The sequence below is a fragment of the Capricornis sumatraensis genome, chromosome 2, assembly GCF_032405125.1.
Source record: "Capricornis sumatraensis isolate serow.1 chromosome 2, serow.2, whole genome shotgun sequence".
Lineage (NCBI taxonomy): Eukaryota > Metazoa > Chordata > Mammalia > Artiodactyla > Bovidae > Capricornis > Capricornis sumatraensis.
The window spans coordinates 2,848,648-2,992,826 of NC_091070.1; the positions used below are offsets into that span (position 1 = coordinate 2,848,648).

The 144,179-nt window shown below is 44.8% G+C and overlaps 2 protein-coding genes across 3 annotated transcripts; one reads left to right on the forward strand and one right to left on the reverse strand.

The window, feature by feature from the left end:
• The first annotated feature begins 7,735 nt into the window (after positions 1–7,735).
• PTPN21 (protein tyrosine phosphatase non-receptor type 21) lies at positions 7,736–77,461 on the forward strand. Its single transcript, XM_068963713.1, has 18 exons — positions 7,736–7,915; positions 36,110–36,279; positions 41,245–41,342; positions 42,790–42,857; positions 43,884–43,954; positions 46,181–46,268; positions 46,664–46,752; positions 49,029–49,116; positions 50,632–50,711; positions 59,183–59,243; positions 59,855–59,939; positions 63,629–64,929; positions 69,801–69,938; positions 71,054–71,275; positions 73,495–73,623; positions 74,100–74,334; positions 74,713–74,873; positions 75,126–77,461. The coding sequence occupies exons 1-18, from the start codon at positions 7,736–7,738 to the stop codon at positions 75,252–75,254; spliced, it is 3,393 nt and encodes a 1,130-aa protein (XP_068819814.1). The 3' UTR covers positions 75,255–77,461.
• A 14,710-nt stretch (positions 77,462–92,171) lies between these two features.
• SPATA7 (spermatogenesis associated 7) lies at positions 92,172–132,757 on the reverse strand. Of its 2 annotated transcripts, XM_068964972.1 has the most exons (12): positions 132,640–132,757; positions 125,717–125,791; positions 123,546–123,641; positions 118,700–118,747; positions 115,227–115,354; positions 104,782–105,251; positions 102,278–102,344; positions 100,522–100,637; positions 97,611–97,664; positions 95,992–96,069; positions 92,999–93,056; positions 92,172–92,759 (listed from the first exon to the last, which is right to left on the reverse strand). In XM_068964972.1, the coding sequence occupies exons 1-12, from the start codon at positions 132,656–132,658 to the stop codon at positions 92,199–92,201; spliced, it is 1,770 nt and encodes a 589-aa protein (XP_068821073.1). In that variant the 5' UTR covers positions 132,659–132,757; the 3' UTR covers positions 92,172–92,198. The 2 variants fall into 2 exon arrangements, with proteins under 2 accessions (XP_068821073.1, XP_068821074.1); XM_068964973.1 differs by lacking the exon at positions 123,546–123,641.
• Between the last annotated feature and the right edge of the window lie 11,422 nt (positions 132,758–144,179).

Sequence of the window (144,179 nt, forward strand, 5' to 3'; positions counted from 1 at the left end):
AGCAGATTAATTTCTTTATTTCTAAAAAAGTATCAGTCAATGCACCACCAAAACCACAGTTTCTTTCCATATTATTGAACATCTTTTCACTGTAGGAATTTAAAAAATTTTACTTTATTTTAATAAGAATTACCTTTACAGGAAGAAGAATGTATAATATGCCACTCTGGGTAACAAGAGGAGGTGAAGATACAGATATATAATTGCTTATTTATCCACAGACTATCTCTAGAGGGATACATAGGATTATGGTAATACCAGTCACCCCCAGGAGAAGAACAGGCAGGGTAGGAAGGAGACTTTTGAGGGGTTGAACCATGTAAATTACTTCACTTCCTTCCATGTAAACATAAGCCAGGTAATCATTTCATGCCCCTGATGTCGAAGGCCTTGTTCCAGCAGCTTGCCGTGTCATGGGGCCATTACTGTCAATTAACGTGGTTGTGGGAAAACAGAGCTTAAGCACTTGGTCAGCAAGCGGCACTTGGGCACTGTGAGGGAGGAAGTTCAGCTGTGTCTAACATCGCTTGGGTTTTACCATCATTTTCTATTTTTAAAATTCTTTTATTTTCTTCCCGATTCAATTAACAAGTTTTTATTTAGTGCCTACTCTCTGCCCAGTAGTGTCCTAGGAATTCTAGGAGACATGAAAGAAGCCCGCATGAGCCGAGTTTTAACGTTCTTGCCGAGTGTGGGGATCACTGTGGAATGGAGTGATGAGCAAGTTGTCTTGGAAGCCGAGCCTTGAATTGAGGTTGAGGCATGGAGAGCAACGGAAGGCTTAGACAAGCGGAAGGCGGGCAGGAGGTACTCTGAGCCAGGAGACACGGCTCATCAGGGGGCCTTAGGGGAGAGGAGAGAAATGTGGATGGTCAAAGAAGCTGAGGGTGGTTTATTAAGGCCCAAGGTCAAGCAGAGCAGCTTAGCTGTGAGGGTCCACTGGGAGTGATAAACCCCAAGGAGAGGTCAGCCTAGCATTAACAATGGAAAGAAGAGAGAGCAGAAATCAGAGGCATGGAGACCACCCTTGTTGCAATAATCTAGATGTAAAATGGTGAGGGGTGAAGGTTTGGACTAGAATGATGTCGGGGGAAGTGGCATTCAGGAACAAAGAGGAAAGAAAGCATTCCTGAGACATTTCAAGGGAGGAAGTAGCAAGCAGGTCTTGAGGATAGGCTGGGGATGGCGAGAGAGAACACTCACACATAATGTCAGTCTTTCTAGTTTATGAGACCAGAAAGCAACTCATTTTCTCTTTTCTTTCCTTGCACGCACATTGACCCCCTCATGGCGTCCAGCTGAAATTCAGTTATAAAGCAGAATCGACTTTTTTCCCAGTTGGAAACGTGTAATCTTATTTGCTTTGAGCTCCATTACTCAACCTGAGTCTTGCCTGGGGTTTGTTCTCCCATAGCACTCCTACTTCCAGGATGAAGCTTTCCTCTTAGGCCTTGGTAGTCCTGTGTGTGGTGTGCAGGTTTATCACCCACTAAACCGGAAGTCCTTTGAGAGCAGGGACCATGAGTAAGTACTCAATAAGTGTCTGTTAACTTTGAAGAAATGAGATCTAAACTAAATTTAACATAAGAAAGCTTTCCAGGGGCTTCCCCGGTGGTCCAGTGGTTACGAATCTGTGCATCAGGGTTAGATCCCTGGCTGCGGGATCCCATACCCCTGCTTTGCAGATGGCTGCTGCAACTAGAAAAAAAGTCCACAGGCCGGAAGGAAGACAAAGCTTTCCAGAAACAAAGCTATTTTAAAAATAATTTACATTAAGTTTACATAACAGAAGTTTCTCTGCTCCAGTCACTCAAACCACCGGCCAAGTAAGAGCGAAACACCTATTGTTAAGGTTACTAGGACCACACAGTTTTATTCCTTGGCTTAAGTGTAGACCTGCAATAATGATAATGATGGTGACGTAGTGTAATAGTACCGTATAATAATAAAAGTTGCTCTTAGGGGTCAGAATGAAGCCCTTCATGTATGTTTTACACAAGTTGCTGGATAGTGATTATTTTCATTATTTCACAGGACATGAGCAGGCACAGAAAGGTTAAGAAATTTGCAAAAGGTCCTCCAGCTAGTTAGCTTGGCAGCTTAGATTCGAACCCGGACAACTGGACTCTGGAGTTCCCCGATCCTTAAAGCACCACTTTGGACTGCATGAACATACAGCTCTGCTGAAGACCTAAAGGTTATTGGAGGCATATCAGTCTTTTTGGAAGCTTCCCTGGTGGCTCAGACTGTAAAGAATCTGCCTCCAGTGCGGGAAACCGGGGCGTAATCCCTGGGTTGGGAAGACCCCCTGGAGAAAGGCATGGCAATCCACTCCGCTATTCTTGCCTGGAGAACCCCATGGACAGAGGAGCCTGGTGGGCTACAGAACATGGGGTCGCAAGGAGTTGGACACGACTGAACGACTTTCACACACAATCTTTTTTAGGGGAAGGGGACTTTGCCACCCTGTATACCGATCCTTCCCACCCTGTTATCAATCCTTTTTTATGGAGTATGCCCTTAGACGAAAGCAACGGAGAAGAAATAGACTATTTGAACTGTTTTCAGACACGTAGACGAGTAAACGAACAACTCCGGCAATAGTACCCTTTTACCGATCACCTAGTAACGCGGGAATAACACCCTTTACGTGGCACCGAAATGTTACCCCCTCCTCTCATTTTTGTTAAGGCCTCGCTTTATTTGGAAACTCTTAAAATAAGCGGTCATATGATTCAAACAAGCAGCGGGGCGCCCCCTCCCCGGCGGCCGGGCGCAGCTGTCCGCGCCTCCCCCGCCCGCATTCCAGCCCTCTGAGGTCACGGGCCGCCGCCGCCTCTCCGGATCCGCCCGCCCGCCCGGCCCGGGGGAGGGACGCCCGGGCCCGGCCGCCCCGCTGCTCCGGCCGCGCGTCCTCCGGCTGCCCGGCCCGCGCCGGGCCTCTGCGTGCGGCGCCGCCGGCCCCAGCTGCGGGCCTCCGCCCTCGGCGCGGGGGAATGCGCGGCGGGCCGGGGCCGCGGCGACAGGAACCGAGGCGCGCGGGCCCGGTGAGCGCGCTGCGGCGGGGGCTGGAGTGCGGGCGCGGCTGCGGCGGCGGCGGCAGCGCGGCGGGGCCCCGCGGGGCGGGCCGCTGAGCGGGGCGCGCGGCCCCGAGGATGCGGCGGCGGGAGCAGGTGAGGGCGCGGGGCCCCGGCCCGCGGGGCGCGGGGCGCGGTGGGGGGGCGGTGGGGGCTGAGCGCGGGGCTGTGTCCGCCAGCCAACACCCCCGAGTCCGGGGAGGACGCGTCCCGGCTGCCCAGACCCGAGGCAGGGACGAGCGTAACAAAGAGAAACCTCCTCCAGGCTGTCTTCCACTTGGGGCATTTGCAGAGGGGTCTTGAACTTGTATTCGGAGCTCCTCGGTTGATTGTGAGCGGCTTAATTCTGCATCTGGGCTTTAAAAGTCTTAGGCATGTTTGTGCCTCTCGGAATATTAAGTGCGAGATTTGCCAGATAACTTTGGCGAGAAGGAGAGGAACGAAGGACTGTTTCGTGGTGATGGCTTGTTTTGGTTTTGGAGTAAAGAGTGTTTACTCTGGAAAAAAGAATTCTTGGTCTGCAAATTCCGACTTGTGATTTCTGCAAATCCTGATTAGACTGGCCGCTTTTGGCATGCCCGTCTTATTTTCTTTTTTGCTGAGAAAGCCTTATAATAGCGTCTGCTCGCAAACGCGTTCATAATACTCCGTGTGCGCCAGGTGACAACCGCTGTATGCCTAAGGGTTGCTGATAGATTTTTTTTTTCTAACTTTGGGATATGATAGAAATTTTATTCTGAAAGTAGTTGTCTGTTGTTTCCAGCACATTTTATTCTCGAGTTCTACGCATAAATGTGTTCACGACAAATATGCGTTGGATTTAATGCTATATATCTATTCATTATTCTAAGAATACAATTTTAGAGATTTTATTTGAAAACATCATTAATAAAATTACACGTAATGAGGACTGTAGCAACAAAGCGGAAAACTACAGGATTCAGACTTTAAAAGTGTATTTGAGAAGCTTCTGAGAGGGGATGTAACAACATTAAAATGATACTTGAACATAATTAATATATACCTATTTTTTAAATTTCAAAATAAAGTGATTTTGTAGAGAAACAAAATATCTTAGTATATTTTCCTGCAAAAGCTAATTATGAATGTCTGTTTAGTAATCAGTTAAGACTTCCAGACCCAGCTACCTTTCAAATTATTTCATATTGTTTTACACCTGAAACAGACACCCCCCCCAAAGCATCTTCAATTTCTACTCCTCTCTTCAAACATTCATAACTTTATGACAATATTTGGTAGCAAATACTGTACATAACTGAAAATTGTGTAAACTGTTTACCACACACATACCCTTCAACTTTTTCAATTACTTTTTATAACATCTACCAAAATAAAAAAGAGAAAACGTTGGCTTGTCTATATCCTTGATGCAGTAAAACATTTCAAACTCAGGGACAGCAAAGTTTTACTCTGCTTCATCAGAGCTTAAGTTGATAATTAAGTTATATAATGTAGTATCTACTGCCTTCAGGGCGTAATTCATATTTGCAGTGAAGAGAATACCATGTTTGAACATCCCTAATACAAATTTTCATCTTTCCTCTGTACAACTTAACTGTTGTTTCCAGTTACCATAATTTGTATGTAAAATTTAAATTCATTACCTTATCTCTTGATAGGGTATTTAGCATATCTATCTATAAGGGTATCTATAATCTTTTAAAATGTACTCATGCATGGCTCATAGGCACTTTTCTAGTTGAAAGCTTATTATTTCAAGTTCTCACTTTTTTTCTTTTTTTCATTTTGTCTCAAAGAGCTATTTGGTTTATACCCTGACACACACAAGAGCACTGAAAACTGCAGGTAGAGCCCATGTCTTTTCATAATGTCTATTTTCTATTCTCTTCTTTAGTAAGGTGCTTTTACCTTCCAGAGGTACACAGCAAATGCTGTTAAATTAACACAGTGGCTTATGCACTTCTAGTTTTCTTTTTTCTTCTGGCCTTTTCCCTCTATTTCCTGTTTTTAACTTTTATTTTTTCTGGCTCTCTGTGGATAACCAGAGCTCAAACAAACAAAACCCAAACCCAGACAACAAAAGCAGAAAGTCGTGGTTGGGTCCTTATTAGAGATACAGCCATGTATGTAATTATAGCTTGCTTGTAATCTACTTAAGAGCAAGGACGGCTTAGGAATTGATTCCTTTTAGACTTTCTGTAGGGCTTCCCTCGGAGAAGGCAATGGCACCCCACTCCAGGACTCTTGCCTGGAAAATCCAATGGACGGAGGAGCCTGGTGGGCTGCAGTCCATGGGGTCGCGAAGAGTCGGATACGACTGAGCGACTTCACTTTCACTTTTCTGCATTGGAGAAGGAAATGGCAGCCCACTCCAGTGTTCTTGCCTGGAGAATCCCAGGGACGGGGTCGCAGAGTCGAACACGAGTGAAGCGACTTGGCAGCAGCAGCAGCAGGCCTTTCCTGGTGGCTCAGCTGGTAAAGAATCCGCCTGCAGTGCGGGAGACCTGCGTTCAGTCCCTGGGAGAAGGAAACGGCCACCCACTCCAGTACTGTGGCCTGGAGAATCCATGTACAGTCCATGGGGTCGCAAAGAGTCGGACACGACTGAGAGTCTTTCACTAGACGTCTGCACAAGGCCCACTGGGGGGCTTCCTCGGTGGCGCCAGAGGTAAAGAACCCCTGACTGAAGCAGGCAGACCTAAGAGACGGGGTCGATCCCTGGGTCGGGAAGATTCCCCTGGAGAAGGAATGGCAGCCCACTCCAGTATTCTTGCCTGGAGCATCCCTTGGACAGAGGAGCCTGGTGGGCTACAGTGCCTGGGGTGGCAGGGTCCAACAGGACTGCAGCGACTTAGCACACACGCCTAAAGGCCCTCTCCACGGCCTTGTCCTCAGAGACGCAGTCCACTTCGGTGAGACGGAATTATGAAGTGTTAGGTCTGCCAAAGCCTAGTAGAGCTGAACGCTGGTTCTCCTCAGCCCCGCCCCCACCCCGGCCCAGCCCTGAGCGCCCATCACCTCCGCGGCTGAGGCGCCGTGGGGGAGGCGAGACCGCGGAGGGCGCGTCTGGGGTCGGCCCCCAGCTCAGCCCGCCGCCCTGTGAAGCCGAGAGCGCCGCTTCTCCCGAGGACCGGCGTCCGTGTCCGCTGGGGGCTGGCGCTGCCCCTCCGCGCGGCGGTTCCCGGCCCCGGCGCCGCGTAACCAGCTGCGACCGAGCCCAAGGCTGCGTCCTCGGAGGCAGCCTCGGTTCAGAAGACGACGGAGGGCGGGGGCCGTCCCGGGATTCTGCCGATATCTGCGATTTTGTCGACTTGTTGAAGGCAGGGCGCGGGGGGTATTCAAAAAAAAAAATCCTGTCAGTGTCAACGTTCCAAGCTGCCGCCCAGGGATTAACGCACCAACTGGCGTGCTGTAAAAAGTTTTACGTCACGTGTTTAGGGTGTGGGGGCAGTTCTGAGGTAAAGGGACCCCGCTCAAACCGCACGCTTGTCGGCAGGGGCGCTGGGCGGGTCCTTTAAGCTTTCCCTGCGGCGTCAGACCGGGCCTGTCCTCTTCCGGGAGCGTCCGTTCGGAAACGCGGCGGCAGGCGGAGGGTTCCGGCGCCGCCGAGGCCGCCGGTTGCCGGGGCAACGCCGCCCGCTCTTCCGGGAGCGCGGAGTCGGAGCCCTCGGCGCTGTTGGCCGCACCGGCTCGTTGAGCGCCGGGCTCGCGTCTTTGTCTCGGGATGGAGTTCGAAACCTCGTCCAGCTCCTCCTCAGGGCTGTGGCGCCGCCTCGGGCAAGGCTCACCGCCTCTAGGCGTCCCCACCCGGAGACGGGCGCGGGCCAGGCTTTTCAGAGCTGCCAGGCTTCTGCGTGGTAATCCGGTCAATGGCGCGTGTAGAGTCTTCTACAGTTTGTTTATAAATAAATCGAAATGGTGACGTAAATATCTGTAAACCGGGAAGTTCTGCAAATGCCTGTTAAGTGTTCACCTCATTTGAACCTCACAGCTGCCACATGTGACGGGATGATTCCATTCGGGTTCGGCATTAATTTGCCTATTTGGGACTTGAACGTAGCTCTTTTGGAGGTGTTTTTTTTTTTTTTTTTTTTTTTTGACAGTGAACTCACCTAAGGGCTAAAGATACAGTTGGAGTATCGGGGAGCCGAAAAGGGTTAACTATGAAAAAAAAAACCCAAAACTTTAGGAAGAGGACCACTGATTCTCGCTACTAAATTTGGGGCTATAGTGCCAGCCCTCGTCCACACGTGGTGGCCACTATTTGCAGAATTGAATGAGGGGTGGAGTCTGACCCGGGGCCTAACACACCGCTGCTGTGAAACTTCTCTAGCCCCTCCCAGATCCTGCTAAGGCCTTCTTTTTTTCCAGAGGGAAGATAAAGCTTATTCCTTAGATACAGCTTTTATTGATTTTTATTTTTAAAAACAAAGCCTGAGTTGCTGCCGCCCCTGTAACCAGCGTCCCTCTCTCCCCAGCACTGGCGTGGGAGCTCCCATCACCTGGTCTTTGGAGACTGGGTTGCTTTTTGATGGCAGCAGCTGCCGGGTGAGCAGTCGCAGACTCCGTGGTGCTCCTCGTGTCGGGACGGAATCCCTTTCTCTGGCCATCACCACCCCTGGACTGCTGGCGGTGCTGTTCGCTTTTTACCCCTCCAGCTTTGAAGGGAGAAGAAGATGCCACTGCCATTTGGATTGAAATTGAAACGCACGCGGCGCTACACCGTATCCAGCAAGAGCTGCCTGGTTGCCCGGATCCAGCTGCTCAACAATGAGTTTGTCGAGTTCACGCTGTCCGTGGAGAGCACTGGCCAGGAGAGCCTGGAGGCTGTGGCCCAAAGACTGGAGCTGCGGGAGGTAAGCCACCCCCCCACCCCCCTAAAGAAAAATAAAACTGCAGACTTCTCTGGCCGAATTTTGCTCCTTCCTTCCAAGCTACTATAAATGCACGCTGGCTGTGTCTTCTCAAAGTACCTCCCTGGCCAGGATAATCTGGGGCTTCCCTGCTGGCTCAGTTGGTAAAGAATCTGCCTGCAATGCAGGAGACCCAGGTTCCAGCCTTGGGTGGGAAAGATCCCCTGGAGGAGGGCATGGCAACCCACTCCAGTGTTCTTGCCTGAAGAATCTCATGGAGAGAGGAGGCTGGAGGGCTACAGTCCATGGGTCGGAAAGGGTCAGATACCACTGAAGTGGTTGGCCAGACAGGCGCTAGGATAACCTGAGTTGAGCCTGTGAGCCCCTCTCCTTGGGAGGAAGGAATGAAACAGAGCAAAGAGGACTTTTCTTGGGGGTGCCCCTTAAAAGAACTGGAAAGAGTGGATGGCATCACCAACTCAATGGACGTGAGTTTGAGTAGCTCCGGGAGTTGGTGATGGACAGGGAGGCCTGGCGTGCTGCGGTTCATGGGGTCGCAAAGGGTCGGACACGACTGAGCGATTGAACTGAACTGAGATTAGGTTTGTTTTTTTTTCCTTACACATTTATTTATGTATTTGGCTGTGCCAGGTCCTAGTTGCGGAGAAGGCAATGGCACCCCACTCCAGTACTCTTGCCTGGAAAATCCCATGGGCCGAGAAGCCTGGTGGGCTGCAGTCCATGTGGTCGCTAAGAGTCGACATGACTGAGCGACTTCACTTTCACTTTCATGCATTGGAGAGGGAAGTGGCAAACCACTCCAGTGTTCCTGCCTGGAGAATCCCAGGGACGGGGGAGCCTGGTGGGCTGCCGTCTATGGGGTCGCACAGAGTCGGACACGACTGAGGCGACTTAGCAGCAGCAGCAGCGGCAGCAGGTCCTGGTTGCAGCATGCACGATCTTTTTAGCTGCCATGTGTGGGATCTAGTTCCCTGACTAGGGATGGAACTCCAGACCCCTGGGTTGTGAGCGTTGGAGTCTTAGCCACTGGACCACCAGGGATATCCCCACAATGCTTGAGTTTTGAAAATGTTTATATGTTCTCCCAAAATGTAAACCAAAATGAAACAGCAATGCATGTTGGCATCTGTGTGAAGAAGCTATCTTCGAAATGGGTCCTTTCAGCCCCCAGATATCCGGCAGACACCTAGGCAAGTCCTGCCCAAATTCTTGACCCACAGAACTGTGAGCAAGATAAAATAGTTGTTTTAAGCTACTTAAAAGAAAAAAAAAAAAAAAGGAATGCATTTTGGAGTGTCTAAGTAGTTCTGACCTTCTAGTATTTTTTTTTTTTTGACCTTCTAGTATTGATCCCACATGGGTCATCCTGATTTAGTAGAGTTTACTGACTTTATTCATTTGTTCAGCATTCAGTGACTCTCTTGCACGTGTGTGCCTGAGTGCTTAGTCACTTCAATAGTGTCCAACTCTTTGTGACCTCGACCTTTTGGACTGTAGCCAGCTAGGTTCCTCTGTCCATGAGATTCTCCAGGCAGGAAGACTGGAGTGGGTTGCCATGCCCTCCTCTAGGGGATCTTCCCAACCCCGGGATCGAGCCCGAGTCTCTTATGTCTCCTGCGTTGGCAGACAGGTTCTGTACCATCTGAGCCACCAAGGGAAGCCCTTTGTTTTACACAGGTCAAGCCAAATTTTGAGAGACATGTTTCGGTTTGAATTCTGGTTTCTGCATCAATTTAGTTGTTTAACCTTAGGTGAGGAATGTGACCTGTCTGAGCTCTGGTTCCCTCATCTGAACCACAGGGTGACAGTGAGGCCTAACGCTCGGAATGACTGTGTGATTTAATGTGCACGTAAAGCCATAGCTCCGATAACTATAGTCTGTTACAGTAATCATAGGATTTTCCTGGAAAAGCCCTAACCCAGTCTGAAGGAAGTTGTGGCGTCCTCAAGGACCCGCATAATGTCCTGCATTTAAAATGCTGTGTAAGGCCTGTGAAGAAAAGGGCTCTAATTAAACCCAGGCCTCTTTGGTCTTTGGCTGCCTGCTTCTGGGGTAAGAGAGAGATGGAAAAGCTAGTTATTTCACTTAAATGCCTATGTTATAGTCTTGACTGGGAAATCCTGCTGATTTATAGTTTATGAAAAGTCAAGAATAGATAAACTGTGCCCCTGGTGAGCATCCCATCATTGCATCAGTCAGTATTAAAGACATATTAAGGGCCAAGCACATTGAAAAAGACCCTGATGCTGGGAAAGATGGAGGGCAGAAGAAGGGGACAACAGAGGATGAGGTGGTTGGATGGCATCACTGACTCGATGGACACGAAAAGGAGGGGAAAGTCGCTCAGTCATGTCTAACTCTTTGTGACCCCATGGACTGTTGCCCTCCAGGCTCCTCTGTCCATGGAAGTCTCCAAGCCAAAATGCCAGAGTGGGTAGCGTTCCCTTCTCCAGGGGATCTTCCCAACCCAGGGATCGAACCCAGGTCTCCCGCATTGCAGGCAGATTCTTTACCATCTGAACCACTAGGGAAGCCCAATGGACATGAGTCTGAGCAAACTCTGGGAGGTGTTGAAGGACAGGGAAGCCTGCCCTGCTGCAGTCCATGGGGTCACAAAGAGTCGGACACGACTGAGCGACTGAACTGCACATATTGGTACCAGGAGCTCAGCCTGGCGTTGATACCGATAAGAAATAGACACGGGCATGCGATGATGAGGGAAGCAGGAGGCGCTGTCGACATTAGGGAGAGGCAGCGGAGGGAAGGCTTCCTGGGGCGAGTGATGTCTGAGCTGGGACCCGAAGGCTGGGGCGGGGTGGCCAGTCAGGGGCTGGAAAAGACTGGCCCCACATGGCCAGAGAGACAAGGCAGGTAATCTCCCTGGTACCTGGGGAGGGAGAGGCAGGGCTGCAGGCCAGGGCCCACCCAGTGCGGGGTTCTTCTGGTTTGGGGCTTGTCCTGCAGATTAGGAAGTTAGTGAAGAGTTTTTATTTTTTAACTTTATTTTAAAAAATTGTTTTTTCTATTTTGGCCATACTGCGAGGCATGCAGGATCTTAGTTCCCAGACCAGGAGTCAAACCCGTGCCCCCCTGCAGTAGAAGCATAGAATCTTCACCCCTGCACTGCTAGGGAAGTCCCAGTGAAGAGTTTTTTAAACGTGCAGGAAGTGTGATTGTTTTTACGAAGCCATGCCGCCTCTGGAGAAAATGATTAGAAAAGAGTGGTTGTGGTGCAGATAGCAGTCACTTGGATTTGGATGGGGCGGAGGAGGAGTGAGCTGAGTCTGGAGATCTTGGGGATCTACCTGTCAGGTGATTCGGAGGGACTGGCCAGGGTCCAGGTGGATCCTAAGGTGTCTGGTAAATGGTGGGGATTGCCCCCAAGGGAAGAAACAGAAGGAAGAGCAGGCTGGAGGGGAGTTGGCGGAGGTGTATGGGCCGCTCACCTCCGACATGCTGAGCTTCAGGTGCCAGTTGGAGATGCCGAGCAGGCAGAGCATTCGCGGGTCCGGAGTCCGGGCGAGAGGAACGGTAGAAGGAAAGGAAGTGCAGCGGCCCAGGAAGGGGAAAGTGAACCAGAAGAGCCCGCCTCAGTGACTGGTCCTGCCTGCTTGCGTTTATTTAGTCCCGTCTCTTTTGTTCCCTTCACCCATTTTTCCTTTTTTCCTATTTTTTTTTTCCTGTGATTTCTTCCTCATGCACCTGGTCTGCCTATAACCGCTAGAGTCAATTTGTTGAAGAACTGTGGTTAATTTATTAGTTACAATAAATTAATGATGGTTAATATGTTAAGACGTGAAAAGTCCTTTATAAGCACAGGTTGAGCTGAACCCACAGGCATTGTTTTGCTTCTTTGTTAGTCAGGAAGCCCAGAGAAGTTGCCATCCCTTGTGTGCGATGATCAGACTCAGAAACGAGCAGCTTCATCCAGCTGTGGGTATATGATGAGAGTGATTTTTTAACAGAAAAGAAGAGTACTCTAGGTGGGAACAGGTGTGACCCCTAGAAAATGTCTTGCCCCCCGGACAGGCTGTCCCACCATTTCCAACATTTTAGTACAGTCGTGGTCAGAAAGTTAGTTTGTATAGCAAACTTTTCAAAGCTTCAGAAGCTCTGCTCTGTAGGATATAAACAGGTGGCTTAGGCCCAGGCCTAGTCCTACCCAATGACTGTTTAGAAATCATCTGAGTCAGGGCAGCGGCTGTTCTTACTTTGTGTCCATACATCACTCATGGGATTCAGTCAAGAGATAGTGGTTTGTTATCTTGCATTAGTCTCCCGTCAAGAAAGCTCAGAATCATAGCATGTAGATTTGGCTGGTAAGATTTTTCTACTGCCCAAATTTAAGCTGATAGCATAAATCTTTACTTTCTTTGAAAGTTGAATATCATTTCACTTCTATTGTGAATCCGCCTGCAATGTAGGAGACCCGGTTCGATTCCTGGGTCAGGAATATCCGCTGGAGAAGGGATAGGCTACCCACTCCAGTATCCTTGGGCTTCCCTGGTGGCTCAGCTGGTAAAGAATCCACCTGCAGTGTGGGAGACCTGAGTTTGTTCCCTGGGTTGGGAACATCCCCGGGAGAAGGGAATGGCTACCCACTCCAGTATTCTGGCCTGGAGAATTCCATGGACTATTCCATGGGGTCGCAAAGAGCTGGACGTGACTTGTCAGTCTTTATAGTTTTTTTTTGACCAAGTGAGATATTTGATAGTACATTAAGGAACTAAAAACTGAAAGGTTAGTATATTTATATCCAATATAGTTAACGTGCATTGTCAACTTTTTTCTGAACCCACTGTATTTGAGCTGTGAAAAGTGGCTTTTTAAAATGGGGGTGCGGGGGGGTTGCTGCAGGAAAACATTGCTGTTTGTGGTAGCAACAGCCTCTCAGAGCTGCTGAAACTCCTTGCATGTCGTTGAGTTTCATAACTGTTTCAAGATAGGCTGTCAAAGTCTTTACAGAATTTAACGGGAATTAGAAAAACTTTCTAATTGTGAAAGTGTGTGTTACCGAGGTTTGATGGGGGTGGTGAGACAAGAGTGTGTCACCCAGGAGGCAGTGTGTCTGAAAGAATGTTACAGTCTAGAGTGAGATGGTCAGACCTAAAGACCTGTTTCGGAGAGTAAGCCCTGTGTTACCCCAGCTCATTGGAAATTTATAAAACCAGGATGCAAGTGTAGTCATGTACGATGAGATACAGAATTCTGGTATCTCATCGTGAATTATGATGAGGGCTCTAAGTGTGTTTGCCCTCTGGCTAGGCCAGGATCTCCCCATAGACAGGCTGTTTGGGAATCAGAGCAAACCGGACATTGCTTGGTGAGCGTGGAGTCAGAGAAGGGAAGTTGCCTAGAAAGCCTTACGTGTATCTTCCCACGCGGAGTGGCCGTGCCTCCAGGACAGTCGCGGCGTCCTGTCTGGGCCGCCCGGGCTGGCACTGCCTCTGTGGGCCTCTTGAGTAGGCCAGCCTGCTCAGCGACTGGTTGAGACATGTGCCAGCTGGGTTGGAAACACCTGGGTTTGGGTCCCAGTGTTGCCACCTACCCGTTGTGTGCTCTTGGGCCAGTTACTTAATTCCCAAGCCCAGTGGCTTTGCATCTGTGAGCTGGGAATGATACTGTTGCCTCTTTGACAGGGGTTGTGAGGGTACAGTCTTAGCGAGAAAACTCAGCAGAGCACCTGGCATTTGGGAAACTCTCGGTAAGTGTGACTCTTCAGCACCGTCCTTGGGGTTTGACTCCCATTTCCATGCTATGCTCACTGACCTCTTCAAATGAACTCCTTTCTTTCTTTTATAAGTATCTTTGCTTCTTCCGTTTACTAAGAGAATGCGTGTTTTTTTATAAAATGTTCTTATATCGATAGTACAAATAGAGTGGCCACTGGTAATGGCACTTCTTACCGCACTAAACAGAATTTTAGTACACCACTGTAATGTAGCAGTTCTGTTGGAACCTCTGTCTTCATGCCAGGGATAATTAATTTGTACAGCGTCACTGCCCACAAACAGAGCTTAAGTAGGTCTTTACTTCTCTTTCTTCCCTCTTGCTCTCAAACTAACCTCTAGGATTTAAACAAACAAACAAAAAATAATGAAGCTTTTACTTAAGGTTTATATTTTTTCTCTAAGGCATGTCTTTCTCAGGAATTCTTTTAAATCTTATATTACATTTGATAATCACATTTTAATTGTGCTCTCCTGGGTTTTAATTAGATTCATTGCAAAATATTATTTATTTTCTTAAAAATTTTAATTCGTTTATTATCTCGGCTGTGCTAGGTCTTCGTTCCTGCGTGTGGGTTTGTTTTTCTCTCTAGTTGCGGCGAGTAGGGCCTCCCCTCCAGCTGGTCCAGGCTCCCCCCGCCTTGCGGTGGCTTCTCCTGCTGCGGAGCCGCGCTCCGGGCCAGCGGGATCGGGAGCTCAGGCCCGAGGGCTGTGGCGCGCGGCTCAGCTGCTCTGCGGTGTGTGGAGTCTTCCCGGATCAGGTGTCTTCCCGTGTCTGCTGCACCGGCAGGCGGATTCTCGATCGCCGAGCCACCAGGGAAGCTCCCTTTCTGCAGCTTCTTGCTCAGTAGACTACCCTTGCCCCATATGCTTTTAATCGTTTTTTTCTGTGTGTTTTCATTCATTGATACACATTCATCGAAACTTACTAGGCACCCTGTGCCGGGGGCCTGTGCCTGGTGTGCAGGTTATGGAGCTTCGGAGGACCCAGCAGAACTGGTTTCTACCTCCCACCCCCCACCCCCCACCCCCCACCCCCCCAGGGGTACCTCACATTCATGTGATCCAGCTATTCTCCTTCTTGGCGTATGTCTTAGTCCACTCAGGCTGCCCTAACGAAGTGTCACAGATGGCGTGGCCCATAAACCACAGAGACTGATATCTCACCCATCTGGAGGCTGGGGGTCAAAGGTCAAGCTGTCACCATGGTCAGGCTCTGCTGAGAGCCCTCCTCTCCTCTGGCTGGCTGGCGGCTTGCCGGTATCTCACTGTGTCCTCACCTGGCAGAGAGCAGGGGAAATGTAATTTCTTCTTTTATAGCATGTCTGTCTTTATCTTAATGTTCTTATTCAGCTTAAATTTGCATTTGGTTGGAGTTTTTAAGTTTTTAGATCTCCAGTTAGAAAAACAGGACATTTTAAAAATCCTGGAAGCCTTTTGGGGACTTCCCCGGTGGTCCAGTGGTTAAGACTCTCACTGCCAGGTCTGGGTTGGATCCTGGTCAGGGAGCTAGGATCCCGCAAGCCCCGTGGCACAGCCAGAAAAGAAAAAAAAAAAAAACCAAACCTGGAAAGCTTTTGAAGATAAGGTTTTCATGCTTCTGCTGTGATAACATTATGTGTTAGTTTTATAACTTAAGTTTTAGAGGGCAGTTTTCTTTCAGCTGTTTGTGAATGCTTTGTGTAGAGGGAACAGGGATCCCATTGTTTTCTGCATGTATAGCATACATACATAACTTTTCCAAATAAACAGCTTTCAAATGGCTACTAAGCACCCTTAAGGTTACCTCTGAAGCATTTTATTGAAAAAGTTGAAAAGTCTAGCAAAACTTAGAAGTTCTCACTGTGGCCTCTCATTTTTAAAATTATAATTTGATATTTGGTTACTTTGTTCTGATTTATCACAGATATTCAGAAAATTATATTTGAAATGCACCCCACACATGCCAAGTTTTGACTCCTTGGTATGTAACCTCCATCATAGTAGGACTGTTGCATCACCGGTGTCTGAAGTGGTGCTTGTGCCTCCTAGGGTGGGCTTCCGCAGTGGCTCAGTGGTGGAGGACCCACCTGCAGTGCAGGAGGCGGCGGGTTCGATCCCTGGATTGGAAACATCCCCTGGAGAAGGGAACGGCAGCCCATTCTAGAATTGTTGCCTGGGAAATCCCATGGACAGAGGAGCTTGGCGGGCTGCAGTCAGTGAGGTCACAGAGAGTCAGACGGGACCGAGGGAATAACACGACCACCACCACCTTACAGTGCATGGTTGCGGAATCAGTGTCCCCTGAGTTTAAAAGTTAAGGTTCTTGCTTTGAATTTAGACTGATAAGCAAAGACCACAGTTCAGTCAAGTCAGCCTTTATTTGCTGTATGGTTTTACTTCCTGGAGAGAGTTGAACATTTACAGACTTTGAGCAGAGGTAGCAGAGAACCTCTTTTCTTCAGACTTTTTTTCATTTTGGGATTCTTCTCAAATACTTAGAGCATGTGTTTCAGAGGCTGTCTGGGGTGAGATTGCTGTGTCAGGGGAATGGCAGCTTCTTTGCTGAACTTTAAACCGATTCTTCTCACACTGTTTTCTGGCAAATGGGGACATTTTTTGGCTGCGGGATTTGTTGGAATCAAAGAGGAATCAAGCATTTAATACAAACCATTGCTCTCAAGCACTACTTTAGAAAGTGTTCTTGGCCATCAGAGTGTTTTATTTTAAATTAGCGTCTTAGGTATTCCAAATATCCACTGACCTTATCTTGACTGTTATCTGAGTAGGCCTCAAGAATTTCATGCGCATTTCCGCCTGTACTAGCTATTTTCATTTGGGCTCTAAAAATAGCTGAAATATGTGTACGGTAAGAGTATAGTACCTGCAAACTTTTTAGCCTTTGGGCTGAGCTTTTACTCATTCAGGTATGTATGTTATAAAACAGGTAAGGTTGACTTAGAGACAAGGATCAGTAAATATTTTAGTTTGATCTTTTGGACCATCTGAAGCAAATTTAAATCTTAGATTGGCCTCTCTATCTAAATAAAGCTTTCCAAAGTCCAAACGATTGTAAATGAGCAAGGATTTTTCTTGACTCTTAGATTTTTCTGTTACTTCTCTTACTTGGTCTAAATAATTAAAACTAATCATATAAGTAAGTAGAGGGATTTTATATACAAACATGGAGATACTATGCACTTCACAGTAATGTATCACACAAGTTATTACAGATTTTGGACACCTGTTTACTCAAAGAAACGGAGTGTTCAACCTTTACTGAATTTCTAGTAAAGTTCAGGGCTCACGGCCTGAGCCGTTCTTCTGCCAGTGCTGGATTTTTCACCTGAGAGACACTGGCGATGTCCTTGAACGTCTCTCGCCAGAGGTATGTCCCCGCAGTGTGGTCTCGTGACCATATGGAATCGAGAGTGGATTTGCTCGTTTACAGAGGTTTGTGAGTCGGTAACAAGACGGCAAGCAGGGGAACTGATGGCGTTCCAGGGGAGCCCTCTAAGTTCTTCATTATCCTTGGTGCTTATGGCTTCAGATCGCATTCCTTTGATACTAGATGCTGTTAGCAGCTTTCTGCCGTCCTCCTTGTGGGTGGATGCACGTTGTTGCTGGAAGCTTAGCATCTCTTATTTAATCCTCACAGTGAGTTGAGCATTCTCTCTTCCATTTTAAAAGGAGGAAACTGAAGTTCTGAAAAATAGGGTGCTTTGCAGTGCTTACCTGGGCAATCGTACAGATAATACACAGAGGAGCCAGAATTTGAGTTTGTATGCGTCAGACTTCTGCTTGAACTTTGACTTGTAAAGTTGTTTTTTTTTTAATGAGTTTTAAAATCTTAAGTGTCATGGACCCTTTGTAGAATCTGATCAAAATGCAGAATCTTGCACACAATTTCAGGTGAGTCTAGGATCCACCCCTCTTTCCATTCGTCGATGAGCTCAGGTGGTGGGCCTCAAGGCCTCTTGGATGAGGCAGTCTTTCCCCTTCTCTCAGCTAAACAGGGTCTCTTTCTTCCCTACTCTTTGTTTTTCCAGAGGGAAGGTGGTGGTAGTGAACATTTGTGAAAAATTCAAGACCTTCATATTTTTAAGAAAACAGTTTGCCTCTGAAGTATCACTCCTTACCCCCTTCCCCAACCAATGCCTGTTTTGAATGGCCTTTAGATTTTAGGAAAGGACATTTGGGGTATTCATTTCCTCTCTTGGATAACTCACTGTTACAGAAAAAAAGAAAATCTCCTTTCAAGGAGGAAAAGGAGCAGATTGTGAACGGTAGCTCCTTCATCGCGTCTCCGGCGGTGGACCCTCATCTTTCTCCCACCAGGCAGCACCTTTGTGCCCACCCAGGCAGTAGGTGTGTGGCCGTTCTCCCCTGACGGGATGGGTTACTCATATTTCCTTCACGCATTAACCAACCCCCCCAGCTAGTTGTTGAGCAGTCTACTTTACTCTTCTTGTCAGAATACACACCCTGTCTGAACTTGGCCTTTTCTTTTCTGTTAACAAAGCTTTTGCTTATATCACTGTTGTAAACAATATGTTGCTTTTGCAAATATTTTTCTATTTGGTTCTCTAAGCAGTTTGTTCATACATAAATGTCACTTAGGTTTATCTTTCAGTGAACTGACAGGATATCCAAAGGCAATTTAAATTCCTCAGAATCATCTTAAGATGTTAATTTCACTAGAATAAACATGCATGACCCAGATCCTATATGAGAAGGAGCGGCTTGTTGTAGAAATAACTCTTGTCAAGGGTTTGTGTCACTTCATCGAGACTATCCAAATGAAATCACTAAAAGGTGTGCAGGGCTTTTATTTATGAATAGGACACTGCAATTGTGTTATTTTGAACAAGTTTTAACTGAGCAGGCTAAGAAAATATGCAAGTAATTCTGTGCTGGGTGGCGGCCGCTCATTTCTCTGTGAATCGAAAAACAGCTTGTCTGCGCTCAGTCACGTTATATTTAGACGGCTCAGTCTTTGACTTGAGAAATTAGTTTCCATGTCAAACGACTTTTTAGCAGACGTCAGATTCCAGCGTTACGGGCGACCAGGCGGGGATCCGGGGCTAGGTGACCGTGAGCACTCCCTGTGTGGCCGAAGGAGAGCAGCTCCTCTGGCCCCTGTGTCTTTCATGCGTGACTGTTGCCTGTGGCAGCAGCAGTAGCTTTCTGCTGGATGCTGACCGTGCGCCTCGCCGCTGCACTAGACGCGTCGGTGCGGACATTCTCAGTCTCATCCTGCGTGTAACTGAGTTCCTTCCTCCTCCCACCGTCTCAGAAATGGAGTGGACCAGAGATGGCACCCTCCAGACCACGGGGGGTCCTGACGCAGGACACGTGTGTTGTGTGTGTGTGCAGTTGCTCAGTTGTGCCTGACTCTTTGAGACCCTGTGGACTGTAGTCCCCCAGGTTCCTCTGTCCATGGGATTTTTCCAGGCAAAAATACTGAAATTGGCTATAGGGGATCTTCCCAACCTAGCGGTCAAACCTGAGCTCTAACCTGCGACTCCGGCCTTAGCAGGCGGACTCTTTACCACTGAACCACCTGGGAAGCCACTACTTGTTTAGTGTAGAGTTATTTTTCTTTGGCCATTTCTGTTTTCTTTTTTCATCATGTAAATTTGTTCATTGGTTAGAATAATTAACAGAAAAATGACTCAAGATGTTGTTCTTAAGTCAGCCAATGAAGCTCAAGAACCGTACCACTGAGAATGAAAATATTCCAAATGATGTCCTTTCTCTTCCTTCCGGAGTTTGGAGTGGATTATCTAGAAAATAACCTTAATTCTCACCCATATTTTGCAAATGCTTATTTGTTTGTATTTTTGTTAACTGGCATGCGTTTTGAAGTCAGATTTACGTCTGAATGGTGACTTAAGGAAAAGAAGCATGTTTAATAATGAAACATATGTCTAAGACGACGAATCAGTGTTTGTACAGTATCTGTCCCCCGTTGCTGGAGTGCAGACTTCACTGTCCATCACAGTGCTGCCTGGCCTGCTTGGGGCAGCCAGCGAGTGGCGCCCCTGGCTAGAGCCGAGGTCTTCCCGCTGCAGGCTTAGCGCTTTTCCCTCAGCAGCACACTGCTTTTTCTTTGAGCCATTGCCATTTTCCTAAAGAAAAACAATCCAGTCATTATATATTTTTAAATAATTTATTTTAAAAGGAAAGAAAGAGAAAGACAAGGAAAAGTTGCCAGAGAGAAAGCCCTGTTACTGAAGGGCTAGCACTTAAGTATAGAATTTTCTATGCTACAGAAGACGTAATGAGAAATTTTATACTATTTCAGGGGACTTAAACTCTGATAACCGGAGCTAATGTTACTTGAGGACTTACTCTTGCGTGTTCTAAGCCCTTTAAATGTTTCTGTTTATTTCAGTCCCTACCAGCCCTATGAGAGAGGCAGTCTCATGCCCATTTTGTAGGTGGGGTGAATTGAGGCCAAAAGGTGTCGAGTAACTTGCACACGGTTAAGAAACCACGACAGGACTAGTGCTTCTGGCTCCCTGATCAGCGCCTTTCCCCTCTGTAGTTAACCTGGGGCCAGTGACAGGTGGCCTGCACCGAGCTCATGCCCTTAAGGGCCGTTTGTCAGAGCTGCAGCCTCCCAAATCTGATGGAGATTGTTTTAAGTACTTTTGAAATTTGTTATCTTTTATTTTAATTACTACAGTCTATTTTGCTTAAAATATGATGTTGAAGTTGCATCAGGCAAGGAAAGATAAAGCCTGAGAAGGCGCGTGAATCACGATCAGGCCTCGAGGCGTGGTTTGGAACGTCTGAAATGCTGAGCGCAGAGCCGCTTGATAGGAAACCTCTTTCGAGCTTGTTCCTGGCAGAGTTGGAAGCTGCAGTCTGCTGAAATACAGCCCAGGAGAGCTGCCGCTGAGAGGTTTTCCAAAGCAAGATCTGGCCGCAGTGCTGTTGGCCGGACTTGGGGGCTTCTAGAGTCAGAGTCTGCCTCCAGGCAAGAAACGGTGGTGGAGCCAGGGAGCCTGCTGAAGTTCTTGCTGCCTTTATTGTTGAAGCCTGGTCACTGAGATTCAGCTGCTCTGTACACAGGTGTCTTTCAGTCTGCTACAGCGGTTCCTCCCACCAGCCAAGTGTAACCATTCTACCATCTGTGAATTACGGGCATGGGAACAGTGCCACGCACATTGTTATTCCATCTTTACTTCTTCTGCAAGTCATGTTTCTATCGTTTAAACTTTGGTTTTTAGCCACATCATGCGGCGTGTGGGGCCTTAGTTCCCTGATCTGGAAGAGCAGAATCCTAACCCCTGGACCGCCAGGGAAGTCCCTGTTTGTTTGTTTTTGTTGTTGTTAATTGAGACTTTTATCATTATATTCCCTTATTTTAGCCATTATATTCCCTGAATATATGGTAGTTGGATATAGGCATAGAGAACAGTTTCTGTTATCCTTAGTAGCACATACATACTAGTGGCTCGTTCATTCTCTTCTGCTTCTGAATGAAATGAAAATATTGTATATATTAAAAGAGAAATCTATGTATTTATATTTATCTGTTCGACTGTACCAGGTCTTAGTTGTCGCATGCTGTGATCCTTGATCAGGGGTTGAACCTGGGCCGCCTGCATTAGGAGCTCTGAGTCTTAGCCACTGGACCACCAGGGAAATCCCTTGTATGTATTTTTAAGTAGCACTTCTTGGAATAAAATATAACTGGCATTATGGTACTTAAACAATTAAAAAATATTGAGTGTGTGTTTCTGAGTTAAGTACTCCCCATCCCCTACCCCATTCCTTGATCCTCAATGAACAGCTTCGATTAAAAGGAAATCCATTAGACCCTTGAGTGTGGCCTTTATTACATGGAACTTTATATTATTGATAAAAAAGGGGAAATAGCTTTTTTACATTAGAAAGGGATACACTTTTATTCTTTTCTTGGAGTATTTGTGTATATGGAAGAAGTATTTGTTAAAAGTAGAAAAACACCTAATAAATATGCAAGGGAAAAAATTAGTTCTTGTATGATGAAACCATGGTTTTCAAACTCCCTCGATTAATGAAGAAGCAAACATAGCTTGTTGTAACAGAAGTCTGAGATTCTTCACATGTATAATTAGGATTTTAACCAGGAAAGTAATTTCCCTGATATTTTTTTAAATCTTCAGATCTTTTGTGGTAATACTAGTTTCATGGCAGTGGAGCGGTTGTTTTTTTTTTTTTTTTAAGGCAATGAAAAATACGTGGGGTAACGTTCTTTTAGACAGTAGATGTTAACCGTGACCGTATTCATGGATAGTTTTAAGCTCCCCGTTCTCATTCCCTTTCTCTCCCTGTGGCCTTCCCCCGCACCATCAGCATTTCTTTGGCTTTTGGCCGTGATCGCCTGGGATGTGGGATCTTAGTTCCCTGATAAGGGACTGGACGCATGCCGCCTGCAGTGGGAGCGCCGAGTTCTAACCGCTCGACTACCAGGGAAGTCCCCATAACCCTTCCAGTATAACATGGAACAGCTGTAGCTTTTAAAAAAACTTTTTGTTTTGTATTAGGGTGTAGCCAGTTAACAAGCAGCTTGTGATAGTTTCAGGTGAATAGCGAAGGGATTCAGCCATGCATATACTTGTATCCATTCTCCCACAAACTCCCTCCCATCCAGGCTGCTACATGACGTTGAGCAGAGTTCCCTGTGCCACACAGTAGGTCCTGTAACTACAGCCTATACACACTGCTATATTTAAAAGAGTGTGTCCGTGACCATCCCAAACTCCCTAACTGTCCCCACCCCCTGCTTTTGCCCTCGCTCCAGTAACCATACGTTTGTTCTCTAAGTGAAACAGCTATGCTCTAGCCTGACAGGGGTGAATGTCAGGAAAATACGCAGCTGTCCCTAAATAAGCCCATTGCAGCCCTTCTTTTCTTGTTCACGTTACGTGGTCACAACTAAAAGTATTGCTCATGGTGAGGCGAGAGGAGCAACTAATCCTTCAAGAAAATGTGAAAAATCTTTTCCTGTGACTTAATTGGAATAGAAAGACTGTAATATGGCCAAATTAGACTGAGGTTATCTTTTTCACTGTCAATAAGAAGAGAACAGCTACCATTTTTCCGTTGCCCTAAAACACAGGCATTTGTGAATTAAGCTAATAAGCAAGCCCCAAAAGGCCCAAATTTCGGAGATTTGAACGAAGAGAATGTTCAAACTGCTGCACAGTTGCACTCATCTCACACGCAAGCAAAGTAATGCTGAAAATTCTCCAAGCGAGGCTTCAACAGCATGTGAACCGAGAACTCCCAGATGTTCAGGCTGGGTTTAGAAAGGCAGAGGAACCAGAGATCAAATTACCAACATCCACTGGATCATAGAAAAAGCAGAGAGTTCCAGAAGAACATCTGCTTTATTGACTATGCCAAAGCCTTTGTGTGAATAGCAACAAACTGTGGGAAATTCTGAAAGAGATGGAAATACTAGACCACCTTACCTGCCTCCTGAGAAATGTGTACCGGTCAAGAAGCAACAGTTAGAACTGGACATGGAACAATGGACTGGTTCCAAATCAGGAAAGGAGTACGTCAAGGCTGTATATTGTCACCCTGCTTATTTAACTTCTATGCAGAGTACAACATGTGAAATGCTGGGCTGGATGAAGTGCAAGCTGGAATCAAGATTGCCAGGAGAAATACCAATAACCCCAGATATTCAGATGACACCACCCTTATGGCAGAAAGCGAAGAGGTACTGAAGAGCCTCTTGATGAAAGTGAAAGAGGAGAGTGAAAAAGCTGGCTTAAAGCTCAGCATTCAGAAAACTAAGACCATGGCATCTTGTCCAATCACTTCATGGCAAGTAGATGGAGAAACAGTGGAAACAGTGATAGGCTTTATTTTTGGGGGCTCCAAAATCACTGCAGATGGTGATTGCACTCATGAAATTAAAAGACGCTTACTCCTTGGAAGAAAAACTATGACCAACCTAGACAGCATATTCGAAAGCAGAGACATTACTTTGCCAACTAAGGTCCGTCTAGTCAAGGCTATGGTTTTTCCAGTGGTCATGTATGGATGTGAGAGTTGGACTATAAAGAAAGCTGAGCTCCGAAGAATGGCTGCTTTTGAACTGTGGTTTTGGAGAAGACTCTTGAGAGTCCCTTGGACTGCAAGGAGATCCAGCCAGTCCATCCTAAAGGAGATCAGTCCTGAATGTTTATTGGAAGGACTGATGTTGAAGCTGAAACTCCAGTACTTTGGCCACCTGATGCCAAGAGCTGATTCATTTGCAAAGACCCTGATGCTGGGAGGGATTGGGGGCAGGAGGAGAAGGGGACGACAGAGGATGAGATGGTTGGATGGCATCAGTGACTCAATGGACATGAGTTCGAGTAAACTCTGGGAATTGGTGATGGACAGGCAGGCCTGGCATGCTGCAGTCCACAGGGTCGCAAAGAGTCGGACACGACTGAATGACTGAACTAAAGTGAATTCATTCTTAGAATGGGATATAAGTAAGGATTCCGCAATAGAACAAACTAGTTAACTAAAATGATTGAAGAATGGTAGATTCTGGCTTACCCTCAGTTGCGTGGGCCTGAAACAAAGTGCCCTTGTATGTGGTAGTACACATAGAGAACCTCAGCCTTGGATGTTGAAAGTGTGCGCAGTAACATCTCAGTTATTTCTCTCACTTTTGCATGGTGAATTGTTATATGAACCGAAATTTCCCGTTTAATTCTAGCTTACTCTTTGAAAATGTTTGACATCTTAGTCTTATAGTTGGATGTCTTTCTTTGCTGCACTCGTCACCATCTAACTTTCCAGGTGGTCTCACTTGCCTTTCTCCTCCTGCTATCGTGCAAGTTACGAGAGGGTAGAAATTGTGTTGCTCTGTCCACTGCTGTACCTGCCTTCCACCCGGGACAGTGTCTGACACACAGGAGATAGTCAGTCTTCACTAAAGGAGTAGGTGAATCTTCCTAAGACATTGGTCCGTTTCTCTTAGAAAGTACAGTATATTTTTTGAAGAGTGATCTTACTGCGTTTCAGGATCATTATTCCTTCATAGCATCTTTTTATCCAGGATGGTAAACAGAAAAGATACGAGCCGTCCTCTATATAGATAGTATGTAGACAGTTCATACCCTGGACTTTCTTCCAAGAAAGTGCTTTACCATTTTCTTCTTTTCCTGGAAATTAAATGCTCCAGCACTGATCATTTGAGGACTTCAGTCACTTGGGCTTCGGTTGAATACGTTTCAGTATAATTTCAGGATTAAGGTGTACTTTGGATTGTTACCTTCTTGAGTCCTCACATGTGTAGAGTACAGTGATGTCATATATTATAACCTTGACTGTGAAATGGATAATATATTACCTGACCAATGACAGGAGAAACTGGATTGAAATTAAACAGAAAAGAAAAGAGTGCTGTCTGCTTTGAGGCGCTGTGACCACCACACTATGTGTCGAAAGGAAGACGTGCTGTGCTTCATTACCTACGGCACACGTGGTGTAGAGCTAAGCCTCTAGCCTTGAATTAGATTAATACTCGTTAACTACCCTGGTGACATGATCTCTGCTAGGGACAGGCTTTATCTAGTGCTATCTCTTCTCATCACTCTCCTGATGAAAAGCCTTCTGACTCCTGCCTAGTCTAAGAAAAGCATCAGGATAAAATGATAGTTGCAATTTTATATGGGATTAACTTTTATCAAACTCAGTGCATCAGTGGCTTAAAAAACCCTCTGGCTAATTTGTATGTCCCTCTGCTTTAAAAATAGTACAACTAAGAGACTCTTAAAATAATTAGACAAGAAGTGACTTGGATTTGGAAGGGGTTTACATTCTGACAGGATTTGGACCTGCTTATAATAGCTGGTATCTCTTTAAACGACTGCGATTTGGGGGCCCTGCCCCTTTTATGCAAAGCTCTAAGCTTTGTAAACTACCTTTTCATCTGGCAGCAGAAAGCTGGGTTATCAAAATCACCTAGTTCTCAGAGTAAATGTTAGTTCGTTGAAAGTAAGTCAACCACGTCATGTCTGGAAAGAAGCCAGGTTTTGTAATTGTGTAGCTTGTTTTTACTGTAGCTCACATAACAGGCACGGTTATCTGTACACTTTTAGGGAATTGCTATGAAACATTTAGATAGCCCTGAAGAAATCATTGAATAACTTTATGAAAACTACTGATAACGTTTGTTCGGAACAAAGTAGGAAAGGGTGCATGTATGCATAGGCAATGAAGAAGGTTCACAAAAGTTGTTCAAATAATTGAGAATTTTAAAAAAGGTGACTTGACTGCACTGGGTCTTCCATCTTTGTTGCTTCACGCGAAATCTTTTTTGGTGGCGACGTTCAAACTCTTGGTTGTGGCATGTGGGATCTAGTTCCCTGAGCATCACTGAACCCGGGCCCTGTGAATTGGACTGTGGAGTCTGAGCCACTGGACTACCAAGGAAGTCCCAATAATTGAGAGCTGATCCAGAGGATCCTGGACGTTCAGATGTTTCTATTGGAATGTTTCCCACAGGTCAGGTCAGCTTGCTTTGGTCACAGTGGGAGAGACAGAGCTGTGGAGATAAAGCAGCCAAGTGGAGGTACAGTTTCTTATTGGGAAAGGTACTGGGTGGTTAATTAGATAAGGAGTGGTGGGAGGTGTGAACCAAAAGCCAATTAGTAAAGGGTGGTTTATAGGGAAATTATTACAATTAGACTAAGCCCATAAACAATACAGGACATGCATAACCCAAACATTTGGACTCAAGAAAGAGAAGACATATGATTCTAAGAAATACCTAGACCAAGTAATGACTGGTTGAAATTTAAGGCCTACAGGGAGCTTGCCGTAAGCAAAGTTTTGAACTTAAAAAAAAAGTCCTGGTAACATTATAATGGAATGCATTAGTTTGAATATTATTTGAGCAGTTTTGTTTTCAGGGAAGAAGCATTCTTGACTCGGGTTTTGTGTTTTGCTCTCAGACACACCTAAAGAGATCCTACCTGCTAAGTTTACGTTTGGCCTTTTCCTGGTGGCTCAGTGGTGAAGAATCCGCTTGCAATGCAGGAGACATGGGTTTGATCCCTAGAGGAGACTGCGATTCAGGAAGATACTCTGGAGAAGGAAATGGCAACTCACTCCAGTATTCTTGCCTGGGAAATCCCATGGACACAGGGGCCTGGTGGGCTCCAGTTCATGGGATCTCGAAAGAATCAGACATGACTTAGCTACTCAACAACAAAACAACACCCAAGTTTTTTCAGCCCAGTTATGACTTAGAAAATACTTCCGTACAACTTCTTGAGAAAGGCAGGGTATGTTGTGTTATTTTCCCTGAGGTTAAGCTGAGACTCAGTGAGGAAGTGACTTGCTCAGGAGCGGATGAGTCAGGGAGCCAGGATTCAGAACCAAGCCTTTGGACCGTGGGTCTGTGCTCTTGGCACTGCCCCTGCTAGTGGCAGCTGTGGGAGTCGCAAGCGTGGCCCCTGGAGGAAGTGGACATACCAGCAGTTCCCTCAAACAGCAAAATTGGCTGTGGAAAATACGGTTGAACTTTCAAGTGAAGAAATGAAGCCACAGTTGGCTCAAGCACTGAAAGCTGTAATAAAATGTATTAATTTTCTATCTATATTTGGGAAATGAAATAACTAACTTTGCCTATAATCAAGGAGAACTCTTTGGTCCAAAGACCAGTGCCAGTCTTTAGAAAGGTTTATGAACTTCCCTTCCCATCTTAAACAAAAGGACACTGACTAATTATTATCAACAGTGGTTGTTATTAAATACGTGACTAATTAATGTTTAGAGTGAATTTGTTCCTTTGAGAAATAACTCCAGACTACTTTGTCTTTGTAGTTCTTTATAATGTACTTCGAAAGGACTTGTTTGTGTGTGTTCTCTGTTGGTAAAAGAGTGTTACCTATCACTTCCTGCTCCTGCCAACATGCTGTTTAAGTCTTTTCCCTTTCATTTGTCCGCTTTTGATCTGCTTTTAATTGGGTAACCAAGTTACTAAACTCATTACAAGTATGTGTAAAATAAAGTTTCAAAAAAGTCCATAAAAGAGAAAGGAGATATTTTTCTTCTTTGTCAAGGGTATATACTGTATTACTTCCATTTTGACAAGTCTTTCATTATTCAGTCACATTTTTGCCTATTCAGTGTTTTTCATTTCTGTTCAGATAATTGCATTTGTCAGGAACTTGTCAAACTGTACCAAAATCTTTACCTAAGTACAGATGTTAGAAAATAGAAATACAGTTAACTCATAGCTAGGTTCATCTATTTCTGGTTCATTTTTTTCCCCTTATACTTTGTCAGATAAACTAAATTTGATGTATATAAACATTTAAAAATCATTTCCCCCCCACTTTTGGTTGCACCACACGGCTTGTGAAATTTAGGTCCCTGACCAGGTATCGAACCTGGACACATTGCAATGGAAGTGTGATGTCTTAACCACTGGACAGCCAGGGAACTCCCCTGAAAATAAAGTTTAAAAATTCTGTATTTTGATTTTAAGTATGAGTGGTTCTGATTCTTCAAAAATAACTTTTTTTGAGATGAAACTTACACAATGGAAAGCTAACCATTTCAAAGTGAGCGGTTCAATGGCATTTATTCCATTCACAGTCCTACCTCTGTCTAGTTCCAGAACACTTTTATTACCCGAAATGGGCATCCCCTCCCTAGTAAGCAGTTTCTCCCCATTCCTCCGTACTTCCACCTCTACTTTCTGTCTTTATGGATATCTCCTTTAAATGGAATTACACAATATGTGGCCTTTCGTGTCTGTCTTCTTTCATTTCTATCGCTCAGTCGTGTCCGACTCTTTTTGACCCCGTGGACCGCAGCACGCCATGCTCCCTGTCTATCACCAGCTCCTGGAGTTTACTCAAACTCATGTCCATCGAGTTGGTGCTGCCATGCAACCATCTCATCCTCTGTCGTCCCCTTCTCCTCCTTTCACTTACTATAATGTTTTTGAGGCCTATCCATGTTGTAGCACGTATCTGTCTTTTATAAAAATGACTGAATAATCTTCCATTATATGTATAATTCCGTAATTTTTCTTTTCCTCTACCAATAGACATTTGAGTTGTTTCCACCTTTCAGCTATTGCCAATACTTCTGCTATAGACCTGTGTATACATGTATTAAATACTTGTTTGAGTACCTATTTTTAGTTCTTGCAGGAAAATAAATAGGAGTGGAACTGCTGTGTCACATGGCAATTATGTGTTTAACTTTTTGAGGAACTGCCAAACTGTTTTCCGTGGCAGCTGAAGCATCTTACATTCTCACCGGCAGTGTGCAAGGGTTTTCACTTCTCCACTTCCTCACCATCACTTATTTTCTGTTTTAAGTTATAGCCATCCTAATGGGTGTGGAGTGGTATCTCATTGTGGTTCTGAGTTGGATTTAACTAATGGTGATTGAGCTTTTTTTCATGTGTTTTTTGGCCGTTTGTATATGTTCTTTGGAGAAATATTTATTCAAGTCCTTTGCCTTTTTAAAAAATTGGATTGTTTGTCTTTTCACTGTTGTGTGAATTCTTTATGTATTCTAGATTCTAGACCCTTAGAAAATACATGATTTGCAGATATTCTCTCCCATTCTATAGGTTGTCTTTTTTGCTTTCTTGATTTTGGTCCTTTGATGCATGTAGTTTTAAATTTTGATGAAGTCGAATGCATCCGTTTTTGCTTTGTTACTCATACTTAGGGTATCATGTCTCAGAATCTTATTTCCAAATTCACGGTCATGAAGGTTTACTCCTATGATTTCTTCTAGGGAGTTTTATGGTTTAGTGTTTTTTTTATGTTTTATTTTTTGGCTGTGCCATGAGGTATGTGGGACCTTAGTTCCCTGACCAGAGATTGAACCAGTGCCCCCTGCGTTGAAAGTGTGGAGTCTTAACCACTGGACCACCAGGGAACCTCTGTGGTTTAGTTCTTAACATTCAGGTCACTGATGCAGTTTGAGTTAGTTTTTGTATTTGGTGTGAGGTCAGATTCTAACCTCATTCTTAAGGATCTTCAGTTCTCCCAGGACCATTTGTTGGAGAGACTCTTTTTCTCCTCTAAATAGTCTTGGCACTGTTACTAAGAATCAGTTTACCATAAGTGCACGAGTTTATCTCTGGACTTAATTCTATACCATTGGTCTAAATGTCTCTCCTTATACTGGTGGCTCACTGTGTTGATTATGGTAGCTTTAGTAGTAAGTTTTAAAATGATAAAATGTGAGTCTCCCAACTTTGTTCTTTCTTGATATTGTTTTGCCTGTTCAGGGCCACTTAAAATTCACATGAATTTGAGGATTGGCTTTTCCATCGCTGTGAAAAAGGCTCTTGAGAGTTTGATAGGGGTTGCATTTGAATCACTTTGGGTAGTCTTACTGTCTTAATGATATTAAGTGTTCCAACCAATGAACGCACGATGTATTTCCATTTAATTTCTTTCAGCAATGTTTTGTATTGTTCAGTACACGTATCTTCTCACTTCCTTGTTTAAACTTATTTCTTAGTATTTCATTTGTTTGGATGCTATTATAAATGGAACTGTTTTCTTAAGTTCCTTTTTGAATTTTCCTTTGTGGGTACATGGAATCCATACTGGTTTTTGCATGTTGATCTTGAACCCTGCAACTTTGCTGACCTCAGTATTTTTGTTTGTTCGCTTATTTTCTGTTTGATATTTTTGGTAGAGACATCTTGGAGATTTTAAAAAAATACATAAGATCATGTCATCTGTGGATGGACATACTTTCACTTCCTCCTTTTCAGTTTGGATGCCTGTCATTTTCTTACTTAATTGCTTTGGCTAGGAGGTCCAATTACAGTGTTGACTAGCAGTGGTGAACATGGGCATAACTGGTCTTGTTTCTTCTGATCAAAAAATTTTCAGTCTTTTACCATTCAATATGATGGTAACTGTGGGTTTTTCATAAATGCTTTTGGAGAGTTCTCTTGCTTTTCTAGTTTTTTTTTAAATTTTTTATAATGAGGTGTTGGGTTTTGCCAATTGCTTTTTCTATGCCAGTTGCTTTTTCTATGTCAATTGAGAGGACTGTTTTTTTTTTTCTCCCCTCACATACGTAATATTGATATATCACGTGGATTGTTTTCTGTATGTTGAACCACTCTTGCACTCCTGGGTTGAGTCCTGCTTGGTCATGGTGTATAATCTTTATAGTATGCTTTTGGGTTCAGTTTTCTAGTATTTTGTTGAGGATTTTTGCATCTATAATTATATGGGATATTGGTCCATAGTTTTCTTTTCAGGTGGTGACTATTGTCTGACTTTGGTATCAGGATAATGCTGGCCTGTACAGTAACGAAGGAAATATTCTGTACTTGTCTTTGAATCCTCCCAAATGGACTTATACAGAAAATTCTATGCCTGATGAAGATTTAATCACAGCATTTTATTGCTCAAATTCTACCTACTCATCTTAGAAGCAAACTATATTATAAAATCTCTGAAATCACATGTTGTTATTTCATTCTTTATGTGTAGAAATTCTAAGAAAGCATTGAATATAAGGATTATAATATTACGGGGTTTTAGTTACCCATATGTATATGAACATTTCTAGTAGCAACTTTAGAAATATAATACTGCCTTGGAAATATTTTACATGATGCAAATTTTATTTTGGCTAGCCTTGACTACTACTTAAGATAGCACTTGAAAACAGGGATAAGTACCAAGGCAAATACTGTACTACACTATAAAAGGAGTTAATGTTTCAATGTCTTGGACTCTCCTGTGTCTAAAATAGCTAATCAACTAATAATTTACTAAGTCTATATCCAGCTGTTTGCACAAGGTTCTTACTACTTCTTTATAAGGTATATCATTTGTAAAAAAAACTAATGATGCAGTTTCACAAACGCATTTCTTTTCGGTTTTCTATGCATGTATGTGACGTAAGTCATAAATGCATTGCTAAAGTAGGTAAGCTTAGCGCATATTAAAAGTGTATTTCTTCTACAGTGTGCTTTTTAAGAATGCTAACAGATTATTCATATTTTTTGTATAATGTCTGTTCATAAATTATAGAATAGATGTATAGTTTTATACTTCTGTGTAAATTTTTGTGTTCAGAGGATTCAAGTCCAACTAGATTTAAAGGGAAAAGTAATGTTTACAGAGTATTTTAAAGACCTTTTAATTTTTATGACCGAAACAGTTTTAGATCCTAAAGAATGCCCAGGCCTCTGGGTTTATGGCAAAAAATAATTATTTGTAGAACTTAGTGCGTCACAATGGTATGTGTAATAGACCAGACATGGTACATGCCATCCAGATCTAAACTAGAACGCAAACTGTACAATGAACAGAAGTGCACTGTGAGGCAATCACCAAATAGATGTGATTGGGAAGGCTTCTTGGTTTTTTTTGGGGGGGGGGCAAGATCTTCAGTTGGTTTTGTTGATGTTTGGCAGAGTGGGTGAAACTGATCTTTTTAAAACATAGTGGTTTTCTAGTGGCAAAATGCAGTCATATATGTTTGGCATTTAGATCTCATGGTGGAGTTATGAGGGAGGTATTATTGCCTTAATACAGTTGAGAAAACTGAATTGGACTAATTGACTTTTCCACTTCACAGCAAGCAAGTGTTAGAAATTAAACCCAGGAACTTTGGACTTTAGCAGCAGCTTCCTCCTGTTACTAGGATTTTTGTTTTCTGTAAGTTGCAGTTCAGATGAAAGAAGGAATAGGAATAGTACCTGTTTTCCAAAAATGTGATACTATTCTTTTCGTACACATAACATTTTATTTCATAAATATAATCACAACTTCAGACAATAATAACAGCAGAAGGGCTCAACTTTTCTGCTGTATTAAAAGTGTGTTTGGATTTCAAAAATTTGATTTCCATGCAGCTTTTCAAGGGTAGGCTGTTCACATGACTGTCTCCTCCATAACGTTGAGGGGGGTGGAGCGCCATGTGCTGTAGTGCAGTGACTTTCGAACTTCAGTGGGTACGAGATTACTTGAGAATTTAATCTCTCTGTTGGCCTCATTGAGCTCCAGGTAATTCCAGTAGAGGTGGTCCAACGACAGCATTTGGAGAAACACAGGTTTTAGAGTTTAACACACACAACAAACATCTATTGGATAAGATAATAGTGGTGATTTAATCTATAATATTGCTCTAGTTGTTAGAACTTGGTCCAACACAGTAAATGTTCAGAATATTCCATTCGTGTGTGATAATTTGGGTGACAGCTGAGAAGCAGGAGAATATTCGTTCTTTTATTCAAAGTTTACTGAATTCCTGCACTGCTCTAGCTATTTGGATATAAAGGGAAAACGGATACATACATTTTTGACTCTCGTTGAGTTTATACGATTAATAGACTCCTTTCTAAAACATCTGTTTATTTTTGGCCATGCTGGGTCTTCACTGCCCTGCGGGCTTTTCTGGAGTTGTGAGCGGGGTGTGGGGCCTTCCCTCTGGTTGCGGCCTGCGGGCCTTTCCTGTTGGGGAGTTGTAGCGTGTGGGCCCAGGAGTTGCGGCTCCCAGGCTCTGGAGCTCAGGCTCAGTAGCTGTGCTCCGCGGCATGTGGGATCTTCCCGGATCAGGGATTGCACCATGGCTCCGGTGATGGCAGGCGGATTCTTTACCGCTGAGCCACCTTGGAAGCCCCAATAGACTCATTTGAAAGGTATGGGTCTTCCTTTGTTTAAAAAAAAAAAAAAAAATTGTAAGGTAAATTTGTTAATATTGAGGACGTTTTAATGTTGGGTTTTTTCCCTCCTCTGTAAATTGAAGACTCGTTTTTTGAGGGTTACGGCTGAAGAAATAGCCTGTCTGTCATCATTGGTTGTATTATTGCTGCTCTAAAGCTGCATGAACCAGTGCAGTGGCCCCTAGATGTTTGCAGCCATTTCAGCCCTTTAGAATTAGGTGACACTGGAAATGAGACTCCTCAGCTGCACTAGCCACATCGCACATCCCCAGAGAATGCAGATACCTTCAGCTCAACCATCAGAGGAAGTTCCGTTTGGCAGTGTTGCGCTAGAGTCTAGAACAACGCAGTGATTTTTCCAGTTGCCTTGATCTGTCAGTTGATTTTTGAGGTGAATATTAGCAGTGGCTGGAGGCTGTCATTTCAGTCCTTACATGCATTAGCACCTTTTCAGGTTGACCAGTCCAGGGCCAGGAGTGATTTACTTAAACAGTTTGTTACACGGCAACTGAGATTTAAATGCTAGTATCCGGGCGTTTTTCTTAAGCCTCTGAGTAGGACACTTAAGTAATTTTACTGCCTTAGCTATAGCTTTTTCTTGTGTATGTGTGTCTATTTGTCTCTGTAGCGTTACAGTTACTTTATAAATTTGTAATTAATGAAGTTTTGGGGGCAAAGGAAAATTGCAGTTGCATTTTTTAAGTTTATTTTTATTTTTTAATAATTTTTATTGGCATATTGTTGATTTACAATGTTGTGTTAGTTTCAAGTGTATAGCAAAGTGGATCAGTTATACATATATCCACTCTTTTGCAGATTCTTTTCACGTATAGGTCATGAGAATATTAAGGAGTATGTCCTTACTAGTTATCTTTTATATATATAGAATAGATATAATCTCCCAGTTTATCCCTCCCCCCTTTCCCCCCATTAATTGTAAGTTTTTCTACGTCTGTGACTCTGTCTTGTAAATAAGTTCATTTTGCTGTTTTTTGTGTTTTTTAGATTCCATGTGTTAGCAACATCCTATGATATTTTGTCTTTCTCTGATACAGTTCCTCAGTATGGCGATTTCCGGGCCCATTGGTGTTGCTGCGTGCGGCATGACGTCTTTTTTATGGCTGAGTAATATTCCATGGTGTATGTGCGCCACACCTTCTTTATCTGCTCCTGTCACTGGGCGATTAGGTTTCTCCCATGTCTTGTCTCTTGTGGACAGTGCTGCAGTGAACTTGGGGGACATGTGTCATTTTGAATTTTGGTTTTCTCTGGATATAGGCCCAGGAACGGGCTTGCTGGGTCATATGGTAGTTCCAGATATTTTCTCCCATCCTGTGGGTTGTCTTTTCTTTTTGCTTATGGTTTCTTTTGTTGTGCAAAGGCTTTTATGTTTCAGTAGGTGCCATTCATCTTTGTTGGGAGGTGAATCAAAAAAGATGTTGCTGCCATTTATAGCAGAGACTGTTCTGCCCATGTTTTCAGCTAAGAGTTAATAGTGTCCAGCCTTAGATTTAGGTGTCTAATCCGTTTTGAGTTTATTTTTATGTATGGTATTAGAGAGTGTTTAAATTTCATTCTTTTACGTGTAGCTGTTCGGTGTTCCCAGCATCACTTACTGGGGAGGCTGTCTCTTCTCCACTGTGTACTCTCGCCCTCTTTGTCATAGATTAGTTGAGCATAGGTGCGTGGGTTTATCTCTGGGCTTTCTGTGCTGTTCCACTGAGGTATATTTCTGCTTTTGGGCCAGTACCAAACTGTTTTGATGAGCGTAGCTTTTGTAGTATAGCATGAAGTCAGGGAGTCTGATTCCTCCAGCTCCATTTTTCTTTCTCAAGATTGCTTTGGCTATTGCAATTGCATCTTTACTACTAGAATTTACAGTGTTTACATGAAATTATTTATAGGTGCCAAATTTGAATATAGTGACTGTCTGGTCAAAATTTAGGAAGAACCCCAGTTATGCTTATTATAAAATATTAATTATGATACATTTAATATTTTGATATTTAAAAGCTAAACTTTTTTTTTTCTTGGCCGTACAATGCAGGATCTCAGTTCCCTGACCAGACGTCGAACCCAGGCCACAACAGTGAAAGCACTGAATCGTAACCACTAGACCACCAGGGAACTCACTGAAAACTATTTTTTCAGTATTTTGTTGTTGTTGTTGAACTTACGTAAAATTGTGTAGTATCTGCTGAATTCTGATATCTAGACATTTTTTGTGCAGGGTTCAAGAAATAGTGTGCAAGTGTAATTGACTTTTGCCTCTACTTTTTTTTCCCCGACTGTGTGGCATGTGGGATCTTACTTCCTCAACCAGGGGTTGAACCCATGGCCACTGCGGGGAAGCGTGGAGTCTTAACCACGGGACCACCGAGGAGGTCGGCGCCTCTGTTTCCGGAATGAGTGTCTGCAGAGGCAGAGCTCGCCTCCTTGTTGTTTTCTGCCCCTTTAGCTGTTGCCGTGGTCCCTTTCTGAGCAGAGAAGCAATAGGAGACTGCGGTCTCTTGGTCCCAGGTCATGGGTGCGGTGTTACTCAGTCACTGGGTTGTGTCCAGCTCTTTGTGACCCCATGGCCCTGCAGCACACCAGGCTCCTCTGACCTCCACTGTCTCCGGGAGTTGGCTCGGATCCATGTCCATTGAGTCGGTGATGCCATCTAACCGTCTCACTCTCTGCCCGCTCCCCGACCCCATGAACAGTGTGAAAATGTAACGGACAAGAGCAGGCAAACTCTCCTGTATATTTCTGCCTCCTTCAGTGACTCTCCCTCTTTCCAGATCACCTACTTCAGCCTCTGGTATTACAACAAGCAAAATCAGCGCCGGTGGGTGGATTTGGAAAAACCTCTAAAGAAGCAGCTGGATAAGCACGCGTTGGAACCTACAGTCTATTTTGGAGTGGTGTTTTACGTGCCTTCAGTCTCACAGCTGCAGCAGGAGATTACCAGGTGAGAAAGAAGGTGCTGTTTGCTTCTAGGGGACCCAGTGAGATTAGAAAAGTGAAACTAAGATTGGACGAGTCAGGAGGTCAAACTAACCTTTGCCCTCTCACCATGCATTTTTAGCCACAGCATTGCCTGGAGGTTCTGGTATGTGGTGTGTCAGAGAGCTTTATGGCATGTTGCCTGAGTTAGGGGTTCACTGGGCACGAAGGAAGGATTACCAGGAAAAATGATGTTTTTACCCTGGCTGTGAACTCCTCTTGAAGTGATGTCACCCTTAATGTTTTTATGGATTTGTTTCTGACCTTAGTAACAATGAAATGAGAGAGGAGATTTTTCAGAAATAGCCACAAAATCTGTGTTTACTCCTCAAGAAATTGTGTAGAAGTTCTGACCCCAGTAGCCATGTTCTGTACATAGGTGTGGAAGGGGAAAGATGTGGGGGAAGGGTTTGAGATCAGAAAATATTGGCCAATAAATGCACTTAAAAGGAACAAAGGCAGAAAATGTAGAATGTATTAAGGCGTGGGATAGAGGAACTAATTTTTTTTTTCTTGAAGATAACAAAGAAACAAGGAATCAGGTTTGCATTCTTTTTTTTTTTTAATTGAAGTATAGTTGATGGTTCAGATGGTAAAGAATCTGCCTACAATGTGGGAGACCCAGGTTTAATCCCTGGGTCGGGAAGATCCCTTGGAAAAGGAAATGGCAACCCACTCCAGTATCCTTGCCTGGAGAATCCCATGGACAGAGGAGCCTGGCCGGCTACAGTCCATGGAGTCACAAAGAGTCGGACACGACTCAGTGACTGACACTTTCACATGGTTGATTTATAGTGTTGTGTTAATTCCTTCTGTACAGCCTAGTGATTCAGTTACACGTATAGATACACACACACACATTCCTCTAGAATATTATTTTCCATTATGGTTTTGATGGGATGTTACATATGGTTTTCTGTGCTGAACAATAGGACCTTGTTGCTTATCCCAAATTTGGATTCCTGAGCCTGCCTTTTACATTCTCCAAAATCCAGCACTTTTAACCCTGTTTACCCTTACTTTCGAGCCAAGCTGGATTACTTCCAGTGTTCTGAACATGCTGCGTGCATTTTTACCTTTGTGTCCTAGACCTTTCTTTTAGATATATGTAACTGGAATCCTGTTCATCTGATTTTAGTTCCAAAGGCGCCTCCTCCATAAAGCTGTGACCCCCGAGGCTGGCATGAGCTTTTCCTTCTCCAGACTATTCTAGAATTTGCTTGTACTTATGTTAAGATGGCAGCTGTCATAGCCTCTCACTACAGTTATTTGTGTACAGAGCTTTTTCTTAGATTTTAAACCCATGTTTTCTTTAACTTTGCCTTTCAAATCATTTCTAACACAATGGCTTGCAGATAGTAAAAACCTGATACTGTCCTGTGTTTGTGGAATATTCTTTTTTAAGTACTGAGTTTGCAGTTAATTATTGGAAGATGATGGATAACCAAAGGAGCTAGAATCAGGTTCTAGGGGTTGACATGAACTGACTACAGAGCAGATTGAGTTATAAAAATTGCAGAGAGTAGAAGCGAGGAGAAAACAGTAACTGACAACTTTGTCTCATTTCTTGGAACATTTATTGAAGCTATACTATGGTCTGTAAGAATTATGTTGGTTTCTGTGGGAGATGAATATACAAGTAGATATGCTTTACTCTTACTCTGGAGGAGCTGCCACAGTCTGGTGGAACTGATATCCGTGTACATGAACAGTTACAGTGTATTATGATAATACATGCTTTAATTATAGCATGGCCTTCCCTTGTGGCTCAGCTGGTAAAGAATCCACCTGCAGTGCGGGAGACCTGGGTTCAATCCCTGGGTTGGGAAGATCCGTTGGAGGAGGGAAAGGTGAAGTCAAGTGGAATGCCAAGTCAGATGGGCCTTAGGAAGCATCACTACGAGCAAAGCTAGTGGAGGTGATGGAATTCCGGTTGAGCTATTTCAAATCCTAAAAGATGATGCTGTGAAAGTGCTGCACTCGATATGCCAGCAAATTTGGAAAACTCAGCAGTGGCCACAGGACTGGAAAAGATCAGTTTTCATTCCAATCCCAAAGAAAAGCAATGCCAACGAATGTTCAAACTACCGCACAATTGCACTCATCTCACACGCTAAGAAAATAATGCTCAAACTTCTCCAAGCTAGGCTTCGACAGTATGTGAACCGAAAACTTCCAGATGTTCAGGCTGGATTTAGATTCAGACAAACCAGAGATCAAATTGCCAACATCTGTTGGATCACAGAAAATGCAAGAGAATTCCAGAAAAACATCTACTTCTGCTCATTGACTATGCCAAAGCCTTTGTGTGGATCATAGCAAACTGTGGGAAATCCTTAAAGAGATGGGAATACTAGACCACCTGACCTGCCTCCTGAGAAATCTGTATGCAGGTCAAGAAGCAGCAGTTAGAACTGGACATGGAACAATGGACTGGTTTCAAATTGGGAAAGGAGTACGTCAAGGCTGTATATTGTTGCCTTGCTTATTTAACTTATATGCAGAGTACATCATGTGAAAGGCCAGACTGGATGAAGCACAGGCTGGAATCAAGGTTGCTGGGAGAAATATCAGTCACCTCAGATATGCAGATGACACCACGCTTAGGGCACAAAGCAAAGAGGAACTACAGAGCCTCTTGATGAAAGTGAAGGAGGAGAGTGAAGAAGCTGGCTTAAAGCTCAACATTCAGAAAACGAAGATCATGGCATCTGGTCCCATCACTTCGTGGGAAATAGATGGGGAAACAGTGGAAACAGTGTCAGACTTTATTTTGGAGGGGGCTCCAAAATGACTGCAGATGGTGACTGCAGCCATGAAATTAAAAAGATACTTGCTCCTTGGAAGAAAAGTTATGACCAACCTAGACAGCATATTAAAAAGCAGAGACATTACTCTGCCAGCAAAGGTCCTTCTACTCAAGGCTATGGTTTTTCCAGTAGTCAAGTGTGGATGTGAGAGTTGGACTATAAAGAAAGCTGAGCGCTGAAGAATTGATGCGTTTGAACTGTGGTGTTGGAGAAGACTCTTGAGGGTCCCTTGGACTGCAAGGAGATCCAACCAATCCATCCTAAAGGAGATCAGTCGTGAATATTCATTGGAAGGACTGATGCTGAAGCTGAAACTCCCAATACTTTGGCCACTTGATGTGCAGAACTTAAACTCATTAGAAAAGACCCTGATTCTGGGAAAGATTGAAGTCAGGAGAAGGGAATGACAGAAGATGAGATGGTTGGATGGCATCACCGACTCAGTGGACATGAATTTGAGCAAGCTTCAGGAATTGGAGATGGACAGGGAAGCCTGGTGTGCTGCAGTCCATGGGGTCGCAACGAGTTGGAAACGACTGAGTGACTGGACTGAACTGAACTGAATTATAGCGCTGGATTCCTAGGAGTGGGTTGCAGGGAACATGAATAGGGAAGGTAAAGATGGTGACTTTTCACTTGACTTTACGAGGAATTTTCTAGTTAGAGGGAGTAGCTTGTGCAAAGTAAGGGGATAATAGAAGCAACTGATTGTTTTTTTCAGGGAATTTCAGATATTACCTCGAGAGGAGAACAGAGGCTTGGAAAAAGAGATGCCCAAGTCATAGAGTCATAGACCAATAGGGACAGGCATTTTTGAGTTTTAATGGAAGGGAATGATGAAATGTGTATTCTACAAAGATCAGCCATCGTGGAAGGTAGATTAGAGGTTACAAAACTGTAGGCGACCAGTTAGGAAAGTATATGCCATAATCTAGGCATCAGTCTAGAACGTACACTTGTTGACCAGTGATTCGATTAACAAAAGACCAAGAGCATTTCGAGTGGAATATGTGGACAGCATACTCGATACAGACTACTTCAGGTGCTTGAAAGGAGCTTCCCGGGAGAAAGCTGCAAGTTTTCCTCATCAATGAGGAAGACCTCGTCAATTGCAAGACCCAGTGCTGCCAGCATGCTCTTTGCTGATGGAGGGAAATTCGTTCAGCACTGTATCCCCAGCATCTAGAACAGTGCTTGATGCATAGAAGGCCCCAGTAATTACCTTAGTGAATAAATAAAAGGAAGGCAGAACAGATCTTCACTGAAGAACTTTATCAAAATGGAGAAGTCAGCCAGGTGAAATACTGCCGCCTGGCTGCAAGTGGGGGACTGCTGCTAGCCATGATAGTGGCTGTTTATTAAGTTCCAGCTAGGTTGTAGTTTTATGCTAAGACCTTAACATATATTCCTTGGTGTGTTCAGCCTTGTGAAGGGGTGATAGTACCCACCTTTTGCTGGAGTTAATGCAAACCCACAGATTATGATTTTCCCAAGTTCCTGCAAAATGCTAAATTGGAGATCTGAAATTTAACCAGAGTTTGCTTGACTAAAGGTTGTGCTGGTAACTAATACCCTATATACGGAAAACATAAACATAAGTAAGCCCACATTAAAAGCCTGTTATAAAGTATTTTAGCAACTATCCTTTATGGTATTTCAATAAAGAACATTTTGTTATGCGCCTGGTCTGAAATGTCAGGAACCATTTTTCTTCTGACTTTACTGTCCAGGGCTAGGAAAGTCTTACATCACCAAGTTGCTCCAAAGAGTTTTTAAAGTATGGATTCACCATTGATTCTCTGTTTCTCCAACTGAAACAACAAAACTTAGAGACAGTTTAACAGGGTATAAGATAGATGACCAGCTGTTTCCTAGGTGTTTATAGTTTGTAGCTTTCAAATAAACTACAGTTAAGAATAAGTGACTCAAATTGTTGTGTCTGTGTGTATTTGTCAGTATAGATATGATCAAGGAACGTTCCTGTCATTCTTTGAAATCATCTGAGCTTAATTTTGGCTAATTGATGCTTCTCTACCAAATTATGATAAAATGCCTTGTGTCTGATTGGAGGTAATACCGACATTGACTTTTAAAAACTGACCTTTTTTTTTTTTTAATAGGTATCAGTATTATCTGCAGCTGAAGAAAGATATCTTGGAAGGAAACATTCCTTGTACATTAGAACAAGCAATTCAGCTTGCAGGCTTAGCTGTTCAAGGTAAAGAATGGCAGTTGATAATGTACTAGATCAATCAGATTAAAATGCATGTTAAACAGAAACAGCAAGGAATTCTTAAAGTAATTGACTATAGAAAGTAACTGCTATAGCGTAGTTTTCTCTGTTAGTGGAATATTATTTCTGTTATCTAAGGGGCTTTCTTGTGGAGGACGAATGGGTTTGAATTACTTGAATGAAATATGAGACTTTGGAAGGCTAAGCATGTTATCACGTCAGCAGAGCACAGACCAACAGTAGAGAGGAAATATACACATGTGCGGGCGTGTGCGCGCACACACCCCCCCACACAGCACTTAGAATGCCATGGATCCCTCTAGTGCAGGGCCTTGACCTGCTGCTAGCTCATATTTTCCGAAGAAAGATCAGCCAAACAGTGGGGTTGATAAGGTTACATTTGCTTATACTGTAAGCTTATGTCATTGGTTTGGTTTCTTAAATAGTTGCCCTAGATTAGAACATTGCCAATCATAGTATTATTAGATAGTTTTGTGTTTCACAAGTATCTTTGAGTTGTTTGTCATTTGTCATATGGTCAATCCACATGTGTTTACCTGTGTAATATACTTTGGAAAGACTTCTAATGGGACTTTATTTCAAATGATAACTGGCATTTAATCTTGGAAATTGAAATTTAATGAAAAGAATCATTAATAAAAATTCCTTCAGACGTTAGCAGACATGGAGATATATATCCTTCCTAGATGAAAAAAATGCTCTGTACTCATGAAGCCATATTCCTTTTCAAAGTACTTTGAATCTTAAGTGTTACCTTTGGCTTTAAGAGCTAGTCTTTCATAAGCTTTTGCTGAACTATCAGTTTCTTTTTAACAATTAAAAATTTCTAAACAAATACATCTTACTGTAACATATTCAGATGATCTAATTCCATTCCCTAGAGGTAGTCACTGCTATGAATGCTTTGGTTTGTTCTTAACATTTTTTCTGTACGTAAGTAGGCATATATGATTATAGGGTCGATTTTTGTTTTCTAATGACAAAAAAATGAGATGATTTCTATACAATTTGTAATATGGGTTTTTTTTTTTCCATTTTATTAAAAGGCATTTTTTTTCCAAGTCCAGACATGTGAATCTGTCTGGTTAAAGCGTCTGCCTGCAATGTGGGAGACCCGGGTTTGATCCCTGGGTCGGGAAGATCCCCTGGAGAAGGAAATGGCAACCCACTCCAGTATTCCTGCCTGGAGAATCCCATGGACAGAGGAGCCTGGTGGGCTACAGTCCATAGGGTTACAAAGAGTTGGACACTTTGAAAGGAATTTTTAAAATATGCATTTTATAAGCTATGAGGCAGATTTGACTTCTCAGTCACAAGCACACCGTCTGTATACTTCATATTGGATTTGGTTGTGTATGTTTCGCTTCCAATTAAACATAATTGACATGTGAATACTTGTGATTTTATATAGCTGATTTTGGTGACTTTGATCAGTATGAATCCCAGGATTTTCTTCAGAAATTTGCCTTGCTTCCTGTGGTAAGAATTCTTTTGACATTGGACATTTTTATCAACAGTGCATTTCTAGACCCTTAATAATCCCTGAAATGAAGTCCATATATTATTAGACTTACTAGGTAGGGATAGAGTTAAGAAAAATCAGCTCCTTCTTATAAACAGCTTAAGTTGTTACTTTCCTTGTAATAGACTTCTAGTCCTTGTAAAAGCACAGAAGCAGAAGGGTCTGTGGCCTTGGGGCTGCAGCCAGAGACACTGACTTTGAATTGGAATGTGAGTCTAAAGAGAGGCACTCATTTCCAGCTTCTGAGGAACCTCAGAGGTTTTGACTTTAACTGAAAACTTGAGACCTCACAGAATTATGTTGAAGTGAATATCGTTTCTCATCAACAATTTAAAGAGTAGATGACAAAAAGACCCTGCTTTCTACCTTTTAAAGTCAACACTGTGGAACTGACAGGGAAGCTGCGTTGCAGCACCTGTAGGAAGTGGTGCGCTGCTCTGACTGTGGAGCCAGCCGGGGAGTGCGCGAGGTGCTGCTGCGTGCTGGGCTTGGAGCTGGCCGATGAGTGTTAACAACCTGAAATAGCCCGTCTCTAACTCTCTCTGGGGGCTTCTCAGGGGGCCCAGTGGTAAAGAATCCACCTGCCAAGCAGGAGATGCGGGCTTGATCCCTGGATTGGGAAGATCCCCTGGAGAAGGAAATGGCAACCTACTCCAGTGTTCTTGCCTGGGAAATCCCATGGAGAGTGGAGCCTGGTGGGCTACGTTCCATGGGGTCACAAAGAGTTGGACATGACTTCGCAACTAGACAACAGCAAGTTTCTCTGGGATGAATTGAGAAGGCAGGGCAAGTGTTTTAGCTTTTGAGCAGAAGCCACTTAATTCTCAGAAAGGTCATGATTATGTCCTTTAGTGAAGCTCTCAGATATTGATTCTAGCCCTAGTTTTGCCTGCTGGAGACAAGAGTCAATAACAGTAGCATAGATTCCTCCTAAGAAATTTGAGTGATTTGTTTCCGTACTTACTGTCGTGTGTTTTTCCCAGGAATGGTTACAGGATGAAAAAGTGTTGGAAGAAGCAACCCAAAAAGTGGCCTTACTGCATCAGAAATACAGGTAACGCTGAGAAGTGGGGACAGTACCTGTCTTGAGTTTGAGCCGTGCGTTGGCAGCATTAAATGTGGGCCTTTTCTGCTGCTGTTGCGCCTGCTGCTAGTTGCCCAGCTCTCCCCACCTGGGCAGAGCTCGCACCGCCTGCCACGTGCCCTTCCGAGCACTTCCCCCTGTTAACCCGTCTGTTATTCACGTTGTGTCACTGATGAAGCTGAGAAAGCTGAAAGGGGCCAGCCTCTGAAGGCTGCCCGTCCTTCCTCCCACATACTGAAGGTTTGGGCGGTCCCAGCCCTGTGTAGGTTAACGCAAGATTAGAGAGACCTTTTTTCCTCTGTGGCAGATGTGATGTTCTGGGTCTGCCCCCCAGCCTCACCGCTGCCTTTGGAAGCCATCTCCCTGTCGTCCGGGCACACTGTGCTGGGAGCAGCAGGCTTGCTGTTCTGGCCCCTGCTGGGCAGATTCTGGTCTTTGAGAGTGAAGCTGAATGTGTTGTCTGAAAACCCTGTCCTTGAGAACGCTAGGTTTTACGCTAAACCAAGTGCCACTCAGTCCCAAGTACTGTATGTATCATCAAATTCTTAATAACCACTCTTTAAGGTAAATGTTATTATCTCCTTACAGATTGGGAAAATCAAGTTCACAAAGACTATAAATAACTTGCCCAAAGTTACATGTGGTAGAGGTGGGATGTGAACCCAGGTCTGTCTGATTATAACCTATTGTTTGTTCACCCCTTCCTATTAAAAATAACCTTTTGCCTTTAGTCTGTCCCCACTCAAATCCAGACAGTCACTCACAAAAGATTAATTCTCCTAAAATAGCTCTTTCGACTTGTCTCCCCTCCTCTCCTCAAGTGTTAATGAGTCTTCTTGCTTTCCACCAGCCTGAGTTCATCACCCCTGGGATTAAAGGCTTCTTACAAGTTGGTTCAATCCTGCCATTCCAGCTCTATCTTCTGCTGTCCAAATGAACCCGTTTTTTTTTCAGCATAATTAATACTTCGGGCACACCTTGCTCTCTCTCATTTGCTATTTTTATTCATTCATCTGTGCATCTCCTTAAAAGATAATTTAGTGCTATCTTCTGTTATGAGGCAGAGTGCTCAATGCTGCGGCACAAAGATAAATGGAACCGTGACCTGCCAGGGTCTTCAGGGGTAGGCAGTACAGCCCACTGTACTGCTGCTGCTAAGTCACTTCAGTTGTGTCCGACTCTGTGCGACCCCATAGACGGTAGCCCACCAGGCTCCCTCGTCCCTGGGATTCTCCAGGCAAGGACACTGGAGTGGGTTGCCATTTCCTTCTCCAATGCATGAGAGTGAAAAGTGAAAGTGAAGTCGCTCAGTCGTGTCCGACTCTTCGCGACCCCATGGACTGCAGCCTACCAGGCTCCTCCGCCCATGGGATTTCCCAGGCAGGAGTACGGGAGTGGGGTGCCATTGCCTTCTCCGACAGCCCACTGTAATAGTAGTTAATAGTTCTCATCATGAGTGCGGGGGAGAGGCGTGCACAGGTGGTGGGTCTGCGTAGAGCAGGGCAATCCCAGAAGGTGAGCGAGAGGGTGTGCAGGCTGAGTCTTGATGGGGGTCAGGGGTTGACCAGGTGCACACGTGGATGGTAGTTAGACCGGGAAGCATGATTAGCACGTGCAAAGGCTCGCAGGCACGAGGGAGCGTGGGATGTTCAAAGACACAGGGAGTCTGGTGTGGTCGTGGTGGGGGGTGCCCTGCGGGTGTGTGGAGCAGCAGGTGAGGTTGGGGAGGAGGTGTCCATGCAGTGGCCGCCTTCTCTGCCCACACTGCCTTCCCGCCTACCTGCCCGCCCTCGTCACGCTGTCGCCGAAGCCAGCTGCTGTTACGCGCCCTACTCACCGTGTGGCGTTTAGCACACAGTGCTTAGTCCTGTCTGACACCTTGGTGGTTTGGAGAGAAGTCTGGCTCTCACTGAAAAATCTTAGGAGGTTGTTTTGCTTTCTGCATTCCCCCTGGCCTGCCCCGAGGCCAAGGGGTCGGACCTGACATAACCAGCCCTCAGCATTCAGCACAGTGCTCTTGCATGTAGTTGATTCTCAGTAAAAATTGGTGGATTGATAAACTAATCACAGACGCTTAGAAACTTGAAATGTTTCTAACGCTTTATCCCCGATCGAGACGTAGTTTTTCGCAAACAAGCTCTTCTGAAATTTTCCTAGTTTGTGAACAGTCTGTCTGACAGATCTCTCGGGTTGCAGGGGCCTCACAGCTCCTGACGCGGAAACGCTCTACATGCAGGAGGTAGAGAGAATGGACGGCTACGGGGAGGAGAGCTACCCTGCCAAGGTAGGCGAGGCCCGAAGACGGGGCCCTCTGCAGGCGCCTGAGTCGTTCCAGCAGCTTAGCAGGGAAGGCCAGGGACGCTGTGCTGCCCGAAGCCCGACCTGTGCAGACGTTTGGAAATGAAGCTGAGGTCTTTGTGGCCAAAGTTTTCTCACAAAACAGATACTCCTGTTTTGTCTTTTGTTCTTGGAATTACTCTTGGAATAGAATTCCTTAAGGAGCCCAACTGTATTTTCATATGTGTTTCCAAGGTGACACGTTTATACTTGCAGACTTTCCCCCTCAGGGGAGGTCTCCCAGGCCTTTTCCATGTGGGACACAGGAGTGGGGGTAGGTGGGGCCCCGGGCCCCCCGTGTCTCTGCTGCCCCGTGTCTCCTTGTCCGCTTTCTCCTCCCAGGACAGCCAAGGCTGCGACGTATCTGTCGGCGCGTGTCTCGAAGGCGTCTTTGTGAAGCACAAGAGTGGGAGGCCCCCTGTGGTGTTCAGGTACTCCTCTTTCTGCGCACTTTCTGTGGCTCCTGCTGGTGGCTGAGCTTGAGTCCCCGTGCTAATTGTACTGCTCTCAAGGAAGTGTCTCCCAAGGCCTCACTAGGAAATGGAAACATACCCTTCTTCGAATAAAACTGCACCTGACCGCAATAGTTATAAGATACTTACTTCAAAACTAAATTGCAGAAAACAGTGTTTATAATGGTGGCCTGCTTAGGAAATGTTTAAAGACGTGTGACTCTTTTCTTACCATACAGAGGCCATTCTTTGTCTTGGTGTGTGAATTTTTCTTTTCTTTCTTTTCTATGTTAAGTATGAGTATTTATTTCAGGGTTTAGATCCCAGTTGATTTAAAAAACAAAATCAGATTTCTTTCCTCAGTAGCTGAGGCTTGCATGTTAGGATGAGTTCCTGGAGGCTGAAGGGCTCTTTGCCCTTAGAAACACGTTTCATCAGGTTCAGAATAAAGTCCCTGATGCCCACTGTACCCCAGCCTTAGGGGAAAAAAACAAAATTCACCGCTGTGGGGCTGAACAAACGCACACACACTGATGTAAACGAGCAGCGCATTTTTCATTTGAGCTCTGGTTTCCCCGGCTATTTCTCATGGGAAATCTAGGCTTTCCCTGATTCTAGTTGGTACCAAAATTCCTAAAATACCAACATCTAAATTACTTTTTGTAATGTAGATTTTCCTTTTCTTGATTATAAAAAGCGTGGTACTCGTCATTTGTGGAAGCCTTAGAATGTAGTCTAGTCAGGAGGACAGAGGACAGATGGCGGTGTGCTAAGCGTGGCTGGCTTGCAGCAGCGGGTTTTCGGGTGAAGGCAGCTCCCTTTTCAGTATTGTGTGTCCCTTCACTTCCTTCGCTCTCCTGCCTTTGGGCGCCTGAATTCTCCCTGGTGACTGTCACCGTGGAGTCTGTGCCTGCCCGGGGAACAGGTCCCTGCTCCTGGACCGCCCTGCCCTGGCTCAGGCGGCTCCTGAGGGCAGTTGCTCTCAGGTCCCCAGGCTGCTCCCTGTCTCCCCAACACGCTCAGTTGCAGGGCAGGGGGCAGAGATGGGTCTGACTGGCACCGAAGGGAAGGACGCTGACATTGCTCGAAAGGTCACAGGAACACGGGAGACATCCCCGTGGGCTTCCTTTATCTCACTGGATAGGAAGTTCTAAAATGCCTTCTTTAATATGACACTCATAATCTTTCGGTTTAGCAAGTAGAGACTTCTCTGAAGGTCCAGCGGTCCAGACTCTGCACTTCCAACACGTGGGGCTTGGCTTTGACCCTTGGTCAGGGAACTAAGATCCCACATGCTCGGTACACAGGTCATCCAGAAAATTAAAACACAAAAGCAATGAAGTACCAAGTTATTGTGAATGAATTTTATTTATTTCAATAAATGTAAATCTAATAAGATGGAGAAAGATAAAGGGGTAAAATTTTTTCTTCCAGACCTGTTTTTCCCTTTGTAAAAATTATCCAGTGTGTAATAAAATATTAATATATAAACCCTTAACATGCTAAACTACAGTTAGAAAGTTCAGAATTGGAGTTTGAATCCTGGTGAACACCCCTAGACTAATGCACTCTTTGGGTTCCCAGCATCTGAACTTCCTGTTGGCCCTGCTTCCCCAGCTTTGTAGAGCATCTCTGCCCTACCTCTGGGTCTTATTTTGCCCTGTGTACCAGAAGGTAACAGTGCTTGTTAGGTCTGTGCTCTCCACCCGCCCCCACCCCTCACCGGAGCCCCTCTGAGGGTGGCGCTCATCTTCGTGCCTCAGGATTGAACACAGGATATGGTATCGTCACAGTGGGTGCCTGCTAAAGCGTTTGTTGAATGAATGAAGGAGCATTGGCAGCTGAGAGTGGGATATTTGATCAGACTAGTCCAGCAAACAAGGATGAGTAGAGTTTACATTTTTATGTATTTATTTTGGCCTAGCTGTGTGGCATGTAGGATCTTAGTTTCCTGACCAGGGATCAAACCCTCGCCCCTGCATTGGAAGCATGGGTCTCAACCACTGGACCCCCAGGGAAGTCCCCAAGTTTACAGTTTTGAATGCTCTGCCTCTGGTTTAGTTTACGTGCGTTACTTTTTGTACCTCCCTGTTGTCACTTCAGTTATAAAATGCATGCTCACCAATTAAAGCCCTGTTTTCTTCCTAAAATAACAAATAATAGGTTATACATTAAGCTCAAAATGGAAAAAAATCTTCTGTCTCTTAGTAAAAATCTGAGTCCTTATATGACCATTTTCTGCTTGTTGTTCTCAGGTGGCATGATATTGCTAACATGTCCCACAATAAGTCCTTTTTTGCCTTAGAGCTGGCAAATAAAGAGGAGACCATCCAGTTTCAAACTGTGAGTAAACATTAGGAATCTGCATGGACTGTTTTTCCTAAAAGTTAACATTTCTGTGTGTATGTTTGGGGGAGTAGCTTTAAAATGATAGGTTTTCATAGTTTATAAAACATAAAATGTTATTCTTTATAACATTTTGCATAATCGCACTTAGCAAAGTTGCTCAGTAAATACTGTTGAATGAATTGAGTCTTTGGATAAATACTGTCTAATTAAGATGACCTTTAAATTACGTACATAGGCTCAGCTGTAAAGAATCTGCCTGCAGCAGTGCAGGATACGGGCTTTGATCCTTCGGTCGGGATGATCCCCTGGAGGAGGGCGTAGCAACCCACTCCAGTATTGTTGCCTGGAGAATCCCATGGACAGAGGAGCCTGTACGGTCCATGGGGTCGCACAGCGACTAAGCATGCATGAGCACAAGTAGGGAAGAAAGGAAACACTGCATCTTGGCTCCCGCTGATAAGTGAATCAGTTCAGTTCAGTCGCTCAGTCGTGTCTGACTCTTTGCAACCCCGAGAATCGCAGCAGGCCAGGCCTCCCTGTCCATCACCAACTCCCAGAGTTCACTCAGACTCACGTCCATCGAGTCAGTGATGCCATCCAGCCATTTCATCCTTGGTTGTCCCCTTCTCCTCCTGCCCCCAATCCCTCCCAGCATCAGAGTCTTTTCCAATGAGTCAGCTCTTTGCATGAGGTGGCCAAAGTATTGGAGTTTCAGCTTCAGCATCGGTCCTTCCAATGAACACCCAGGACTTATCTCCTTTAGGAGGGACAGGTTGGATCTCCTTGCAGTCCAAGGGACTCTCAAGAGTCTTCTCCAACACCACAGTTCAAAAGCATCCAGCTCTGTAGAAATACTGTTTCACAGTTACCTTTACTCTCTTGATGAAAGCCATGGGTCTGAGTTACTTCTTTTAAAAATGTCTTTGAGTATCTATTTGTTAATAATAAAAATGTTTTGTTTAGTCACATCTTTGAGTAATAATAAAAGATGACATTTTCATAATTAAAAGATGACATTTTCATAATCTAAAGATTTCTAAGTCATCTAGAAACTGTTAATATAAGAATTGTACTACTGAGAGCTTTTTGTTAGTCTTCATAATTTTTTTTTAAGGTGCTGAAACTTTTATTAAACTCTTGTTAGACACCATACTTTGAGCCAAGCACCCTATGTACACTTCCCCTAAAAGTGTGAAAGTGAAGTCACTCAGTCGTGTCTGACTCTTTGTGACCCCATGGACTGTAGCCTACCAGGCTTCTCAGTCCATGGGATTTTCCAGGCAAGAATACTGGAGTGGGTTGCCATTCCCTTCTCCAGGTGGTCTTCATAATTTGAATCCAAATTACAACATTCATATGCGGGGTGCAGTGGTAGAAAATGCAAGAATCGCAGTGTGTTAGAAGCGACTTTGATGCACCATGTCACCCATGTCTGTCTTGTTCTCAGATAAGGTTTGTATCAAGTTGTAGATGTACTTTGCTTTACTTTGTGTGTCTTTTGTTTACTAGGAAGACATGGAAACAGCAAAATACGTCTGGAGACTCTGTGTTGCGCGACATAAATTTTACAGACTAAATCAGTGCAGCCTGTAAGTATACCCTGCCCGTGGATACTGGGAAATTATGACCTTAGAAGTTTTCATCTTGAGCTACAGGGTATCATCTATAAAGGCAATTTTTTTTAAGAAGATAACTTTTGAATGACATTTTTATAATAATCTCTTTGCTTTTGTGTGTTAAAATTTTATGTCTCAGTTATTTTTCATTTTAGCTTTGGACCAACCTCTAGTATCTACAAATAGGCCTCTAAGATTTCTTTCAACTAGTAACAGAATTATTCTAATTCTTGAAAGCTAAAAGGAAAAAAAAAATTTTTTTAAATCAACACTTTGAGTCACAAAAGCTCATTCAGCTCATCCAGCCATTTGAAGAATTTACACCCCTTCTTAACGTACATTTTTCCTAGCCCCGTGGGTTTACCCCTTTCTGCTGGGTCATTCCTGTTAAGACGCAAACATGCTGTCTCATTTTACCTCTAAACACATTTTCTCCGTTTGCACGTCCCTGTAGCCACGGTGCTGTACCTTTCTTCTTTTCCCTTGGAAAGAGTGGCGTCATCCTTCTCTCTCTCCCCTCCCTCCCAGCGCTTCCCTTACGCCACCTCCTCACTGGCGCCCCCTGTCAGAGTGGCGGCGACCTTCACCCGGCGGTCCTCTGAGCTCCTCACTGGCGCGCGCGGCGCGGCGCCCAGCCTCTGCCCGCCCCTCCCTCCCCGCGCCCGGACTGTCCCCTCCTTGGCTGCCAGGCCCCCTCTCCTGCTCTTTCTCTTTCTGAGGCTGTTTCTTCTCCATCCCCTTGGCTGCTTTCACCCCCGGACCTCTTCTCGTCTACACTCACTCCGTAGGGGATTCGGCTTGACCCGGTTCGTGGCAGCATCTGTTCCTGCAGCGCACCTGACTCTCTCTAGCCTGCCTTCCCGCGAGCTCTGGACTCGCACCCCCGGCTGCCTCCTCGGCGTCTCCACTCGGGTGCCTCACGGGCTTCCGATTTGGTGACGCGCCTGGAGCCAGACCCCGCCCACGGCTCGCCTTCCTGCGCGAGCGCTGCTCCCGGGCCTGCCCGTCTGCTCCGGCGGTGGCCCAGCACAGGCCGCAGCCCCGGAGCTGGAGCTCCTCCGCCGTTCCTGCTTCTCTGCCCTCCCAGCGCAGTTCGTCCTGCGCTCCGCGAGCTCTGCACCTTCGGAATCTCTCTCAGTCAGGCCATCTTGACCGCTCCTTCAGCGGGTAACTTGGCGCCGGCTGCCCTGGCGCTCGCCTGGAATACTGCCCCAGCTCTCTGGCTGTTTCCGGGCCTCCCTGCCTGTAGCCGCCTGCAGCGTCAGCCGGAATCCTCTCACTCTGCCTGAGGCCCTGCACTGACTCGCCCTCGTCCTTGGAAGTGCACAGCCGCGTGTGCTCTGTGCTTGCTTGGTTCCACTGTTCCCTCTGCCCTCCTTGCTCACCCCACTCCGGCCGCACTAGCATTCTTTCTGGTCTGTGAGCGTGCCCTCCGTCCGTCCGACCCCCTCTCCTCTTTCTGAGGCCGGCCTTCATGTACTGGCTCCTCATTGCATCAGGACCTCTTCAGAGGTGCCCTTCATCAGCGGTTTTTTTATTTGTTTTAAATATTTATCTGGCTGTGCCGGGTCGTTGTGGCATGTGGGATCTAGTTCTGACCAGGGATCGAACCCAAGCGCCCTGCATTGTAAGTGGGGGGTCTTAGCCAGGGGCCCCCAGGGAAGGCCCAGAGAGGCGGTTCCTGACCACCCCGTGCGCCCGTCTCCATCTGCTACCTCTTTCCCCTTCATGGCCCGCAGCCCCTGGATCTGGGTGTCCCCCTCTCTGTGGCCTGCATCCCCCCTCGGCGCTGGCTGTAGAGCCCAGACCGCTCCCCTCTTGTTAACCCCTGTATTCCCGGTGCCGAGCAAGGGCCTCCCTCTCCCGAGGCCTTGACGGCTTTGCCGAGTGGACCTGGAGAAGCGAGTGTTACGCGCCCTGCCCCGGGATGTCTGTGGTGCTGTCGGAGCCCTTGGGAGAAGGGTACCTAACCGGAAGCACAGGCTCGGAGAGGCTTCCCGGGCGAAGGCCATGTGAACCAGAGCGGTTCCGCTCCTTCCCCACCCCTGTTCTTGAAGCCCTGCTCTCGGCTCCAGCTCACCAGCTGCCCCCCAGCCGGCCTGCTGGCCCTGTCGCGCCTGCTCTGGGCAGTCTCCAGAACCGATGAGCCAAAGACGCAGCTCTGCTCCCAGTCATCGCTCAGGCCCACGTCTGCGCTGCCCTCCCCTCCAGCCCGCCTCCTCCGGGCCCAGTGCCCCGCCGAGCCTCCGTCCTGGCTCCCAGGGCCCTCGGTCCCTGCCTGGCTGGTGCCCCTCGCGGCCCCAGGCTGGTGCCCTTCGCTGGGCGCCAGCCCTGCTGTTCTCGGGCGGGCTCACCCTCGTTCGTGCAGATCCAGCCTGAGCGCTGCTGCCGGGCCGCCGCGTTGCCTGTCCCGTCCCGCGCTCAATGCTGCTTTTCCTGCCGCGTATCACGCGGTTCAGTCGGCGCTTCCTGTATGTCAGGTGCCGTGTGGCCCGCCTTCGTCTCCTCTGGCTTCACAGCGGCCGTCTGCAGTCCTGGTGCCCATTCACAGGGACGCTGTGGGGATGGCCAAGCGCGGACTCGCGCCCTGCCGAGCGGCTGGCAGCTGGCAGCAGGGCGGGAACCCCGCCTTGGGCCCTGCCCGGGCCGAGCCTCGCGGGCCCGGCGCGTCCGTCCGCCGGGGCTGGGGGCGCAGGGCTCCTCCCGCGAGTCTTCAGGCCCGGGCGTCCGGCGGGGCCGGGGACGGCTTCCGAGTGACGAGCCGGAAGCAGGCTCGGGGAGTCCGGGGGGACGAGCCGTCCTGCTCCCCGCCGCCGTCCTTTTGCTCCTGACGGAAGGACGGCTTGTACCTTAGGGCCCGGGAAGGAGAGGCGCTCTCCGGGTCATGGGGTCGGTGTGAAGGAGCCGCGGTGCAGAGAGAGGCGGGCCCGGCTTGGGGCGGGAAGGACGTCCGCTGGGGAGGACCATCGAGCGATTAGTCAGCCCTGAGGCCCCGGGCTCCCTGCGTCCCCTTCCCTCCACCGCTGCTTCTGCCGCCGGGGCCGCGGAAGACGCGAACCGCCGGGCGCGGCGGCCCTGCCTTCCCCGTGGCCGACGCCGCCTCTGCCGGCCGCGGGGCTCAGGGCTCCGGGCGCCTTCGTGTGAGGAGGGCGCCCCCTCGCGGCGGGCTCCGCGGCGCCGGCGTCCCAGGCGGTGGCGTCTGGGGCTCCTCCGCCCGAGCCTGTTGCCGGGCGTGGGTGGCAGTGCTTTGTGTGCAGACGCGTGTGTTCCGTGCAAAGCAGTGCGTGCGCAGTCTCCCGGGCCACAGCCCTTTTGTGGATGTAAAGCCTTTCATAAGTTTAATAACAGTATTTGTAATAATGAGCCATCATTCCCTCAGTTCACTTTTTTTTCCCCCCTGGAAATTAATGAAGAATCAGTCATTTGAAATAAACCATAAGATAGAATCTTTTTCCAGTAGGCATCCCGATTGGTTGGTGGTTAATACCTTTTTAAAATAGTTTTTTGGCAAATCACCCTTGGTAATAGTTTTAAAGTTCAGAGGGAAAATAAATAATTTATGTGTGTGTGTGGGGGGGTAAAGGACCCAGTCTTTTTTTTTTTTTTTTGGTAATATTACTATTTATTCCCAAATATAAAACCACATTTATGTTAGATCCTCAGTTGCATATGTTACATTTGTATAAGGAAAATGAGTATTTTTTAAAGTGAAATAATTATATGTAAAGGTCTATTTTCTACATTTTTCTTTTAATTTCCTTACATGTTAAATCATGGAAGTCCATTTTCATGAACTATTGCTATGAAATAATTTATGATGGAAGATACCCACTTCATTCTACAGGAAGTGAATGTAGCACTTGATCCCCAGGTGAAGAGAAATGAATTCTTTTTTTCTTTTTTTGACTGTGCTTGGCCTTTGTTGCAGCGCTTGGACTTAGTTGGCCCGTGACATGTGGGATCTTAGTTCTCCGACCAGGGATTGAACCTGGCCTTCCTGCATGCAGAGTCTTAGCCACTGGGCCCCCAGGGCAGTCCCTTTCTTTGCTTTTTAAATTTATAGGTTGAGGATAATGTAAGTTTTATTTAGCATTTTTTTAGAGTTGGAATAGGAATTAAATGAGGTAGTGACAGTTTCTTAGGTCAAATGACTTCTCTCCCCTTCTCTGCCACCCCAAGCCCCAGACCCAGTCACGCATGAGAAGAATCAGAGGGAAAAGGAATCTTGAGAGGGTTCTTTGTGTGTGTGAGGCTCTTTCTCTTCTCTCTGGGGAGAGAGGGGAAAGTGGAGTCTGGTGTCCCCAAAGCTGCAAAGCTAAATGGCAGAAGTTTCCACGGACTTTCTCTAGAGGGGAAGGTTGGATTCCTGTCGCCAGTGGGCTCCTTGCTCAGCCTTGTCAGCATTGGCAAGTGTTCCTGCAGTTTAGGGCTACTGGCAAATACAGCAGCCAATCTGTTCTGGAGACTTCTGTGATCAGGAGATGCACTGGCCCTGCCTGGAGGGAGCTGGGGCTGTCCCCCTTCTTGGGGGACAAAAACCCTGCTGCAGGGTTTTTGGAGACACTGTGAGAAGCCTGGAAGAAGAGAAAGCCCCTGTCCCATTAAAGGAAGGTCACTGAGGTCAATATTTTCTGGGTATTTTCACTAGCCAATATATTTTTTGGGCATCAAAATCTCACTTCTCTATAGCTTGAAATATACAAGAAAGAAAGCTCACAAAGCAAAAGTCAGCTCTTGGAAATTTACTGTCTTTACAGCTCAAGTGTAAGTTGTAAGTGAAAGTTCATTGCACAATCATGTCCAACTCTGGGAGTCCATGGACTGCAGCCTGTCCTGCTCTTCTGTCCATGGAATTTTCCAGGCGAGAGTACTGGAGTGGGTTGCCATTTCCTTCTCCATGGGATCTTCCTGACTTGTGGATTGAACCCAGGTCTTCTGCATTACAGGCAGATTCTTTACCAACTGAGTCACTAGGGAAGGCCAAGTGAAAGTTGCTCAGTCGTGTCCGACTCTTTGTGACCCCATGGACTATACAGCCCATGGAATTCTCCAGGCCAGATTACTGGAGTGGGTAGCCATTCCCTTCTCCAGTGGGTCTTCCTAAGCCAGGAATGGAATCCAGGTCTCCTGCATTGCAGGCGGATTCTTTACCAGCTGAGCATCAGGGAAGCCTGAGCTGTAAGTGCTTAGCCTAAGCATCCGTTGTAGTCCTCACTTGCTGTTTCATTCACTTGTTCAGCACACATTCGGTGGCTTTCTTGTGTGCCAGGTGCCAGTGGTGCCATGGTGTGCCCTTTGCCTTGGTGGAGCCCATGGATCTGTTGGGGTGGGGAGGGGGTGTCAGACAGATAATCAGCTGTTAGGAGCATGTGATCAGGAATCTGACAGACCTGCCCGGTTCTAATGCCAGTTCTGCTTATTTGCCATGTGACCAGGAGCAATTTACTTAATCTTAAGTATCCATTTTCTTATCTGTAAAATCAGTATAATAACCAGCCTCCTTCTCAGGGTTGGTGTTTGGATTCCCCGAGGTAATCGTGTATAGCCTTTCGCACTGTTTCAGTAAGTAATGTCATTTGTTTTACTTGGGCTAGCAACCTTTTCTTATTGTGTTTTCTCCAATACACACATTCCAGTGATTTCCAGCCCCCACAAGATCTTTAGCTGTCTCGTTTTTAGAAGCACCCACCAGCATAGTAACTGCCCGCAAACACTACCAACTATTAACCATTCTCTCTTGTGTACTAAGGTTAGCTGGTCTCCTAGAAAACTGCATTCTTCAGGATTTTGGCAAGAAGAAAGAGGTTAGAATATGTAGACCCGACGGAGAGGCTGCCTACGTCAGCTGGGCAGAAGGAAGACATGCTGGTTTGTTTTTAGCAGAAGTGGCCTCTGCAGTGCCACCTCCATCCTGAGGGCCGCCAGCAGGTGCCAGAATAGACCCCCGTGTAGGGGTACCGCCTCTATCCTGGGGGCCACCAGCAGGTGCCAGAATAGACCCCCGTATAGGGGTACTGCCTCCACCCTGGGGGCCGCCAGCAGGCACCAGAATAGATCCCCGTGTAGGGGTACCACCTCCACCCTGGGGGCCGCCAGCAGGTGCCAGAATAGACCCCCGTGTAGGGGTACCGCCTCCACCCTGGGGGCCGCCAGCAGGCACCAGAATAGATCCCCGTGTGGGGGCGCCACCCCTACTCCAAAGCTCCCGTCCCTGGGCTTCATGTTTAACAGCCTTTATTTTTGTGTCCGGCTGGGCAGCTCTGGACACCTCATTGGAAGATCCTATCAATGGCCTTTTTCCTCATCTCTGCGTTTTGAATTTGTAGTCCTTTAAAGGTTTAGTCAATTCGGTGAGTCTCTGGACCAAATATAAACTTCAAAGGCCAACTAGGATGGCCTAAACCTAGGCCTGACGATGGAGAATAAAGGGAAAGTAAACCTCGAGGCTGCAAGATGCAGTGTCTTCAAATCCTGGATGCTAAGTTGAGGAATATATTAAGGTGCAGTTAAGGAGTGTGCCTGTTGGTTCTGTGGTAAGGGACCCAGCCTGCCAGTGCAGCAGGGCTTGTTCTCTGTACCTGGAGGGCTGCAGTCCAGGGGCAAAGTGTCAGACACAACTTAGCAATTAAACAACAACAGTGCGCAGTTAGGGAGCGTTTTAAAAGAGAACGAACGTATACTAACATGCAGAATAGATAGTGGGAATCTGCTGTGACTCAGGGGACTCAGACCGGGGCTCTGACAACCTAGAGGGCAGGAGTGGGGAGGGAGGCTCGAGGGAGGGGACCTGTGTATACCTGTGTCTGATCCATGTTTGTTTATGGTGGAAACCAACGCAATTCTGTAATTGCTCTTCAACTAAAAATAAATTAAGGGGGGGAAAACACTCAATACACCCTCCTGACTTTACTAATGTCTTACCAACTAATGTGGCTATGTTTGCAATCTAATGGAATTGACGTCTGTTTTATTTTTGTTGCGGAATAATTACTGGTAGAATAGGAGTATCCTTTGGGAAAAAGACATCTATTCTTCATCAGCAATCTTAATATGTTCCAATGATAAACAAGTTATTTTAAAAAGTGTTTAATCAAAAATAGTCAACTCATAAAAGCAGTTGCAGCTACATGACAGCTCCTATTAGGAATAATTTTCTTTTACCTCAAAAATCTTATAAAAATTAACTAATATTTAGGGATTTAATATAAGAAATTTGTTACAGTGCTGAGAATAATTTTTGAGACTTAAGCTTGAGATGGTAAATTTACTGATTAAATGGAACTAATGTTCAGTTTGTGATTATGGATTTTCTAGTAGTTAGTCCTTAGGAACACTGTAACCAAGGATGACATTTTTTGTAATCTGTAATTACATGTCACATAAGCTTATGGGCCAGGAATAGACGCTCAAAGTTTTTTCAAAAAGTGCTTTGACAAAATTGCATCATGATCAAACCCAAGAATCCTATGTGTGTAGGTTCCTAGATCTTCTTCGCAATAAAACTGACCACACACAGAAACAACAAAAATGCCTGTCTTTATCTTTAAAATATAGATTCTGACAAAAGGAATTTTCTTTTGCTTATTTGTGACCTATGTTTATTCAAAGATGGAGCTTGCTCTGAATAGCTTAAAATCTCAAACTATCTGATAAATGTTAGCCAGGACTCCTGAATACTTCTCATTTCTTTTTTAAAAGTATACTTAGAACCAGAGAGAAGTTTCTTGCAAAGGAACGTAAATGGAGTTACCACCAGCCCACTGAACCAATGTTCCTACTCTTTCGTTCTCTCTACCTTAGTTTCTTAGAGGAAATATATGTTCTTACAGAGAAGGGAATGGCAACCCACTCCAGTGTTCTTGCCTGGAGAATCCCACCGACGGAGAAGCCTAGTGGGCTACGGTCCAGGGGGTCACAAAGAGTCAGACATGACTGAGCAGCTAACACACATATCCCTAAGTGTCCCAAGTTCCCAGCTTGTCTCTTGATCATGTGTGTGGTCCGCGGCTCACAGGCTCTCCATCAAAGGCACTTCATTGCTTCTGGCTCTGAGGCTGGCAGCTGGCGGTCCGTCCTGAGCACTGAGCCTGGCCCGCAGGAGAAGCGCATTTACGCTGACTCTTCCCTGGGGATGAGTCTGTGGCCCTCTCGCCTGGTGCCCCTCCGCTCCGCTGCCGGTCACTCCAGAGGGCCTGCCTGCGTGGAGTGGGGACAGCTCCTCCTGCCCAGCCCTGGGCTCAGCCAGGCGACCGACGGCTGTTCCGCGAGGCTCAGACCCTGGAGTCCAGCCGGGGGACCGCCTGCCTTTTCTCTGATTGATGACTGGATGAGTTTGTTGCTTGGGAAGATAGATCCTTTTACTTTCTTATTAGCATGTTTAGGAAGATTGTGTGCATATGAGCATGTGTATATGTGTTTCTCAAAGACGTGTCGTATTTTTACAGGCAAACGCAGACCGTCATAGTGAACCCAGTTAGGAGGAGGTCGTCTTCGAGGCTGTCTCTGGTAAGAAAGAGGGAGAACTGCAGTTGCCTTTTTCTGTTCTAGTTCTCTCGCTTTCCTTAATAAAATAGGCTTTTAGCGGTGTTGGTTTTTAGTTTGAACTGTTAAAGTATGCTGACATGTGACCAAAGAAATGGTGATTTTCTACAACTTAAGCCTAATATTTATATATTTAACGTTTATTATGTTATATATTTTAAAATATTAGGTCCAACCTAATACTAAAGATATTGACTATTAGCCAAGAGTAATCAGAAGTTAGTAGATATTTAAAATACTAGATGGTTTTGCTAATAAGATTAAATGTAGTACATGTAAGTTTCTTCTAATCGATTGTTTATATAAGAATTCAGGAAGTCTCTGTCTGTCCCTGCTTTCTGGTGCTGTCTGCTGTCTGATAATAGAGCATAGCGCTTAGCATTGCCTTTCTGGAAAACCCTGAAAAGGATAGATAGGGTAAGAGCTACAGGGTCTTGATATTTATTTTTCATATATAATACATCAGGCTCCTTCAGAAGTTTCTCAGTGAAGAGAAAGAAGCCAGAAAAGAACTGTTTACACATATTTCCACAGACGATGTGTTTTAATCCTGTTTCCGACTTTCCGATTCTTAGCCCAAGCCGCAACCCTATGCGACGGCTGCCCCGCCCCAGCTGCACTATAATGGACATTACACAGAACCGTACGCCTCTTCCCTAGGTAAAGTACACCATTTCTGAAATGCCTTACAGAATTACTGTAATTTGAATAAATCATGAAGGCTTGGAGATCTTGAAGCCAGGATAGTTTTTTGGCTGAAGTTATCACACAAATAACTTAAAAATTTAACTTCACAGAATTATTGTCATGATGATAGCCAACCTGGATTCATAAAAGAGGCTGCTGTTAGAGTCAGCTTTTTTTTTGGATGTGAATAGCAAGCATGTAGTATCAGATTCTGATGCTCAGATTTGATCCTGAATTTGGCCCATGGGCACTCCTTCAAACTGGCTCCCAAGTCCTGTTAACATGTGCCCCGGGGGCTTGGAGCGCTTCTGTGATTTCTGGCCCCGGAGGTCCCAGGCTTGTTCCGTGTGTTTTCCTGCCTGAGACCTTCCCATTGTGAAGGATTATTTTCCTCTATTTATGTTTGTGTTTCAAATGATGGGCACATTGAGCTATGTGAAGACAGGGCCTCTGAAGCTGTATCTCCAGCATTCATTTTACAAGCATTGTTACTTTACTCTGTCCACAAGGCTCTGCTATAAAGGCGGGGAGATGGATGCAGAGAGGTAATTCCACATCTTAAGAAGCTTAGAACCTAATAGAGGAGGATGACACAGTACGCAGATGACTTAGGTACAAAGGGAACAGGCGTGTTGTGACGAGAGTGAGCTGGGCAGTCTGAGAAAGGCTTTCTGGAAAGGGGTGACTTCGAAAGGTGGGGAGTGGCGAGCTCCTGGGTGGGGCCGCTGCCCCTGCTTTTGTGGGGGTTAGTGACTGCCCCGGCACAGACGGCAAAGCGGGAGCTTGGATTCACTCAGGCCCATAGGGGACTGTGGAGGGCGGCGTGAGGGGGCCAGGAGGCAGGTGGTGGCACATTGTTGGTGCTGTGCCGTGTGTGTTGGGTGAGATTCTCCGGGCCGGGGGCGGACAGAGTCGACTGGAGTCCCAGAGTGTGCACCTCGGGGTGTTGCTGTTCCCTTCCTCACTGGCTTCTCCTCTTCCCACACTGCCCTCCTGTGGCTTTGACACCCCCCCCCCCCGAAAAGTCTGTCTCCTCTGCAGTGTGTTTGCTCCCCGGTCCTCCCTTTTTCTCCATCTGCGAGCCTCCTAATGTCTTTCCTCTCCCTCCAGACTGCAGCGTGAACTATCTTTTCTTTCATTTTCTCCCCACCTCTGAGGGTGCCACTGTGTGCCACTTCTGCTTGCTGGTTCCCCCTTCCCCTCCCGTCTGTGCTGCTCCGCCAAGCTGCCCTCGCTTGCACCCTCCTTCCCGGCGGACCCTGGCGTTCCAGCCTCTTACGCGCGCTGGATGCTCTCCGCTCCTGCTCCCTCGGTGCTCCCTGCCGCCTTGGTGCTCTTTGCCCCGAAGGTCTGCCCAGGGCCCGCTCCCTCCGCAGGCATCCGGTTGATCTCTTTCATCCGCAGTTGGTGTCTCAGCGAAGAGGACTGTCTGCGTTCCCCAGCCCACCTTCGTTCCTGAGCTCCGGCCCCACGCGCCCCCTGTCCAACAGCCTGGGGCCCGTTCAGGGGGCCCCCAGGACTGCGGGCTGAGTGGGAGCACTCGGAATGTTATCCGCTGCCACCACTTGCTGCAGTGGCGTCCTGGAGTCGAGCTCATCACCTGCTCCACCAGGCCCTTTCCCAGGTTCCCTGCTCCTTTACGGTGGAGTCACCCCCTGGTTCCGGGGATTGCAAACTGCTTATAATGTTTCTTTTCTTTTTTTTGTCTTCGGTACCCAGACAGTTGCAAATCCTCTTGCCTCTGATTAACTTCATGGAACATCTGTTCCATCTCTCTTCCTCCCTATCCCTCTGCTCCTGCCAATGCAGTCTTTTTTTTTTTTTTTTTTTGAGACCTCTCATGAGTCGCAGCATCACAGGCACTGACGTTTTCAGTTCCCACCCTCCCTGGTTCATCTGGCACTCGGAGGCTGGGCTGTCCCATTTCCCTGACGATCGTCCGTGTCTAGTGTTCAGCGTCCTCTGAGATGCCCCTCTGTGCTCCTGTTCCAGGCCTCACCCCCCGTACCCGCTCTGAGCCCTCTCCAGCCACGCTCTCTCTGCCGAGTCTCCTGGCTGCCTGCCCTGCTCCGTCGCCCTCGGCGCCCTTTCCCTGCCTACCTACTGCCCTGGCAGGAGGGCTCTGGGCGGGAGTGGAAGGTTGGCCAGGGTGGTCGGAGGAGGAGGCAGGGAACTGCCTCTGTGCCCTCTGCTCACATTCCCTTGACTGTGATTCCACAGGGAGGAGGGTACCCTGAGAGCACTCAGAGCCAGGGCGCCCGACTGGTGAAACTGCAGCCGCCCGCTCTCCAGGCCCCGAGCGCCGTGTGTCCTGGAGGTGTCCCTGACCCCATCGCTCAGCCCCAGCCGGAAGCACTCCTTCCCTCCCCCAGCTCCTGTGACACTGGGCTCCTTCACTCTCGACTCTTCCCTCCTTCAGTTGCAACACTTCTTCCTTGGGTTCCCGTGATTTTTGTGCTTACCTTTCCCTTTTTCTTTGGATCCTAATCATTCCCTACACCCTCCCTGCCCTGTTAGTTCTTAGCAGAGTCTTCTACACATGCAGACTCATAATTGGATAGTTTGGGGGGTGCGCAGAGCAGGACCAGCAGGTATTATGCTGGTCTAGATGGGCGGGGGTGAGGCTGAGCGAGCGTTGGCAGCTGTGAGGAGAGGGGGCGCCACAGACGCAGACCTCAGGGTGCTCTCGAGGCGGGAGAAGCGCGGTGCGTCCACAGGGAGAGCATGAGCTGCCTCTGAGGCCCGTGTCTCCGTGGCTGTGTGCGCCGCCGGAATAGAAACCAGCATGAGCTGCTGGCCTGCTGTTCCCTTAGATAAAACCATCAGGAGGCTTTTGAGTCAGAAAAAGATTGTTTTTATCAATGGCAACTGTTCTCTGGTGGTCTTTCCACTGAAGTGTTAAAAGTCACCCTCGATAGTTTTCCAGGTGAACTACAGGCAGGACTGAAGAAGCAGGCCTCCTTCCAGCCCAGGCAGGCACACACGCAGCCTCTGTGGACACAGGAGGCTCCTGACTCTGCCCACTGTGACCCCAGTCTTACTCAGGCAGGGGCGGAGCCGGGGGTCTTCTTGGCTTCCCACCCCTGCTGAGCTGTGCAGCTGCCAGTGACACTTGAGGACCTCCTGCTGAACTCTTTGCCTTGTTATCTACATTCTGGGGGAATCTGCGCAATCCGCCTTGAGTTTCATTTCAGGAAATGTTTGCAGACAGTCGGTGCTTGAACTCACTCAGCATCAGCAGGGCCACACACCTAGGGGTATTTCTGCTCTTAGCTCCCCAGAGTTCTGGAAAGCCTGCTTTGTCTCTAGTAAAACACATGCTCTTGACTTTCAGAAGAGGGCAGTGTTTTGTGGTATAGTTGTACTCTTAATGCTGAGCATAGATTTGGCTGTTCTTTCCTGGGTGTGAGGTCCTGAATCCCACTCTTGGAGCAGGCAGAACCACCCCACTCTGGAGGTGAGGAGGTGAGGCGCCCAGAAACCGCATGTGCAGGGTCCGGCGGTGTGAGTAGAGCCAGGTCCCTTCAGCCTGGAGTTTCATAAACGTCATCGGCGTTCAGGCCGTCTCAGTGTTTGTCTTGAGTAATTGGTCTAATTCAGTACATTCAGAAGAAAAATCTCATAGAATGCATGCTAACTGGCTTGTCCCGCCCGCCCCCCAGATAACCTCTTCGTGACCAACCAGAACGGCTTCTATTGTCACTCTCAGACCAGCCTGGATCGCGCGCAGGTGGAGCTCGGCGGGCGCGTCCGCAACGGCAGCGTGTACAGCGCGCACAGCACCAGCTCCTTGAATAGCCCGCAGCCCTACCTGCAGCCCTCGCCCGGGTCCTCGAACCCCAGCATCACGGGCAGTGACGTCCTGAGGCCCGACTACGTGCCCTCGCACCGGCACAGCGCCCTGATCCCGCCGTCCTACCGCCCGACCCCTGACTACGAGACGGTCATGAAGCAGCTGCAGCGCGGCCTGGCGCCGGCCGAGCGGCAGAGCCGCTCGCTGCGGAACCTCAGCCTGGTGTACAGCCAGCCTGAGATCCGCGAGCACGCTCGCCCGGGCTCCCCGCCCGCGGCCCCCGGCACCTTCAGCCTCAGCCACAGCTTCCACAGCCCGGCCCCCTACCCCTACGCCTCGGCGGCCGGGCGGCGCCCGGGGTTGGGCGCCGTGAGCGTGCCCGAGCTGACCAACGCGCAGCTGCAGGCGCGTGACTGCCCGGCGCCCAGCATCCTGAGGACGCAGGTGTACCGCCCGCCGCCCCCCTACCCGCACCCGCGGCCTGCCAACAGCACCCCTGACCTGTCCCGCCAGCCGCCCATCAGCAGCAGCAACCCCGACCTCATCACGCGCCGCGTGCACCACTCAGTGCAGACCTTCCAGGAGGACAGCTCACCGGTGGCGCACTCGCTGCAGGAGGTGAGCGAGCCGCTGACGGCCGCCCGGCGCGCGCGGCTGCAGAAGCGCAACAGCCTCGAGCTGGCCGGCCTGGTGCACGGCCTCGAGGGCCTGCGGCTGCAGGAGAGAGCCACGCCGGCCCTGGCGGCGGGGGAGCGGGTGCCGCGAGCGGAGGACGGCGCCGGGCCGCGGGGCAGCCTGCGAGGCGGGCACGGGAAGTCCCTGTCCGACGCCACCGTGCTGATCCACAGCAGCGATGAGGATGAGGATGAGGACCCCGAGGAGGGGCCTGCGCCGCCGCCCGGCCCCCGGGGTGGCCGCCCCCCAGACGCCCCCCACACCGCGCCCCTGGCCCCCGGGCCCCTGCACATCCTGGAGCCCCAGGCCCCGGGGGCCGCGCCTGGGGAGGGTCCGCGGCCCCGGAGGGACGGGCTCTTGTCGCCATCTGCGTCCGAGTCGGACCTCACCACGTCGGGGAGGTACCGCGCCCGGAGGGACTCCCTGCAGAAGAGGCCAGCGTCCGATCTCCTCTCCGCGAAGAAGAACGCAGTGGAAGGGCTTCCGCCGCTGGGGGTGAGCCGTGTGTGGTGCAGGGTGGGCGTGGGGGCCTCACCCCAGAGCGTGGTGCCCCCTGCAGACCTGCCCTTCTCTGCATCGTCTACCCTTTGTCCCTCGTGTCTTTGACTTCCGCGAGTTCTGATGTCTTTCATCTTTTTCTTTTGAACTTCTTTCGAACAGCCCCATAGCCCAGTAGACACACACATTTTACCCTATTTTTGCTTTCTTTTGGAACACTCTGAGTTTGATTATCTATGGAAATGATGGGGATTGAATCTTGGTGACATTTCTAGAGATAATGGCTTAGACCCAGGGAAAGGTGGACGTAGGAGGCTCTGTGGAGTAGGATAGGAACAGTGAATGGGCGGTCTCCAGAAGGCGGTGCGAGGGAAGAGGAGTGAGGATTTCACCACTGTCCAAGACTGCCTTGTGAGCCACTGGTACAAGCAGCCTTTGGTGATGCAGGCCCAGGGCTGCTGCGGCTCCGTGGGCTCCTGTGGGCTCAGGGAAGCTCCCTTGAGGTGTCCTTAGTGGGTTCTGTGTGTCACGGTCTGTGGGTGCGGCTTAAACTGCTGCGCTGTGACCTCCAGGGACTGGAGGGTGATTCTGGGCTGCTTCACCAAGACGGAAAACCCGAGCACCCCAGATGTCTTTAAAAGAGAGGCTGAGGGAGCTGAGAGCCCAAGGAAGGCCCCTGGTAGAAAATGCAGCTCCGTCATACTCGGTGTGATGAAGCGCGCCGATTTACGCACTTTGTTATCCACTTGAGGCCAACTAGAAAACAGCATAACGTCATCTCTAGCTGGTGAAGGCCATTCCCAGAGCACTCCTGCTTCACTGCATCCAGCTGACAGCAGGCCTATTGTCTCTACAGATGAGAAAGTGGACTCTGCGATACTGAGTAACTTTCCCACGGTCACACAGCTGGTGAGGGACCGGAGTTTAAACCCATGTTTATCTCTGTAGCTGGTTCTCCTCTTTTCTACACTGTTCTGCATAGAGGTTGTATTGTATATTTTAAAATATTGTATACAGACCCGAGTTCGATCCCTGGGTCAGGACGATCCTCTGGAGAAGGACATGGCAACCCACTCCAGTATTCTTGCCTGGAGAATCCCATGGACAGAGAAGCCTGGTGGGCTACAGTCCACGGGTCGCAAAGAGTCGGACACAGCTGAGCAACTAACACACGTTTTATTAAGTAGCAATTGCTTGTCTCAGCCTTGCTCTTCTCTGTCTTCCCGCTGAAGCCTTTTCGCTGTGAGGCCCTTAGCGTTGCCCAGGCATCGGTAGCGTTTTTGTGTCCATGTGCCTGCTCTGGGTCATCTGGCTGCCCGACTCAGGCTCCGCTCTGCTCAGGCCTCCGTTCCCCATGCCCGGGGCTCTTGCCAGGCGAAAGTGATGCATTAGCCTCTGCACTCCGTCTCCCAGGTGTCCCCCATGTCCTGGCAGCTGGGGCCTCTGCCTCCCGGTTCTGCTGGTCAGCATGCTCAGACCTGAGGGCCCATCGCAGATGTGGTCCTGGCCTAGTGTATTATTAGATCCTCTGAGCTGTCACAAACATCTTCACAAGCAGGAGGAAAATTAGCACGGTACTACAGTGGTTATGAAATAGATGAATGTACGCAGACCCGAATGACCAACAGTGCCAGGATTTAAATCTGTTTTCTCTGAATGGCTTTGAACTGTAAGTTTGTCTTGGAAAATCAGTTACTTCACATTTGTCTGCGCGGAATCTCTTGCTGTGCATGGACTTTCTCCAGGGGCGGCTGGCAGGAGCTGCTCTGTAGTGGCGGGCAGGCTGCTCACCGCGGGGACTCCTCGGGGCTCTGGGTGTGCGGACGGCGGGGGCTCCTCGGGGCTCTGGGTGTGCGGCGGGGGCTCCTCGGGGCTCTGGGTGTGCGGGCGGCAGGGGCTCCTTGGGGCTCTGGGTGTGCGGGCGGCGGGGGCTCCTCGGGGCTCTGGGTGTGCGGGCTTCGGTGGCTGTGGCCCAGGCTCGGTTGCTGCGGCTTAGTTGTTTCGAGGCACGTGGGATCTTCCCGGACCAGGGGCTGAACCCCCCCATGTTTCCTGCCTTGGCAGGTGGATTCTCCTCTAAGTTGATTTTTAATTTTTCCTGGGAGTACATCTTGACTCAACTGCCTAACAGTAAAGGCCAGTGTCTCAGGTCGGCTGAAGCGGAGGGGGTGGCCCAGCGTTGGTGATTGGAGGCGGGACAGGTCGGGGATGTGTCTGCGGGATGACGTAGCTCAGCCTGAGTCTTCACCAGCTGGTCCAGCCCTCTTGTAGTTGACACTCTTCACTGATTACATCAAGAACTGTGCCTGTTTCTTAATGTGGGGCCTGAGTCTGACCCCAGATGAGTAGAGTCCAGTATTCAAGCCTGTTGTCCCTGTAGTTTTTGAATGGGCCCAGGGAGTTCTGCTGAATCTGAGGACTTTGATTTGGGTTCGCTAAAGGTACAAAATGCCCCCTTCCTTGGCACGGAGGCCTCCGGTGTCGACCATGTGACTGGGTTATGCTCTCGCTCCCCTTGTTTGCGGCCCGTGAGCTTAGTTGCCCCGTGGCAGGTGGAATCCTCCCAGACCAGGGATTGAACCTGTGTCCCCTGCATCGGCCGACAGACTCCCAACCACTGAACCACCAGGGAAGCCCTCCTACCCCCACCCCCGCCCCTTCAAATAAGGAACGTTCTTACTTGAAGAACGTGAATGGCAGCCGTGGGCTGGGAATAGGCGCAGGACCTACGAGTGGGAAACTCGGCTCTGAGTCCAGACCTTGCCGTTCACTGGCTCTCTCCCAGGGGCCGGGCCCTTCTCACCCAGCCCCTCGGCTCCTCCGTACGTGACCCGGGACAGGCACCCCTCCTCTGTCTCCTGCGGTGGGGTGGTAGGTCCCACGGAAGGTTAGGCTCAGAAAGGGCTTCTGAGTTCTGTCAAGCAGCATGACTGACTTGAATGCAGGGTTTCTACTGTTTTGACCCTGTTTAGCATATACAAGGAGGCAGCTAGCTGGTATGACCTTGGACCAAGAACTTAATCTCTCTGACTCCTGTTTTTCATTTGTAACTGAGACAACCCCAGAGAGTTGTTGGAGGGAAAAAAGTGAGGTCCTGGCTCATAGAAAGTGCTCCGTCAAGTTTAACTTATCACTGTGAGGTTGGATCATACATTTAACTGACTGACTTCCCAAGAGCTGGAGTCCAACCCCCTGCTACTCCTCTGACCACCCCCAACCCCGCCCCGTTGTAACTCCCGGTTGCCTTTGTTGTTTAATGGTGACCACAGGCGAATGAACACACAGTGTGAATTATGGTTGTGGAGGTTTAGTACTAAAAACAGTGAAATGAATTGCAGATAAGCAGGAACATGGCGGAGTTCTCCACCCGTCTCCACCTGCAGGGACGTGATTGCTGTCAGGCAGAGGTGGATTGGTTTGAATGCTTATGTGTTTACAGGAAGAATTTCTGTCTCACCCTCAGTCTTGCGTGGTGGTTCTCATGTGAGAAACCACCATTTGGCCTGTACATTTAGAACCATGTCCTCTGAGGGCTAAGTGAGGGGTGTTTGGGGTGAGTTTTTACTGTGAGCCCCTTTCTTCAAATACTGGCTCTAGAGCTGGCCTTACCAGTCACCCAGCGCATGGGTGCCGGGGTGTTTCAGTCCTTTTCGGGCTGAGAAGTGCTGGGGCCACCTCTCCAGGCTGTCGGGACCTGAGTTTTCCATTTCTGGGCTCTTGTGGGGCAGATGGACATTAGCCGTGTGGGAGAATTGGCACCCTGGACCCTGGCAGACGCCACCCGTCAGCACGGCCCCCACTCCCCCCACAGCCCAGTGTTAGCCGCTCACCCGCTTCCCGCACACCTGAGAAATCTGACGTCGTCACCCAAGCAGGGACCTTGTCATCTGTGTGCCTTCCTTTCCGTCTCCCTCCAAGGCTGACAAAGTGAAGTCGCTCAGTCGTGTCCGACTCTTAGCGACCCCGTGGACTACAGCCTATCAGGCTCCTCAGTCCATGGGATTTTCCAGGCAAGAGTGCTGGAGTGGGTCGCCATTGCCTTGCTGACAGAGCTGGGGCAAAGGTGGTCTCATTTATGAGACAGAACTGAGGAAGCCATCTCTGTCCGAGTAGGGCTGCTGTCATTATGATTATATCCTATGGCTTCCCAGGAGGTATAGACTATTAAAGAGGACTTGGCATTCCTGGGCTCGTTTGCCTTCGAGAGCAAAACTGCTGGCTTGAAGAAACACCAGTTTTCAGAAGACAGAATTCTGCAGATGCCCTCTCTCATACCCTCTCCTGATGTAATGATGGAGATTGCGGCCCTGCCGTTTTCTTCACTTGAAAATGCGGTATTTACCAGAAGTGTGGTAGTCTAACCCCAGTCACGCAAGTCTTCCACAGAATGTAGAAGACGATAGAGCCGCCATAGAAAGCACTGGGAAAGAAACTGTTTAATGTGTGAGAGCTTTTACTACAGGCAGGCCACCACATTTAAACCCTTTTTGTGGACTACAGCTGGTTTTCATGCGTGTCACAGTTTGACATTCAGGAGGACCCCGAGTGAATGGGGTCCAGTGAATCCTGTGAAGGAATGCTGTCCGCTCGGAACCTCACCTTCCATTACAACAGAGCCCTGAAACCAGCTGCATTTCAAAACCTTCTATCTGGAAGACTTATCAGGGCTTTGGCCTTGAATGGAATGTCTTCCTCCTCATATTTGTGAAACAAATGTGTGTGTGTGTAGGAGTGTCATCGCTCCTGCGGTTGTTGCTTTAGGAGAACCCTCCCTCCCTGTTTGTTTCGTCTTCAGTCCACTGAAATCTCTTCTCAGAGGGATTGTATGCATGTATGTTTGATATATACACCTGTAACTATTTTTGTAGGGAATGAAAAAGAGCCGAGGAGATGCAAAAAAAATCGGTCCTCTCAAATTGGCTGCTCTAAATGGACTCTCCCTGTCTCGACTGCCGCTGCCCGATGAGGAGAAGGACGTGCCGGCCAGAGCTACTAACGACGAGCGGGTACGTACGGGACCCCAGGCCGCCCGCCTTCTCAGGGCCGGCCGAGGCTGCAGAGCTGCCTTCCTGAGAATCTCCTGGGTTTTCTAAGCCGTTTGATAATCATAAAGGAGTGTTAGGAACTTTGTCACCTGGACTGCAAAACTGGGGCAAGCTTATAGCTAATGCCTTGATAGATCATTTCAGGCTAAATGTTGATTTCTGTCTGTTGGCTTCTGGCTGTCGTTCTTTACCTTCTTGTGGCCGTAAAGTGAGAGAAATCATCAATTGCATGTGAGGACTCATAGGAAAGAAAGACAGTGACTGCTGTCCTGACATCGAAAACTTTTACCAGTGAACAACTACTGAGGTTTTCAAAACTTTCTTTGTGACTGAGATGTATTTGCTTTGAGGCTCTATTCTGTCAAAATTAGGCAGGCATGAATTATGCTAAGCAAAAGTTACTTTGCTTACACCTGGATCCTGGAGATAATTTCCAACTTGACTATTTTCAGTGTTTTATGTATCATATGACAAAGTTGAAGCGCTTGTTCATAGAAGTTGTAATTAATTATCCTACTCTAGGATTTACTGTTCTCCAGGAGAATTTTCTGTTCTTAAGACGTCGGGTAATTAAAAAAAATTTTTTTATATTGAAGTATAGCCAGTTAACAGTGTTATGATATTTTTAGGTGGACAGCAAAGGGACTCAGCCATCCATGCACATGTATCCATTCTCCCCCAAACTCCTCTCCCATCCAGGCTGCCACCTGATATTGAGTTGAGTTCCCCATGCTATGCAACAGGTCCTTGTCGATTATCCATTTTAATTATAGCAGTGTATACAAGTCAGTCCCAAACTTTCTAAGGGGGTCAAGTAATTGACTATAGATTTAGAGAAAATGAATTAAATGAATTATTCTAGAACAAGTTTAAACAGAACTTTGCATTATATTTCTCACCAAGAAGATTATTTCATTTCTCCTTTCATTGTAATGACTTGTCAAGTTTAACTTTGGTTTCATCTAGAATTTTCAGTATTGGATAACACTAGACTTGAGGCAGAAAGCGAGCTTTCAGATGTGCAGTCAAGATGCACAGATGTGCAGTCACATTATTTCTCACTCTGTGTTTTCCAGTGTAAAATTCTGGAACAGCGGTTAGAACAGGGAATGGTATTCACAGAATATGAAAGAATTCTTAAAAAACGGCTAGTTGATGGCGAGTGCTCAACAGCACGCCTTCCTGAAAATGCAGAAAGAAATCGGTTCCAGGACGTGCTTCCCTACGACGACGCCAGGGTGGAGCTAGTCCCGACTAAGGAGAACAACACCGGCTACATCAACGCCTCCCACATCAAGGTGAGGGGAGTGTTAGAATGGCAGGGTAGAGTCCTCAGTTAAATCATCAACACGAGTGGTGAGACTTGTTTTCAAAAAACACCCTTGTTTTGAACCATTTTGACACAGTGTTCTGCAGGCTGGGAAATCCGTACCCCAGGGCGGGACGGTGTTTGGTCCCTCTGCCCCCAGCATCGTGCCCAGGACTTCAGGGCCGCTCGTTTGTCTGCCTGGAGCACTTGGTGCTTCTGAACCTGAAGCCCTCTCTCTAGCTCACAGGTTCTCTCAGGAGCGGCTGAATGGCTCGTTTTTCCTTGTTATGCACCTCTGTGCATTTTGATGTAACACGTGTGTGTTGGATGGTGTCACCAACACCGTCCCTCACTGGAGCCGTCTGCGCTCCTTGCCCACTCTCTCCTTTTTAAACACCGTGTTTGTTCCGTGGGCAAGCGGTGCTGCTCCCTCCCCCAACCCCGCCCCGCCCCGCCCCGCCCCGCCCCGCCCCGCCCCAAACAGGGTAATGCCATTTACCTGAGGTAGCCTTACACCCAGTAAAGTGGAAAAAGGGATGGTCCATACGGGGACGGTGAGAAAAGCCAGAGGCTCTGTCTTCTCCGTCTCCGCAGCCTCTCTTCACACTGGCTGCACAGTCAGTCCCTTACTCTGGAAAGAAGACATTTCCTTCTAGTGAGTGAATGAGAAGGTATCCACGATCAGGTGTTCTCTCTCTTCTTTCCCACATTTTATTCAGTCTGCAGTTGACGTTGGATGAGAGCCATTTCACAAGTGAGACTTCCCGGAGACCCAGCAGTCTGCCCTTGACAGTCTTTGGGAATGTGTGCATAGATTTTTATTTTAAAAAACTTTTTATTTTGTAATGAGGTGTAGCTGATTAACCATGCTGGGATAGTTTCAGGTGCACAGTGAGGGGACTCAGCCAGACACATACAGGCATCCAATTCTCCCCCAAACTCCCTCCCCTGCAGGCGGCCACATAGCACTGAGCAGAGTTCCACGCACAAACTTTGCTCTCTAGGCGGCGCTAGTGGTAAAGAACCCACCCCGCAATGCAGGGGCCATAAGAGGCCTGGGTTCGATCCCTGGGTTGAAAAGATCTCCTGGAGGTGGGCACGGCCCCCCACTCCAGTATTCTTGCCTGGGGAATCCCATGGACAGAGCAGCCTGGAGGGCTGCAGTCCATGGGGTTGTGCGGAGTTGGACGTGACTGAGGTGACGTATTTAAAAACGGAGCATTTCTTTGGTATCCCGTCTCCCATGACTGGATGGGCAAGAGAAGAATGCTGAGGCTCTGTGGTGGTATTTCGAGATCTTCAGCCACAGCGGGAGGAACTCCCAGATCACCCCGTAGCGCGCGGTGTGGGCCGCTGCCCTGACCTCCGAGTCAGGAAGGCATCGCCCCTCCGGCCCCGAGCCCCTCCGCCTGGTCCTTGTTCGCTGTGGGGCCCGGGGCCCGTGGGAGGTGGGGGCGTGACTCCGCTGCCGTCTTAGTCCCAGGGTTGACCCAGGGCAGCCCGGAAGCGGTTACGGCCATCACTCAGTAGTGGGGGAGCTGAGATATAACCCCATTTCCTGACTACAACTCTCAGAATTATTAGAATGTTTTCAAGGAGGTTTTCAATCTTAAGTGCAAATTTAGTATCGTTATCTGGAGTGATCCTGACTCAGAAGTTCAGAGGTGAACTCCTTAGGTAGGAAGAGATTCCCCCCGCTGTCCCCCCGCCCCTGGAAATTTGACATTTGACTTGGGCTTTCGACTTAACTGCTTGCACTTGATCCTAGTGTGTATTGTACTTCACGAGGGAAGGCTGGCTTTGAACTTTGGGCTGTGACGATGCTGATGTTATTTTTGGAAGAACCAGCACGTAACAGCAGGAATGACAGCCATTTATTGAGACCCTGTCACGTGCAGGGCGTTGACTATGTTGACTTGAGTAATCCCAACCACAGGAGGGCAGGGAGTATTTTTATTCAGATGAGAACTGAGATTTGGAGAGGTTAAGAAAATCGTCCCAGGTCACATATAGATATTATATAAACTCATCACGCTTATGCTTATAAAAGTGCCAGTAGTGGAAATTACACTAATAAGGAAAAAGATTAAGGTGAAAGTCTTTGCCTGAATAGTTCAGTTCGCTTTGTAAGTTTTTCCATGAACAAATGTATACGCGTGTGTCACACACACACATTCTCGTTTTTTAAAAGCCCCTTTCTGATTTCAGGTCTCTGTCAGTGGAATCGAATGGGACTATATCGCCACCCAGGGACCACTGCAGAACACCTGCCCGGACTTCTGGCAGATGGTGTGGGAACAGGGCGTCGCGATCATAGCCATGGTGACGGCCGAGGAGGTGAGGCCTCTCTTCTCTAGGTCTTCTCGCGGCCTCGGACGGACAGTGGCGGGAACGCTGCGGGCCTGACTTTAGAGAAGGGGGCGGGGGCGCGGGTCCGAGTCTCCAGACGCCTCCCCGTGAGGGGCGCCCGCGGCCGGTCAGGGCCGCGGTTGTGAGGCGGCTCCCCGTGAAGGCCGCTCCGGGCCGCGCTTCTGAGGCAGCTCCCCGTGAAGGCCGCTCCGGGCCGCGCTTCTGAGGCAGCTCCCCGTGAAGGCCAATCCGGGCTGCGGTTCTGAGACGCCTCCCGGTGAGGGGCGCCCTCGGCCGGTCAGGGCCGCGGTTCTGAGGCGGCTCCCTGTTGAAGGCCGCTCCGGGCCGCGCTTCTGAGGTGGCTCCCTGTGAAGGCCGCTCAGGGCCGCGCTTCTGAGACGCCTCCCCGTGACGGGCGCCCGCGGCGCTCTGGGCCGCGCTTCTGAGCGCTCTGTCTCCGACAGGAGGGCGGAAGGGAGAAGAGCTTCAGGTACTGGCCGCGCCTCGGCTCGAGGCACAACACCGTCACCTACGGGCGGTTCAAGATCACCACGCGCTTCCGCACGGACTCCGGCTGCTACGCCACCACGGGCCTGAAGATGAAGCACCTGCTCAGCGGGCAGGAGCGGACCATCTGGCACCTGCAGTACACCGACTGGCCCGAGCACGGCTGCCCCGAGGACCTCAAGGGCTTTCTGTGTAAGCGCCTGCGCTCGGCGCCGGGAGGGCCGCCGCGGAGGCAGACCTCCCGAGCCTCCTTTCTTGCCTCCGTACTGTTGCATGCAAGGCTGGGCTTGTTTTAACCTGACCATTTCAAGCGTCCAGGGGAAAGCGTAGCAGAGGAGGTTTTAGAGTATGACTTGGTTACTCAGCAGCAGGCAGTTCTGGTCCCTGAAGAGTTTTGCGTTTTGGGGGAGCGCAGGTAGAGGCCCGGGCTCGCCGAGGCCGACTGCCGGCCAGTAGCCGGGCCTTCACCGGCGCCCGGCGCCGTGCGTCTGCGGCCGCCGCCTCAGCGGTGGGGACGGCCTGCTGGGCCTCAGTGCCTCTGTGTCTGTCTGTGTCATCCGTGTTTCACAGCATACCTCGAAGAGATCCAGTCTGTTCGACGCCATACAAACAGCACGAGTGAACCCAGAAGCCCCAACCCCCCGTTGCTGGTCCACTGCAGTGCCGGCGTGGGACGGACAGGCGTCGTCATTCTGTCGGAGATCATGATCGCCTGCCTGGAGCACAACGAGGTGCTTGCTCCTCTGTGGGCGCAGGGAGAGGGGGGCCGCGCGCGGGCCGGGCAGGGAGGGGCCCCCGCGCCCCGTGGCCTGCCAGGGCTTCCCGCACAAACGTGCTCGGGCTTCTCCGCAGGAGACTCCGAGGAGCCAAGAGGCTGCCCGCCTGCCGGCCTGCAGCCAGGGTGCCCCCGGGACCGCCCGCCCCCCGCGGTCTCGGGGAGCCGCGCCCTCACCCCGCCCCGCCCCCCCCCCCCCCCCCCCCAGGCGCTGGACGTCCCGCGGGTGCTGGACATGCTGCGGCGGCAGCGGATGCTGATGGTGCAGACCCTGTGCCAGTACACGTTCGTGTACCGCGTGCTCATCCAGTTCCTCAGGAGCTCCCGGCTCATCTAGGCCCCGCGCTCGCCGGGACGGTCACGGAGGCGTTCACAGCCCGGGAAGGAGACGTGCTGGCCGACGTGCGCTTTCGCGGGCGCAGCGTCGGGCGTAGGCGGGAGGAGCGCGGGGCGTCGCGTCGGGATGAGCCGCCGGAGGAACCAGCCGGGCGGAGGTGGAGGGGCCGCGCCGGGAAGGACGGTGCCCGCGGGCAAGGCCGCGGTTCCCGGCGCCCCTCTGTCGGACTTGCAGATCTTGCACACGTGTGGAGACTGTATTTTCTCGATCAGTTCTCTCTGTTTTACTGAAGCTGTGCTGGGCAATTCTGGCAATCACTAAGGCATATAGTTTTCTATCTTAAGCTAGTTTTTGATAATGGAATTTTATTTTATGATGAAAATATTTGGGGTTTTCTTGTTGAGAAACTAAACTTTCCGTGGGGCTGATCCACAGATGTGAGTGGTTCCTGGATAACTTCGTATTTAAAACCATGTTATTTTGTTATTTTTAAAAAAAACCTTGGGTACTTAACAGTTAAGTTACCAAACCCAAAACTGCAACAAGAATCCAAAAGTGTTATTTTTGAAACATAGAAAGCATTTTTATATTCAGAAAATTTTTTAATCCTAAAAGTTCTTTATATTTGTACCTCCTATATTTTCCAAGCAAGAGTTTAACTCATTAAGGTACGGAAATGAGTCAGTTAATGTAAGTTAACATGGGGAATAAAGGCACATTTTTTTAATACGTGTATGAGAATAATCAGAATCACTATTTTTTTTTCAGTATTATTCATAAACCCAAATGTGTTTGATTTTTTTTTTTTTTTGGTTGAAGATGAAGTGAAAAACAGTTGCATAAGATGGTTTTAAGCACTTTTTTGGTTGCGAACAAATCTGAGTTTTTAATATATATGTTGCTTTGTAGGTGAAACTGCATAACAGCAGACATATTGAAAGTGTTTTGGAAGGGATCAGGGGTAAGAGTCCTGAGGATGACTAGGAGGAGAGTACGTGCAGAGGAAGCGCAGGAAATGCAAATTGCCTTTGTCTTTACAAAGCACGCAGTGTCACCTGCACTCAGACTGAGCCGTGGGCGGAGCAGGGTTCGGAAAGAATGGGTGACACTCCCCCCGCCCCGCCCCGCCGTAGGTACCCCCTGGGAAACTCAGGGCCTGTCATGGGCAACAGCTCCCTCTGTTTCCTTGAAGTTCTTCCACCTAAAACTCTTTTTTTTTTAAAAACAAATCAAGTTTATATTATTAAAAGAAGCCATGAAGAGGCTTTGTTTTCTTTTGCCTGAAAGAAGGGAGGAGTTTGCTAATAGTCTCACCTCTTCTTCCAAAACCACAGCCCAGACCTGTGGGGCCACCGGAGATGACCGTGGTGTCCAGGACGTCCCGGGGTTTCCTCTCCTTCCCAGGGCTCCCCCTCCTCCGCGCCCCCCAGACCCCTTTTAGGCCCCTCGCCGCGGGCAGGGGGACTGCGAAGCGCTCGTCCCCGCGGGCCGAGGAGGTGGTGGAGTTCTGGCCCGCGCGTTTAGCTGAGGAGCCCTCCCTTCCGGAGGCCGCTTCTCCAACACGTCAAGCTTCCCAAGCGTCAAACCCAGGGTTGCTTCCCCCAGTGAACGGTATCCGAGGGACGTTCCGATGCCCGGGTTCACTCCTGAAGCGGTTCTGCTCACTGTGGTCACCCCTGACCACAGTTGTGAGACTGGGTTTCCTTCAAACAGCTGTCCCTGCCTAACTCTGTCCCAGAAACCAACCCCTTAAGAGGAAATGCAGACAGCATCAATGAAAGTGAATACTGAAAGTGGGCAAGAATTGATTTTAAGTCTAAAATGATTTTAAAGAACACTAGACCCAAGTGTGGATGTTCAGAGCTCGCTCCCCGGGAGAATGGATTCATCGTTTCTTATTGCAGTGTTCCCCATCTCCACACCAGGTCAAGGACAGGTGTGCTTCTGATACTTTTTTCTTCCATTGGTATTTTTTTTTTAATGCTTTTCTGTCAGGTTTAAACATTTTGAAGTGTCCCATTGACAAGAACATTGTAAAACAAAAATTTTAAAGAGTAATATATGGTATGTTTGTGTTCCTGCTATAATTTGATTATAAGAAAATTATGAGAGCTAAGTTACACTGTATAAATGTCACTCTTAAAACTCGCATGTTTGATGTAGCTTCTAAGACCCATGTAATTTTTTTGTGTCCCTTTTGAATTTTTAAACTTTTGATGAACAGTTAGAGAATATTAAAGTATTTCTGAATAAAAATAAATCTACATTTCTGGACTTTTGAAGTAATATGATTTTCAAGGTCAAACTGTAGAATGTTGAGGTTTCATTGGCTCACCATGTCTGAGTTAAGGATTTTCTGTCTGCCAAACTTACACAGTGCTTCAGTATTTTAGTGTCTTTTATTTGTTTGTTGATATTCTTAGTTTCATATCAAAATTACCAAAATGTGCATTTTCACACAGAGTAGGTTACAAACCAGTGTTTTCCAGTGACGAGTGCTGGCATCTCTGGCATCAGTTCTCCTGATCAGTGGGATCGTTAGATAAAATGCTCCAGTGGATAGTTTTGAACACGGGAAGTGTTCATTTTAGAACCTCATTTGGAATTACAATCTTCATTACTTATTTTCTTCTGGAACATCCGCTGTGAAACATTCAGTAAGCCCTAGAATGTAGCCTTCACACCGTGTTGGCAGGATTGAGACAGAGGCTGTGCTTGTCCAGAAGCTCCTGGGAAGACCAAGGCCGGGACCGAAGCCCCAAGGAGGAGTGAGGATGGGCTGACAGCAGTGCGGCACGGCAGCCTTTCTACTGCTCATCGGGAAGAGAATAGTCCTTTCAAGTGGGTCGGTAACTTAATTTCACAATATTAAGGAAATATAAATGTTCTCATTACATGTAATATAAAGCTTTACATTGGGCTTCCTTGGTGGCTCAGATGGTAAGGAATCTGCCTGAAATGCAGGAGACCCAGGGTCAAACCCACTTCAGTGGTCTTATTAAAATATAAAGAACTGCAGTTTATTGTAAATCATTTAAAAAATCAGACTTTTAAAGGGAATTCTTTTGGATAGACATTTAGGGAATTGGCTTTCTATCAACATTTCAGGTAGAAGAAGCTAATATCTCCAGTTTAAAGTTTATTAAAATGGTCTAAATTAGAGGGGTCCCTTTTTTTTGAACTGAGAGACAGACACTTCAAAAAGAGGGCTAGGTCCATTAGGAATTTGTCTGGGAAAACAATTCTTGAAAGAACATGAGTTTTTCAAAGTCCTGCAATAAGAGCTTCATTTACCCTAAATATAATTTTTTTTTTAATGAGAAAAAAATCAGAAAGTTTGGTGCTTTAAGGTTTGCATGTGTTAGGGGTGTGTGGACAGGATTTTAGAAAATAATCAAAAGGATCCTTGGGTTGTTAAACTGGCATAGTACAGGTAGTTCCCAAATAAAAATTATGCTCTGAAAGTTCCGATGTATGTGAAACTATTGAGAGTATTGTCTACAAAGGGAAATACTGTAAGTGGGCCCTAACTCTGGTTTGTTCTCCCAAAGCTTATTGAAACCACAGGGGCCTGAAAAGGTCGTCACACCCTCGCCATCAGTACTCCGAGAGAAACACAGGGCAACTCTCCTCCCCACTGCACCCTGCTGGCCAGAGCACAGGAGCAATTCTGGTTTGCCGGGCAGTGGGGCCTGAGCCTCAGCAAGCAACTGAAGTCAGATTGACGAGTGTTTCGTGAGCGAGTTCCACTTCACAAGTGTCCCATCGTTTGTCTGGGAAGCTTGAGTGGCATGTGAAGGTCAGGGACGGGGGTGGGTGAGTGGGGTGCCGAGACCCCCGTGAGGGCGCCGGCCACAGGCGGGTGAGCTGGCAGCACATCCCGGCCTTGTCTGCTTCTGCCGCGTGTCTGCCTTTGGGTGGTCCTGGCCTGGGGGAGGAGGGGACGGTGGGCCTGGGCCAGGGAGGTGGCAGGAGGTCTGCGACCCCCAGCTGAGGACATAGGAGTCCCACGGCGAGTGTCCCCACAGCTGGAGTGTCTCTAGGTCACACGTGTGAGGTGGGCCTGGCTGGTGGCATATTTCCAGAAATACGTAAAATACTCATTTTCTAAAAATAAGTAAATCTGAACTTTATCCAATATGTTGCTGGGTTCAGAAAGAGTTAGTAAGCGTATGTTGCTGTTGTTAGTTGCTCAGTCGTGTCCGACTGTTTGCAACACCATGGACTGCAGCACGCCAGGCCTCCCTGTCCACCACCAGCTCCCGGAGTCCACCAAACTCATGTCCATTGAGTCGGTGATGCCATCCAACCATCTCATCCTCTGTCGTACCCTTCTCCCGCCTTCAGTCTTTCCCAGCATCAGGGTCCTTTCCAATGAGTAACCATATACTTATTTTAAATTATGCTTTTAATATTAAAAATAAATATAAATGAGTGACAAGAAGGGAATAATTGAACTACCTGTAGACATAAGAGACACAGGTTTGATCCCTGGCTTGAGAAGGTCTGCTGGAGTAGGACATGGCAACCCAGTCCAGTGTTCTTGCCTGGAGAATCCCATGAACAGAGATCCTGGTGGGCTACAGTCTGTGGGGTCACAAGGAGTCAGAAATGACTGAAGCAGCTTAGCACACAAGCATGCACATAGAACTAACAGTATGGCTAATGTACTGTTGGAAAGTTTTCAAAAATTACTTATTAGGTAGATCTTTGGAACATGATTCCATCGATTAAACATGACTTTGTGGTGTGTCGTATAAAAGGACCATTTTATATGGTCCTTTCTAACACAGTGTTGGAAAATTTTCAGAAATTACTTACTGGGTAGATCTTTTGAATATGATTCCGTCCGTTAAACATCTTTGTAGCGTGTTGTATTAAAGGACCATTTAAAATCTCAAAGATGCCTTGGCTTTAAATCTATAGTGCCCCCACACTGGGTGTAGCTGTTGATGATTCCAGTGTAATGAATCTGCAATTTTAAACTGACTGTTAGGGGGTTTTTAAACTGTATAAAGACCACTCCTTTATTTCGGTTGTCACCACCAACATTTTTGGTGCTCATGTGTATTTTAAATTCAAGCTCTGAAAGCTTAGTGAAGAAAAGATGTATTCACTCTCAGGAGCAGGTCTGTACCAACCAGGGAAGTTCAGACGGTTGGATTATCTGGGTTATCCCGGACATGCGTCTGTTGGCCCTCACTTTTTGGGGTAGACTGATGTGATGGTGATGGCCTTCCATCTCCATGCACTCCTTTATCAGCTGAGGAGAACTGAACAAATAAATGAGGAGGATAAGCTTGGTCACTCATTTTTCATAAGAGTTGCAAATATCACAGGTCCAACTGCTCTGTCATAAATGCTACGAGAGTCTCCAAACATCTTTTTCCAGAAATTTAGAAATCACATGAAATTAATGGACTATTGAATGAGAAATATTTATTGAAACAGGATTTAATATTAGAATTAACTGTCCTGAAGGGACCTAATGGTTTTGTGCTTTTACTGGAATAATTACCATACTGGTCAGTCTTAAGGAATCCATCTGTCAATGCAGGAGATGCAAAAAAGAGCAGGTTCTATCCCTGGGTCAGAAGGATCCCCTGGAGAAGGAAATGACAGCCCCCTCCAGGGCTCTTGCCTGGAGAATCGCATGGACAGAGGAGGCTGGCGGGCTGCCGTCCACGCGGTCGCGAGAGTCGGACACCACTGGCCACACGCACTGTGCTGTCAGCCTAACAAATAGCCTGAAAAAAAGCAAATGTTCTCTATGGGTGACGAACATTTTCAGAACAGGCAAAATAAAAATGAGATTAAAAAAAAAAACACCACAATCTTAAGCCCACAAAACAAAAAGATGAAAGAAAAAAAAAACAAAAGGAAAAAAATGCTATAACTTGTGACAACTTCTAGATCAGTAGTGCTTTGATGGGTTTTATTTGCGTAGTTTGGTTTTGTGGCTCAATAGAGAAGTTGAAGTAGTTGTACAGGGATGATTCTTAACGTTTTTGAAGATTTTTCTGTTAGTGTCCATTGAGACTCTCCATATTAGATTTTTTTTCAATTCTATATTAAAAGTAAGCAGCTTAATTTCTTATTGTAGAATTGAGCTATTACACAGTTACCAGTGTATTCAATTTCTAAGCAACACATTGAAAATGAGGGGAGAAAATAAAAATATTTTTTAAAGTATTAAGCCTTACAAAACTTGAACAGTTAAACCTTACTCTGAAGGTTGGCATTGGGCCTTTAGAATATATGTTTTGCTTTTTACTGTATTCTCAAGTAATTTTTTACATTAAAATATAAAACCGTATTTATCATGCGAAACGTTAAATGTTTTCCTATGAAACCACCTCAGTGTTTCACTCTGTTGTGCTCAAGAGGGAGAGATTCCGACTTCTAACAATGCTACTTAGTTCAGATGAAGACTGCACTGCAACAAGACAGGATTTTGTTGTATATTTCTTTGTTAAAAACTGAAGCAGTCCAAACCCCACCCATAGCAAATCAAGCAAAGCATAGTTTAAAAATGAATATTGGATAATAATGTATTTAAAACTTCCAACTGCTGTTAATATGACTCAAATGTCCACAGAAACTTAAATATTTAGAGACAATTTTTATGAAATACGTTCTCTCGGAAAGTTCCCTATAATTCAAGCAATGCACTGGGAATTCTACCTTTTCAGAATCACATTGTATATGTAGTTGTCTAGTATTTTCTAGTTTAAAAAGCAATTGTATGTGCTACTGTCTGGTGATCAACAATGTAAAAACAATATATAATGTATAATCAGAAGAGCTTAAATCTGAACTGTCATTGGTTTGTAAAAGTGTGTACATTTAATAGGGAAAAGAGTTTGAATGAATGTGATATATGTGAAGTGAATATATTATAGTCTATTTTTGCCATAAAATAAATATTGAAGCAAGATATTATTTGTGTGTGAATACTACAATTACAGCTGTTTTGTCGATTTTTTTTTTCATTTTAGTTCTTATTGCAGAGGTATGTAATTAGTCCCATTTCTCCAATGGGTTATTTTAAATTATGTTCCAGACAATAGATGTTTCTTTTAGTCGTTTACAGGCATCACATGTTTCCACCATCATCAATCACTTACGAGTTAGAATCAGTCAGTCAGTCCAGTCGCTCAGTCGTGTCCGACTCTTTGCAATCCAATGAATCGCAACACGCCAGGCCTCCCTGTCCATCACAAACTCCCGGAGTTCACTCAGACTCACGTCCATCGAGTCGGTGATGCCATCCAGCCATCTCATCCTCGGTCGTCCCCTTCTCCTCCTGCCCCCAATTCCTCCCAGCATCAGAGTATTTTCCCATGAGTCAACTCTTCGCGTGAGGTGGCCAAAGTACTGGAGTTTTAGCTTTAGCATCATTCCTTCCAAAGAAATCCCAGGGCTTATCTCCTTCAGAATGGACTGGTTGGATCTCCTTGCAGTCCAAGGGACTCTCAAGAGTCTTCTCCAACACCATAGTTCAAAAGCATCAGTTCTTCGGTGCTCAGGCTTCTTCACAGTCCAACTCTCACATCCATACATGACCACAGGAAAAACCATAGCCTTGACTAGACAGACCTTAGTCGGCAAAGTAATGTCTCTGCTTTTGAATATGCTATCTAGGTTGGTCATAACTTTCCTTCTAAGGAGTAAGCGTCTTTTAATTTCATGGCTGCAATCACCATCTGCAGTGATTTTGGAGCCCCAAAAAATAAAGTCTGACACTGTTTCCACTGTTTCCCCATCTATTTCCCATGAAGTGATGAGACCGGATGCCATGATCTTCGTTTTCTGAATATTGAGCTTTAAGCTCAAGTTAGAATGCATCTTGTCAAAATAGCCAACTTTGTTAATCAGGACATTTGTTGAACAATTAATACATTTGAAGAATAGATATTTACGTACTTCCCTGCAGGTTGGCAGAGCTTCTCCTCACAGAATCATCCCTGTGGTGCAACGTGTTATTAGGTGAGTGTCCACCTCACTTATTTTGTTGTTCAGTCGCTCAGTCGTGTCTGACTCTTTGTCACCCCATGGACTGCAGCACACCAGGCTTCCCTGTCCATCACCAACTCCCGGAGTTTATTCAAACTCATGTCCATCGAGTTGGTGATGCCATCCAATCATCTCATCCTCTGTCGTCCCCTTCTCCTCCTGCCTTCAGTCTTCCCCAGCATCAGGGTCTTTTCCAATGGGTCAGTTCTTCGCATCAGATGGCTAAAGCATTGGAGTTTCAGCTTCAGCATCAGTCCTTCCAGTGAATATTTAGGGTTGATTTCCATTAGGATGGACAAAGTAGTGCTATGTGTCATTAGTTGAATGTCCACTGCATTTATTAATGGACTTATTTTTGGATCAGCAACAGCAACATTGGAAGTGTGTTGAAATCCAGATTCTTGAGGCATATCCCATGTCTAAAAATTCTGAATCAGAAACAGTATGAAAAAGTCACAAATGTTCAATATAGACTGCAACCTGGGATTCATGACATAGCCAAGCTACAGTCAATAGGGTGACTATGCCTTTATTTAGACCATTTTTCTTCCCTGGTGACTCAGAGGTTAAAGCATCTGCCTGGAATGCTGCAGGCCCGGGTTCGATCCCTGGGTCGGGAAGATCCCCTGGAGAAGGAAATGGCAACCCACTCCAGTACTCTTGCCTGGAGAATCCCATGGAGGGAGGAGCCTGGTAGGCTACAGTCCATGGGGTCACAAAGAGTCGGACATGACTGAGCAACTTCACGCACTCACTCAATATTTACAGTCATGGTTGACTGATGGGCCCCCAAAGATGTCCACGATCTAGTCCCCTGAAGTTATGAATGTTTTACATAGCAAAAGGGACTCTGCAAATGCGATTAAATCAAGGTTTTTGAGATGAGATGGTCCAGGATTATCCAGGTGGGCCCAGAGGAACCACAGGGTCTTTCTCAGAGGGAGGCAGGAGGGTCGCCGTGAGCAGAGGCGTGATGAGGGAGGCAGAGGTGAGAGGTTTGAAGATGCCACACTGCTGGCCTTGACGATGGAGGCACGGGCCCCAGGGGAAGGGACGCAGGCAGCCGCTGAAAACTCGAAAAGGTGAAAAACACTCTCCCCAGAGCCTCCAAGAAGAATGCAGCCCTGGCAACATCTTGATTTTATGCCTTCTGGCTTCCAGAACTGTAAGGTGGTAGGTTTTATTTTAAGCCATTGCGTTTGTGGAACTTGTTACAGCAGCAGAAGAAAACTTATAAAATAATATTCTCTTCATGGGAAAAACAATGGTTGACTCATGTTTTAAAAAATTGTTTTCAGTTTTTTTTAAAATTGAGGTGTACTTGACTTACAATATATATGTTTCAGGTGTATAACACAGTGATTCCCAATTTTTAAAGGTTACACTCCAGTTATAGTTATTAGGAAACACTGGGTATATTCTCTGTGCTGTGTAATAAACCCTTGTTGCTCATCTATTTACACCCAGTACTTTGTGCCTCTTAACCCCCTGCACCTGCGTAACCCTCCCCCATCCCTCTCCTGGCTGGTAAGCACTAGTTTTTTATATGTTTCTTTTTTGTTATATTCACTAGTTTGTTGTATTTTTTAGATTCCAAATGTAAGTGATATACAGTAAGGGCTTTCTCTGATTTATTTCACTAAGCATAAAACCCTCCAAGTCTACCTATGTTGATGGAGATGGAAAAACTTCATTCTTTTTTTACGACAGAGTAGTATTCCATCCAGAGAAGGCAATGGCACCCCACTCCAGTACTCTTGCCTGGAAAATCCCATGGATGGAGGAGGCTGGTGGGCTGCAGTCCATGGGGTCGCTAAGAGCCAGACAGGACTGAGTGACTTCACTTTCACTTTTCGCTTTCATGCATTGGAGAAGGAAATGGCAACCCACTCCAGTGCTCTTACCTGGAGAATCCCAGGGACGGAGGAGCCTGGTGGGCTGCCATCTATGGTGTCGCACAGAGTTGGACATGACTGAAGCCACTTAGCAGCAGCAGCAGTATTCCATCCCATATATATATATATATATATATATATATACATACACACACATATACATATTACATATATATATATATACACACACATACATATGGCATATATATATATATATACACACAACACATCTGCTTTATCCATGCATCTGTTGATAGACACTTAAGTTGCTTCCACGTCTCAGCTATTGTAAATAATCCTATGATCGTTGGCGAACATGTATCTTTCAAACGCATGGCTCCTCTCCGGGTGTGCCGTCCGCGCTGGCGCCACCGTGCCCTGTGGCGCTCCTGCTCTCCGTCCTTGAGGGCCTCCGCACTGCCCTCCGCAGTGCCTGTGCCAGTGTCCACTCCTGCCAGCAGGGTCCGAGGGTCCCTTTTCTCCACACTCTCGCCAGCATCTGTCGTTTGTGGTTTCTTCGAAGACGGCCGTTTCGACAGACGTGAGACGCTGGTCTGTTCCGGGGGCTGGGTCCGGAGGCCGGTGTCGGGCCGTCCCTGTGTCTGCCCGTGGGGCTCACAGAGCTGGCACAGTGGCTGTCCCTTGGTGAGCCCTCTGCCGGGTGGGCCGGCCCTGAGGCCAGAGCAGAGGCCCGGGGGCGGGGGCGCGGCCCGGGCTGGTGGAGGCGGCTCAGTCCCGAGTCCTCTGGCTGAAGGCCTGGGGCTCCAGTCCACTGCTGTGCGCTGGGGCCAGGACGCGGCCCACGCGGGGGCAGCACGGGGCCCCGGGGCAGCTGTGGGCTCGGGCGATCTCTAGGCAGCCTGCCTAAGGTCCCCTGGAGGAGGGTGTGGCTGCCCACTCCAGGATTCTTGCGGGAGAATCCCCTGGACAGTGGAGCCTGGTGGGCTACAGTCCATGGGCTCGCAACGAGTCAGACAGGACTCAGTGACTAAACAACAATCTGCAGGTCAGTGAGGGCTGAGTCCCTGCCCAGCTGGCTGTTTGGCTGAAGTGCCCCAGTATTGGTGCCTACAGGCTTGTGGGCAGGGGCAGAGCTGGGTCCTGAGGCTAATAAGCTAGAGACAGATAGATAAAGTCGCTCAGTCGTGTCCGACTCTTTGAGACTGTGTGGACTGTAGCCCGCCAGGCTCCTCTATCCATGGGATTCCCCAGGCATGAACACTGGAGTGGGTTGCCATGCCTGCCTCCAACTAAGCTAGAGGGCGATTCCAAAATGCTGCTGGCTGGCACCAGCGCCCACGTGGTAGAACAAGCTCCCCACGTGCTGCCGCCAGTGCCTGAGTCCCCAGGGCAGGCTCCAGCGGCCCGGGCCTCTCCAGGAGACGCTCCAGACTGGCAGGAACGTCCGACCCAGACTTCATGCAGATTACTGTTTCCACCCTCGGGTCTGGAATATGAGATTTTGCGTGAGCCCTTTAAGAATGGGGTTCTATTTAGGACTGAATTTGAGACTCGCAAGAGCCAGCTATGCTGGCCTTCAAAGCCCAGACATGCTGGGGGTCCATCTTCCAGGTGCAGGACCCCTGGGTTGGGGAGCCCAGCGTGAGGCCCCGGCCCCTTGCTCCTTGGGGAGAGCCTCTGGAATCGTAACTACTCTCTCATTTCTAGGGTGCCCACCTTGAGGGTAAGCGGTTTGATCATACGCAACTCCACCCCTCCTACGCATCTGTGAGCCCTTCTTTATATTTTTAGTTGGAGAAGATCTTTTTTTGTAGGCGCTGGTATTTTTCATAGGTGTTCAGTAAATAGTTGTAATTTTGGTATGCCCATGAGAGAAGGTGAGGTCAGGGTCTTTCTACTTTGCCATCTTGGCCCACCTCAACCCACCTGTTTTAAAATCTTAGAAGGTGAGTGTGGAACCCTAGCATCCAGGACTGCTAGGCATTTTTGCCTCGAAACTTGAATGTTGGTACAGGACAGTTCTCAAGGGAATAAGGGCGGCTTTGGAGCAAAGCTTTCTTTACTTCAATTCAAAGCGTCTTCTCCCTGGCCTTAGAATTCAACACACAGCTTTGTTTTGGTGGGGATATGCTATTACCGGGTACACCTGATGCTTTTAAAAGGTCTGGGCAAGGCATCACGCTTGAGAGCATCTCCTATCACCAGAATGTGAGTTTAGCAGATGGCTTTCCAAGACTCTACTAGCACATGAAGGGTGATGAGGGGTCTCCACTTCTAGGTGTAGATTATTTAATTTATAATTTCTAAAGAACCTAAGAATTAAACTAAGATTAACTTTGGCATATTAAAACTAAGAGAAATCTTTGGATCATGTAATCTGAACTCTTTTTAAACAAAGGCCCAGAATAATTTGTCGGTGACCACACAGCTAATTCAACCACTTGGGGAATTGTCATCTTGCCTCATAAAAGCTATTCTGATTTTTTCTAATTGTTTTCACTGGGGGAAAAAAATGTGGCTTTTTAAAGCTTCTTAGGAGAATGCTAATTTATTTTTTAAACCATTTGAAATGTGAGCAAATGAGGAAATTTTCATGTAATTTAGCAGTTTGCTACATTGCTCCTTTTAAATAGGGAATTTGCCCTCTGAGTGTAAGAGAGGAGGAAATATCTGTCCTGTTTCCCTATAACCTTGTCTAGAGCTAAACATCCCCTCCAGGTCAAAAATGTCTCTGTGCATGAACAAATGCATCCGTGCTTTGAGGATCCAAACAGAAACAGGTTCTTTCTCTTGAGAAGCCCAGCGCCAGGACGGGAGACCAACTAGATTGTAAACAGTATGATAATTCTCACGGCAGACGTGGAAGGTCTCACCCAGAGCAGGGGATATCTGTCGGAGCAGCCACTCAAGGTTTCCATGTTACCTTCCCTCTGGGCTGTCAGTGCAGGCCCCATGGGACCCCAGGGGGGAGATGGTGTTTGGAGCCAACGCAAGTGCAGAGAGGGGAGGGACCTATTTGGGAAGAAGCAATTAAGATGCTGAGGATGCTTGGGTGAGCCTGGTGAGAGATGAATTGGGAGGAAAACATGACTTTATAAACAAATGCAAAGGGGCCTGTACCTTTTCTGGTTAGCAAGAGGAAACTCAGTTTGGCTTGTGTTTTAAAGAAGGGAGTGACATGGTCTGTTGGTCTGTTTGACAATAAGAGTAGCGGCCTGTGAGTCTTTTTCAAAGAACCTGTTTAACTTCTTACAGCCCTGCAATGAAGGCTCTGTAACTACTCGATTCAACACATGAAAAGCAGGAGGAAGGTTAGTAACCTGCTTAAAGTCACAGCTCGTAAGGAATCAAACCTGAGCAACTGGGCTCAAAACACTCATCAACGACTCTGCAAATCAGAATGAGCTGTGGGAGAAGCGGAGGGAAAGAGAAATTAATATCCTGATCTGAGACTAAGCCAGTGTTTCCCAGGCTTACCATTCACTTCACCTTTACAGAACTTTGGTCATCTGAGAACCACTTTTAATGTTTCTTTAAACCAAAAAAAAAACCCAAAAACCAAAAAACTTTAAACCAGCTCCTCTCTTTAAATTTTACAGGGAATCCTGAGGATAACAACAGAATACCCTAAAATGCAGAAAGTCAGGATGAGCCATGGCCTCAGACAAGAGGCTGTACCCAGAGTTGGAAGGTAGAGAAGACGGACGTGACAGAGCAGGCAGGGAGTCTGGGGCAGGGCCCCAGGTGGGGAGACGCAGCAGGAAGCCCGCAAGCTCCAGCGGAGGAGGGGAATGGGGGACAGACAAGGGCAAGGGGGTGCGGGCCTCGTGGCGGTGAGGCTGGGGCCGAAGGCAGGGGCCCTGGGAGCTGGAAGAGCGGGGCAGCCCCAGACGGGATGGAGGGGGGGACATGTGAGTGACGGGAGACCCGGGGGGGCGCCAAGAAAGAGGTCACAGCGGGTGAAGGAGGACCGCAGGCTGCAGAGTGGAGTGAAAGGCGCTCAGTCGTGTCCGGCTCTTTGTGACCCCGCGGACTGCGCAGTCCATGGAGTTCTCCAGGCCAGAACACCATGCTGGGTAGCCCATCCCTTCTCCAGGGTATCTTCCCGACCCAAGGATCGAACCGGGGTTTCCCACATCACGGGCGGATTCTTTACCAGCTGAGCCACCAGGGAAGCCCATGTACGTACTTTGCATAATATGTTTCAAAGAATGGCTTTTACATAATCCTTTATTTCAATATCTCTTATTAATAGTAAGAGAAGGAAATGGCAGCCCACTCCAGTGTTCTTGCCTGGAGGATCCCAGGGATGGGGGAGCCTGGTGGGCTGCCGTCTATGGGGTTGCACAGAGTCAGACACGACTGAAGCGACTTAGCAATAGTAAGTTACGCAAATACAGTCTTTTAGACTTATAATATTGAAATTTATTCTCTCTGATTTAGAAAATGGCTAATTTCTTGGATAAAACAGTATATTTAGAAGTCCGAGAGCCAAGCAAATCCCTTATTTCGGAATTTTGACAGATCTTCCTGCAGTTTAGATTTGCCACGGTTGCCCGATCTGCACTTCGCATCTTTTGTTGGGGGTAAAAGATGAAACTCCACAGGTGAGAGCAGAGGGTCGGCAGGGCCAAGGAGAGAATGCGGCAGGATGATCTGGGCCCTGACACTGGGCACCCAGCCTGACCGTACTGCAGGCTGTCCCTGAGCCTGGGTTCTGAAGTTTCCCACCCACCACCAGAAATCAGTTCTAATACCTCCAGTGATATGCACCACCTTTTGGGAAACACTTGTGTGGGCAAAAGAATGCTAAAAGCCTGCATTAAAGAATGAGATACTTGGAGGAAATTGCAAAATTTCTAGAGCAACATTTGGGTTATCACCCATATTCTGATTCATCTTTTTATCCTCCATGGTGCCCAGGCATGAAACCGTTATCTAACACTCAAATATTTCCATTACTGTGAGCGGTTGAAAAGACCTAAGTAGAGGTGAGTCTTCTGAGACATGTCTGAGTTCAGTTAAGGATCCTGTTCATGAAGTGTACAGGCAAGGGGAGGGCATCAGACTGGGCCTGGTAGATGGTCATCTGCGCAAGAAGGGATGGCGTTTCAGCCAACAGGCCATCCAAGCTCACTGATTATTAGAAAGGCCTTGAGGCTTTAGATACTGTAGGAAATTAGAGGAAAGAAATGAAAGATACTGTTGTTTAGTTGCTAAGCTGTGTCTGACTCTCTTGTGACCCTGTGGACTGTAGCCCGCGAGGCTCCTGTCCATGGGATCTCCAGGCAAGAATACTGGAGTGGGTTGCAGTTTCCTCCTCCAGGGGAATCTTCCTGACCCAGGGATTGAACCCAGGTCTCCTGCCTTGGCAGGCGGATTCTTTACCATCTGAGCCACCAGGGAAGCCCCAAGATGGCAGCAGACAACGCTTAATGTTTTAGGAGCTGCTCCAGGTTATAGGCCCTTCCCCCAGGGCCTGCAGGACCACTCATGTCTAGGTGAGATCCGTTCCCCTATGAAGGGACTTCAGAAATTGTGGTCCACTGGCCCTAAGGGGAGCCAGGTGATTCTTTCTCGCATTCACACCCTTCTATCCTGCCTCTTAATGTGGGCAAGACCTGTGACTTTTTTCTTTTTTAGAACATCTTTATTTTATAGCATCAGTAATATGCAATCATAAATTTCTGACTTTACAATGCTCCCATTTCTTAATAATCACAAGATACAGGAAAAGAGGTAGAAAATTTTAAGGAATACTATGGACAGATATGATTTTGCTTGTCGTACCAAACTCCTCCAGTGGCAGACAGAAAGGTTTAGTTTAATAAGTGACATGGGGAATAAGCTGATCCCAAGGGTAAAGAATATTTTCTATTTAAAGAGCACTATTTTTTATGACAAGGAGTATATTATAGACTGTGGTTAGCCTCTGTTCCAAATAAATGTAAATTGCCTAACTGCCAAAATAAAAAAGGTCCCGCTTTTTTCTGTCTTTTACCTCTATCTATAAAGGCTTCCCTGGCAGCTCAGACGGTAAAGCATCTGCCTGCAATGCGGGAGACCTGGGTTCGATCCCTGGGTCAGGAAGATCCCCTGGAGAAGGAAATGGCAACCCACTCCAGTACTCTTGCCTGAAAAATCCTATGGATGGATGAGCCTGGTAGGCTAGTCTATGGGGTCGCAGTCGGACACGACTGAGCGACTTCACTTTCACTTTCATAAAGGTAAGCACTGCATTTAGCTTCAGTTCAAACAAGCAAGCATGAACCATTTTTTCCAATAGCAAATTTAGCTTTACAGATACCTATGTATATTTAGCATCAGCAAAAAAGGCATTCATTTCAGAAGAATTAAAAATAGATCCTTACTGTTAATTTAGAAAACCCTGATTCAGATAATCTTTTTACTTTTCTGTTTCTATTATCATGAGAAATTACACAGTAATTTCTGTGTAAGTTTACACAGTAAATTCTGTGTAATACACACGTGCGCTCAGCTGCGACGTGTTTTTAACCAAAAGAATATGGCAAAGGTGATGAAGTCACTCCTGTGACGCACCACGTCATGACTGTGTTTTCTGAGACTCCCTCTGGCTAGCAGAGCCTCCTTCATTCTCCTGTGAGCCTGAGAGAGGCAGGCAGCCACGCTGTGAGCGGTCTACGGAGAGGGCCACAGAGCAGGGATCGGGAACAGTCTCCAGTGGGCACAGTCAGCAGGAAACGGAAGCCTTCAAACTGAAAGCTACAAGGAAAGATGCCCTGCCAACCACCTGGGAGAGTCTGGAAGCAGAAGTCACCCCTGTGACCCCAGCCGAGCCCTGGCTGGTAGGTGTGTGAGACCAAAGGCAGAGAGGACCCGCCTAAGCTGTGCCTGGACTCTTGATCCACAGAAACTGTGCGATAAATAATACATGTGTGTTGTTTTAAGCTGCTAAATTTATAGTAATTTATTATGCAACACAGAAGACAAATACAGAACTCTTAACATATAAAAGTAAAAAAAAAAGTAAAAGGAATATTGAATGATTGGCCATTTGGGATATTTATTAGTGAAGATCAGACATCCAAGATCAGTCCTCAATGCTCATTTCCAGGATTCTCAGAGTTGGTCCTTCCACCTCCTGGCTGTCTTTGATTCTGCACAACTGAACAGAAGGCATGAGTGCCGTGCTGAGGCAACACAGCTCCGTGGAGGTCTCAGCCCTCTCTGCGTCACTGTCGCCTTCAATGACGCTCACAGAGGTTTCCTGGTCTAGCAAACTGTCTGACACGCTTCCATTTTTCTCATCCCCAACTGAAGTTTCAAGATTTGCTTCCTCATTCACCTGCTGAATGATAACCCCTTCTGAATACTTTGATTTATAGACGGGGAGGAAAAATTCATTCGAAGAGACTTTCTCATTCTCTTCCTTTGGTCTAGCCAACAACATCTTCAAAGCTGTCTGGTATTCCTGACGTTCCTGTTGACTGATTAAGTCTTGCTCACTTTTATTTTCATTTTGCTCTAAATTCTCAGCCCTTCCAACGTCACGTAAATGCAACGTGTCCACGTCGTCTAGCTTTCCCGAGCCTTCCCTGGACGTGCAGCCTAAGTCCACCTTTAAGACGTGTAGCAGCCGGCGCATTTTTCCCTGGAATTAAAAAAATACAAGAGTAATTATATTAATTAGGCTAGTCAAGGGTGCGGCAGCGCTGCTCACCTCCGCGGGGTTAATACCTCCTCCTCCTTCTGCCTGTATCTCCCCTTTCCCCACGTACACAGAAAGGGCAAGAGAAAAAAAGTGTCTGCTTTTAATGCATTCTTTGAGAGAAAGGCAAAACTTGAAAATTCTTTCTATATTAGGATTTTTCTTATAAAGTTAAGACAAACCTCCTCCAAATGATGTTTATTTTGTTTTATATGTCTCTCAAACAGTTGTTCCAGAAACCTACAAATGATAAATAAAAATGTTAATGGTCTCAAAATCAGAAAACCGACTACACAGAGTCATGCCGTAAGTAAAGCGCTAAAGGCTGGGGAATCTGGTTTAGACCCTTCTTTCCAAAGATGCAGACCCGGCCCTCCTCTGTTCTATCAAGCTCCCCAGTGTGGGAGCTAGTCTGACTTCTACTATGTTTAAGTGATGTTAACAGATGCCAATGTCTCTTCTGAGACTGCACACTGCTTACATTTCTGTGAAATAAACTGTCTGACATGAGGTTGTAACGCCCCCCACTGAAGAGCCCTGTATCCTTTCTCTCTCTCACAAACACCAAAAGCCTTCCCTCCTCCCTTTCTCTGTCACATACACTCATCCTCCAAAGGCAAACTCTAAAGAAAACTCTCTTATAAAGCGTTACTTGACAATGTTTCCTAAATGATACTTGAAAAGATATTCCACTCAGGGTAAACTGACATAGTAAGTTAAAGTCAGCACTTATTGTGGACTTCCCTGGTGGCTCAGACGGTAAAGCGTCTGCCTACAGTGCGGGAGACCCGGTTGGATCCGTTTGTGCTGGACACGCGATAATCATTTTATCTCTAATCATGACCAACAGACGTGTGCTCAGTTGCTTCAGTCGTGTCCGCCTCTCTGTGACCACACGGGCTGAAGCCCACCAGCCCCGCTGTCCACGGGATTCTCCAGGCAAGAAGACCGGAGTGGGCTGCCATGCCCTCCTCCAGGGGGTCTTGTGTCTCCTGTACTGGCAGGCGGGTTCTTAACCACTAGTGCCACCTGGGAAGCCGATACTGGCAGAGAAAGGTATTAGAAAGCCCGTTTTCAGATGAGAGAACAGCCCATCTAGATGATTTTGTTCCCCCGAGGTCACAAGCCATGAAGAGAATGTACTCAGGAGTGTCTGGCTCCAGGCACATTCTTTCAGCTATGCCAGCCTTGTCTAGCTACCACAGGAGTGTATCAATTGCGTTTTTGAAAACTACTCATTTGTTACCATTTGTTACTATCAATGAAGTCATGAGACAATCTCAGATTTAATTATTCTTCTGATTTTGAAATTTTTAAAAAGCCCAAGAAATCTGTACACTATATTTTACAACTATCATTGATGTTTACTGGGCACTTTTTTATGCATATATATTTCTTTATGAAAACTGGGATTAAATAATACATAGTTTTGATATCTATACTGTTTTCTAATCAGTTATATTATTTTGAACATCTTTATGTATCAATAAATTCACTTCTGCAACATCATTTAAAATATCTGAACAGACCTTACTATTATAAACATTCTAATATTTATTCAACTGAACCTTACTATTCAATATGCAGGTTGATTCCATTTTATTGTCCTACTATAAAAATTGTCACAGTAAAAAGCCTTATTAAATGAAAAATGTGAGTTTTAATGCTCTTGAGCATGAATGTGCATTTTTCATGTCAACTTTGTTTTGGCTTCTAATCTTATTTTTTTGATTTACAGTTGGAGGCAGTGTTTTTGTTCTGGTGGTGGTAAAAAAAAAACACACAACTATATAACATAAAATTTACCATTTTAACCAATTTTAAAATTTACAGTTCAGTAGTATTATGTATATTCACATTGCTAAACAGAAACAACTTACTAAAACTGTGCACTTGACCTACTCTTCTGACAGGGAAAGCACGCAGCATACACACAGCAGGGTCTTCTGATACACATCATACAGTTTATCTGAATGAATTTCAGCTAAGTAGAAGTTCAAGCTGGTTCAGGACAACGGGTTCCTTAAGATATATAGTACTAAGATGGTTTTACAAACTTACCCTTTCACTGGCTGTGTGCAAACCTAGTCTTTAACTTGTCCTCACGTTACTAGTAACAGTCGTAACAAAAAAAGCCTGCTTTTGATCTTCATGACAGTTTCAGACAGTAAAAAGAGATGATGGAATTTTGCAAAGCAGCAGCAGCAATTTAGTGTGCTAGCCTATTCTAAACTAAAAGACATTGTATTTTTGTCTTCTTTCTCTATGGGATTTTTACATGTATGATGTCATCTCTGAATAAAGACAGTTTTATGGTTTTCCTTCAAATGTGGATACCATTTCTTTCTTTTTCTTTGTGATAAGATTTTTTTGAAATTGAGGTATAGTTGACATTTTATTAAGGAATACAACATAATGATTTGTTATTTGTATATATTGCAAGATAATCACAGTAAGTCTAGTTACCATCTGTCACCACTACATGGTTACAGAATAATTTTTTTTCTTGCAACGAGAACTTTTAAGATCTATTCTTCTAGCAACTTTCAAATATACAATATGGTGACAGCTGTCACCGCTGCATATTATACCCCCATGATTTGATTAGTTTATAACTGCAGGTCTGTACCTCTGACTCCCTTCAGCCGTTTTGCCTCATTCCCCCCATGCCCACCACCCCTCCTCTGGCAATTTGCTCTTTGTATTTAAGGGATGTAACCGTATTTAGATGAATAAAATCTCTATTCTTTTCTCTATCTCCCCTAAACTGTGAACCTGCCTTAGAGTATGAACTGTGTTTAGTCGCTCAGTCGTGCCCGACTCTTTGCGACCCCATGGACTGTAGCCCACCAGGCTCCTCTGTCCATGGGATTCTCCAGGCCAGAAGACTGGAGTGGGTTGCCATGCTCTCCTCCAGGGGATCTTTCCAACTCAGGGATCGAACCCAGGTATCCTGCAGTATAGGTGGATTCTTTACCCTCTGAGCCACCAGGGATCCCCTGGAAGAGTATGAATTAAATGTTCTTTATAATTTATATCAATTATAAGAATATGGTCCCCTAAGAAAGCAATATAATTTCCATTTCCTAATATGTGAAAATAAATAAAATTAACACCAAACTAAGAGTTTTTAATGTACAATTCAATGACCACAATACAATTTAAAAAATCTAACCTGTTTGAAAATAAACCTAGTTTCAAAATTTCATCTGTTACATCTTCAATGAAACTCAGATACAACAGTTCTTCTTCACTGTGAAGGCAAAGTGATATACAGCATAAAAGTTACTGCTTATTAAAAAAAATTACTGCTTATTTACGCTGAAAATTAGAGGATGCGTAAGTACCTATACTGAAATATCTGTACTATTACAAACGCACTTCCATCTCACATTATCAAGAACACCATTATAAAACAAATATATGTCTACCTTCTCAAATTATGCAAGGATATTTACTAAAGATGAGAAAGTATTCCCTAATAGAGTAATATTTCATAGATGTCTGTAACGCTGATCAGGAAGTAAAAAAGCAGCAGGGATTAAGTAAAACAGAAAGCAACCAGGCAAAGGAGCAAGAGGGCAACTTAGGGGTGACCCTGTGGGGGCGTGCTGTGTTCCTAACGAGCATTTTAAATGTCCTCGGGCTCCTGGCCAGGTCCAGCCACAGAGGCGTGAATCCCTCTATGAGGCAGAAGGGAAAAGGGAAGGTCATCCAGAGAAGCAGGAACCTAAACAATGAAATCCTCTCCTGCTCCGAGGAGGGCATCTGGTTTCAAGGTGGAGAAATTTATTGAGCAGAAAAAAATATTTTTTTTCTTGACAAGTCTGTAGATAAGGAAAAATATTCGAGTAGAAAAAATTTGTGTACATATATATAGTGGTAATTTTTAATTACTTGGGTACATTTCTCTGTTATACTCTGAGTTATATATTTTAGTAGCTATTACACAAAAAGTAGGGTACTATTACAAGTTTGATCTTACTTAGCTAACAATCAGTGAATTGACAGAAAATGTAAATAGCAAGTAGCCCACCAGGATCCTCTGTCCATGGATTCTCCAGGCAGGAAACCTGGGGTGGGTTGCCATTTCCCTCTCCGGGGGATCTTCCCCTCCCAGGGATGGAAACCACGCGTCCTGCACTGGCAGGTGGGTTCTTTACCGCTGAGCCACCAGGGAAGCCTAGATCTGCTTCAGTCACGGAATAAGCAACCGTCAAGGGCAAGAGTTAACGGGCAGACCCAGCAGAAGACCACTGCATAAAACTTATGCTTTCAAACCAATTCACAGGCAGCAAATTTGAGAACAAATGAAACGCTAGAAAAAGACTGCTTTCCCTGAAAAAATGCAGTCCCAACTAAAACAACTTTCCAGTTCAGAAGCATAATATCTGTTAAAAAAAACACAAACTGGTGAGGTGAAAAAAGCCCAAGAACGGTATCCTGAGCTATCAAAAGGCTGCACTTCTCTAAATCTCATCTTCATTATTTTTACTTATAAAAATTATGGGTACTGATTATAAAAAATTAGCAAGTATTATTAATCTAGGGACCAATTTCCATTAGACATAAAAATGAAGTGATTGATAATTATTTCAGATATTTCAGAATATTATCAATAATATTAATAAGAATCATTCATAATTCTCTCAAATTTAGTGTGTACTATATGACCAAACCCCAAAGCTGACTGTAAAGAAAAATTCATGTTCAATCTTGACTTATTTAATAAAAATTTGTGAGCCTAATTCTTCATTTCCACTAAGCAAAATCAGGCAGTCAAAGAGCTCTTACTCAGAATACATTTTTCTCCCTGAAGGTGGCTGCAGCGAATATTGACATACTCCCCTGGAAAGAGAAAATTAGAGTATCTGAACAAAGCAATGGTTGGCATACAGTAATACATTAGTAATAAACAGGTTTCAGAATTTCAAATCACCTGTCACATTCATTATCCTTATCTAATCTTTAGGATAACCCTGTCAAGTACATTGGGAAGACATTACCGTTCTAAACAAATCACCAAAGGGGCAGAAAGGCTAAGTAACCTGCTAAGGTCATGTGTTCAGTTCAGTTCAGTTCAGTCGCCCCGTCGTGTCCGACTCTTTGTGACCCCATGAATCGCAGCACGCCAGGCCTCCCTGTCCATCACCAACTCCGGAGTTCACTCAGACTCATGTCCATCGAGTCCGTGATGCCATCCAGCCATCTCATCCTCGGTCGTCCCCTTCTCCTGCCCCCAATCCCTCCCAGCATCAGAGTCTTTGTCAATGAGTCAACTCTTCTCATGAGGTGACCAAAGTACTGGAGCTTCAGCTTTAGTATCATTCCTTCCAAAGAAATCCCAGGGCTGATCTCCTTGCAGTGCAAGGGACTCTCAAGAGTCTTCTCCAACACCACAGTTCAAAAGCATCAATTCTTCGGCGCTCAGCCTTCTTCACAGTCCAACTCTCACATCCATACATGACTACTGGAAAAACCATAGCCTTGACTAGATGGACCTTAGTCGGCACAGTAATGTCTCTGCTTTTGAATATGCTATCTAGGTTGGTCGTAACTTTCCTTCCAAGGAGTAAGCGTCTTTTAATTTCATGGCTGCAGTCACCATCTGCAGTGATACTGGAGCCCAAAAAATAAAGTCTGACACTGTTTCCACTGTTTCCCCATCTATTTCCCATGAAGTGATGGGACCAGATGCCATGATCTTCGTTTTCTGAATGTTGAGTTTAAGCCAACTTTTTCACTCTCCTCTTTCACTTTCATCAAGAGGCTTTTTAGTTCCACTTCACTTTCTGCCATAAGGGTGGTGTCATCTGCATATCTGAGGTTATTGATATTTCTCCCGGCAATCTTGATTCCAGCTTGTGTTTCTTCCGGTCATGTGTTAGTAAGTAGCAAAGATATATTTTTGAAACTAGTTTTCTAATTATAAATTCATAATCCTTTTAAAAATTGTACTATGAAACTTGCCGTGTAAAAAGGATCATCAATTGGAATAAGGTTAAAATATAAATGATGTTGGAAACATTTGGAAACATATTTTTCTATGGAAGAAAACTGTAAGCTGCCCATTATGATAAATTCTGTTTGTTATTCAGTTATATCAGTATTAGTTAAATTCCAAGCTTTCTATTCACAGGTATGTTCAATTATAATATTTTACTTCTTTTAAAGAAAGCTAAGCGCCAAAGAATTGATGCTTCTGAACTATGGTGTTGGAAAAGATTCTTGAGAGTCCCCTGGACTGCAAGGAGATCCAACCAGTCCATCCTAAAGGAAATCAGTCCTGAATGTTCATTGGAAGGATCGATGCTGAAGCTGAAACTTCAATACTTCGGCCACCTGACGTGAAGAACTGACTCACTGGGAAAGACCCTGATGCTGGGCAAGACTGAAGGCGGAAGGAGAAGGGGACGACAGAGGATGAGATGGCTGGATGGCATCACTGACTCAATGGACGTGCATTTGAGTGAACTCCAGGAGTTGGTGATAGATAGGGAGGCCTGGTGTGCTGCAGTCCATGGGGTTGCAAAGAGTCGGACGTGACCGAGTGACTAAACTGACTGACTAGGAAAGATGACTACTGCTTTCTTGAGGTCATTCTTTACATTCGCTGCAGACTGGCTCAGCTGATGAGAGCTAAAGCATCAGGGATTTCCAGAGAGAGCAGTTAGCAATAACCCCCCTTTCCCCTCCCCTCAAACCCCCATAAAGCCTTGACAGGTGAGCTCTCCCCAAGGAAAGGCCCAAGGGAAGACCTGCGCCCTCAGGGATTGCATGTGCTTGCTTCCAGTTTGCTACAGGATGTCTTTGATTCTTTTTTTCTTAAGCCATTTACTTTTTATTTATTTATTATCTGCCTAGTTTCTGGCTTGTCTCATTGCCAAGAGTGAGGCTACGCCGGCTGCAGCGGTGGCCGCTCACAGCAGTGGCCTCTCCTGCGGAGCGCGGGTCTGGGCCTGCGGGCCTCCGGAGCTGTGGCTCCCGGCTCCAGGCACAGGCTCAGAGGTTGCTCCATGCGGGCTTAGCTGCTCCCTGGCAGCGGGGTCCTCCTGGACCAGGAGGGAACCCATGTCTCCTGCACTGGCAGGCAGAGTCTTTACCAGTGCGCCACGAGGGAAGGAGACCTCCGCTAGGAGGTCTCATTCTTGATCTTTGAGTCCTTTTTTCCCTTCATCTCAGATCCAAACTCTGACACTGGAAATGCCTTTGACAGTTAAAGCTATCAGAGGCATTTTTTAGGTTCTATACGACCAACAACCTATCATTTTTATTTACAGGCAGTGTTCCGTAATTGTTAAACATGATGAATCATTTGAAAAATTACTGCCTCCTCTACAAAGCATATGATTGAGTGTTCAAATCACAAATGACGAGTCCTCAAGTGGTAAGGTCCTCCAGTACTACCTATGCCGTGTAAACTGGTGAGCACCAGCGCTGCAGGATCTGTCTTGGGGAAAATCCTTTCTTGGATGAGTAGTGATGGCAAATAGCACAAGCCAGGGTCCCCTTTCCCTTTAGTGAGGAATTAGCAAATGAATCCATCTCAACTTTCACAGTGGCTACCTACTTTGTAACACTTCCTTAGTAAACTGAACTGCATAAAACCAAACCAGACCAGGGTGCATGTCGGCGACGAACCAGGACCCAAGTTGCTCTCAGTCTGTTGCACAGGAAAGTGGTTAGACATCAACAGTTGAAATACCTTGACGAGGAACACTGGAGGGCGCTGTCTCTAATCTTGTCCCACAGTAACTCATGCCCTTGTAAAGGTAAAGGGGCTCTTCTTCCTTTGGTACCATCTGACACACAACCAGATGCCTGGAGATGCAACGAGAAGAATAAATCTTTATTTTGCTTCAAACATACATTATCAAAGAAGAGCTAAAGCAAAACATCAAATGTCCAAAAATATTTGATGAAAGAGAGTAGAGATATCCAGCAGAAAAAAGTGACTGATGCCGTATAGGACAAAGGATATTTTAGAATTCATTTTCATACAATCAAGACTTTTTTCTTATATTTATTTAAAGATAAAACAACTTCTTATACTTTAATGAGGAATATTTTAAATGGTATTAAATACCATACATATATAAAAAGAGAAAATGAAGTGCAAGTTTTAAGTTAACTTGAGAGTAAATATTCTATTATTCAGAAACTCAAAATAGCCCATCTGTTTCAAATGTTATCTAACACATAAAAGCAGTGGCAGCTCTGGCGCTCTGAACAGTATTAACAAACTTCTACTTCTACGGAACCCTGACTAGGGGCCACATACTGTGCCAAGCATATGACGATCAGATCTAACCTTTATCATGCTAATTTGTGTGTAGTGCTTGACAGTGTTAAAAGTGCTTTTGAATGCTGGTCTATCTACTGCTGCTGATACTCAAGTAGATGCTGGTGGTCCTGATTAGAGAGTAAGGGACATGCCGTTTTCTTACAGGGTTACAGACAGGCCTTTGCAGCACAATGTCATAAAATGAACTGCTTTAGTCTATTTAGTTACCTATGGAGGTAACCCTCCAATATCTCAAGCTAGCCACAGCCATCATTTATCGAGCCCAGATCAGACTAGGTATTTTACCTACAACACTTTTTCCTTCCAATGATCCTGAACATTAAAAGCACAATTTTCTAGATGTGGTAACTCAGCTCTCAGGGGAACTGATCTGTCCTTGGGCCTTAAGTGGCAGAACCCGATGTCACACAGCTATTAATGGCCGAGATACAAACCCACAATCCTCTACCCACTTTCAGAAGGAAGGAGAAAAGCTGAGTGTGCTTATATTTTATTCTTCTATCCCTGAATCTGTTTGAGATTTTAACAGACAAAGCATTCTCACAAACAATAACTTGAAAATTAGGATACAAGTGTATGATTAACAAGTGCATGATTAATAAAAAGTTTATCTCAAAGTCAGACTTAAAGCTGTAACAGTTTAAAAGAAATGATTGCTAAATATTCAAAATACAAACACTAAAAAAGATTTTTATGATCTAGAAAAAAGAGCAAGCACAGAAGAATAATATCCATCTATTTCTATATATTCTCAGTGGCAATTCTTAAAAAAAGAAAGAAAATAGGCATAGAAACTGAACTTCTGCGCAATTTTTTCTGGCTCCTTTAGTGATTTGAGTCTGCATCTTTGAAAAGAATTTAAGGTATTAAAAAAAAAAGAATTTAAGATATTTTATTCATCCATCCATCCATTCAGCCAGCCAACCATCTGGAAAACACATGAACAGCAACTGACTTAGCAGACTGGGCAGGCTCCCTCTGGCCACTCATGGAGAGCTATAACCATTGGTAAACAGGCAATACTTCTGTAGACTGGTTATATCACACGCAAAAAATGTCACCAAAGATTATTCTCCACAGTTCAAAGAGCTACACATATTCAACTAAGGCAGCTATAATTCTAATGTGTAACACAAAGAGGTCTCATTTTTATTACCTGCCTTATGTTCATTTCTGAATCTGTGGCGTTCTTGATCTCAACTGTCTCAAAATCAGATTTAAAGCTGCAATATTTTAAAAGAAATTACTGTTAAACTTTCAAGACACAAACACTGTGAAAACAAACTTTACTATCTAGGGGAAAAAAAACTTCAAACATGAGAGAGATTTCTAATGATACAAATGGGAAATAGATATGGTTTGGATCACATATGCCTCTTGTTCCTTTTTCAAACAGCAGCTAGATTTCAGTTGGACAGAATGGGGCTAGGGAAATGGAAACTATTATCTTGAAAGAGCTGTCAAAAACATAATCAGAAAAGTATGATATTGGGTTGGCCAAAAAGTTCGTTCAGGTTTTTCTGTAAGACGGTATGGAAAACTTGAATGAACCTTTTGGCCAACCCAATATATTAGCTACCCAATATAGTAGGTTGGTACAAAAGTAATTTCACTTTTTGCATTGTTGAAATTTGCCATTTGATACTGGAATGCATTCTTAAATAAATGTGGCTATGTTACACATCCTTTTAGTGTACATACCTTGCTTTATGTTTTTTTGCCTATGACTTTTACTTGCTATCTATTTTATATGTACACTATGGAAATGATGTTGGACAAAAAAGCAAATTTGAGTGATTTTCTTATTCAAGTTCAAAATGGGTTGTAAAGCAGTGGAGATAGCTCACACCATCAACAACGCACTTGGCCTAGGAGCTGATGCCGCCTGTCAAGTGCAGTGGTGGCTCAGGAAGTTCTGCACAGGAGACCAAGCCTTGAGGATGAGGAGTGCAGTGGCGGCCATTGGGAGTTAACAATGACCAACTGGGAGCCATCATTGAAGCCGATCCTCTTACAGCTACTCGAGAAGTTGCCGAAGAGCTCAATGTTGACCTTTCTATGGCTGGTCAGCATTTGAAGCAAATTAGAAAGGTGAAAAAGTTCGACGAGGGGGTGCCCTCATGAACTGACTACAAATCAAAAACATCATTTTGACACGTCGTCTTCTCTTCTTCTACACAACAGTGAGTCATTTCTCAATCGGACTGTGACGTACAACGAAAAGTGGATTTTATATAACAACCAGCGATGACCAGCTCAGTGGTTGGATGGAGAAGACACTCCAAAGCATTTCCCAAAGCCAAATTTGCACCAAAAAAACATCATGGTCACTGTTTGGTGCTCTGCTGCTGGTCTGATCCACTACAGCTTTCTGAGTCCCGGCGAAAACATTACATCTAAGAAGTATGCTCAGCAAATCAACGAGCTGCACGAAGACCGCAACACCTGCAGTTCTTCATGACAAAGCCCAACTGCACGCTGCACAACCGACGCTTCAAAAGTTCAACAAATTGGGCTACGAAGTTCTGCCTCAGTTGCCATGTTCGCCTGACCTCTCGCCAACTACCACTTCTTTAAACAACCCGACGCCTTTTCGCAAGGAACAATTTTCCACAGCCTGCAGGAGGCAGAAAATGTGTTCCAAGAGGTCACTGAATCCTGAGGCATGGATTTTTAGGCTACAGGAATAAACAAACTAATTTTCATTGGCAAAAATGTGTTGACTGTAACGGTTTTTATTTTGATCAATAAAGATGTGTGTGAGCCGAGTTATAATGATTTAAAATTCAAGGTCTGAAACCTCAATTACTTTGGCAGCAACCTAACATTTGCTTTCATCATTTCGTCTTCATTTAAAGATCCTACCATTAGATTTAATTTCTTAATTCTTTAAATGTATACAGACTGATGTTGTTATACCTCTTATATTTACCCAGAGAAAAAGATACTAGTCATAAATTGTTTTTTACTTTTAAAAATAATTAAAACCTAGTACCAAATAAGTATTCATTTATAGAACACTAGGAAAAACAATTACAAATCTGCTGACACTCAATATTTAACAAGATTTGCTTCTTTCTTTAGTCATTTGGCAACCTTTAATGAATATTCATTGTGTGCCAGGTACTACTGTATATGAAAATATTATTGATGCAAATTATATTTAATTTCCAGAAATTATCCCAATTGTCTACATTACACCTGAGGACTTGTTGCTGAGTAGCGGCAGGCAAGGGACCACAGGGGTAGTTAGACAACTGCTTTTTCTCCCCACATGTAGTCCACTGTTTTGCTATTTCTAACATAAATCACTGAACGTATTTACACAAATGCTGTTTGATGACGTATTTTAAGGATTTTCTAGAAGTATATTTAAAACCACACAAAAGTTCTAGTACCACATCTGAAACAATAAATTAAAATACATAACATTCATGTTTCTAAAGAGCTTCACAAGTTTAATAGCTATTTCTCTTTCTTAACAATTACGCTGATAGTTCTAATGATTCACGCAGAAGGGAAAGTTACATTAGCCTCACTGCAATCAAAGGGCACTGCCAGACACGGAGCCCGGCACAGCAGGCACATGGTAGGACGCAAGGAGTAGTATCTAATTTCTACCACATCTTAAAGGATCTACTGTAAGTTACTGTGTGATACCTGCTTAATTCAGTCTGAGTTTCAGCTTCTATCCGCCGATTTGTAAAATTCTTTTTTCTTCTGGCAGGTGTATAATATCGATACTGTGACAGGAAAGATTTGGCTTCTGTTTTTAAAGTGCGTGGGGTGAATGGCAAATGTCTGTTAGAAAAGTGTTCAGAATGTTTGTCCAAAAGGTCCCCACTGGGTGCTTTTGAAATAACTAATTGAAACTTCTGGGAACCAGGGAATGTGCCCCTGGGCCCTCTGCCGTAGGAGGTTCCAGAAGATGGTTTCTTGGACCCAGAGGCAGCGTAATCCATGCTGGACATGGAGCAGCTGGAGTTCTTCTCAGTACAATTCGTGAGGACGTTCTGAGACTTAGGTAGACTTAGCCTCTCAGAAGAAATTACTGGTGACTGTGTAAAAGATGGAAATTCATTCACTTCTTCAATTAATAAACCGTTTTCATCCTGTGGTTCTCCTGAAGGCTAAGAACATTTGGTTTAACAGTTACAAATCAGTTACAAATTCAGATAATTGGGGATCTCCTGATTACACATTAAAAAATGCAAAGCCTCGGGGCTACATCCTGCAAATATAACGTCTATGTTCCTGGAAATTCGTATATGAAGTTATACTCATTTTTTAATTATTTATATATAAAAATATCGTTCTAAACCCAAGTAATAGCAATCATTTTTCTTTCTGAAACTAAGAAAGTGATTAATAACACAGACCAACATTTGTGGTCTTGAACTCGCGTCCTGAGGTGGTGGCTGTTCAGTCACTAAGTGTCCGGCTCTTTGTGACCCCAGGGGCTGCAGCATGCCTGGCTCCCCTGTCCTCCTCTGTTTTATCTGAGTTTCCAAATCAGCCCTGAGCACTAGCCCTCTCAACCACAGCTGGCGGCAGCATCTGCCCCTCCCTGCCTTGTCGTCATGGCCATCTTCAGTGCCAGCGGTTCTGCTGTGACTTGAACGCTCTGAAGGAATGACAAGGTACTCTCACAACGTATGGAGCTCTAGTTCAAGTGATTGATATTTTAAACACAATTAAGAAAGATTTATGCCAGAAAAAGTTCATACGTGTTTATCAACTTCCCATGACGGGGGAAAGCTTTGAAAGGGAAGGCATTTTAGCCTGCTTTATTTCTTTCTGGTTTAACTTAACAAAAAATTTGTTAACTGAAGTAGAGTTGACTCACAATGTTGTGCTAATTTCTGATGCACAGCAAGTGGCTCGGCTACACACACACTTCTTTACATTCTTGTCCATGGTTTATCACAGGATAGTGAGTATAGTCCCCCCCCGACACAGCAGACCCTTCTGTTTCTTCATTCTGTCTCAAACAGTTCCCATCCGCTCACCCCGAAGTCCGAGTCCATCCCTCCCCCACCTGCCCTCCGCCTCGGGAACCACACATCTCCTCTCCGTGTCTGTGAGTCTTGTTTCTGTAGGTTCATCTGTGCCATATTTTAGATTCCACCTGTAAGTGATATCATATGGTATTTAAAATCCTAAAAGAGGATGCTGTGAAAGTGCTGCACTCAATATGCCAGCAAATTTGGACAACTCAGCAGTGGCCACTGGACTAGAAAAGGTCAGTTTTCATTCCGATCCGAAAGAAAGGCAATGCCAAAGAATGTTCAGACTACCACACAATTGCACTCACCTCAACATGCTAGCAAAGTAATGCTCAAAACTCTCCAAACCAGGCTTTAACAGTATGTGAATTGAGAACTTCCAGATGTTCAAGCTGGATTCAGAAAAGGCAGAGGAACCAAACATCAAATTGCCAACATCTGTTGGATCATCAAAAAAGCAAGGGAGTTCCAGAAAAGCATCTACTTCTGCTTTATTGACTATGTCAAAGCCTCTGACTGTGTGGACCACAACAAACTCTGGAAAATTCTTGCCAGGAGAAATATCAATAACCTCAGATACGCAGACGACACCAACCTCATGGCAGAAAGCGAAGAAGAATTAAAGAGCCTCTTGATGAAAGTGAAAGAGGAGAGTGAAGAAGCTGGCTTCAAACACTCAACAACTAAGATCATGGCATCTGGTCCCATCACTTCATGGCAAATAGATGGGAAAACAATGGAAACAGTGAGTGACTTTCTTTCCTTGGGCTCCAAAATCACTGCAGATGGTGACTGCAGCCGTGAAATTATAAAATGCCTATTCCTTGGAAGAAAAGCTATGACCAACCTAGACAGTATATTAAAAAGCAGAGACATTACTTTGCCAACAAAGGTCTGTCTAATCAAAGCTATGGTTTTTCCTGTGGTCATGTATGGATGTGAGAGTTGGACCATAAAGCAAGCTAAGCACTGAAGAACTGATGCTTTTGAACTGTGGTGTTGGAGAAGACTCTTGAGAGTCCCTTGGACTGAGAGGAGATCCAACCAGTCCATCCTAAAGGAGATCAGCCCTGGGTGTTCATTGGAAGGACTGATGCTGAAGCTGAAACTCCAATCCTTTGGCCACCTGACGCGAAGAACTGACTCACTGGAAAAGACCCTGATGCTAGGGAAGATTGAAGGTGGGAGGAGAAGGGGATGACAGAGGATGAGATGGTTGGATGGCATCCCTGACTCGATGGACATGAGTTTGAGCAAGCTCTGGGCGTTGGTGATGGACAGGGAAGCCTGGCGTGCTGCTGTCCATGGGGTCGCAAAGAGCTGGACATGACTGAGCGACTGAACTGAACTGAACTGACGGTGTTGTCTTTCTCTTTCTGACTGACCTCTCACTGCACCTTTGTTGCTGCGAATGGCATTATTTCATTTTTACGGCTCAGCAGTATCACAGTGTATGTATGTGAGCTTTAACTTCGGAAGAAGTGTTTCTACTGTGGGCTCATAAGGCTTAAGAGTACTGGTAATATTTCATTCTTTCACAGACAAGATGCCCAAGAAATCCTGTCTATAATTCCAGATTTTATGGACACCTGTATACCCTTAACAGAACTCTGAGACACTTCATTAAATGGTACAGGGGAAGTTACATGCAAGTTAAACTGAGGTGAAAAAGGCTAGGATTTAGCCAGTTGTATCTACCCTACAAGCTCGAGGAGGAAAATAAGAGGAAGACACACTGAATGAGGAGGAGCCAAGTGCTTTCAGTGCACAGAACACTGTTACTGCCCGTGAGCAGAAGAGGAGTAATAACTCCCATCACTTCACTACCAGCTATGGAGCACATGCCATGTGCAGGGCTCTGGCCCAGTTAATATACATACACGACTCATTTAATCACTGCATCACCTTCTGGGTGGTGGCACGATTATTCCCCTGCTTCACAGATGAAGAAACTGAGGTGCAGGGTCTCACAGCTTTGAACTCATCCCACTATGTCATGCTATTTTACAGACTCGTTTGAAAATTATTCATTTTTTATACCTTCAGGAATCTTAAACTGATTTCCACTCCTTTCATGGTAGTGAACAAGTCAGCTAACTCAAGTATTGATCTGCCTTGCAAGGAAACTGCAGGTAACTGGATATTGTGATTACAGCCTAAAATAGGGCAAATCTACCTATTTCCTCTCCAAGTGCTTTCTAACTGTATCCAAACATAAGGCAGAATGACTCAAAGCAACGAAGTATTCTGGCATTAAACTGTGAGTTACTACGGTACTATTTAGTTAATGACTTTAATATGTTAGTTGTAAAAAGTGTTACCAAACTAGGTTCACACTGCAGCTTACATATCAGAGGAGTATGAATCCCTGGAAAGCAATTTCTAGTTCGATCTGAAAAGTCTTCTAGGGGCTATTAAATAATAATCACAGGAATTATTTACACTTGGGGAACAGTACAAACTGAGATCATAGCAGGCAGAGATGCATAAAGCATCAGATTGCCTGTAAGAAAATTCTTATCAGTAATGGCTATTTAATAAACAAAATGAAACACTGACGTCTTTAAAGATAGAAATAAACTCTCATGCGCCTGAAATGGGCTGGGGAACTTGCTCTTGAATCAACTGAAGGCATGAAACTTTTCTGTATTTTTATATCTTATAATCTCTACCGTGTATCTAGCTTGTCTTTTCTTGGAAACCAGGAGAACACAGTGCAAAATCAACTATACCCATCTGCTTTTTTCAGATTATATAATTTTTAGCTGTCAATATCAGAAAGCTTGGATATAATTTTCACAGAAAATGTGTAACACACTGGTAAATTCACCGAAATTAAAACAGTTAATCACTGTAAAGTTCTAAAATCAGAAAAGGACTCATCGATTATACGTCAGTGGGAAACATTCTGGTGACAATCTGACTACCGTCACTTTCTAGTTTAGTGCGATTTGTTATAAATCGTTCCTGTGATTTAAGAATTTATATAAAGTGATAATCATTGAAAGTTTACAGAAACACGTTTTTATGTCAATTTTATAATCACAGAACAACTGAGTATTAAATCAATATTTTTCAGGGATAATGTCAGAAAAAACAGTATACAGACATTTTCCAACTGTCAGGTATTAAAACAGTTAAGGAATCAATTCAAGTGTGGAACAGGATGGGTACAATTTAAAAATTTGATTACACTTGTTTTGCAAAAAGCTCCAAATTGTATTTTATAAGACAAACCAACAGCTTCTCATTTTTGTTGTTTTATAGTGCTTTTAAAACACATTTATTTAAGAACATAATCACATTCATATATTCAACTAATCTTAATAGCACATAGTATGTGCTACACCAATGATGTGAGTGAATGGTGAAATCTGTGTGTAGGGTAGAGGGTGCAGATTTAAGTATCTGAGGTGACAGCATGTGAGTCAAAATGTGACAGAAAAAAAGTAGCCCATATTAAGAGTGTGGGAAATTAAAGAAAAGGTTTTTGATTACTTGATCTCATGTATATAAACAGCTAGTATATCCACAGGCTAAAGTTACCACTTTCTAATCGTAGCAAACTTTTCAGTAAATGCAGATTATAACCACAGGCATCTATTACCCATAAAACCCATCCAATTATCAAAATATTATGCCTGAAATAATTTTAATTTAAATGTACCTAAATATGTATCAAAATCACTGCAGATGGTGATTGCAGCCATGAAATTAAAAGACGCTTACTCCTTAGAAGGAAAGTTATGACCAACCTAGATGGCATATTCAAAAGCAGACACAACATTACTTTGCCAACAAAGGTCCATCTAGTCAAGGGTATGGTTTTTCCAGTAGTCATGTATGGATGTGAGAGTTGGACTGTGAAGAAAGCTGAGCACCAAAGAATTGATGCTTTTGAACTGTGGCGTTGGAGAAGACTCTTGAGAGTCCCTTGGACTGCAAGGAGATCCAACCAGTCCATTCTGAAGGAGATCAGTCCTGAGTGTCTTTGGAAGGAATGATGCTAAAGCTGAACTCGAGTACTTTGGCCACCTCATGCAAAGAGTTGACTCACTGGAAAAGACTCTGATGCTGGGAGGGATTGGGGGCAGGAGAAGAAGGGGACAACCGAGGATGAGATGGCTGGATGGCATCACCGACTCGATGGACGTGGGTTTGGGAGAACTTCAGGAGTTGGTGATGGACAGGGAGGCCTGGCGTGCTGCGATTCATGGGGTTGCAAAGAGTCAGACACGACTGAGAGACTGAACTGAACTGAAATATTTATCAAGTTTTATAAAAATGTAAGTGAATTGCAAATTACTGTGAAGTCTAAATGGAGTAAAAAAATATACCTGTATAAAAGAATAATGAACTAACTTTTTAGAGAAAAAAGTTACAGAGTTACAATGACAAAAGGAAAAATTAATGAGTAAGTCAGTCCTACACTTACAGACTTAATTATTTATTTTGTTTTCAACAAGTCCCACTCTTACCTCAAAATATAATTATTAACTGATATTCAAAATGCTAGATAACAGAAATGGATTTAAAATTTTCAGTTTAAAAATAGTCACTAAAAATGGAAATACACGTATGAGTCAAATATGACGAACATACCCCCAGATGGTACAGTGCACAGCAGGCTTACTCTAAAGGAAGCGGCTCCATTTCTAGTCCTTTCTAATCAGTGTGACAGCCTTGGGGCTCTCCAGCGTAGCGAACAGCTCTCCTGATGACTCCCAAATCTATTTTCAGCCCACACCTCTTTCATGACACAGATACTTCTATCCAGCTCTCTACTGAATATATTAGATGTTCCAAAGGCATCTCAAACCAAGCAGGTCCAAACAAGTAAACTTATACTTCATATTATCTGCCTCCCCCCACCCCCCAAAAAACCCTGCACTTTGTCCTGTTACTCTTTCAGTGAATGATCGCCATCCTCTCCGTTGCCCAAACCGGAAAGCTGGGAACTCTGTAATTCCTGCCTCTTGCTTTTCATCGAGCCAGTCACCAAGTCCTGGGGACTCTACTTCACATTCCTTGTGCCCCTTCTGCTGTCTTACGCACCATGTCTTAAGCATTTCTTCCCCACACTGCAGTGAGTGAAAGGCGCAGTCATGTCCAACTCTTTGCAGCCCACCAGGCTCCTCTGTCCATGGGGTTCTCCAGGCAATCTTCCCAACCTGGGGACTGAACCCGGGTTTCCTGCACTGCAGGCAGAGTCTTTACTATTTGAGCCACTAGGGAAGCCCTGCCCATACTGCAAACTGTCACATAATGAGTCGATATGATGACATAACTTCCCAACTAAGAGGTGGTCTGACTCCCCCACACTCCTCACATAAAAAGGACCCAGGTTCACTACTAACTTATAAATGCCCTTACTCATGCCCCCTGCCTGCTGACATGTCACACCCTCATGTACAATGCCAAGAGCTGGAGTTAAAAAACGCCACTCGGTGCCTAGGAAGGGCAGCTGTGACGGTGGCTTTTACCAACAGGCGATGTTATTGCTTGGGGACAGGAAACAAAGCCCAGGGCCTCATCCAGACAGCCAAGGAGACTATGCTCACAAATCTGGGGTCCTCTCCACTGCTACACCCCAAGGAGTGACCTGCAAGGAAACCTGCCCATCTTAGCACTGGCAGTGAGGGAACACTGGCCTTTGAGAATCTGAAATCACATGCTGCTTCCATACAAGACTGCAGCCTAAATCTGCATGGCCCAGATGGTCCACAGAAACCCTAAACCAAGACAAATGACTTGGTTTTTCCCAACACCTAAATTGCAGTGGGATAAAAAGATGAGAGGAGGAGAGATTAAAAGAAATTTATCAATTAGTTGAAGTTATTTAGATGCCAATTCTAACAAACTAAAAAGAAAGAGACAATGGGGAAATCTGAACAGTGGATACTTGATGATATCAAGGAATTATTAATTTAAAGGCACAATAACGGTATGGTGGTCTTTCAGATACATATAGAAATATTTATAGATAAAAAATGTATATCTGGTATTTGCATCAAAATAATCTGGGAAGGAGGCAGTGAATGAGGCTACATGTGGAGGAAGTCTGGCCCTGAACTGACCATGGCTGCACCTGGGGGACAAGAACATGTGGGTTCATTATCCCACTGTCCTTACAGACGTGAAGAATCCTCAGAATTAAAAAGTTTAAAGAGATCATCCTATACACACAAAGATTTGTAGTTTCACCTGAGAGATGGTAAAAACATAGCTCTCACTGTTTCAACAAGAAGAAAGCTGGACACCCTGCAAATTAATAATTTTTCTTGAACTCATGAGAGAAATAAGGTCACAGAGCAAACAACTAACCTGAAATCCAGAGTGAGACAGGCACTTACAAGGAGAAACAGGACCAGAGCGAGTGCTTACGTGTGATGGAAACTGCTGAATGACACACACGCTGCTGAGAAGACTGCGCGAGATGTCTTCAGCTAGCTGCTAAGACCGCGTGTAGACTAGCGCACGTGCAGGAAGCCTCTGCGACCTGGGGAGTCTGTACCGCTTGCAGGCCTCTTCCTCTAGGAACCACACCAAACACTCTCGGGTGGCGGGGGGGGGGAGCATAAGGAGCCCCTTCCTCTTGTTTCTCTGTCATGGCTAGGAGAGGGGAACAGCAACCACTACAAAAACTACTCCCAGACCTCTTTTCTCTTTCTCTCGGTCACAGGGGGAAATTCCCTTCACTTTGCCATTTACAACTATGGAAGCGATATCCCATCACCTCTGCCACATGCCAGGGTTAGAAGCAAGCTACAGGTCCTGCCTACATGCGGGAGGAGGGGATTGTTTAAAGGGAGGCATCACTGCGGGGCTCAGAATTCTGTCTACTACCGTGGTCAAACACAACACAATAAGAAGAAATAAAAATATACGAAGCACTTCACTTTAAAGAATAAAAATTACCAGTGAATAATCTGACCCACCTAAATTACTAGGATTAAAAAATGGAGAAAGATTACCAAAGGAATACCAATGAAATGAAGGCTAGTTTAACCATATTACTATCAGAAAACACTTCAATATTAACATTAAAAGCATCAAGGTTAAGAAATTCAAAGCACAGTGACAACAGGTCTGATTCACCAAGAAAATATATCGTCTCCAAGTCTCTATGCGGGCTGCCCTGGTGGCTCAGTGGTACAGAGCCTGCCTGTCAAAGCAGAAGATGTGGGTTTGATCCCTGGGTTGGGAAGATCCCCTGGATGAGGAAATGGCAACCTGCTCTAGTATTCTTGCCTGTGAAATCCTAAGGAAAGAAAGAGCCTGCTGGGCTACAGTTCATGGTGTTAAGAGTCTGACATGACTTAGCAACTAAACAAGAACAAGTCTGTCTGAATGTAATTATACAGACTGAAAATATATGAAACGAAAATTGCTAGTGCTAATTTTTTGAGAAATACCTAAATACATAATCACGACAGACTAATCAGACAAAAAAATCAATAGGATTTGAACATATAAAGTATATAAAGCTTAATTTAATGAATATACTATATACTAAACACTGCACAGAGCTATAAAACATATTTTCTTTTCAAATACATAATGACAGTGCATTAAAAAAAAATTGTCCACCTATTGGGACATAAAACAAATCTCAACAGATTTCAAGAAATGAGTATCAAAAAGATGTTCTCTGATCAAAATACAATTAGGCTAGCAATCTGTAGCAAAGGGAAAACCATGAGAAAAAACAGACATAGAGATTAAGGAACACTTCTAAAAGACAACGAGTTAAAGAAAAAATTATAATGGAAACTATAAAATACTTTGAATTAAACTGCAATAAAAATACCACATATCAAAACTTGAGTAATGCAGCTAACGTAGTACTTGGAGAAAAATACACAGCCTTAAAATGTTCACACTACAAAAGAAGTGAGGCTGAAAATAAGCTAAACAAACGCAGAAAAAATACTGCAACATAAACGCAATGAAAGCCAAAAGAGAAGAATAAAGATAAGCATAAACATTACTGAACTACAAAGCAAATTATCAAAGGATCAACAGAGTAAAAAACATGCCCTTGAAAAGGTCAATAACACTGACAAATCTCTGGTGAGAATAATAAAGAAAAGAAGAAAGAAGGCAAAAATAAGCAATATTAAGATAACAAGAAGAAATAATACATATTCAAGAGAGATTATGATATGATTTACGAGATTACAAGTAAGTCTATGCCAAGAATTTGAAAATTTAGATGAAATGGACAACTTTCTACATATGTACAAATTATGAAAATAGTTCTATAGCAATTTCAAAAACTGAATCAGTCAAAAACCTCACAAAGAAAACTCTAGGCCCAAATAATTTTAATGTTGAAATCCATCAAATTCACGGAACAAATAATTACAAACTTACATAAACTACTCTAGAGCATGGCAAAACAGGAAGTAGCACCCAGTTTATTTTAGGAGGCTAGCAAAACCTGACATAGTAGAAAAAGGGAAAATGACAGGTCAATATCAATAATGGACACAGATGCTAAAATCCTTAGCAACTGTATTTAGTAATGCGTAAAAAAAAGGTAATATATCATGACAAAGCTATATTTATACTAGGGATGCAAAATTGATTTAACATTAGAAACTCAATTTTAATTCACTATATTTGAAATAGATTAAAAAGAAAAACTGTACCACCATTTCAAAGAATCCAGAAAAAGCAGCTGATAAAATTAACATATATTCATGAGAAAGGAAGAAAATTCTCTAAGCAATGAGGAATTGAAAAGAGCTTCGTTAATCAGATGATAAAGGGTATCACAAAAAACCTAAAGCTGTGGTCAGGAAACTATACCCACTACAGATCAAATCCGGCCCACCACCTTTTTCTGTTACTAATGGTTTACTGGAACAAAGCAATATCCATTCACTTAAGTACTGTCTACAGCTACGTTCCAGTGGTGCAACAGTTGCAACAGAGACTGTGTGGCCTTGAAAGCCTAAAATATTTACTATTTGACTGTTAACAGGAAAGGTTACCAATTCTGACCTATAGCAAACATTATCAAAAACTCAGGTTGCACCATCAATGAAGTATCTTAGAAACATTTACTTTGAAAAGGTAAAAATACTATCTTACCTTTTGTAGAGTGTTAAGTAATGATTTGGAATGACTTTTAGGATGCACTGTAGTCTTAGTAAATTTCAGCTCCCTCCCACACCTTGCTAATTCCTTTTTGAGTTTCTCTCTTCGCTGTTGGTCTGCATCTGAGGGGAAAAAATATTGAAATACAGAGTAAAATAGAAAAAATAATTTTTTGATGACTGAAGACTAAGAAAGAGTGCTTTTCTCCTTGCTAAAAATGTTTACACTACTGATATGTAAATAAAAATCCATACGGTTTCCTGAAACTTCAAATGGATTAACTATTTAAAGAGCACAAACAAGATATGACAAACTGATTAAGCCTAAGGGCTCAAGGGAACAAGTGCTAGCAGATACAGAGATACAAAGGTTAGAAACGCAGAGCTTGAATTAATTCATATACTCCCTTACAACTGAAATACTACTGTCAATATCATGTTACAAAAATTTAAGTTTTATATGACAAAAAATGACATTAAATTTTAAAATATTATTTTTAATTAGGATAACTGACTTCCATTTTTCTTAACTGCTATTCATTTGAAAATACAAACCAAAAGAGTGGTTTCACATTTCAGTGGGCTTTACGTCAGGTACTGAGTCATTTTCGAAGACTGAAAACAGCAAAATGAAAGCCAGTCCAGCTTCAGAGTTGAAAGGCAGGTGGGGGCTTTCTTGGTGGCACCGTGGATAGCGAGCGGCCTGCCAGTGCAGGGGACATGGGTTCGAGCACTGGTCCAAGAGGATTCCATTGCAGAGCAACTAAGCCTGTGCTGATATCACAGCTACTGAGCCTGTGCTCTAGAGCCCGTGAGCCACACCCCCTGAAGCCCACGGGCCTAGAGCCTCGGCTCTACAGCAAGAGAGGCCGTCGCAACAAGAAGCCTGCGCTCAGCAACGAAGAGTAGCCTCTGTTCACGGCAACTAAAGAAAGTCTGCACAAAGCAATGAGGACCCAGTGCAGGCAAAAATAAAAAATTTAAAGAGGCCAACCATAAATTAAATGACTTGTATTTTCATGTAAAATTTTAAATTTAACATATGCTTTTTAATTGGAATGTATCTCAACTTGATGGACAAGATAATTTCAAGTTTCAAATCACCCTGATTTGGGGGAAAAATGGGACAAAACATTTGAAAAGAACTTTACTAAAGATATATTTAATACAAATGGCCAATAAGCATATAAAAATGTTCTACATCATTAATCATGAGGAAAATGCAAATTAAAATCACGAGATACCACTTCACACATTAAAATGGCCATCAATCAAAAAAGGAGTCGATAATGTGTTAGCAGAGACACGGAGTAACTGAAATCCTAATATGTCGGAGGCAAGAATGTAAGATGGTATGGTCACTTCCAAAAACAGTTTGGGAGTCTCTTAAAAAGTTAAATGTAATTTCATGAGATGACCGAGCAATTCCATTCTCGGGTGTATACTCAAGAGAAATGAAACTTCACATTCACACAAAAGACTTGTACATGAATGTTCACAGAAGCACTACTCATCACGGACAAAAAACAAACAGTGAAAGTGTCAACCGACTGGTAAACAGATGTACAGGGAAAGGAAACAGATCAGCGGCTTTCAAGGCTAGGAGCGGGATGAGGAAGCAGCTGCAAAGCTACCATTCTGGGGATCTTCTTAAGATGATGAAAATATTCTAAACTGGTTTGTAGTGATGGCTGCACAATTTTGTAAACTTGGTAAAAATCCATAAATTCTATGGTATGAAAATTATTTGTCAATAAAACTGCTATAAAAGGTAAAGGCTTTCTTGGAACTTCCCTGGTGGTCCAATGATTAAGAATCTGCCTGCCAAGACAGATGACACGGCTTCAGTCTCTGGCCCAGGAAGATTCCACGTGCAGCAGGGCAACTCAGCCCACGTGCCACGATGGAGCCCACCTCCCGAGCCTGTGCTCCACAGCGAAGGGAAGCCTGAGCACCCCGCTAAGAGCAGCCCCTGCTCACAGCACCTGGAGAAAGCCCACGCACAGCCCCAAACTAAGAACATAAAAAGGAAAGCCTTTCTAATGCATTAGAATATGGCATTACTTAAACAATTCAAGAAAGTATAGAGATATCCTAATTCAGTGACGGAAATTACCAATTCAGTTGTCTGCTTTGACAGAAGACTATAAAAACAGAGATGACTCAGGACCAGAGACTTATTTCTTTTCGAAAATATGTCTATAAAGCCTATTTCTAAGTAAGTTTGTATTGATTAGAATGCATATCACCTACGTTACACACAAAGTAATGATTATTAACTATACTTCAATGTGGTGATGATAATCTTTGTGGTTCTTCAAGACATCACAATTTTTTTCATTTACATGATCATAAAGAAAAACTCCTGTCTCAACTGACTGAAGGCAGAAAGTATCATGGGATAAATAAGCACTAACTAAGTCTAAATTCTAATAACAAAAAATAGGAGCAACTCTGTAAGTAAACCATGTATGCTGTCAACTTCTGAATGTTTGTCTCCACCCTGGAACCTCCTCCTGAGCTCCAGGCTTTGCATTCCAACTGCCTCCTCAGCACCTCCGCTTGGATTGCTAACAGGCATTTATTTTTAGCTTATAATGACCACGATTGAATCCCCAACTCACTTGATTCACTTCCTCCCCTAGATACCTTCCTATTTACAACGTCAGTGAATTATAACGCTGTGTTTTCAGCGTTGGGAGGCATCTTTGACTCACCCCTCTTTTTCTCTCCTATTCTATCTACGTCCAGTTCATCAGGAAATACTGTTGACAGACATCTGAAAAGTTTCCAGAATCAAGCCATTTCATACTCCCTCTGCTTACAAGCACAATTAGTGTCCTATGGACAGAGAAGCCTAGTGGGTTTCAGACCACGGGGGTCGCAGAGAGTTGGACAGGACTGAGTGCCTGAGCAAGTACACACACCCATCCTCTCCTTACAAGCACTGATCCAAACCACCAATAGTTCTCACTTGAATTGCTGTTTCCCAACTAGTCATTCTGCTTTTACCATTGCCCCTCGTAGACTATTCTCAACTTACCAGCCAGAGAAACACTTTACAAGTTAAACTGGCTGTTCCTCTTCCTCTTCTCAAGACCTTCTAACGGCTTCCAATGTCATTCAGTTTTCACTTGCTTGCACCTGGCCAAACCCCGTGTGGTCTGCACCTCTCTGACCTATCTCAACGACCTCATCACCTGTCACTCCAGCTGGTTTATTTCACACCAGCTACGCAGCTCTTCTTGCTGTTGCCCTGGATACACTGATCCCAACAAACCCAGCAGAGTTTCAGTTCTGCCAAGATGAAAAGAATTCTGGAAATGGACAGTGGTTATGAATGTACCACAAGAAGAATGCACTTAATGTCACTGAATTGTAGACTTAAAAATGGTTGAGAAGGTAAATTTTAAGTTGTGTGTGCAGTTTACCATTTTTTAAAAAGGCAGTATGTTAAAAATTGCTTACATTTGACGCTGGCACTCATGCTTAGTGGAACTGAGCAGTCTACTGCAGCTGAAAGAGAAAAATCACTTGCTTTAATACTATTCTTAATATTTATAAACGACAATAACTATCAAAAGTCAAAATCACAAGAGGTTCCAGCACTTGAAGTTCCTTGTTTTCATATGTATGCTACTGCTACAGATGAAAAATATCCTTGATAAAAAACACACTGGTTAGGATTAACAGCTCGTCGGATACTACAGAAGGAAACATTAGTGAATTTGAACACAGCAAGGCAAACTATTCAACATGAAACAGTAAACATCAGAAAACCAGTGTACTGAGTGTCACTGACTTAAGCTACCTGTATCACTCACTTAACATAGTAACCGGAGTCCCAAAACAAGTTGAGAAAACAGAGCAAAATGAGAGCAGCGACATTATCTGATTTCAAGACTCACTGTAATGCTGCCATGATTACGGCAGTGTGGTGTTGTAACAGACATACAGATCAACAGAACTGAAGAGTAAATTTAGAACAGACCCTTGCATATGGTCAATTATCTTTTAAAAAGTGCCAAGGCATTTCCATGAGGAAAGGACAATCTCTTCAACAAATGGTACTTGGGACATTTTTAGGCAAAAAAAATGGTCCTTATATAATACCCTGTGCAAAAACTAATTCAAAATGGATCAGAAACAATGTAGAAGCTAAAACTTAACCAAAATTTTAAAACCTTTAGTTATTCAAATGGTAAAATAAAAAATTTTGTAAAAGACATTAGTGAAAAACTACTGAGATTCTAATGAGGTCTGTAGTTAATAGTATGCTGTCAATATTAATTTTCTGGTTTTAATAATTGTATTATAGCTATATAAAATCTTAATATCAGAGAAAGCTAGATGAAGGGTTTCTGTGACATTCTGTGCTATTTTTGCAACTTTTCTGTTAAGTCTAAAGTTATTTCATAATAAAAACTTAAATCAAGAAAATGAACTGACAAATCACAGACTGGGAGAAAATATTTGCAAAACATGTATCTGACATAGGACTGTATTTACATGAGGAGGACTCCCACAACTTGACACTAAGAAGACAGACAACCCATTTTCTAAAAAATGGGCAAAAGATTTAAATAGATATTTCACCAAAGAAGATATGTAGATGGAAAATAAGAATAAGAAAAGTTGCCCAATGAAAAGGGACCCCCTCATGCACTGCTGGTGGGATTCTAAACTGCTACCGTCACTACGGAAAACACTATGGAGGCTCCTCAGAGTTAAAAATAGAGCTTCCGTACGAGTCAGTAATTCTACTCCTGAGAATTTACCGGAAGGAAATTAAACATCAATCTGCATGTTCACTGCAGCATTGTTTGCAATAGCCAAGATATAGAAGCAATCTAAGTACCTTTTGATAGATGAATGGAAAAACAAGGCGTGGTATATATACACAACGGAACATTCCCTGGCTACAAAAAATGAAATCTTGTGTTTTGCTATAATATTAATGGATCTAGAGGGTTTTATTGGAAGTGAAATAAGCTGGACAAAAAAGACAAATACAGTATGATCTCATTTACATGTGGAAGCTGAAAAACAAACAAAATGAAAAGATTCAGATACAGAGAGTAAATGCTGTTGGCAAAAAAGAGGAAGCTGAGAATGTGGGGCAAAATAAAATGACGGGGATTAAAAGGTACAAGCCTCCTTTTATGAAATAAGTAAGCCACAAATAAGTAATACATGGCATAAGGGAAAGAGTCAGTAACACAGCAATTAACTTTTTATGGGGAAAGATGGCTAGTAGACTCACCTTGCTGATCATTTCAGAGCATAAGCAAATGTCAAATTACTATGCAGTACATCTGAAGCTAACATAATACTGTATGTCAGCTATACCTCAATTTCAAAAAAGGAAAAAAGAGCTGCTTATCATCATCAGGCGGAGAAGGCAATGGCACCCCACTCCAGTACTCTTGCCTGGAAAATCCCATGGATGGAAGAGCCTGGTAGGGTGCAGTCCATGGGGTCGCTAAGAGTCGGGCATGACTGAGCGACTTCACTTTCACTTTTCACTTTCATGCATTGGAGAAGGAAATGGCAACTCACTCCAGTGTTCTTGCCTGGAGAATCCCAGGGACAGGGGAGTCTGGTGGGCTGCCGTCTATGGGGTCGCACAAAGTCGGACACGACTGAGGCGACTTAGCAGCAGCAGCAGCAGCAGCACAAACATCATCAGGCATTAGGGAAATACAAACTAAAATGCTATGAGATACCATTACATATCCAGAGAGTGGCTAAGAAAGGACTGCCAATAGGAAGTGTTGGTGAGGATGTGGAAGTGATGGAAACAAGCAAATGACAGCCACTTTGGAAACCAGTTTGGCAGCTTCTTATAAAGTTAGACATACACTTGCTATATTACCCCACAGTTCCACTCCTAGTAAATAAATTTATCCAAGTGAAATGGAAGCATACGGTCAAATATTCTAAATGAATGTTTACAGAAGCTTTATTCCTAATGGCCAAAAGTGAGTCAAAATAACCCAAATGTCCACCAACTGGTGAACGTCGATAAACAAACTATGGCATATTCAATAAATGGAGTACTTAGTGCCGGGGGCCAGTGTGAGGAACTCCGCCCATGGCAAGGGTCATGAGGAAGGAGGCTTGGCATACGCAAAGGCGTGATCAAGCCTCAGGAAACCCCCTGTTCCCGAGCATCTAACCCCAAAACCAGAGTCTGTTTTATGCTCTCACCTACGCCTCTGACTTTACGGGGGGCTCTCCCCCATAACCGTTTCTCTCAGAGAAGGAGTAAACGTGCAGCTCCAAGGCAATAAAGATTCCTGGGCGTGACAAGAGTGTTTCAGCTTACGGACTCCTCTGAAGGTTATCTAGCCCACCTGTATAGGTTCGTCCGGCCACATGTGATTGTTTACAGCCTCCCAATCTGAGAGGCACGAGATGTTTTAGACTTACTAAAGGCAAATTCTTTCGGGGAGTTGGAAATTGCTAATTCCCTGCTCTGGGTGGGACAAGGATATCTCAGGTCAAACCTCTCTGCTGACAGACTAGCTTGTGTGACAGGATTATCCATACTCCTGCCACATGATTGCTTACTACCTCTCAACCATAAACAGCACAGAGAGTTTTGGAGTATTTTGAGAGTCTTAATTAGCACAGGGCTTTTTCTTCTTGTTGAGTCAATGATTGCCACCAGGCCTCCATATCCTTAGGCACCTGGGAATATATTAATCAATGTATTTGGAATATAGAAAAGGAAATACAGTAGTTTTTGATGTTAGTGATACTAGACTCTTTGAGTTAATGAATTTTCTCTTTTGTAATAGATCACTGTACTTTGTTATAAATCACTGTGTCCTCGCTATGTAAAAATGTAACTTTATCACTATCTTAAGACTAAATAGATCTTAAGGGGAACATTGGTGAAAGGATTTTCATTTGTTGCGCTGATGTTTGCTGCTAAATCTCCATGTTCCCTACCCTTATAATGAATATAACTAGCATATAGGAGAAATAAGTATTAACCTTTAAGCATATAGGAGAAATAAGTATTAACCTTTAAGATTAATCATGTTAACCTTGGGTTAAATAAATTCCTTTCTTGATTGTAACTCATTACACCCTCACCCTATAGGAATGTAACTTTATCTGGAGGGTGGTGCCTGGTTTAAGAAAAAACACCCTTGGAAAAAATAAGTTTTTTGGTTATCAGAAAGAAAGGATCATAAAATGTCAGCGGGTCTCATGGCCAGAAGATGATGTAATATTCCTAAGACCTTTTTTTTACATTTATGTGAAGCACCTGATTTTGATAAAGGTCAGGACTGCTGACCCCCACGTGACTCTGTATTCATCCCTATGTGTAACAAAAGGTATATAAGCAAACCCAAAAATAAAGAAAATGGGCTCAGTTTCCAGAAAGACTGATACCCCCATGTCGTTCTTTCTTGCTCCCTGTTTTTCTGGCTGAATTCCCATCTGGAGCATGGATGCTATTCCACGTAGACCAAGTTATTCAGCTTCTTTTTCTACACTATCTCCTACTACACTATCTGTTTCTAATCTCTCTCTATATCTGTAATTAAATATGTATTTTTCCAAAGATGACGACACCATCCCCCCACCTTTGAATTCCCTGGATCCACCGGGGCTGAACCCCGGCAACTCAGCAAAAAAAGAAAGAAATACTGACCATGGGTTAGTTTCAAGAGTGTTAACTAACTGAAATAAGTTAGATCCAAAATGACACATATTGTGTAATTCCACTTCTATGAAATTCTAGAAAAGGCAAGACTGCAGTGAAGAAGGAGGTCAGTGGTTGCCAGGAACTGGAGGGAAGAGAGAGACTGCAAAGGACTAGGGAGGAGTTTTTGGTGAAATGATGAAATGGTCTGTACCAGAAGTCAGTGAACGTGCTCGGTAAAAGAACAGACAATAAATTTCTCAGGCTTCGCAGGATCATAGAACCTCATCATAACTAGTCAACTCTGCCTTTTAGTATAAGCCACCATAGACAATATGTAGAAGAATGAATGTGTTAAAAAGAACAGATTATAAATTACTGTCTAATCACAATATTAAGATCAGCATCTAATCACAAAATATATTAGGAATAACACAGGTAAAATGAAACAGAGACATTATATTCAAACACAGTTAATAAAACGGCATTCCGAAGTTGCTAGGTGTGCACAATCTGTAGTCGGTACTTTACCACACCAAGCACAAACCCACTGGTACATCATGTATTCATTTTTGCTACAGATTAACACAAATCAGAAGTGAAGCTGAGAAGGGTTTAAACTGGGTACAGAAAGTAACATTTGCACATGTTTACCTTTGGCTGAAAGGATTTTATTATAGTGAACAGCCATGTGATTCTTGACCAGTTGGAGGGAACTTAGTCTGAGAGAGGAGGAGTCAGTGCAAAAAGCTAAAAATTAAAACACATTTCACATTATATATTTAAAATTAATTAAAAACCATCATGAGAGAAACAAGTTACTCAGTACTAAGCACATTTTTATAGGATGCTCTGGACTCTAACCATGGAGATGCTGGCACTGTGTCTGTGATGCTGAGTGTGTCCTAGCTGTCATCCTGCAATGATACCTGACGAGCTACTGACCACTCCGGGCTCAAACCTCCCTAAATTTTACAAGCCTGAGAGTTTCGGGAAGAGATTGTGGAAGATAATCTACCACTACATTTACAAAACTACTTCTTATTGACAGCTCTTAATCTCATAACTAAAAATACTTAGCTGCTTGCCTGATGATAAAATAATGTTATCATGTTTAACATTTGAATATACTGGTCTGGGAAATCAAACAAATCCTATAGGTGAAGATTCTATTCTGAGATGAAAATTTCTAATTTTATACCTGAAAACAAGTCCTACAAATCAGTTTACTGCATTCTTTTAGAAGTATTAGGACAACCTTAAGACAAGTACAATCACAAAGAAATTAGATGACATTAAACTTCTTGACCTCATCTAAACTGTTAAAAGAATTCTTAGAATTAAGCATGCATATACAAGTATAAACATATAAAATATAAACATAAACACAGGCATAACTTTTTAAAATATTAAAGTTTTTGAGAATAAGACATACATGTAGTTTAAAAAAACTGCAGCTAAAATGGCACAGACACTGAAAAGGAGTGAACTTCCTGCCCTGACCCTGAGTGTTCTCTCGCAGAAGTAAACTCTGCTGCTGCTTTAATGCATCCTTCTAAGGGAATTCTATGCATAATAAAAGCATATGCAATAATGACAACCTTGACACGGATACTACAACTACTGCTAAAAGCGTTTATTGAATAGGTGCCATGCCTATATTGTTCAAAGCTCTTTACATGCAGTGACTCATCTAGTCATTATCATCACCATTTAATAGATGTGAAAACTGAGGCACAGGAATGGAACGTCTTCAAGGTCACACAGCTGATAAAGGACATAGTTTGGATGTGAACCAAAGCAATCTCATACTTACAATCACTGTTTCTATACCAGCTCTGCAACATATTCTTAAAAAAAAAAGTTAGTAAATGACATACTGCTCTTCAGTCTGTTTTTCTATGTAAGTTTCTTTTAAAACTAGTTCAAAATTTTTATTTAAAAATTACTTTTCAAAGTTTATGATTCTGGTTCCATGTTTACATATATGTTTTATTACCAAGAAATAAGTAATTGAAAATGATCCTTTCACATTTGGAGGATCGGCATCAAAGATTTTTCATGTAAATAAGGATAAAAAGACTTTCAATTATTTTGACCAAAAACCCAGGCTTAAAAATTTTAAGCTACAATTATAAAATATTTAAAATGTACATTAAAATTTAAAGTCCTTAAAATGTGAAAACATTAAGATGTTTGATCTTACAGAATATAGATTTAGAGAACATCTTAGAGAATACTGATTTTCCTTTTAGAAGATCTAGAAATTCCAACTGGATAAAGAGGCCCAACTGGACAAGTGTTTGTTCCTGATACAAAATGGCCTTTTCAAGGGCATTTCTCTTTTTCTCTGCCTGGCTTTTCCTCTTCAGTGCTGTGTCTTTAACCACCTGCTAATCACCATTTTAACAAGGAAGGCAAGCCTTCAGCCAGGGCAGTCTGCCAGCAACAGAAGAGCTGGACTGGAGCTGCCACAGGGGGCAGGAGGCGACCAGGGCCACATCCAGGGCAGGATGGACTCCTACACTCTCTAGTCTCAGGAATTCTTGAAATATTTAATCCTAAGTAGTAGTATGGAGGAGGAGGAAATGGCAGCCCACTCCAGTACTCTTGCCTGGAAAATCCCATGACAGAGGAGCCTGGCGGGCTATGGTCCATGGGGTTGTACGGAGCAGCACACGACTGGGCACAGCCCAGCAGGAGTATGAAGCTCAAATATTGATTAAAGGAAGTATTTTTTCATCATGCTATATAATTTACAAATAAAGGAAACACAATTGGTCGATCTTTTAACCATCTCTTACCATTTTAAGTACCTCACTTACCATTACTTTTGGTGCTCAAGTGTCCTTTAAATAGGCATGATGGATCAAATGTGGGAAGGACAGAGGTTGCTCTGACTTTTAACAAAAAAACATGAATTAGGACAAATGAAACACAACTTTCACAAAGACACTATTGAACACATAAAAAATCATAAGCTTATCTTTACCAAAATTGTTTAAAATTTATTCAAGCTTATCTTTACCAAAATTGTTTAAAATTTATTCAATCAATTCAATTACTAACCAGCAATAATATATCACATAAAAATCCTGCTGCCATAGATAAAAGGCTTTCTTTTTTAAGAAAATAAGTTATTTTTTAAAAAGTTCTGCTTGAGACTTAAGTTTCACTGGATAAAATGATAAACACTTCAATTATGTTACTTGAGGATGTACTGAGTTTATTCCATAAATCACTGACCTATTGGTTTTTAAATGATTTTGAGATACAATCAATAAGATTTTGAGTTAATATATATATATTCAGTTCAGTTCAGTTCAGTCGCTCAGTCGTGTCCAACTCTTTGCGACCCCATGAATCGCAGCACGCCAGGCCTGCCTGTCCATCAACATCTCCCGGAGTTCACTCAGACTCACGTCTATCGAGTCCATGATGCCATCCAGCCATCTCATCCTCGGTCGTCCCCTTCTCCTCCTGCCCCCAATCCTCCCAGCATCAGAGTCCTTGCCAATGAGTCAACTCTTCACATGAGGTGGCCAAAGTACTGGAGCTTCAGCTTTAGCATCATTCCTTCCAAAGAAATCCCAGGGCTGATCTCCTTCAGAATGGACTGGTTGGATCTCCTTGCAGTCCAAGGGACTCTCAAGAGTCTTCTCCAACACCACAGTTCAAAAGCATCAATTCTTCAGCGCTCAGCCTTCTTCACAGTCCAACTCTCATATCCATACATGACTACAGGAAAAACCATAGCCTTGACTAGACGGACCTTAGTCGGCAAAGTAATGTCTCTGCTTTTGAATATACTATCCAGGTTGGTCATAACTTTCCTTCCAAGGAGTAAGCGTCTTTTAATTTCATGGCTGCAATCACCATCTGCAGTGATTCTGGAGCCCCAAAAAATAAAGTCTGACACTGTTTCCACTGGTTCCCCATCTATTCCCCATGAAGTGATGGGAGCAGATGCCATGATCTTCGTTTTCTGAATGTTGAGCTTGAAGCCAACTTTTTCATTCTCCTCTTTCACTTTCATCAAGAGGCTTTTTAGCTCCTCTTCACTTTCTGCCATAAGAGTGGTGTCATCTGCATATCTGAGGTTATTGATATTTCTCCCGGCAATCTTGATTCCAGCTTGTGTTTCTTCCAGTCCAGCGTTTCTCATGATGTACTCTGCATATAAGTTAAATAAGCAGGGTGACAATATACAGCCTTGACGTACTCCTTTTCCTATTTGGAAGCAGTCTGTTGTTCCATGTCCAGTTCTAACTGTTGCTTCCTGACCTGTATACATCATACACTGATCTGTCCTTAAAAATAATTTTAAGAAAGTGATCCTCTCACAGAGTAATTTAGTAACTTATAAAATTATATACTATAAAATTATTATATAAAAGTACATAAAAATGTCAGAACTTAATGATTAAAGATGTCTTAAGCTTCATCTAGTCCAATCATTTACCCTCCTGCTTGGATTCTATCTAAACATCTTATATTTAATTTTTTATTTATATTTATTTTATATTTTTTATTTATATTTATTTTTTAATTGAAGGATAATTGCTATACAGAATTGCAAACTGTCAAACATTAACATGAATCATACAATTGTTTTATACAATTGCAAACTGCCAGACATTAGCATGAGTCAGCCATAGGCATACACTTGTGAACCTCCCACTGCACCGCTCTAGGCTGTTACAGAGCTCTGGTTTGCGTCCCCTGCGGCATACAGCAAACCCTCGTTGGCTGTCTATCTCACAGGTGGCAGCGCGCGTGTCCCCACGCCACCCTCCCCACACACCCCGCCCTCCCCTCCACCCCCCCAGCCACACCAAGTCTGCTCTCTGCATCTGTCTCCACTGCTGCCCTGCAAATAATGTCATCAGGACCATCTTCCTACATTCCATACATATGCGTTAGTACACAAAATTTGTTTTTCTGATTTACTGCACTCTGTGTAACAAGCTCTAGTTTCACCCATCTCATTAGAACTGACTCAAATGTGTTCCTTTTTATGGCTGAGTAATACTCCACTGTATATATGTGCTACAGTTTCTTTATCCATTCATGTGTCAATGGACATTTAGGTGGCTTCCACGTCCTAGCTGTTGCAAATAGTGCTGTAATGAACACTGGGGCACAGAAAACTAATATCTCCTCTAACGTCCATGTCTCACCTTTCAGACAAGATGCACTGTCAGAAAACTAGATATATACTTCATCACAAAACAACTTCTGTCCCCCCAAAGTGATTGTTTTGAGGGGTAACATCCAAGATAGGAAGGCTGAGTCACAGAGTTTAATGGAATTCAACAAGCAAATATAGTGTATTCCAAGACATCTTTTAAATGGGTACATGGTCAGTCTGCTCTATAAGCTATCAAGGTATGGGGAAGAAACAGTCAAAGTCTGAAACAAATATGGATGTCTGAAACCAGGAAAAGAGGTGCCAAGTCAGCAGAACTGAAATCCAGGATGAGAGAACAGATCCTGCTAGAGCACAGTGAAACACACAAGCCAAAACCACCTAAGAGCATCCAAGAAGCTCCATCTACATAAGTCAGAGCCAGAAGGAAAGCCACCGACGTATTTAGGACAAGAGAAGTCACGGTGGGAACACTCGAGTTGGTAGTAAAGACAGGCATGAAGGAGCACATGGAAATACAAAGGGAGGAAACTAACCACCAGACTCTCAAACAAATCTGATTTCTCCAGAGGAAAAAACTGCTGACTTTTTGCCTACCCAGAATCCAGTGCCCCTTTGAGGAAAACAGGACCTTAACCTGCTTGAGGAACCACTCCTCCCTTCGCTTAGCCTAGCTGGTTCAAGAGGATCCCACTGTCGGAGGTGCGCATATCATCCCAAACTGGCCAGTTATGGTGACCCAAGTCCAGACAATGAGACACAGTCCTGGGACGTCTACTGGGACTATTAGGAAATCCCTAGAACATAAACAGGCCTGACCCTACTGGTGGCCATCTTGCCCCACACAGTGGGAACCTGTCTGAGAAGGAAACTTACACAGAGGTAAGCGGAACCAGGACCAAAGATCACTGGTAACACTGCTTGAGCACTGGGATATAACCATGTTTGAAGCTCTACCCTCCCTAGACTTTTCTCCACAGGAGCTCAAAAACTCCCACTTTCGCTTAAACCAATTTGAGTTGGATTTCTTCACTTGTATTCACTTACTGAATACTGCTAAGTGTACCTGGCAACCTTTTAACCACTTTGTAGCTAGAAACTCACTTAATCCTTAAAACAATCCTATGAGATTGGTACTATCATTATTCACACTGTACAGATGAAGCACAAAGACGTAAGACATGTCATCTGCCCAAGAACTCAGCAGTCTGGCTCCTGAGTCTTAACCATTACACTGTCCTGATCAATATAAATTGCTCGTACTCAAATCATGCTGCATGCTACTATTATATCATATGAAACAGGCTAAGAAGTATGTAGTTTATTCCCTGTATGCAGTTTATTCCTTCCAAGTTCCTTCCTAATGAACACGTTTCACTACAGTTCACAGAAAAAAAAAGCGGGTATGTACAGAGAAGTGAGAGAGCACAATGTCAAAGGCCATAAGTGACAAAAGATAAATAACTTTAGATGTCTTAGTACCCTGAGCTCTCAAAATCATCAGAGGTAATGAAATCTAATCAATTTAAAAGGTGCAATTTTGTTGTGCAGTAGCTAAATTATGTCCAACTCTTTGTGACCCCACGGACTACAGCACGTCAGGCTTCCCTGTCACTCACCATCTCCTGGACCTTGCTCAAACTCATGTCCATTGAGTCGGTGATGCCATCCAACCACCTCATCCTCTATTGCCCCCTTCTGCTTTCGCTTTCCTTCCTTCCCAGCATCAGGGTCTTTTCCACTGAGCCGGCTCTTTGCATCAGGTGGCCAAAGTATTCGAACTTCAGCATCAGTCCTTTCAATAATATTCAGGGTTGATTTCCTTTAGGATTGATTGGTTTGATCTTCTTGCAGACCAAGGGACTCTCAAGAGTCTTCTCCAGCACCACAATTTGAAAGCATGAATTCTTCAGCACTCAACCATCTTTATGGTCCAATTCTCACATCCATACATGGCTACATAGCTTTGACTATATGTACCTTTGTCGACAAAATGATGTCTCTGCTTTTTAATGTACCGTCTAGGTTTGTCGTGACTTTTCTTCCAAGGAGCAAGCATCTTTTAACTTCATGGCTGCAGTCACCATTCACAGTGATTTTGGAGCCCAAGAGAAGAAACCTGTCACTGCTTCTACTTTCCCCCTTTCTATTTGTTATAAAGTGAAGGGATCAGATGCCATATTAGTTTTTTGAATGCTGAGTTTTCACTCTCCTCTTTCACCGTAATCAAGAGGCTCTTTAGTTTCTCTTCACTTTCTGCCATTAGAGTGGTATCATCTGCATATCTGAGGTTGTTGATATTTCTCCCAGCAATCTTGATTTCAGCTTGTGATTCATCCAGCCTGGCATTTCACATAATGGACTCTGCATATATTTCATGGTCAGAGGAGCCTGGTGGGCTACAGCCCATGGGGTTCCCCAAGTGGGATTAGGGTAACTCTAACCACCTCATTTTAACTTAATTAACTCTTTAAGGGTCCTATCTTCAATACCATCAAATTCTGAGGTAGAGGGTTTGGACTTCAAAAACTCTGCATGTAAGTTAAATAAGCAGGGTGACAATATACAGCCTTGTCATACTCCTTTTCCAATTTTAAACCAGTCCATTGCTCCATGTCTCCTTAGGTATTTTAGCTCTAAATCTATTTATGGTTTTCTATTAACAATTACCCCAGATCTGTCGAGTATTACACTTTTCTTAAAAGCTCAATAAAAAGCAATGTTTGATACTATACATCATATAATGTCCTAAAATTGGAGCTAAACTGGGTAAGTTATAAAAACAGAAACCTTTTTACTTCTTTTTTACATGAATTTGATTTTAAAAACAACCTAATTAACAAATAGACTAAGTCTATAATAACTCTAATTTTTACATATATCCTTTCCCATGCTCCCATTTCTACCATGAGATGGTTAAGTTGCTCTAAGGTTTTGCTTTATCATACCTGGATTGAAAGTCTGTTGTGTCACTTATTGGGACCTTGGGAAGTTATTTATGATCTTTTTAGTTTATTCACCGTGAAATCAATGTACAAGATGTTTTGTGCATTAAAACTCCAGATAATTTTGGAATAGTTTCCAGTATACACCAAGAGTCATGTTCGCTTCTGTGGTAAAACTTCTGAAAACCATAAACGTATTTTTGTTTGCTTTTTCTGGAACTTAGATGGTAAACTGTCAGAAAATACAGCTTGCTGATCAATGAACAGTTATCTCCTACATTCAGAACAGCACTTATTTTGATCAATGATTACATAATAAAGGCACACTTGTATGCAAAGCAAGACATTGCTAGGAACCATCTGGCAGCTTGGTTTAAAGGTATAATTTAAAATAGATAGGAACACTGAATTGGAAGAAGTCTGAAGACTGCCTTATCTGCCTTGCTCACAGTGTGAAGATGCAAACTATCTGGGCTGGGCTGACTCCTAGAGCCTCTTGATGAAAGTGAAAGTGGAGAGTGAAAAAGTTGGCTTCAAGCTCAACATTCAGAAAACGAAGATCATGGCATCTGGTCCTATCACTTCATGGGAAATAGATGGGGAAACAGTGGAAACAGTGTCAAACTTTATTTTTTGGGGCTCCAAAATCACTGCAGATGGTGACTGCAGCCATGAAATTAAAAGACGCTTACTCCTTGGAAGAAAAGTTATGACCAACCTAGATAGCATATTCAAAAGCAGAGACATTACTTCGCCAACAAAGGTCCATCTAGTCAAGGCTATGGTTTTTCCTGTGGTCATGTATGGATGTGAGAGTTGGACTGTGAAGAAAGCTGAGCGCCGAAGAATTGATGCTTTTGAACTGTGGTGTTGGAGAAGACTCTTGAGAGTCCCCTGGACTGCAAGGAGATCCAACCAGATCATTCTGAAGGAGATCAGCCCTGGGATTCCTTTGGAAGGAATGATGCTAAAGCTGAAGCTCCAGTACTTTGGCCACCTCATGCGAAGAGTTGACTCAATGGCAAAGACTCTGATGCTAGAAGGGATTGGGGGCAGGAGAAGGGGACGACCGAGGATGAGATGGCTGGATGTAATCACTGAGTCGATGGACGTGAGTCTGAGTGAACTCCGGGAGTTGGTGATGGACAGCGAGGCCTGGTGTGCTGCGATTCATGGGGTCGCAAACAGTCGGACACGACTGAGCGACTGAACTGAACTGAAGTACTTCACAGTGTGCCAAGAGCTTTGTAGGTATTATCTGCATTTAATCCTCAAGAGCTCCAAGACATGGGTGGTTTTACAACCACGTTCGAGATGAAGAGACCGAAGCTCACCCCTATCACCCCTAAGTGCAGGGGGCGGGTGAGGGGGGACTTGATTCGGGGCTCAGGGAGGTCTGCCTCCGACCCCGACTTCAGGGGGACAGGGCCTCCCGGAGCCGGGGTAACAAACTCTGAGCCAACGAGCGCACCTGGGGAGCCCGCAAGCAGGGCTTCCTCGGCGGCAAGAGGCCTAGACAGTTTGTGAAGGGTCGAAGGCAACGCCGACGACCAAGCAGGGGCCCGGGAGCGCGCGCGCACGCGCGGCCGCGACGCCGACCCCACATCGGAGGGGGCCGGGCAGCCGGCGGGCGCCCGCGACGGCGGCCCTTTACCTCTCCGGCTGGCGTCCATGCTCGGGTCCTCCTGCGGCCACACCGCGGGGACTTGTGGCGTCCCCTTCAGCCCTTCCAGGGGCCGGGCCGGCTCCCAGCCGCAGAGGTTCGGCGAGATGCAGCCGGAGGGCGGGGCGGCGCGGCGGCGGCGGAGGCGGCCGGAGACTCACGCGCGGCGGGCGTCTGAGGGCGGGCCCCGAGGCGCCGGATTGTGACGTCACCGCGCAGGGACGCGCCCCCACTGCCCCGCCCCGCGGGTCTCGAGATGGGAGCGGAGGACGTGAAGACGCTGGGGTGCAGCGCCGGCCTGCGGCCCGTCGGGACTCCGCCCCCAACACCGGGCAGGCCTTATCTGTGCGGGACGAGCAGGAAAACATGCCGGCCTCATCGGTCGTCCGTGTCCCCTGGGTCCCGGAAAGAATTGTTGGTTGAACTCAGGGTAGCAATTAACCAGCTCCAGATAGTTAGATTTCCAAGCAGTACTTGAACATTTGGATTAGTGAACATCCTGTGTATGAAAAGCATCTATGTATTATCTTAATTCTTAACCCCAATAATCAGTTTGCATTTCTTCTCGACGCAGGGATCAAACTCGGGTCTCCTGCATTGCAGGCAGACGCTTTACCATCTGAGCCACCAAGGAAGCCCCAAATAATTAAAGTTACAAGCAGTAGTACTTGAACATTTGGATCAGTGAAAATCCTGGGGATGAAGGCATCTACATATTATCTTAATTCTTAATCCCGGTAATCACTTTATATTTCCTTTCTGCTTCCTGAGCTTCCCCGCACCCCCTCCTCTTCCACCACCACCTTCCGCCTTTTTGTGTACACCCGTGGCAGATTCATGTCAATGTACGGCAAAACCATGTTGTAAAGTAATTAGCCTCCAAGGAAAATAAATTTATATTAAAAAATAATAATAAAATCTTAAGTCATCAGTTTTCCTTTATGATGGGAAAGAGTTGTAACATGAACAAGGCGTTGAATTATCCGTGGCTTTCCACAATTTAATTTCGAAGCAGTTACTTTTGAATCCTTGGACGCGAGGACAGACTGGGGCCGGGCAGCGTTCTGTAATGTGTTTTGTCCGCAGCAGGTCTATGGACATTTTGGGCTGGATGCATGATTGTTGGGCTGTCCTGTGCAGTGCAGCGTGTTTAGCAGCGAGCCGTGACCTCTGCGCACTGCATGGCAGGAGCAGCCCACCTATTCCACCCCTGGTTGTGCCAGGAAAGGTCCTCAGCTGTTGCCAAAGGTCCTCTGAGACGCAAAATTGCAGCCCCAACCCCCGCCAGCATCTCTTCTGTAACGGCAAAAGTACTGTCTTTGAAGGCAGATATGTGGAACGTCTAATTGTGAGTTTGCTGCTGCAATTAGTTCCCACGTCTGTTGAGCTGCTTTATAAACCTCTCCAAGCCTGCAGCTGCCGGGGGCCAGCGTGAGGAACTCCGCCCATGGCAAAGGTCATGAGGAAGGAGGCTTGGCATACGCAAAGGCGTGATCAAGCCTCAGGAAACCCCCTGTTCCCGAGCATCTAACCCCCAAACCAGAGTCTGTTTTATGCTCTCACCTACACCTCTGACTTTACGGGGGGGCTCTCCCCCATAACCGTTTCTCTCAGAGAAGGAGTAAACGTGCAGCTCCAAGGCAATAAAAATTCTTGGGCGTGACAAGAGTGTTTCAGCTTACAGACTCCTCTGAAGGTTATCTAGCCCACCTGTATAGGTTCGTCCGGCCACATGTGATTGTTTACAGCCTCCCAGCCTGAGAGGCATGAGATGTTTTAGACTTATTAAAGGCGAATTCTTTTGGGGAGTTAGAAATTATTAGTATAATGGGTTGGTTAGGAATTATATTGGTGAAGGGTTCTTCATTTGTTGTGTCAATAATTGCTGCTAATTCCCTGCTCTGGGTGGGACAAGGATGTCTCAGGTCAAACCTCTCTGCTGACAGACTAGCTTGTGTGACAGGATTATCCATACTCCTGCCACTACCCACATGATTGTTTACTACCTCTCAACCGTAAACAGCACAGAGAGTTTTGGAGTATTTTGAGAGTCTTAATTAGCATAGGGCTTTTCTCATTGTTGAGTCATTGATTGCCACCAGGCCTCCATATCCTTAGGCACCTGGGAATATATTAATCAATGTATTTGGAATATAGAAAAGGAAATATAGTAGTTTTTGATGTTAGCGATACTAGACTTTTTGAGTTAATGGATTTTCTCTTTTGTAATAGATCACTGTACTTTGTTATATATCACTGTGTCCTTGCTATGTAAAAATGTAACTTTATCACTATCTTAAGACTAAATAGATCTTAAGGGGAGCATTGGTGAAAGGATTTTCATTTGTTGGGCTGATGTTTGCTGCTAAATCTCCATGTTCCCTACCCTTATAATGAATATAACTAGCATATAGGAGAAATAAGTATTAACCTTTAAGACTAATCATGTTAACCGTGGGTTAAATAAATTCCTTTCTTGATTGTAACTCACTACACCCTCACCCTATAGGAATGCAACTTTATTTGGAGGGTGGTTCCTGGTTTAAGAAAAAACACCCTTGGAAGAAATAAGTTTTTTGGTTATCAGAAAGAAAGGATCATAAAATGTCAGCAGGTCTCACTCATGGCCAGAAGATGATGTACCTTTTTTATACATTTATGTGAAGCACCTGATTTTGATAAAGGTCAGGACTGCTGACCCCCGCGTGACTCTGTATTCCTCCCTATGTGTAACAAAAGGTATATAAGCAAACTCAAAAATAAAGAAATCGGATCAGTTTCCGGAAAGACTGATTCCCCCATGTCGCTTCTTTCTTGCTCCCGTTTTTCTGGCTGAATTCCCATCTGGAGCATGGATGCTATTCCACGTAATCCAAGTTATTCAGCCTCTTTTTCTCCACTAATTTTCCTACTACACTATCCATTTCTAATCTCTCTATACCTGTGATTAAATATGTATTTTTCCAAAGATGCCAACTCCGTCCCACCTTCGAATCACCCTAGATCCACCGGGGCCGGACCCCGGCATGCAGCCCCTCTTGTCTAAGATGCAAGAGATGTTACTAACTTTGTAGTTGTAAGGATTAACACATGCAGGGCCTGGCAGAAAGAGATGTTCAGCAAATAACAGTTTTCTCTCTTTTAAGACTTTCATCTCAGAAGGGGAATTCAGGCACAAAGGAGTAAATTAGGAACATTATGAAAAGGAAAGGGATATCTATAGCCAGAAATTCACCTGAATTCCTGATTTTCTAAGACTCCAGGGAAAGGAGAAAATTAGATTCAGAATTGAGAAATGTGGAAGTGTGTGACAGTTCTGTGGCCCCAACGACAAAAAGTCATTTAGAAGGGTACAGGGGCAGGATGCCCAGGGGCGCAGGGAAGTGCTGCAGTCCATGGACTTTGCTGCACTACTGAGCGACTGAACTGAAGGGCAGAGAGTCAGGTGTTACCTAGAGAACAAAGACACTCTCGCCTACCTACTCATTAATGCTTGAAATTGCTAAGAACAGGAAGCCTTTATTCGAGTACTAGCATCTGGGAAATATCTTGCATATACTAGACCTGCAGTAAGCATTTGTTGAATTGGATTAGAACTGAAGCAGAGAGGGCAAACGGCCCTGGGAGAGGCAACACACTGACCTGACTCACTCAAGGGTGATGCCAGTTTCTCTTGTGAAAGTAGGCTTTGGGTATCAAAAGGAAATTTTGGCTTCCAAAAGGAAAGGGGCTCTACCATTGAGAGACAACAAAATGGGGGTTGTGAAGACTACATTGCTTGGTAGCCAACTTCAACTGAAACCATCCTCATTTCATGATTTTTAAGTATTTTGTTCCAGTTCTTTCAAGAAGTGCATGATAGAGTCCTTTTCTTTCCAACCATAGCAGAGAACATATCATGAGTCCCTTTATGACAGTTAATTTAATTATCCTTTGTCTTCACTCTGTATAAAAAAGAGAGAGAAGATCCTTTCTGGTTGCTATTCCCAGAGATAACCCCGATCATGGGTAAATGTATGCAGCTGGTCTGGGTTTATTGTCGAGTTCGCTCCCAGGAACACGCTTCCAATGGGGAATCCCCACCAACTGCAGTGTCCTTGGAGCACATACATTCCTGAGACTTCTTGTTGAATATTAAAACATGAATTTCTCATTGTTAAGGAATCATTCCGATGATGCGTTTTCGTTACTGCTATCTAGAGGCTTGTCTATCTGTATTTCAGAAGGAAAGCCATTTTCTCCCTTAATGCACTGGAATGTCCACTTTTCTTACTGACTTCCTTCTTTTTGTCTTACCTTGTCAGCTCAAAACTAAGACATGCTTTACTGCAGTAACTATTCATAGCCTGTTTTTCTATTCATCTCTTTAATTCCCCATATTATGCAGGTGGCTTTTATTCTTCTACTTTTATTTAATGGTTTAATCAAGCCTGTTTTTAACTAGATGAGTTTGAAGCTCTTTGGAAATAGAGACACAAATGAAATAAGCTATATGTTATTATATACCATAATATATAGCCTAATACATATACTCTATATGGGCTTCCCAGGTGGAGCTAGCAGTTAAAGAACCCACCTGCCAATGCAGGAGACATAAGAGACATGGGTTCGATATCTGGGTCAGGAAGATGCCCTGGAGAAGGAAATGGCAACCAACTCTAGACCTCTTGCCTGGAGAATCCCCTAGTCAGAGGACCCTGGTGGGCTACAGTCCATAGGGTCACAGAGAGTCAGATACGACCCAAGGCTTTTATTCTTCTCTTATTTAATGGTTTAATCAAGCCTATTTTTAATTAGATGAGTTTGAAGCTCTTTGGAAAAAGAGATACAAATGAAATAAGCTATATATTATTACATACCATAATATGTTATTACACACCATAATATATAGTCCAATACATATACTGTATAGTTGACTGTATTTTATTACTTATTTTTTAAAACATTGTATTATTACATTTACATTTAATCTATATCTTTATAGATTACCATTGCTTTCATAATTTAGAGAATTTATGTTTTTCTGGCCATGCTCAGCTTTATGAATGAAAATTATCCAGTGAATGTAATGGAGACACCAAGAGGTAAAGGCCAAGATAATCTTTTCCCATTCAGTGGCTAATTATAAACATATTTTCATCTTTAATGTCCCTGAAGGATAAAAATGAAGGACATTTTTTAGGGGATTTTTTTTAAGGTGTACCCTTCAGGGCAGAGAAAAGAAATGGAATTAAATGATGCTGGTTTTCATTTCAAAAGAAAATCCCCTAGGTTTTGGTGGGAACCTTGGAAATTTGAGCTATTGACTATATCTTAACCATTCTCCAATCAAAATACTGTAGCTTATTCATTTATCTAATAAATAGATGAAAAAATGGAACTTTAGAACTTGATGGTATTAAATGTTATGAAGTAATGGACTAATTTGCTGTTTGTCACTAGAGGGGGCTTTAGGAAAGTTTTAAACTGCGTCTCTGTGAGGAGGACAGCCAACCCACAGGAGACAATATTAACTTACAAATCTTACTCAAGGAGTGTAAGGAGTGAAAAGCATTTTGAAACGTGGCTCCGAGGTAGAACTTCTCCAATAGTAGTGGTATGCATACCGAATTCTTTCCTGAGCACAGAAAGAAATTATTGTATTATCTAAGGGCCCTTCATGAATAAGAAACTGTCATCATCGTCAACCTATAACTTGATTTTTCTTAATTTAATTGTTAAAGCTAGAGAGAACAGTGACGACCATAATTCTCAATAAAGCAACATGACCATAACAGAAAATAAAAAAGACAGGAAAGGGTGATAACAGGATAAACTGATCCCAAAAGACCATTTTGAGTTCCCGTGGGAATAAGAACTCTGATATCTGAACACAAATATCATCTTGTCCATAGAAAATTATTCTCCATTGTGTAACACTACACAGAGGTCACTGCACTTTTTATTATGCTCCATTCCACACTTAAGTTTTTATTTTCCTTACAGTTTATTTATTTTTAAAAGGTTTTTTTTTTTAAAGCTGATTCCTGTATTTTACTGTTGGGTGTACTAGGTCTTTCTTGCTGCGGGCAGCCTTTCTCTCGTTGTGTGGGGGGGCGGGGTGGGGGTGCTGCTCTCTGGCAGCGGCGCGCGGACGCCTCCTTGCGGTGCCTTCTCTTGTTGCAGCGCGTGGCCTCGAGAACCTGGGCTCAGTAGTTAGGGGCATGGACTTAGTTGCTCTGCGGGATGTGGCATGTGGCATGTGGGATCTTCCTAAACCAGGGGTTGAACCTGCACTGGCAGGTGGATTCTTAGCCACTGGACCACCAAGGAACTCCCTTCCTACAGTTTAAAAGAGCACAGGATTATGACTCTGGGGGGAGCTTAGCTGATTTCTTGCTGCTAAGAAAAGAATCACTCATAGAAGTGCATGTATTAAGCCCACTAGTAACTATCATACGTCTCCATGTCTCCCAGGTGTGTTCCTTAAATCTTTTCATCCAATTAAGAGAAGTCTCCATGAACAGAACTTAATCATTCTGTGGTTACTAGGTAGGCTGTCCCTATAGCTTAAGAAGAGCATTTTATCTCTTTTTCCACTGCCAGTCAGTTGCCACAATACATCAAAGATGATGCTTGACCTAAAGGTTTGGTTATCTCCACTTAATGCATTCTCTGTTTATAAGTGTCTTCAGTATTAAAAAGAAAGCAAAGCAAAAAGCATAACTGATGTGTTACTTTACCCTGATATTATTTTTTTCACTTAAAAAAATAGAGTCTGAAGTTTTAATGATTAGTGGATTTCTGGGAAGTTGCAATAAAGCTCCTCTAGGTGTACCTATGAATCACGAATAGCCACATGCAATCAAATAAAAAACCCTGAGTTTGTAAGCCACCAATGACAACCACCCCTTTTTAATGCCCTAAGGGATCTAATCTCCACTCTAAAGAAAATTAAGGACAGAAATGAAGGACATTCAGGACTATTTAAATTTAGACTGCATTAATTACTGCTTTATACTGTTTGAGCAAGTAAGCAAACCTCTGGGAGATAGTGGAGGACAGAGGAACCTGGCATGCTGCAGTCCATGGGGTCGCAGAGTCAGACACGACTTAGCGACTGAACGATAACGAAGCTTAGATGCTGGAGATGAGACTGGGTTGCTGACTCCCCCAGACATGGTCAGTCTCTGCCTTTATTGACTGAAATATGGGTTTCTCTAACCTTCTCTGAGTCCTTTCATTTCCTATCCGCAACAATTTTTCAGTGTTCACTGTTTCATGTTTTTTTTTTTTTAAATCTAACTTTTCCAACAGTATGAAAATACATAATGAAAACAGCTCTTGTTACCTAATATTAAGTGTCCACTGAAATGTGTACCCATAGAAAACTTCAAATTAAAGAAAAGCGCTGTGAGTTAAAAAATATGTCCAGGAGACACAGCCTACAGTGAAGGCACAGTCTAGAAACTTTGGTCATGGTCTGGGCACAGAATGATTTCCTCCATGTCATTTATAACATGCAGAGTAGATCCTTATATAAGATAACTGGACAAATAAGCTAAAGAACAGTGACGCTCTGAGCCTTATTAATTTACTTTCTAAACAAGGCTAACAGTAAACAAATACTTTCCCTTGTACATCAGAAAATGTAGGGGCCAGAAGGATGCCAGTAATCAGCAAGCCAAAATCTTCATCTTGCAGAAAAGACTGCTGGAGCCCAGAGCACACCCTCAGCCCACACGACTCAGCTTTCTGACTCCCAATTTAGTGCTCATCCCACTAAGTCAGGAAACAGGCAGGGAGACAATTATCTCAGTGACATTTCATCATGTATGTTTAGTGTCTATGCATGTACCACCCCATAAAACAGAAATCTTATTTTACTGTGCAATCATGGACACATAAAATGGAAAAGGTAAATGTGAATTTGCTTAATTCCTTTGTCATAGGCAAACCTCTTTTTAAGCTGTCTGAGAGAAATATGTATAAAGTCATACATTTTTCTAAAAGACCAACTTATATGATTCTTTCAGAATGAGAGCAAGCCCAGTTTTTCTCCTGCCCTAGAGATGAGCATGAAAAGGCAAAAGATAAGGACACTGAAAGATGAACTCACCAGGTCGGTAGGTGCCTAATATGCTAAGGGAGATCAGTGGAGAAATAACTCCAGAAAGAATGAAGAGATGGAGCCAAAGCAAAAACAACACCCAGTTGTGGATGGGACTGGTGAAGGAAGCAAAGTCCAATGCCGTAAAGAGCAATCTTGCATAGGAACCTGGAATGTAAGGTCCATGAATCAAGGCAAGTTAAAGTGAAGTGGCTCAGTCGTGTCCGACTTTTTGCGACCCCATGGACTGCAGCCTCCCAGGCTCCTCCATCCATGGGATTTTCCAGGCAAGAGTACTGGAGAGGGTTGCCATTTGGAGATGGTCAAATAGGAGATGGCAAGAGTGAACATCGACATTCTAGGAATCAGTGAACTAAAATGGACCTGAATGGGTGAATTTAACTCAGATGACCATTATAACTACTGCTGTGGGCAAGAATCCCTTAGAAGAAATGGAGTAGCCATCATAGTCAACAAACGAGTCTGAAATGCAGTACTTGGATGCAGTCTCAAAAACAGAATGATCTCTGTTCGTTTCCAAGGCAAACCATTCAATATCATGGTAATCCAAGTCTGTGCCCCAACTAGTAATTCTGAAGAAGCTAAAGTTGAATGGTTCTATGAATACTTACAAGATCTCCTAGAACTAATACACAAAAAAGATATCCTTTTCATTATAGGGGACTGGAATGCAAAAGTAGAAAGTCAAGAGATACCTGGAGTAACAGGCAAATTTGACCTTGGAGTAGCAAATGAAGCAGGGCAAAGGCTAACAGAGTTTTGCCAAGAGACTGCACTGGTCATAGCAAACACCCTCTTCCAACAACAGAAGACTCTACACATGGACATCACCAGATGGTCAGTACCAAAATCAGATTGATTACATTCTTTGCAGCCAAAGATGGGGAAGCTCTATATAGTTAGCAAAAACAAGACCGGGAGCTGACTGTGGCTCAGATCATGAACTCCTTATTGCCAAATTCAGACTTCGGTTGAAGAAAGTGGGGAAAATCACGAGACCATTCAGGTATGACCTAAATTAAATCCCTTATGATTATACAGTGGAAGTGGCAAATAGATTCAAGGGATTAGATTTGATAGATAGAGTGCCTGAAGAACTATGGAATGAGGTTCATGACACTTTACAAGAGGCAGTGATCAAGACCATCCCCAAGAAAAAGGAATGCAAAAAGGCAAAACTGTTGTCTGAGGAGACCTTACAGATAGCTGTCAAAAGAAGAGAAGCGAAAGGCAAAGGAGAAAAGGACAAATATAAGCATCTGAATGCAGAGTTTCAAAGAATAGCAAGAAGAGATAAAAAAATCTTCCTTATTGATCAATGCAAAGAAATACAGGAAAATAATAGAATGGGAAAGACTAGAGATCTCTTCAAGAAAATTAGAGATACCAAGGGAACATTTCATGCAAAGATGGACTCAATAAAGGACAGAAATGGTATGGACCTAACAGAAGCAGAGATATTAAGAAGAGGTGGCAAGAATACACAGAAGAACTGTACAAAACAGAGCTTCACCACCCAGATAACCACGATAGTGTGATCACTCACCTAAAGCCAGACAACACAGAATGTGAAGTCAAGTGGGCCTTAGGAAGCAACACTATGAACAAAGCTAGTGGAGGTGATGGAATTCCAGTTGAACTATTTCAAATCCTGAAAGATGATGCTGTGAAAGTGCTGCACTCAATATGCTGGCAAATTTGGAAAACTCAGCAGTGGCCACAGGACTGGAAAAGGTCAGTTTTCATTCCAATCCCAAAGAAGAGTAATGCCAAAGAATGCTCAAACTACCAAACAATTGCACTCATCTCACATGCTAGCAAAGTAATGCTCAAAATTCTCCAAGCCAGGCTTCAACAGTACATGAACCATGAACTTTCAGATGTTCAAGCTGGATTTAGAAAACGCAGAGGAACCAGAGATAAAACTGCCAACATGTGTTGGATTATCGAAAAAGCAAGAGAGTTCCAGAAAAGCATCTACTTCTGCTTTATTGACTACACCAAAGCCTTTGACTATGTGAATCACAACAGACTGTAGGAAATTCTGAAAGAGATGGGAATACCAGGGCACCTGACCTGCCTCTTGAGAAATCTGTATGCAGGTCAAGAAGCAACAGTTAAAACCAGACATGGAACAACAGACTGGCTCCAAATCGGGAAAGGAGTATGTCAAGGCTGTATATTGTCACCCTGCTTATTTAACTTCTATGCAGAGTACATCACGTGAAATGCTGGGCTGGATGAAGCACAAGCTGGAATCAAGATTGCCAGGAGAAATACCAATAACCCCAGATACTCAGATGACACTACCCTTATGGCAGAAAGCGAAGAAGAACTAAAGATCCTTTTGATGAAAATGAAAGAGAGAATGAAAAAGGTGGATAAAGCTCAACATTCAGAAAACAAAGATCATGGCATCTGGTCTCATCACTTCATGGCAAATAGATGGGGAAACAAATGGAAACAGTGACAGACTTTATTTTTGGGGCTCCAAAATCACTGCAGATGATGACTGCAGCCATGAAATTCAAAGGTTTTTGCTCCTTGGAAGAAAAGCTATGACCAACCTAAATGACATATTAAAAAGCAGACATTACTTTGTCAACAAAGGCCCATCTAGTCAAAGCTACGGTTTTTCCAGTAGTCATGTATGGATGTGTGAGTTGGACTATAAAGAAAGCTGAGCTCCAAAGAATTGCTGCTTTTGAACTGCGGTGTTGGAGAAGACTCTTGTGAATCTGTTGGGCAGCAAGGAGATCCAACAAGGAAATGAGTCCTGAATATTCATTGGAAAGACTGATGCTGAAGCTGAAACTCCAATCTTTTGGCCACCTGATGTGAAGAACCAACTCATTTAAAAAGACCCTGATGCTGGGAAAGATTGAAGGCAGGAGGAGAAGGGGACAACGGAGGATGAGATGGTTGGATGGCATCACCGCCTCAATGGACATGAGTTTGAGTAAGCTCGGGGATTTGGTGATGGACAGGGAGGCCTGGCGCGATGCAGTCCATGGGGTTGCAAGGTTCAGACACGACTGAGCTACTAAACTGAACTGAACTGAGAAATGATCACTATACCATAATCCAGAAATAATCTGTCATTCACATTGAGTTTGGGAGCATTTTTCATTGGAGAATTAACCCCTCAGAAGGAGCAGCTTCTCTGGACTTCCCTGGTGATCCAGTGGTTAGGAATCCATCTGCCAATGCAGGGGACATGGGTTTAATCCCTGGTCTTGGAGCATCACACATGCTGGGAGGTAACTAAGCCCATGCGCCACAACCGCTGAAGCCTGTGCATATAGAGCCCATGCTCTGCAACCAGAATGTGTGTGTGTGTGTGTTTGTGTGTGTGTTTTCAGCCATGTTTGACTCTTTGTGACCCCTTGGACTGTAGCCCACCAGGCTCCTCTGTCCATGG

Coding starts and splice junctions, on each gene's coding strand:
- PTPN21 (XM_068963713.1), top strand. CDS start 7,736: ATGCCACTGCCATTTGGATTGAAATTGAAACGCACGCGGCGCTACACC. Junction 41,343..42,789: donor TGCAGGCTTAGCTGTTCAAG/GTAAAGAATGGC, acceptor GATTTTATATAG/CTGATTTTGGTGACTTTGAT. Junction 71,276..73,494: donor TCAACGCCTCCCACATCAAG/GTGAGGGGAGTG, acceptor TTCTGATTTCAG/GTCTCTGTCAGTGGAATCGA.
- SPATA7 (XM_068964972.1), bottom strand. Junction 123,642..125,716: donor CTTGAGCACCAAAAGTAATG/GTAAGTGAGGTA, acceptor TTTAATTTTTAG/CTTTTTGCACTGACTCCTCC. Junction 105,252..115,226: donor TACTTAACACTCTACAAAAG/GTAAGATAGTAT, acceptor AAATGTTCTTAG/CCTTCAGGAGAACCACAGGA.